This window comes from Caretta caretta, chromosome 1 (genome assembly GCF_965140235.1).
Source record: "Caretta caretta isolate rCarCar2 chromosome 1, rCarCar1.hap1, whole genome shotgun sequence".
NCBI lineage: Eukaryota > Metazoa > Chordata > Testudines > Cheloniidae > Caretta > Caretta caretta.
The window spans coordinates 87,116,216-87,260,394 of NC_134206.1; the positions used below are offsets into that span (position 1 = coordinate 87,116,216).

Genomic DNA, 144,179 nt, shown 5'->3' on the forward strand with positions numbered 1-144,179 from the left:
TATATTAGCAATCTGTTTTAATTACTGGAATGTTTTCAATAGGCTACAAAACCCTGCATACTGATCATGTCTAGACAGGTGTGGTCTGTTCCAAAACCCATTGAAGTCAATGAAAGTCTTTCCATTGACTTCAGTAGTCTTGGATCAAACACATAACTATTTCTCTTCTCCTCACTCCCTACTTCCATGGATCATTTAAAAACAAATAACCAAAATACATCACCACCACATATAACGAACAAAGCTATACCAATTCTTCAGCATGCTCATTTGTGTCTACGTGTATCCCCATTCCCTACCCTTCATCTGTTTGTGTCTTTCAGATTGTAAAAACTCTTTGGAAGGGAATTGTCTTTTTTTCCCTATACTTGTACAGAACTTGGCACATTGGGGTCCCAGTATGCCATTAGGATTTTCCAGTGTTATCATAAGATAAATATTTTCTATAAATAATAATAGGTCAGTTAGATGAACATATGCACATTTCAGGAATATATACAGTAGGGAAAGATTTATATCGACCAGCTGTAGGATTTGTGTCTTTTTCTACTGTCTAATTTTTTGTAGAAATGAAGGAGCAGTACATGTACCATAAGCTTGTTCTACCAAGTACGATTTCAGACTTTAAGATGAATCTTTTTTTTTTTCTTTTTTGGTGTCATAATGTTTTAATCTGCCTAAAATATACTGATAACTTTTAGAAGCTGACTTTATTATGATGGTACTGATTGCTGAATATAAAATTCTGACTTGCCCACTCTCCCTGTTCAAATACAGATAAGTAAACAACCAAAAAACAATGAACTCTAAAAACCATTAAACTTCCTACATTTACACAATGGTTGTATATGCCATCACAAAAACATGGCTCCCAAAACTGATGTTTTAAAGATCTATATACATACTGTAGGTGCAGAGTAATTATATTAATTATAAAAAACACAGTGCAACTATTATTTTATCACTTCTTACCAGTTATTGTCATGTACCTATTGAGCCACAAGTGCTCATTTTCCAGTTTTGAATTATCCTTGTAGCACTACACCTTTTTATGTAATATTCTGGGACTGATTTATCTATCACTTAAGCTTTTGGAGGAGGTAAAAGCGTATCATCATTTGTCTTCTTAAAAGCATTAGATTTATGTTAGGATCTATTTTCTATTTCTCCTGGGTCTTTGTAGGTGGTGTTCCTGGATAAAGGCAATGAATTACCTGACAGAGGATTCACCTGCACTTTCAAACTTCCTCCTGGAGATAAAAGAATCACTTGCTTCCAGTTTTTATGCCACTCATAACAGATGCTGCCAGGCAACCTTTACAGACTGGCACCGGACACCAACTTTATATCAGAATGCACAAAGGAGCTAGTGAACCCTGGAAAAGATTTTTAGTGAACCAGAAAACCTCTAGTTCACTCCATTTATAGCTGACTCAAAGACTTACATATGGGGTTTTTATTCAACTTTTAAATGTGCCTACACGGTTGAGAGATGTTTAGGGAGTCAACACAAGGGAAAGGAGGGGTATGAGGGTAAATGTACAAATGTACAAAGAAAAAAAAGGTACTGGGAAATGATGTTCTGCAGCATTAAGACAGTGAAAGCATAAAAGGGACTCATCTATTGATCTATGGAAAGTAGTGATGGCTTTAGATTCCTAGCAGGTCTTTAGAACACCTTGACTAAAGAACAGATAACATTACAATAAGTAAAAACAATGATGACTCCTCATTGTTTTTGCTGATACAAACTAACATGGCTACCATTCTGATTACTATAAGTGTGGACTTCAAAAGAGGCCTTTCAGTCCATTAGTGCCAGTGGGAAAATCAGGAATTTTTGTGCATTAAACATTTTACAATAATATATGTAGGGGAACAGAGTGTAGCATTACCTAGGATACTGTACATAACTCTGAGTTCCAAAAGCCTGATATATTCAACTTCCTTTCTTCAATATGCATTAGTTGACAACTTTGGGTTATACACACACACACACACACACAAATGCTAAAATAATTATTAATATTGCAGGAACAGCAAAATGCACCTCCTTGGTGCAAAGGCCACCCTCAGATAAATATCCATATCCTTGTTCCAGAGCATAGGGTTGCTAGAGCTTGACATAGCAAAGTTTGCCAATTAAAAAAAATTGTAAAGCAACACTTTTCCCTAGACTCATTATCAGAAACGGCTGAACCATGCTAGCTGAAATTTTCCAAAAACATTCAGCCATTTCAATTCAAATGGTTAAATTTTGCCAAAGTCATAAGCAACTCAAAACGGACTTATAATGAGAAGTGTTGGGAACTCAGTAATTGGCAGGGCTACCAACCCTGCTTATAATATGTCCCAAAACATCTGACAAGCCTTCCTGTGAAAAAGCAATACAGGAGGGTGAAATTGAATAGAATCTAACTCTCTAGGACAGAGGTGGGCAAACTATGGCCCGCGGGCCACATCCAGCCCACAGGACCGTCCTGCCCGGCCCTTGAGCTCCTGGCTGGGGGGGCTAGCCCTCCCCTGCTGTCTCCACTCCCCCACAGCCTCAGCTCGCAGTGCCACCAGCACTCTGGATGGTGGGGCTGTGAGCTCCTGCCAGGCAGCATGGCTGCAAGAGCCGCTGGCCTGCCCCGATGCTCTAGACTGCACAGCAATGGGGCAGGCTTTGGCCGGGCGGCGCGGCTGCCAGTCCTGGTGCTCTGAATGGCATGGTAAGGAGGTGGGGAGTGGGAGGTTGGATAAGGGGGGCAGTCAGGGGACAGGGAGCAGGGGGCAGTTGGATAGGCCTGGGAGTCCCGGGGGGCCTGTTAGCGGGCTGGGGTGTGGATAGGGGTCGGGGCAATCAGGGGACAAGGAGCAGTCAGGGTTGGATAGGAGGTGGGGTTCGGGGCGGGGGGGTTTGGGGCGGGGGGGTCCCAGGAAGGGAGCGGTCAGGGTACAAGGAGCAGGGGAAGTTGGATGGGTTGGGAGTTCTGAGGGGGGCAAGTCAGGGGGTGGGAAGTGGGAGGAGCAGATAGAGGGCGGGGGCCAGGCTGTTTGGGGAGGCACAGCCTTCTCTGCCCGTCCTCCATACAGTTTCGGAACTGTGATGTGGCCCTCAGGCAAAAAAGTTTGTCCATCCCTGCTCTAGAACAACATTCAACTGCCTTAAGACTGCCTTGAGACTAACATTTCTCTTTCTTCCGTCCCCTGCTTCATTCACTACATACCTTCCAGCGTCTGCACTAAAGGAAGCAGAGGTTCGATAGACAATAGAATCCTTTTGTTACACATCCCTGATTCATCCTCAGAGCACAAACCATCCTGTGCACTGACTGAGGGACAGAGCTGCCCTCACCTCCCAATCTCCAAGGTATGAAAAGTACCTAGACAGGTAGACTTCAGAATCTTAACATTTCTTTGTAGCCCTATATGACTCCTCAGTAGAAATAAATTATTTATCTTAGATTAACTTGATTTGCTTTAATTTAAATGTATGTAGGTACATACCTAGTGTTGTGATTACCAGGCTAGCTGCACTTTTGTCACTTTTATGTTGTCTCTGAGTGCACCCTTTCCAGTGTTAGTCCTCAGGCATTTACCTATCCCTGAGTGGAATTTCACTCTTAGATAGGGCCCGGGCTACAACAGGTCTTACCTGAAAAAAGAAAAGGAGTACTTGTGGCACCTTAGAGACTAACCAATTTATTTGAGCATAAGCTTTCGTGAGCTACAGCTCACTTCATCAGATGCATACTGTGGAAACTGCAGAAGACATTATATACACAGAGACCATGAAACAATACCTCCTCCCACCCCACTCTCCTGCTGATAATAGCTTATCCAAAGTGACCATTCTCCCTACAATGTGTATGAAAATCAAGGTGGGCCATTTCCAGCACAAATCCAGGTTTTCTCACCCTCCGCCCCCCCCCCCCCCCCCCCCGCACAAACTCACTCTCCTGCTGGTAATAGCCCATCCAAAGTGACCACTTTCTTTACAATGTGCATGATAATCAAGGTGGGCCATTTCCAGCACAAATCCAGGTTTTCTCACCCCCCCCCCTTTTTCAAAAAACCACACACACAAACTCACTCTCCTGCTGTTAATAGTTCATCCAAAGTGACCACTCTCCCTACAATGTGCATGATAATCAAGGTGGGGCATTTCCAGCACAAATCCAAGTTTAACCAGAATGTCTGGGGGGTGGGGGGTAGGAAAAAACAAGGGGAAATAGGCTACCTTGCATAATGACTTAGCCACTCCCAGTCTCTATTTAAGCCTAAATTAATAGTATCCAATTTGCAAATGAATTCCAATTCAGCAGTTTCTCACTGGAGTCTGGATTTGAAGTTTTTTTGTTTTAAGATAGTGACCTTCATGTCTGTAATTGCGTGACCGAGAGATTGAAGTGTTCTCTGACTGGTTTATGAATGTTATAATTCTTGACATCTGATTTGTGTCCATTTATTCTTTTACGTAGAGACTGTCCAGTTTGACCAATGTACATGGCAGAGGGGCATTGCTGGCGCATGATGGCATATATCACATTGGTGGATGTGCAGGTGAACGAGCCTCTGATAGCGTGGCTGATGTTATTAGGTCCTATGATGGTGTCCCCTGAATAGATATGTGGGCACAGTTGGCAACGGGCTTTTTTGCAAGGATAGGTTCCTGGGTTAGTGGATCCATCATCTACAGCCAAGCTCTGCGATACAACCGCATTTGCTCCAACCCCTCAGACAGAGACAAACACCTACAAGATCTCTATCAAGCATTCTTACAACTACAATACCCACCTGCGGAAATGAAGAAACAGATTGATAGAGCCAGAAGAGTTCCCAGAAGTCACCTACTACAGGACAGGCCTAACAAAGAAAATAACAGAACGCCACTAGCCATCACCTTCAGCCCCCAACTAAAACCCCTCCAATGAATTATCAAGGATCTACAACTTATCCTGAAGGATGACCCAACACTCTCACAAATCTTGGGAGACAGGCCAGTCCTTGCCTACAGACAACCTGAAGCAAATACTCACCAACAACCACATACCACACAACAGAACCACTAACCCAGGAACCTATCCTTGCAACAAAGCCCGTTGCCAACTGTGCCCACATATCTATTCAGGGGACACCATCACAGGGCCTAATAACATCAGCCACACTGATGTGTTGTTAGCTAAAAAATATTAATAATTCCTGTGGAAGTAACCAGTGGCAGCAGATTAAAAAAAATACAAATTGTAACTTTTTTATAAAACCCCTCTTATTTTCCCTATGATAGTTTAAATACTCATAAAATTAAATGGTGGAAATGAGTCTGGGGGTGTATTGCTCGTGAGGATACATATCACATCATACCATGGGAAATCAGTTGCATGTTATATTATATGCCATTTGAGTTTATGTCCCATATAATATCTCATAACATAGTAAAAGATCCTCTTAGGCTGTAAAACAGTTACTTGGAATATCTGTCAGACCTTTTCAGATATTTCTATATCCTATATCATCAAAACAAATTATGTGCCTCCATTGAGCCTATTAAATACACACATGCTTTCCATCCAAATACACTCAGTGAGTTTGTCCTTGACTTTCTCATGCCTCTCTAGCAAGAGTAGAAGTTATTGCTAGCTGCTCTTTTATACGGAATCAGCAATCTATTGTACAGAAGCTCTTTTTTTCTGCTGAAATGTATAAAAAAGGCTTTGCTAACCATTCACCAGCACATGCAAAGCTCACATTTGTGTATCACAATCAGTGTACAAAGTACTGCTTAATCCTGAAAATAATAGCTAACTTTTTAGCAAAATTCAAGCTTTTCTCCTCCAAGTGATACTTCACCAATTTAGCAGGATCAAAACAAACTTCAATGCAAATAAAGCAGCAAAATATTTTTGTTCTCTGTTTAGGAGAAGAAGAGGCATATTGTCTAAGGGTTATTAAATATAATCCTTCCCATAATATTTGAATATTTATGTGACTGGATTTTCTGTAGAAAATTGTGAATTGGCTAATTAAAGATTAATTAAAGATCATTTCAATTGCATTGCTTGACAAGAAAATTAAGACAAATGTATTACCCAGCAGTCTCAAGACAACAAATATTGTAAATGTGGTGTAAAATGATAGAATGTAATAAACTCTGAACTCTTAATTTTAATTAATCTTAACATTATTGAAATTAATATTCTGTAATCTCACTTTTGGGGAAAGTGCTAATTTTTAAACAAGCCATTGTGAAATCATCTGTATAATCAGACACATGATCATTTATTTTCCATGACCTCCATATTGTTACAACATCAACCTTTATGTCAGGAGACATTCACATAATGGATGGTTGGATTTAAAAAAATGGTTGGATTTAAAAAAAAAAAAAATCGTGACCCAAATTAAAGCTCCTAAATCCATAATCATGTGCCTAAATACGTGACCTGATTATCAGAAATTCTCAGCACAAAGTAGCTCATATTGGCCTCAGTGATAGCTGCTCATTGCTCAGCATTTTTGAAGGACAGGCCATTTATTTATGGATTTAAAAGCCTAATTCTAGGTACTCATTTTTAAAAAAATCTTGGGCAACAGACACTAGAATATCATGTTTTGGTATTAACAGTCTCCTTTTTATTTTTATTTTTTTTTTACCAGAAATATCCACTAAAAAAGAAAACTGTTGGAAAGTAATTGATTTTGGATTCTCACGTTACCATGTTTCTTGTTCTTTCTTATTCTAGGTAATGTCATAATGTAACTGAAGGAGTTGAATTACGCTCATAACAATAAACAGTTGCCGAATTATGGACACAGTTCTGCAAGACATGTCAAAGAGAACTAAAGGTAATCAACAGCTTGTAGAAAGTGCTCAGCACTTTGTAGGATCAGGCCTTAGTTATGTTGTATTAGAAAAGCAAAGAACAAATAGGAGCTAGAGCTAATTATAATTGCTCTGAACATTGGCATTTTTTAACCTTGAGGCTCACAAAGTCTAATTAGTCAGAAGTGTCCATACCTAAAATGGCATAATGCTCACATATTACTAAGCAAATTAAGTGATGAGCAAGTTGATTTAGTTGGGGATTGGTCCTGCTTTGAGCAGGGGGTTGGCCTAGATGACCTCCTGAGGTCCCTTCCAACCCTAATATTCTAAGGTTCTATGATTCTACGTGCTGATATTTTTTAAAAAGCGTCAAAACTTTAGCTGGTGTAAATCAATGTAGCTTCACTGACCTCAGTGGAATTACATTAATTTGCAGAAGCTGAGGATCTGTCTCAAAATGTATATTCATCTGACAAATCAGAAAGAAGTGGTCATTTCATTCCCTCTGGAGCTACCCTGACATTCCATGACTGCTATTTCCAACATTTTAGTTCATATATCATCACAAAGGGACATGGAATAAGCCTCTTTGTTGCTCAGAGCAAATTCACCTACCACTGAGTTTAGTGTTTCTAAATTAGGTTTGGGATGAATTATAGAGGTTAGGACACAAGCCTTTAATTTGGGAGACCCAAGTTCAATTACCTTTTCCATTCTAGACTTCTTGTGTGACCTTGGGAAAGTAATTCTGACCCAGATCCACAGAGCAGTCCCATTTTAGGCTCCATTGTGATCCACAATACACCCATTCAGCTGTCACTTAACCCTGTAAACACCTAAACTCGCTTGGCACCTAGTTTCTGTCTGTGGACATGTGCACAGCATCCTCATTCTAGGTGTCCAGATGCCTATGTCCTGCCTAATCCCCATTGAAATCCACAAACTAGGGGAAGATAGGCATCCGCCTGCCTATCTTGCCTGTGGGGCCCAATCCAGTAGGTATTCTTGGAGGCTGCCTACCTCCACATAAAATGGCTGAAGGGGAATAGATGTCCCACCCCATAACCTTTCGCCCAGTGGCTGGGTTACTTACCTGGAATGTGGGAGGCCTCCCCAGTTCAATTCTCCCCTCTGCCTGATGAGAAGAAAGGATTGAACAGGGCTTTGCTACTTCTCATGTGAGTGTTCTCATCACTGGTATGTTCTTATATAGGGCTCACTCAGTCTCTCCTACAGAAATCGTTCCACTTTAATTAAATAATTGAATGATTTAATATTAATTGGGTCAGCAAAAGAGTTAGAAGCATTTTATAGTCCACTGGTTCAGGCACTCCCCTGAGAGGTGGCAGATCCCTGTTCAAATTCCTTCTCAAGTAGAAGGGGAATTGAATCGGATTCTCCCACATTCTGAGTTCAAGATGCTAAAAGGGCACTTTCTCTTTTCCACATCTCTCCTGCCCCTGACAATTTTGTGTAGAGTGAGACAGGTGCATAACTTGTTCTCACAAGAAGTGACTTAGGCACTTTAGTCATCGGATTCTGGGAGAGGGGATCACAGGAAGAGATACGCAGGCTCTGTGAGAGAGGCAGGGCTTAGAATTCACTTCACTCATTGGCATCTGCCACTGGCTAACTTAATTACCGTAGGTCCCTACCTAGTATGCTGGTCTCTGTGGATCATATTCTAAGGTGCCTATCTCTCTATTCATTGTGTAGGGAGCCTAGGCACTTAACTCAGGCTTTGTGGATCACTTTGGTGTTCCAGTAATTTTCTAGGCACCTAAAAGTTAGACATTGGGATGCTTAGTGTCATAATGCCTAAGTCTCTGTGGATCTGTGCCTTAGACTCTGTATTCCTCAGTTTCAACCTGTAAAATGGTGATAAGAATCCATATCTCATAGGGATCTTGTAAGGCTAAATATATTAAAGATTGTGAAACACTTTGAGATCTAATGATGGAAAGCTCCATGTAAGAGGTAGATATTATTTATTATAGAAACCTGCCCAGCCTTGATTTCTAGTAGTTGCAGAAAGCCAATTCTATTGCTGAACAGAGACCTCAGTGAGCAATTAAGTACTTTATTTTTTCTTTTTATATTAGTCTTGGTTTTACTGCCAATGAACTCTTTCTTCACATCACTTCAGGTCAGTACCTTTCTATTTTTTCCCCTAGAATAGTCATGTCTTAGTGTTTAAATGATACTCTGATCTTTTTTTAAAATCTCCTTTACATCATTTTTTCTGTATTGCACTGAATGGGACTTTCCTAGGAAATTTCAGAAACTGTCTTGTCTTTTGAAATTAGAAGCATTTACTAATGTAGAAAATCATTTTGATCTGTAGTTTCACCTTTCAGAAATTGTGCTCAGATTTTTTAGCTAGTGAACAGAAAAATTGCAATCACTGTTGGTACTCACTATTCAATCACTTCCACAGAGTTATTGTATCACAGAACGGTATTCCTTTTTCCTTCACTGTTGGCTAACATCCAATTCAGCACTGCAGCAAACCAAAGCAAAACCTCCTCCAACCTCCCACCCCAGTTCTCCAGACTTAATAAAGTCAATATCTAATATCTTGCTCATCCGAGCTTTATTATGCATTTTACTCTGTTTTCCATTAAGGGATTTCTGTGTATGCAGAAATAGGACATGTCTTTTGATATATCTAGACAACTCTAATTATTTTCTCCTATACTGAAAATGTGCTACATAATATTCAAATATAGACAAAAATATGATGGATGGGAAAGGAGGAGAGACCCAAATCATAACAGAGACGGTCATATTTCTCAGAAAGTTACCCTCCAATGTATCCCTCTGGATACCAACTGTAATGTAAGTTAATGAAGCAATAGCAGTCTGTGGTATGTGTGTGTGAAGGTGGTGGTGGTGGTGGAAGGAAGGCTTCTAACAAAGTCTGTCAAGTATAGAGAAGTGAGTGGAAAAACAAAGAAAAACTATGAAACTAAAGCTGCCCCATGGTTCAGAGTCCTATTGAGAAAACACATGCAGCCACAGGAGAAGAATTTTGAAGTTCAAATCACTTAACACACCTGATCAAGAATTGGCTCTGAGGAACTCTGAAAGGAATCCTTTCCATTCAGTTTGGATGCTCTTACACAGGGATTTAGGAATGGGTTTGAAGTTAGAAAGAAGGATGTGGAAACCACAGGAGTATAAAAAATGTAGTCTTTAAATCCATAATAGTAGTGTAATAATTTAATAGCTGCTGAAACAATACCAGGGAAGGAACATAGTCTGGAGCTAATCTATGGGCTAGATGGACTCAGTGGTAGCCCTTGATGCAGAAACAAGCCACAGTTATGGAGGGCTAATTCAGGACATAAATTTGTCTACGTATAAACCAAATCAAGAACAGTGAAATGAGGATTATCACAGGAGGATTTCCCACATATAATCCAGATGTCCTATTTACATAAAGTTTGTACCAAACCTCTGCCTAGGAGATAGCCACCAGAGTATCATCACAGTAGATAAGCTTCAGAAAATCCATATGACCTACAATCTAACTTTATTTTTAGGAGAGAAGCATGAAAACGTGTGGAGAATAATGGAGAATGACAGGAACATGGATGTGGAGAGGTGATTTTTTGGAGACTGACATCACTTTTTCTTCCTTCATTTAATGCCTCCTTATATCTGTAACATGAGTTATTAATATGATTATTAGTAGAAAACCTGGACACTGTAGCTCATTTTCACTTATAATTTCCATTTTTACCTTAAAGTTGTTGTGTGTCTAACACAAACTGCACTGTAATTTCCGCAAAAGCTAGGGTCAATATTGAAATAACTATGTACTTGACTAATGACACTTCTTTATGCCTGTACTCTGCTAATATGAATTTGCAGCTTGTGGAAGTCATAAGACACAGTGTCAGTTTCTGATACTACTTTCTATGCACTGACTGCATAGGAGCAAGATAAATGATCTACTTTATGAGCACTCGTACCTTCATCTATCTGCCTCACAATCAAGGCCATTATCAGTTTAAGGGAATAGGAACATAGTTTGGTTTTGCTCCACAGGAAAGAACACCATACACAATAATCACATGAGACCACAACTTTTGATTGCCAGCTAGGAGGGACCAGGGAATAGCATTTATATGAAGTTTAGCTAAACACCCTTCTGTGTGCATCATTTTGTTCTTTGGTGACCTTAGTGACCAGAGGGGCAGCAGACTTACCTTCAGTGACCTTCTTTTGAGACTTTAAGAAGCCTGCATATATTTCACAGGCACTTAAAAATGCAAGCATCTTTACAACAAGCTGGAAAGGTTTGTGAATTCCTTAGGCCAAATTCAGAAGCGCATCTAGGTTGGTAGAATTAAATCTTCTTCTGAGTTTCCAAATGTGTGTGTTACAACAGCATAATTAAATCCTGGTTACTTTGAAGTCAATGGATTTCACCTCTAGACCTCCACTCAATGTTTGTACAGCTTACAGCTCCCCCCGCCCCCCATACACACACATCATGTCTGAATTTGGCCCCATATATTTCTTTTCTAAAATGTTTAAGTATTTTTCTCTCTGGCCATAAATATGATCAGATGTGAGGGAAACACCCTCTCACTAGGAAGCCAATTTTTGTTTTTGTTTTTTGTAATTTAGTTCATTTTTCCTTGTGTCTTAATATCATTGTACAAATAAGATTTAAATAATATTTAAAGTTGTAATAACTCTGGAGCTTTAACACCATACCAAGAAAAGCTTTTCCTTCTTATATACCCACACTCCACCATGATGCCTTGTGTCATGCTGCATCAAAAGTGAGTCACCAAAAACGCTGTGTTCAGATCATTTTGTAAATTAACCCATTCTGTGATGTCTGTCACAATCTAGCCCAGTCCTCTTCTCTGGGCGGACACCGGTCTCTTGTGAATGGACTCAACTGCTGGATCCCACATGCTCCTAAACCAATTAGGACTAGGTCAAACTGGGTCACTGCTCTGAGCTAGGAGTCTCTGAGGTACAGTCCCAGGTGCAGATGTCATGTCTGTACCCATTCCTTGAGACATGGGGTTCTGCAGACCAGCCATCTTATCCTGGAACAAATGCCTCAGTCCTCCTGGGCTTCCAGTTGCTCAGTTTACATGCTGTCTCAGATCTCCACTTCCCCATGAGCTCTCTGACCTTCAGGGAATATGTGGCAAGCAAGCACAGCAAAGGAATTTCTTAACCACAAAGTCACTTTTACTTTTGAAAGTGCTAGAGTTACAAATATTTGAAAAAAACAACAAACATTCCTAACATAACTCCCCCTACATCTGATCTGACTCCTTCTGTGTGTCTGGTGTCCCATCAGTGTTTCAGGTAAGGCAGACCACTCCTGCCCTCTCTCTTTCTTCTGGTATCTGGCAGTGGATGCCTTCCCCTCCCCACAACATTTTCACAGAGAACATTCCCCCTTAAATATAGCTTCTAATTCATTTGGTCATGTGCGATATTGAGGAACTCTAGTCCCTTCCACCAGACAGGCTTTGTGTAGACAGTTAATTTTTCTAGTGGATGGGCTGGTAGCTGAAAGACAATCAGAGTTCATGGTCCTTGGTAGCTCTCTCATTGAAAATCTTTTCCATGGTGTCTCACACTTCTTCTGAACAGGACAATGTCTGGAATCGACTGGCCTTGTCAATGCCAGGCTTGTTTTACCACACAAGAACACAATCTGGCAGTTATTAGACAAAATGGAAGACACAAAACAAAAATGGAGTTCACAAACAAAGATGGAGTTCAGAATTTGATACAGACATATTCCCCCTCTGTCACAAAAACATAAAAACCTTGATAAATATCAGAAATAGGCCTACAAAGTGGAAAACATTGTTTAAAAAAAAAGAAATAAAATATAACAAGTCTGGGAGTCTAACAGAAAATTTATATTAAAATACTCTAATTACCTCCATACACATAGTATTGCAGCTCTGAAATATTGTGTATGTTTTAAGGAAATAATTATTTTTATTATACTTTAGCACATGGTTGTAAAACATACTATGGGCTATTAAAAGTCAAATAAATATGTAAATAAAACACTCTTTTGTTTCTCCTTGATGTTTAAAAATAGTTTCTGGACAAGGTAAATGGTGGAGAGAGAATGAGTTTTACTGTTTTTTATCCATCTGTTGTGACATTATTAACAACATTATGATAGCACCTGTATGTCTTGCATAAAATTGAACTAGGCACTATTTAACACTTTGATATGTAATGCACTTTTAGTATATTCTAGGATAGTAACACTGTATTTACTTAGTTATTTATTTTTTGCTTTGTATTTGTAGGTAACGTCTGAGACATTTTGCTGTATCTGCATTTATTACAACACAAATGAGTAGATTTACTTCTTCTCATAATAGGGACTTGGACAGAAGTGGTGGGCAGGGAAGTTGTCATCTTCTTTGGTAAAAGATGAGAGAAAGGAGGGGGCAAACACCAGAGAATGAATCTCTTGCAGACAGAAAGCTGTGGCCAGTTTCCTGGATTCAACAGCTAACTATTTGCATTATTTCTTTTCAGCTTGCCAAAGCCAGATGCCATTGAGATGGATTGGCATAATCCAATACACAGTGTTAGGACTGAGGCTACGATCCCTATGGAGGAATTAATTAAAGCTATGGATCCAATGTGACTGTACCACTTTGCAAGAGATTTATCTACATGTATAAATGGTTGCAAGTGGTGATAACGGTGGGGGTGGGGGGGGAAGGGCAAGGAGGTGGAGAAGCAACTATAATGTTAGTAAAGTCTACCAACTTTGTAGCAGTCTAATTATTTTACATATTTGGTTTTCAGTAACATTTACTGTACCGTGTGTGTTATTTCTGAATTCTTAGAAATGCTGCTTACTGCATTTAAAACATCTTTTTTATTCATGCATTTGGTAAAATACAGCTGCACTCTTCTTCTTTTTCAGAAAAAAAATCATGGATAAGAAACTCCAAAAATACTTATATCAATAACAGTGCCAGCTTCAACAGGGATTTTGAATGCATTTGCAACGAGCTTTTGTATCCCTTTGATGTTTCTGAAAAATGTAAATGATTGGAGAGAGAATGAGTCTTCCACATTTTTTTATCCTTCTCTTGTAATATTATTAATAAAATTATGAAAACATCAAGAGGCCTCAAACAAGATTGGACAAGGAGGCACTTAATTAAGTAATGAACTTTCCATGTTTCATGGCAAAGTGCAATCCTGCAGGACTGTAGAGCAATAGCATACAGATTAATATTGCACCAGAATGTGTTTACAGAAACACTTGACTGTGGTTAAAGCAATTCCAAAGTGGTGTGAACAGTGAAATTGTGAACAACTATATGTGTTCTGCCCTGGCTCCAGATAATGATGAGGTCATTTGAAATAGTCTCTGAGTAGTAATATTATAATTCTGGAGAAATACTTACTAAACATAATACTGTACTTCATGAGTACTCTAGTTATCTGCTTGCAGAAGAATAGATTAAAATTTATTACATTTTATAGTTTTAATCTCATTTTATGATATTCTGTTTTAAACACGTTTCAGAGTAACAGCCGTGTTAGTCTGTATTCGCAAAAAGAAAAGGAGTACTTGTGGCACCTTAGAGACTAACCAATTTATTTGAGCATAAGCTTTCGTGAGCTTTCGTGTAGCTTATGCTCAAATAAATTGGTTAGTCTCTAAGGTGTCACAAGTACTCCTTTTCTTTTTGTTTTAAACATCTATTTAATGCATGCATTCTTAAAAAGAAGAAAGCATATCCAACTTCAGTCTAGGAGTCATTAAGAATATATCCTTATCTTTAAGTGAGGAAGATTATTCTCTCATATTTCTATTTCCAGTGGCATTGATGTGTTCCCTAAGTTAGTGCTTGTTTAGGAATATCATTCCGTCCTGCTTCTGTTGTTGTTACTGAATAAAATGAGGTTAATCCCTTCTGATTACCAGTCCTGAGGTCATGCTGGCCAGGCAGTTGCAAGTGGAGCCCTCCAAACCAGTCATGTGATCAATATAACACATATTAAATGGATTAAAAACTGGTTAACTGATAGATCTCAAAACATAATTGTTAATAGGAAATTGTAATCCAATGGGAATGTCTCTAGTAGAGTCCTGCAAGAAATTGTTTTTGAATGTTAGTCAATATTTTTATCAGTGATCTGGAAGGAATGTACAATATTTTTTGGTAAAGTTTTCAAATGCTGCAAAGATTGGGGGAGTGGTCAGTAATGATGAGGATAGGTTACTTACATATAGAACTGGATTACTGGGTAATATGAGTGCATGCATACAACATTTGGATGGGTTAAAATACAGTTCAAATTATACTTTTCTCTATTAGTTATTATCTTTAATCAGGTTTTTTAAATACTTAATAGGGATAGATTTAAGTATGTGCTTAGATCCTTTTCTGAACTGCAGCCTAAATACATCCCATCAATATTCAATCAGTGAGCCTCTGGACTGCTGAGTCCTGATGGTATGATCCATTGCCATCAGTGGATGTCAGATCAGGCCCTTAAATGGCTTGATATGCATACAATCCCAGTAGACTCTGCTAGAGTTAAACTGTATACTCACACATTTGTATACTCACTTGTATACTCACTTATATACTGTATACTGATGCTGGTTCTTTTTGGTATAATGTAATGATATGATCTTTGGCCCCAAACTTACAAAGACTTAAACATGTGATTAGCTGTAAACTCATGAGTAGCTCTGTTCACTCAATGGGTCCATGTACATGTATGAAGTTTAAACCATGCATAAATGTTGACAGGATCGGGGCTATAGCTTGCAAAATAATAGCCACAGGGACTATGTGTTCCTGTAGACACTACTGGATTACAAATAGTTACTAATAAAGATAGTCTAAGGGTTTTTTCCCCTTTTATCCTAATTGAAAATGAAAATTTTATTAACAAATAATTTTGCTCCTAATTTTAGTATTGTCAAGGTTCCTTCCCCACTCTGAACTCTAGGGTACAGATGTGGGGACCTGCATGAAAGACCCCCTAAGCTTATTCTTACCAGCTTAGGTTAAAAACTTCCTCAAGGTACAAACTTTGCCTTGTCATTGAAACCTATGCTGCCACCACCAAGCATGTTAAACAAAGAACAGGGAAAGAGCCCACTTGGAGACGTCTTCCACCCAAAATATCCCCCCAAGCCCTACACCCCCTTTCTTGGGGAAGGCTTGATAAAAATCCTCACCAATTTGCATAGGTGAACACAGACCCAAACCCTTGGATCTTAAGAACAATGAAAAAGTAATCAGGATCTTACAAGAAGAATTTTAATTAAAGAAAAAGTAAAAGAATCACCTCTGTAAAATCAGGATGGTAAATACCTTACAGGGTAATCAGATTCAAAACGTAGAGAATCCCTCTAGGCAAAACCTTAAGTTACAAAAAGACACAAAAACAGGAATATACATTCCATTCAGCACAACCTATTTTACCAGCCATTTAACAAAAGGAAATCTAACGCATTTCTAGCTAGATTGCTTACTAACTTTTTACAGGAGTTCTGAAGAGCATTCCTGACCTGGTCCCGGCAACAGCATCACACAGACAGACAGACCCTTTGTTTCTCCCTACTCCCCCCCACTCCAGCTTTGAAAGTAACTTGTCTCCTCATTGGTCATTTTGGTCAGGTGTCAGCGACGTTATCCCAGCTTCTTAACCCTTTACAAGTGAAAGGGTTTTGCCTCTGGCCAGGAGGGATTTTATAGTTCTGTATACAGAAAGGTGGTTACCCTCCCCTTTATATCTATGACAAGTATGCCACACTATCAGAATAGCATCTGTTACAGACACCTTTTTCTGAATGGCTCCTTAAGAATAATCCCAAATATCTGGGAAATGATGGGTGGTACTTGCTCTTTGTTTCACTACATTCAAGCAAGATACTTCATAACTCATTAAAAAAAAATAATAAAACACAACACACGCATCTCAGTGCATTGCACTGTAACTCACAAAGGAAATCAGAGAATATCTTTTTGGTGAAGGATGAATGAAGAGTTTACAAGGTGATTTGATCTCTGAGGAACAATAATAAAAGACAGAGGTTAAATATCTAGAATACAGGGACCTGCAATTAAATATTTCAGATTCTGATTGAATAGCATTTGCTCCACATCTCTTGTAAGACAGGAGTTTCAACCAAAATTACTTTTTAGATTATACTCTAGTCCTAGTAAATTAAATAAAATTAACTATATCCTGTCTTCTGAGTGCTGAAAGAACTGTATTGCATAGGCTTCTTCATTACATCTTTATTAGTCTTACCCTTATATTTCAAATATTTGATGACTGGTCAAGACCAGAATTTTTCAAACAACTGGATTCAATCTTCCACTCAAACCAGCTATATTACTTGTGGGTATTTCCCTTAACACTGATTTAATGAACTTCTGCAAAGAGTAATGAAGTCGCTTGTTTCTTGCTGCCAAGTCATCACACAGTCATGGAATCAGGGGAATCCAAAGAATCAAAAGAATGTTCATGTTAATGCTGTATACAAATTGTCACTTGCTACTTACTGTTACAAGAATCTATTTTACAGTTATATACATAAGAAATTTCCTTAATTGCAGCAGGCCCATTTTTTTTAAATAAAATACTCTTTCCATGTAGTATGTAATTGCCAATATTTGCCACTTAGCAGTGATTCATGTTTCACGAAAGGTGACAAAATGAATCACTAAGCAAGGCCCAACATTGCTTCCTTTCACAGACTCTCCTTATGAAATTATTTCTTCTTCTTACTTGATTGTGTGATATTTTGTCTGTGGCTGGACAACTATATCTGTTTTCACATTCTTTATTGCTATGATTGTTCTTGTTTTCCATTATCATTTTATGGGCACTCTTGAATTATTTGTTTTTTGTTGTCCTTTAGGTTAATAAGAAAATGTTAGGTAGTTAATGAATTTGGCTAGGGGCTGCTTCATGACTGCATCATCCTATAGCCTCCTTAGTAAGGAAACTTTCCTACTTCCAATACAAACATTTTTGATTATTTTTAATTGCTTTTTAAAAAAACTAGCAGTACTCTTTTTAAGAGACTTTCACTCTGTCTGCTACAGAGACTCATAACACTGACCCTAGCCCTTCAATGTTTAGTGCATGGATGGACTGTTGCATCCATGTAGTTCCCCTGTTAAGACAACAAATCTTCATGAAGACTCAGTAGACTGTAAATCTCTACTTATTGGAGGATCTGCACTATAATGACGTAAAGGTAATGATTAGGGCCTGTCTCTAAAAAGTGCATTAAATGATATTCTGTGTAAACAAAGGAAAAAACATTTAATATTTTGTTGTATATTATTTCCTGGTGCATTGTGTTAATTGGACTTTCCTATATATTACAGGCTTGATGCAGGATCTGTATTATACAGTTGTATAAAAGGGTATGTGCAAATCCTGCCAGCCCTTCAACAGTCATACTATCTGTCACCTGTACAAGAATGATGAGGTAAAATAAGAACTAAATACAATATATTTTATTTTACAGTAACAGTGTAATAAAACCATGCTCACAGGACTGTAAAGCAGAAAGTAGGAGATATCTAGCACTAAAAAATGGCAAAAGAAAAAAAAACAATAAAATATAGGATTGTTTGTGGTCATTCTGCCTTCCAACATATCTGTGGACCAGCTCAAACATTCCCTTTTACTTCCTGTGTTATATTCTTCCAACCATGTATTTTTTCGTAACATTGTTGAATGATGGTTTTGTTATATTCATAGAGGGCCAGATTGCTCTCTCCCTGTGAGGAAAACTCTGTGACACGCTGTCATAAATATAAAGGGAAGGGTAACCACCTTTCTGTATACAGAACTATAAAATCCCTCCTGGCCAGAGGAAAAACCCTTTCACCTGTAAAGGGTTAAGAATATAGGATAACCTCGCTGGCACCTTACCAAAATGACCAATGAGGAGACAAGTTACTTTCAAAGCTGTGGGGTAGGGGTGGGGGGACAAGGGTCTGTCTGTCTGTGTGATGCTTTTGCCAGGACCAGGTCAGGAACTGGACAGGTCAGCTCTTCAGAACTCCTGTAAAAAGTTAGTAAGCAATCTAGCTAGAAATGCGTTAGATTTCCTTTTGTTAAATGGCTGGTAAAATAGGTTGTGCTGGATGAAATGTATATTCCTGTTTTTGTGTCTTTTGTGTTCACCTATGCAAATTGGTCAAGGTTCCTACCCCACTCTGAACTCTAGGGTACAGATGTGGGGACCTGCATGAAAGATCCCATAAGCTTATTCTTACCAACTTAGGTTAAAAAGTTCCTCAAGGTACAAACTTTGCCTTGTCCTTGAATCCTATGCTGCCACCACCAAGCGTGTTAAACAAAGAACAGGGAAAGACCCCACTTAGAGATGTCTTCCCCCCAAAATAGCCCCCCAAGCCCTACATCCCATTTCCTGGGGAAGGCTTGATAAAAATCGTCACCAATTTGTATAGGTGAACACAGACCCAAACCCTTGGATCTTAAGAACAATGAAAAAGCAATCAGGATCTTAAAAGAAGAATTTTAATTAAAGAAAAAGTAAAAGAATCACCTCTGTAAAATCAGGATGGTAAATACCTTACAGGGTAATCAGATTCAAAACATAGAGAATCCCTCTAGGCAAAACCTTAAGTTACAAAAAGACACAAAAACAGGAATATACATTCCATCCAGCACAACCTATTTTACCAGCCATTTAACAAAAGGAAATCTAACACATTTCTAGCTAGATTGCTTACTAACTTTTTACAGGAGTTCTGAAGAGCATTCCTGACCTGGTCCCGACAAAAGCATCACACAGACAGACAGACCCTTTGCTTCTCCCCCCGCCCCCCCGCCAACCCAGCTTTGAAAGGAACTTGTCTCCTCATTGGTCATTTTTGTCAGGTGCCAGCGAGGTTATCTTAGCTTCTTAACCTTTTACAGGTGAAAGGGTTTTGCCTCTGGCCAGGAGGGATTTTATAGTTCCTGTATAGTTTTATATTTCTGTATACAGAAAGGTGGTTACCCTTCCCTTTATATTTGTGACACACTCCTTTGCAGAGTTTTCCCCAGATCTTCTGGCACAGTCAGCAGCTTTGCACTCCATCCTCTCTGGATCTCTTGAAATCTGCACATATTTTGAGGAATTTGCTTGAGACCCATCTTGGTGGAAGCCATTCAGGTGCCATGCCATATTTTATAAATTTTTGTCAGCATTCTGGGGTTTCCCTCCCTTCTGGCTACAGCCCCAGGATCCCTCCTGAGAGACCTAGACTACACAGGAACCAGCTCTCCTTGGCGTCGGTGGATGCTTGCGCCCTCCCACCCCTGGCCCTGCCCCAACTCCACCTCCTCCCTGCCCCTATTGGACCCCTCCCCAAATGCCCACCCCAGCCCCACCTCTTCCCCAAGCATACCACTTTCCTCCTCTTTCCCCGTCCCTCCCAGTGCTCGCCACGCGAAACAGCTGTTTCATGGCGCAAGAGCTGGGAGGGAGGGGAAAGAAGCAGGATGTGGCGGGGCGCTCAGGGGAGGGAGAGGAGGTGGATGTGGGCTGGGACAGGTCAGGGAACTGCTGGTCGGTGCAGAGCACCCACCAATTTTTCCCCGTGGGTGCTCCAGCCCCAGAGCACTCATGGAGTCGACACCTATGTTAGGCTATATTAAATTATCCTTGACTTCCCAATGTGTTGGTAAGGGGTTCATGTAATAGGACCTGGTAGGGTCTGCTGAATATTCCCCAACATATACACATCCCAAACTCAGCCTGGAACAATCCACATAGTACTGTGAGCTGGAAGATGATGATGTGAAGGTGAGCAACCCCTCTCTTTTCTGTGTTGAAATAAGAAGATCCATGCAATTCACAGAATATCTCTTCTGTGCGTGCATCCTCATAGTGTGACCTAACCCACATAATTCAATATGTTTATTCTTCTTCAGCTCTGCAACAAAAACCCTGGTGGAATCAGGGGAGAGTTTTGAAATTCAAATGCTTCTGTTATTATTGTTGGTTTAATTTTATAGAATTGCTTTTGGTATGGAAAGCTGCAAAAATTAAATCAACTAAGAGATGTAGGGTCATTTTTTATTCAAATTTTAATCATATACCAGAAAAAATATTCTGCTTCTGACGTAACCATGTTACCAAGTAGGATACATGCAACATGCAGGAGTGGTTGCTTTAAATAGTTATTTTATTGATAATATTATGCAAACACTTTTGAATAGGCCCCAATTCAATAAGGTAGTAAAGCACGTGGCTAATGTTAAGCATTTGCGCTTTCAAAGAGGTTACCCATGCACTTAAAGTTAGACATTTGCTTCATTACGTTGAGTTAGAGCCTTATTTTCTATTTTACTATTAGAAATTTTTAGAACAGTTTGGGACTGCACAGCTCATAAGATTGCTGCAGTGGTTGGACATAAAGCTGCTTATTTACTGCTTCATTCAGCATTCTGACGGTTTCTCTTCCAGTTCTTTTCCAGATTAGATAGTAGCCATAGAATGAGTTGAGGAATAAGATGATCACAGTGGACTGGGACTCAGATGAGTGACTGAGTCTGTGAAAGATAGGGGAAAGCTTACAGATTTGTTGCATGTCTGATTTTATAGTAAATAAACTGTTTTCAAATGGTTACAGTCCAAGCTTTAAAAACTTCTATTCTAAAAGTAGGAATAATAAACGTGTATGTGTAAATAAATAAATAAATAAAAATACGCACACCAGAGAAAACAGAATTCTGTAAATTCTGTAAAGCTGTCAACATAAGCCCAAAAGAGAAAAACCTTCAGGTACATAAAGATGCTAATACAGCCTTCAGAGATTTCTCTCATTTTGGATTCTGCTTAGTAAGAGCCTGTGGTCCACATGGCAAATACCCACACACTTAATAGGATATTCTGTTCCTCTACAAAAAGAACAGGAGTACTTGTGGCACCTTAGAGACTAACCAATTTATTTGAGCATGAGCTTTCGTGAGCTACAGCTCACTTCATCGGATGTATACCATGGAAACTGCACATCCACCAATGTGATATATGCCATCATGTGCCAGCAATGCCCCTCTGCCATGTACATTGGTCAAACTGGACAGTCTCTACGTAAAAGAATAAATGGACACAAATCAGATGTCAAGAATTATAACATTCATGGCTGCAGTTTCCACGGTATACATCTGATGAAGTGAGCTGTAGCTCACGAAAGCTCATGCTGAAATAAATTGGTTAGTCTCTAAGGTGCCACAAGTACTCCTTTTCTTTTTGCGAATACAGACTAACACGGCTGTTCCTCTGAAACCTGTTCCTCTACATGCACTAGAGATATGATCAGTCAGGAGAAAAAAGAGCCATATCTGCTCTCAAGATAAAGGTATAAAATTATGCATTGCCTATTGTAAACTCTGACAATGAAGTGTTGCTTAATTTTTACTGGTCACTATGTGGGTCTTTAAAAGGTAGGAAAAGACCAGTTTTGTAAACAGAGCACTGTATCCATGGCAAAGTTCAATTACACTTTTAACTTATCTACTGTGATGGTACAAAAAACTCATACTGGGCAACATAGAGTTAATGATTGACTGTGTGTTCAGGTGGTTCTCATCTGCTGCACCTGTGGGAAATATCAGACTAGGAGAGAGAAAATAGAGGAACCCAGCTCAGTTGGTGTCAGACCAGCAACAAGAACAGATCTCCTGTCCTTAGCTCCTGGAGCAAGGCCTGGCTAAAGACACGGGCTCAGCTGACTGCTCCCTGATGACCTGTTGTGGATCCACTTATGATGGGACTATTCTTTTGACACTAGCCAGTTAGCCCAGTTGGGGCCTCCAGTTTTACAGAAGCCCTTTAAGTATGATGCCCAATCCATGGGAAATTACATTTCTAACTACTTCATTTGTGTATATTGACAAACAAGGGTGGACTATCCGGGGTCCAGATGGAAGGCTGAAACCTGTTAAAATTGGACTGAAGCATCCAGACACCACAAAGCAGATGTGTGGGTGAGTCCTGGGGCCTGGCATGGGAACTCTGGTGCCAATATGGTGATGAATGCAGGCAACCTTCCCACCCTGGAGAAGGAGAAGACTGACTAACCCAGATGATCAAACACTCTTGATCGAAGGCTGTGGCACTCTGGACCTAAGGGACAGTGACAATATATATCTAGAGCATCTAATGAAGTACATGACTGAGAACCAGCAGCATGAACAGGGAGCCCCGCAGTGTTTGCAACTCCTGCAGCAAATGGCTGCCCAATAGCAAGACCTGGTTCAGGATTTAGGGGTGCGGTAGCAGAAACAGCAGCAAATGTTGGTCCGAAAGGTAATGGCCTTATTGCAGCCTCAAGGATCCCTCAGTGTTTCCCTCCTGGAGTTGTAGGCCCTGTCTGAGACATGTGACTATGCCAGTGAAACTCACAAAAATGACCCCCAAGGATGACCAGAGGCTTTCCTGGTAATGTTCAAGTGAGTGATGATGACAGCCCAATGGCCACCTAAGCAATGGAACATCCTATTACCACCTTACCTGACTGGATCAGCACAGGCTGTGTCCCCCTCATTGAAAGTTGTGGCTTCCCAAATCTTCCACAGACAAAAGTGACTACACTCAACTAGCTTGACATCATTGAGGTGACTTTCTGACAGAAGTTCCATGAAGAAAAATATCCCTGTCCACGAAGTGGCCCAGAAATTGACAGACCTGTGTTGGAAGTGGTTTAACCTTGACATTGGGACTGGAGTTGGGGCAAATTAGCTCATGTGGAGGAGCAGTTTGCCCTCATACCCCAGCTGGGGGTAGGAACTAGTTTCTCAAACACTGACCTGAGGCCAATGAGGCCACTCTATTCAAAGGAGAACCTAGCCAGGAGAATCGGCGGTCTGAGAGCCTGGTGTTGGACATGCCAGTCTCCAAGGAGTCAGCATATCACAATACCTAGGACTGGCCTTCTTTGGTAAACCCCGGCACTCTAGACTGAAGCCCAGACAAGGGCCATTGGGACTGCAACAATCTCCTCTGCAGGGAATCCAGGGGTCAGAGAAGATGACCCCCTGCCCATCCACTGGTTCTCTCTGTTCTAACTCTTGCTGCATGAGAGCTCGTTTGTTGCTCCTTAATCCCCTCAGCCAGAGCTGGGGCCCCAAACATCCTCTTCCTCTGACCATGATTCAATAAAGTCCAATATAGATGCGGGAGAATGTTGGCCTGGAACAGATTGCCCAACTAAGACACCTTCTGAACACCTTCCTGATGGTGCTCTGGCCCAGACAAACACACCTTATTCAACATCATGTCCAAGGAGAGCAAAGAAAACACATCTGAAAGAATCCTCTGCCACATCCCCAAAAATGTGGGTTGCTGTTATAAAAAGGACTTCTGCACCATGCTGGAGCAAGGAGTCATTGAAAAGTACAACAATGACTGGTGAATGTTATTGTATTTGTCCCTAAACCAGGTGGCACTACGTGGTTCTGTATACACTTTGGAAAAGTTAATTCTGTCTCCCAAATTTGATGGCTACCCCATGCCCTGGGTGGACAAATTGCTAACCCAGCTGGATGAGGCCCACTCTATCACAATATTAGATCTAACCAAGCGATTTTGGCAGATTCAGCTTATGCCAGAATCATATGAGAAAACTGCTTCTGCCACCTTGTTGTGTCTTTGTGATATTAAGATTACCTCCTTTGGCCTCCATGGTGACCCAGTGATGCTCCAACAGCTCACGTACCAAGTCCTCCAACCAATGGTCCATATGCTGCAGCTTATTTAGACCAATGTGGTTATGTGTAACCAAGACTGGGAAACCCACTTTGAACAGATCACCTCCATCCTCCTGTCCCGATGGGAGGCTGGCCTAACTGCAAATCCAGTGAAATGTAAAGTCAGAAAAAGTTGAGACCTGGGCTATACTGAAGGAAAAGGCCAGGTCGGGCCTGACGTAGACAAAGTCTAAGCCTTGAAAGACCACCCAACCCCAACCCCCAAAACAGCAACAACATCCCAGATCGAGAGGTTTTTAGGGCTCAACAGTTATTACAGCCAAACTCTGCCAATGTTATCTATGGTAGCTGCACCGCTCACAGACCTGATTAAGGACAGCAGTCCCGGGAAAGTTTGATGGTCTGAGGTCTGTGAAAGAGCTTTTCAGGCACTCTGAAAGACCTCCTGTGTAAAGACTCTGTCCTATTCAACCCAAACTTTTTGAAATAATTCATTTTGCAAACTGACATCTTGGAAGTGGGACTAGGGGCTGTGTTATCCCAGAAAATATATTGAAAATAGTGGAAGTTAGGAGCCTAAAAATCTTTGAGAATCTAGGTCTAAATGGCGGGAAATGACCTCTCCCCATCAGTCATTACTTCATCATAAATTAATAATTTTATTATTCAAACATTTCCCTTAGATCTCTGCAGTATGTGCTTAGCTACTGGGTCTAAATAATCTTAAAAACAATATCATCAGCACGCATGCATTACTTCCTGTTGCTGCTCCCACTGTAATCCTTTGTACTATACATCAATCAATCAATCCGATTAGCTGTGCCAAATTTTTCTAAGCAAGAAGAAATAAACGCGAAAATAAGGACAGAGCTGTCTGGTGCAGCTTTGCAGATCAAATGATTTTGAGATCATTCCATTCGTGATGAGTGCAGCCTTAGGCAATTTTTTTTAAAAAAGGTGTCCTTGAAGCTAAATTTTGCTCACGCTTTGAAGAAATATATTCCATTTGGCTTAATGTCCTTTTTTTCTGAAGCAAGTGAAATAGTTACTGATGAGCTACAGATCTTCAATTTGTTAGCAATGCTTATTCAATTAAAAGTTTAGATCTGGAATAATAATTTTACATGAAAATGCCTGCAGCCCAACAGCCAAAACTTCTGCTATGATCTTGCAATCATAGTTGATTAGCCATAATTGGCCTATAACTTTAGCAACAAAAGAGATCGTTCTCTGAATCATAGAGATACTAAACAATTTGCATAAAGATGGAAAAATGTTCATGAACCTAATGAATAATTTTAATAAAGCCAACTTAGTTTTTCCTAATATTGTAAATTTGTTGTGTTTTTATTTTCCATATTTTCCCCTCTGAATACAAAGTTTTTTTTTCCTTGTGTGAGTAATAAGAAGTCAATTATATCACAGAGCAGTAAAATGGGAAGTCTGAACCAAAGGCATGTAAATGGTGAATGTGTGTTTTAAACAATGTGATTTATCCATGTGCATGGCAGCATGAAGGTGAGCCAAATATAGCTAAGGTCTTCTGAGCAAAATGAGGCTTTTAAGGGTATGTCTACACTGCAATAAAAGCCTGTGGGGCATCAAGTCACAGAGCCCAGGTCAACTGACTTGGGCTCATGGGGCTTGGACTGTGGGCTAAAAATTGATTTGTAGACATTCAGGCTTGGGCTAGAGCCCTTGCTCTGATACCCACTCTCCTCACCCAAACATCTGCACTTCAATGTTTAGCCCTGCAGCACAAGCCCCATAAACCTGAGTCAGCTGAGTCCGGGCCATTACACGGGTCTTTTATTGCAATGTATCCATAAGACCGGTACTGGGTCTAGAGCAAGATAATAAGTTCAGAAGAATGACTGACTTGTAGTGTAAACTCAAAAACCAAAATAAAATGTTCTCATCAAAACTGAACTGCAGAAAAACTTGGAAGGATGAGAATGACTGTAAATGAGTGCTCTGTCCCGAGCTTCACTGCTCCCTATTCTATAGTTCAATCTATGTCACCATTCTTAAAAGCTTAGCCACAGAAGTTATTTCAGTTCTGTGTGGACCTGTATGTTGGAAACAGATATTGCCTGACCTATAAGACATATTTCTTTGCTTTTCCATTGAGTACATTTTGTACATTTGTGTTGGTTCCTGTTCCTGAAAGATTGACAGGGCTGGAGAATGAAATCCTCTGTTGTCCCCATACATGCATAACACACTCCCTCAGCAATGTGCTGAAAGTCCAATGTGAAGAACTATAACTATCTGTAGCAGGCTAGCTTTGTCTGAATGCCTATTCATTACTCTGCTTCTTTGCTGAGCCTGTCAAGAAGAGCGTCATTTGTGTTGGTGGAATTATTTTGTGGATACTTTTTTACACGGAATTGGACTTAGACAAGCAATATGTAAGCCATCAAATGCTAATGTCTTTCAGCTGTAACTGACCTGAAATGGGTTTGAACCAGAGCCCTAAAGCTGAAACATACTATACTAATCCTGATTAATCATTTTCCCTTTCCTTTTCAACCTTAAAAATTGTGAGTACTTTTCGTCTGAACACCAAATAGCTTCTTTCTATGTAGAATCTTGAAATCTCAGAGTTGAATTCCTGAACTGGGAATTTAGACTGTAATATTTGGGCCATGTGAACACTGATTAATAAGGGGCTTAAATTTAAACTCTGTGTGTGTGTGTGTGTGTGTGTGTGTGTGTGTATAATCCCCAAAAAACTGTGTATATAGCAGATGCACATTTTGGCTCAGATTCTTGGCCCCTGCTAAGGAGAGCACTATACAGCTTAGGAGGTAAAGTGTAAAGGTGGCCTTTGTGTTCTGATCTGTACCAGGCCAGTCACCACCCAGCATAACTTAGAGCAGCATGAAGGTTGCAATACTGCAAGTAGGAATTGCAAGGATAGACAGAACTTGCTCATGCTCTCTTTCCCCGAACCACGCATCAGGGATGGGGTGGAGGGATGTTGTCACACTAGCTCTATATACTACCGAGCTTACTATGCCCTCATACTTAGATAAAGCTCTTGTGACTGGCTCGACTTGCTTTCGGGCCAGAATCCACCAGTCGTCCAAACCTAAGTGGCCACATTACCCTCAACAATCTTGGCGGGAAGCGGTGTGGGCTGAGGAATGTTCTGGCAGCCCTTCCTGCAGCCCCCATTGGCCTGGAGCAGTGAACTGCAGTCAGTGGGAGCCACGATAGGCCGAACCTATGGACGTGGCAGGTAAACAAACTGGCCTGGCCCACCAGGGGTTTTCCCTGAACCAGTGGAGGACCTAGTTTGAGAAGCACCACTGTACAGTAACTCAATGAAAAACTTATTTTATATATATGTAAAACCACTGTAGGACTACTTTCTCCCCCTGATTGTTATTCTTCTGCTATTAGAATAAATGTTATTGTTGTGGAAACAAAGCATTTATTTCAGCAGTAGGCATTGACTGTACTATTGATCAAGAAAGCTATTACTAGACAAGTTCTTCTCAGTAGGGATTGCATTCCCATGCAATAGCAAAGCAAGAGTAAGTTGGCTGGTGATATTAAAACGGTGCTATCCTCAAGCTGAAAATGACTTCTGAGGTGTACTCACAGCTGATTAACATCACTTCTGCCTCCCAGTTGTGGGTTGAAAATCTTTGGGAGTTTTCAGAAGAAGGGAGGAGAGGAGGTTTGGGATTCACTATGGAAGAGTCCCATCTCACTTTGACTTAACCCATAATGTCTCTCACATTCATTGACTTCCCATATTAGCAATCTTTAGCCTTCCACTGAAACATCAGCAAACAACCTAATTATAAATTGTTTTTTGTGAAGCATGTGGAAGATGCCTGTAATAATTTATAAATACAATATGTACGGTTATGTGAGTACCAAGGGTTAAATTTCAACAAGAACTGTCTTGCAGGCAGGGAGACAATAAAGTACTATTCACCATACTTAATGGGACAATATAGGTGTGAGTCCCTTTGAAGTTGAACTCAGCAGAGGTAAATACCCTGGGCTTGGTCTAGGGGAGAAAAATGGACAAAAATGATATGCAACTATCTACAAATACTAAAGAAGCGATGGAAGGGAAGGAATTATTGACCTGGACATGCAGGGGAATGAAAGAGACACAGGGATGGATTTAACAGCAAAAGACAGCAACTTTATTAACTTTAACAGGGGGTGGCCAGCACTCCTTCACTAAATACCAGGCATTAATTTGGGTCCTATGCAGTGTTAAATGGCCTCCATGCCAAATAACCAGCATTCAGAGTTGGTTCTTCTCACCTATATCCTAAGATTCATCGAGCGGGGAATGAGAGAAGACTTTAAGCATCCCTCAGTCTTCAAAGATTTACCCCTAGGTTAATAAGGACCCTGAGTAATCTCCTGAGATTCAGGTTTACCTTTGAGAGCTGGTCCCTTTGAGCCTGTCAGGCATACTAAATATTGACTAAAAGTTATGACAATATTACAAACTCACTTATCAATGTACAGCTTTTAATTTCCATCCTTTCCCCTTACTTACCTTAAGCCAGGGCCCCCGCTTGCTGCAAGGAAGGCAAAGAGCCCACCGAACCCTTCTGAATCATGCCCCTTGGGAACAATTCCTTTCTGATTAGGGTGACCATACTTTCTGTTTTGGCCAGGACAGTCATCTTTTTAAGCCCTGTCCTGGATATCCCAACTTTTTTTTGGCATTTGTTCCATTTGCTCTTGTTTGATCATCGGTTGGCAAGAGCAACCAGGAGAAATGTCCAGTTTTGCAAAAGAAAATGAAGTGTGCCCCCTAACAGGGCACAGAGGAACATTTGGGGGGCAGCAGTGATGCCAGCCCTGCCCGCTTACATTCTGGGACATGTGTCAACCCTATTTCTAATTTAAAAAACTGATGATTGATCATCTCCACAGCATACAGTGTATATCTGCATTGTCAGGTGGGGGAGCAACTGCAGCAGAATGGCAGCTTCATGTCCTGAGGTCTTCATATAAAAGAAGAGGAGCAGCATAAGAGACAATCAAGTCTCCCTTCTCCTCACAGCACAGCCAACGGCAAAGGGAGAAGTGGAGAAATCTCTTTCCATCTCTTCCCTGAGGAACAGTCTTCGAGTGAGTTCTGAAGAAAAGGAAGCTAACTTGAGCCTGCCCATTCCTTTCTCTCCCTCCTCTCAGGACCCACAGGGTTGTCTTTGCCTCTGCTGGTTTGATCAAAAATCCCTCACACTGAGTTGACAGGGTGGGGGTAGACAATTACGGTGTGAGAATACAGAATAATAGAGAGAAAGTGCTTTACATTAGAGATGGGGGGAAATAAGATATAAAAAATTATAGGGCAGAGGGAGCCTGGGGATGAGTCAAGTTGACTTTCATTAGGCAAAAGTTCTAATTCCTTCTCATTGACTCATTCCTGGCAGTATTGCCTGGATGTGGGCTTCAAAATAATGAAATAATATATATAGGATGGCCACTAAGATGCCATCATTGAAGTACTGAAGAATAATTTACACAAAATACTTGAGGATCTCAGCAAATAAATAAGCCCCAAGCCTGCTTCAGACAGGTAGTTGGACTGGAAACCAGGTTATTTCCAAGCCTATGATCTGTGGCCAAGGTTTTTTTAAAAAATGGGTGCATAAAGCTAGGCTACCAGATTCATATTTAAGCACCTGAATAATAAATGACCTGATTTTCAAAATTACTGAGTGTCGCACTGGCAGACCAGATGCCAGTTCTTGCTAAGGCTTTAGACTTCAGCCTAGCCCTTACAAATTCATTGCTGGAAACCAATCTGTTTCACCTGTGGGTCAGTAAGATTAAGATGGGTACTGGACTTATGCCAATGTGTTTAGTGTTTAAACTTTATGAAATGTTTGCAGTGCCGAGTTTACAATGGCTCCAGTGGCTCCATGGAGCCGGGCCCATGCTCAGAGGGGGTCCCAAGCCTGCTCCGCTTGCACTGCGCCCCAAGACCCCACTGGCTCCCCCTGCCCACCACTTGCTCCTCTCGGCCTGCCCGCCGGCTACCCAAGGGCATCTCTCCTCCCCCTGATCCCACCCCCTCCTCCTCTCAGTCTCCTGGCCAGACCCCAGTGCACCTCCAGCTCTGGGCAGTCTCTGCTTTCCACCACCTGTGGGGCCCCACCCGTCTCCCTGGAGTTGAGCCGCTTGGGACTGATGCAGAAGCCTGGCCAATCTCAGCCAGGTGTGTGTGTGGGCTCAGGGGTGGGAGGGGGGGAACAGTTTGAAGGGCTTGGCTGGGACCCTGCAGGCAAGTGCGTCTTGAGGGACCCCGGCTGGGGCAGGTCCCGGTCTGGCTGATCGCGCCACTCCCGAGGGGCCGGAGCTATTCCCAGCCCTGGGACCAGCCCTGGCTGCACTGCTGGCTCAGCCCAGCAGACACAGTCGCCTCCCAGCAGGGCCAGTGAGTGCGGCTGGGAGGCAGGGCTTGGGAGAGTGGGTCTGTGGGGAGTATGCGGGGGGGTGCTGGGCTGTGAAGGGGTGGGGAGGATCTATGTGTGTTGGGACACTAGGGAGTGGGGGTTCTTTGGGGGGTGCTGGGCAATTGTGGTGGGGCTGTGGGCAGGGGTGGTGTTTTGCACGGTGCTGCGCATTTGTGGGTGGGGTGGGGGAGCGCTGGGCATAGTGGGTCCAAGGGGCCTCTGGCCATAAGGAGTCAGGGGGTGTTGGGCGGGGGGACTGTGTGGTGTGGCATGGGCCTTCCCCTGAGGGGAAGGGGCATGCTGGCAGCACAAGGCCGGGCAGGCCACACTGCATCTGGCAACTGCTGGTTTGTAAATAGTGCCCTCGCACTGGGCGGAGCAGGGCTGCCCCTGTCATGCCATGCCCCATTGCCTCTGGCTGGCCCCACGCATGCTCCATTGCCTCCATGGTGGCCCACAAATATGTTTGGCGCCGGGCCCACAAAGGTTTAATCCAGTCCTGTATGTTTGTATATTGCTGCATGCATTAATCTCACTTATCTTTATGACATGCTATAAGGTAATATTTAAGTTTTTGCTTTGTAATTGTACAAAATGTTTGCTCTGAAACTGTGAACTTGTCAGGAGGGATCATCTCCTGCCCATCAAGAAGGGCTATCTAAACTAAATGGGCCATTGTGAAACATCAGAATACAAAGTTTTCGTTAATTGCCTCTTCATACCCATGCAGAGGATACTTGCAAATGGACTCTTCCCATCAGCTTGAATTCTGGAAGAAGAAAATAAAAATAACTGACTGGAGCATTTTTCATCTGTATTGCTGTTTGGACTCTCACTGGGCCGGAGCTACAAAACAGAAGCGGAGATTCCAGGGTCAACCTGAGTTAGCCCTAAAAGCCATTCAGAGCTTATTACAACTCTGTCATCTTTTGAAACCATACAGAATAATTCATTTGTGTGTGTATATATATATATATATATATATATATATATATATATATATGCCTGCTTTAAACTTGTAATAACTCTCTCATTTCTTTTATTAGTTAATAAATCTTTAGATAGTTTTCTATAGGATTGTCTATAAGCGTTGTCTTTGGTGTGAGATCTAAGGTATATATTTAACTGTGGTAAGTGACTGGTCCATTGGGACTGGGAGTATCCTGAATCTTTTTTGATCTTTGGTGTATAAGAACCATCTGTCACTAATTCCAGCTTGACTTGGTGGCAAGTTAGACTGGAATGCTCAAGGGGACTGTCTCTGACTCCTTGGTAAGACTGTTATAGTGCTTTAGGAGTTCACAACTGTTACCTGATTGGTGAAATCTAATTATAGAACATACAACCAGTTTGGGGTCTCTGCCCTGCTTCTTGACAGTCTGCTCTGAGGTAGGCACTCACTATCATGAACCACTGTAGACAGACTGACACTGAGAACCCACAGCTCTCATGGATTTCAAAGTGGATGGTTGAGTATTCAACTATTGAAAATAGGACCATTTATTTAGATGCCTAATATGGTCTGAGGCGCCTACATTTAGGCTTCTATTTTTAGCATTTTGTCATATTATTAATGCATTTAAAAAAATTGTTTTCTGTATGTGTGCATATATGTGTGTCTAATATGTATATATTAGACAGTTTATGTATGTTCTTCTTTTCTTTTTTAAGTATTTTGACACAATTCTTAAAATGTGCTATTAGGAAAACATCTCTTTTTCTCCCAAGTTAGCTCTAAAATAATCTGCCTAATGAGTAGGTATGTACAGAGAGATTGATATACAAATATGGATGGCATTTAGATTTGGGAGTTCTAATATACAGGAAATATTCAGATACCTGAATATGAAAGTTGAATAACAGTTTGATCTATCCATTCTGGAGTATTGCAAACTCCTTCCACCACAGGCCCTTACATCCTTTAAAGTATTTTGGGGAGATGTGATTGGCTTCTATTTTCTCCTCCTGTTCCAATCCATGTCTCCTTGGTCAGGATGGATTTCTTCTTGTGATGGTTAGGAGTTTCTGTTTGGCTGCAAGACCATCACCTCTTGTTGGGTATGTAACTGGCTGCTTCACTCCAGCTTTCAAAGAAGTTTTTCTGGGGGATGGAAACCTATCTTCCTGCCCATCCTGCACCAGGAGCACGGGACAATTTTGATTCACTACTGTCACTGCTATACTTGTTTTGTGGCCTGAGATGCCTCCAGGAAACTTTTAACCACTACCTAATATATAAGGAAAGTTCCAAGTACACAAAAGGGAGATGGGGAAAGTTATAGTTTCCTCCAAAAGACTTCAAAGGTAAAAAAGTCTTTGGGACTACATAAAGGGGGGAATGTTCTGGTATGCCCCTGTGGAGAAAGGGTTGGGTTAAAGTTGGGCAACCTAAATATCTAGGTCAAATTCTCCCTCAGTAGCATCAATATCTGGAAAGCCTGTGGGCCTGATTTTGATTTTGATATGCCGATATAAATCAAATCAAGAGTAATTCAGCTGGAATAAATGGGGTTACACCAGTGTAAAATGGGGCTAAATTAGGTTGGAATCGGGTTCTTTTCCAATTCCACATCTCAACCAATCAGTTTCTTCAGATATATTTTAAGTGTCTGCTTTCTGGAAAGCTTTTACTTTGCCTGATCATGGTCCTAATGTCTGTGGGGTATTTTTCTCCTACAGTAAATAAAGTTGTGCTTAACTTCGTGCTTTGATTTCAAAGGAGTTTGTCTGCACAGCTTCAGCTGCAACTCACAAGTTTTTTTTTTTTTTTCCATTTGGTGTTGCTGGACCTTCACAAAGCAACTAAAACATCTCTACAGATCTTTATGATAATATACCGTGCTATGTAGTATTGTTAAGATCCATATTGTACGAGTAAAATTTATGTTGTACACAATGTTGATGTCTTTATTTACTTTTCCAACCTTCTGGAGAGAATGATTTTCCTTTTGTCAGCTTCTTATGTTAATTTTCTTAATGATTATTTATTCTTTCTGTTAGCTTTATTTCTCCTTTTTAAAGTACATGTTCATTGCTTGTGAAAGGTGCCCGATTCATTGGAAACCAAGAGCAAGATTGTCAGATGTAGGTGCACACCAATTACAAGAGCTTAAACTATGCCCCTATTCAGTCAAACACTTAGGGAGAGATTTTGAAAGGTACAAATGGCAGTTTAGGCTCTTCATTCCTTTTGACTTTCATTGAGGGTGAGGCACCTAAACTGACTTTTCTGCCTTTGAAACTCTTCCCTTAATTCGTGTTTGCACATGCAGTTTTGTGCCCATAACAGAAGTCTATACAACTGCACGTTGCTGATTTTGAATATCTAGTACTGAAAATCCAGAATTCTCTCACCCATTGTGCAGGGGCTGGGGACTTAGCCTCCTTTCACCCACTTCTCCTCCCTAATGCCACCCTCACAGGGAAAGAGAGGCTCAGTGTAAATCTTCAGAAATGGGAAAGTCATGACTCATTTTTCTGTACACATTTGAAAAATATTTACAGTTCTTTATCCCCTTGGTGAATACAACCTATGAAATCTGGACAGTTCATATCTGAATCTCTCAGGCTTTGAGGATTTAGGGCTTTATCCTTCCCTGGGGCGGGGAACATGGAAGAAGAACACGGGGCCCAGGAAACTCTACATGTCTTTGGAATAAGGAAAAGTTCTAGAACAGTATAATATGAGTAGCAAGCCACAGTATATGGCCCTCACTTTTCCTTAAAGTTGTGTTTCTTTTCTCTTCTGGAGCAGCCACCATTAAAGCTAAGAACATGGTTCATTTTCTATGCCTGTTCAGTTCTTAATTTCACTGGAGAGATTGTTAAGAGGTCAATGTACACATTAAGTGAAAATAAATAAAAGCAAGTATTAAACTTTTAAGTTAGTGAAACCTGGCCTAGGTGTCCACTCAAGAAATTGACATAAATCAACTGCTTTTAATAAAGGAGGGACAGCCATGCTATCTACACATTTGTGGATATGTTGTAGTGGTTTCTTCAGACATGTGACTCCTAGGAAGCACGCTAAGGTCAATTCAGAACTTGTGGAAGGAAGGGCAACATCATGGCACATGAGACAAACAAGTATCGCAGCCTCTTTGCTAGCCAAGCTGCTGGAAGAACAGTCCCTCAGGGGTTAAGGAGACACCATGCCTGCAGGTTGTGGGGAGGATTCCATTCCACAGCTCCCATACATTTTGCTGCAGAAAAGTTGTTCACTTGGGGGACAGAGGTGAATTTCATCCTCAGGGAAAACTACTGGCAACATAAGTCCAGCAAGACCTGTTACATGCTCCGGTATGCTGCATACCATGCCTTTATCATTGCTGTCAGTAACATATTAAAATGACAACCCTTTTAGAGCAATATGTCGATTATTTTCTCCAAGTGCACAAATAATAATAATTTTAAAATTGCATAGAGTAATCATTCAGCACAATATCAATAACACTAAAATAATTCCCTGGACTGCAAAAATTACAAGATGTCCCTTATTTAAGTCACCCTCTTAGGAAAAGCATGAGTGAATAGACAGGCCTTGCAGTGTATTGTGAAAGGCAACAGCCTCAGGCTTTATTAGATCAAGGGGGGAAGCAAATCCCAGAATCAAGGACACTCCACTAATAAACAGCCCTGTCTCTTTGGGCCCAGACCTTCAAGTCTAGGGACAGTTATTTTAAATGTCCCAGCTGATTTCAGCTGCCAGGTTGGAATATGAAGAGAGAGGTGATCTCTAAGATGAACAGGCCTCAAACCAGAAAGCCTTTTACAGCTCAAAACAATTATTTGTTGAATAAAGTATATGAGAACATTTGATACTATTAATCAAATAAATTGTTCAAGCTGGCCCCATAATGTAAAAATGAATATTTGCATCAATAATAGCAAAATTAACAAAATAACATGGTCAAATATATTATCTGACCAGCTTTAATCCAATCATCATTATGCATACACCTTTTTTCATATGTGTAAATCTGAGATATTAAAACACCCATCTGTGTTAATTTATTCTAACTAATTTTCTGTTTTTCCTTTTTTACACTGTGGATAAGGGACTCATTTGCGTCCAACAAAAATAATGATAAATGTGGTAAAACTCGCGATATATTTATGAAAAATTGAATGAACACATATTTATTTATTTAGTATGTGTATTGTGGTAGCACCCTAGTGAATACAATGCTTGAGCTGAATTTTGATGCTATATCATAATTAATCAAAAAACAGTTCAGGTTGCACAAAGGGGCTGAGTTTGGAGCTATCTGCCCAGATGACAGACCTCTCTCCTGGTTTAATACGGGTATGGCTGAATCCTATAGTATCTGTTTCCCCCACCAATGGAGGTAGCTTTTCTGGCATTAGAAGGTCTCTTATCAGAGATAGCAAAGGAAGGGTCAGAATGCAGCTGTATTCTGTCAATCTTCAACTGGGCATGTCGTCTCTTAGAAAAGCATAGACAGCTAATGAAAGAGAGTACTGCTCCTAGGCAGCACTAACTTACATCTGGGCTGAAGCTAGATTAGATCTAGCTTGTAGAGGGAGTTCTAACCAGTTGCCAATGCCCTTTTTCCCATCCCTTTATGCAAAGCAAATGTTGGCGCAGGAGAGATTCTGGGTCCAAATTTGTAATTTCTCCTTTAGTGAATAAATGGGTTATGCAACAACTTCCAGTTACCAGCCCAACAGTCTTTTTTCCATATAGGTTGAATTGTCTTTCTTCCTCTGAGAACATATACCATTTGAATGTATATTTCAAGAGCTTTGCATGCACCATGTGAGATTTATATAGATGTGGAGCAACTTGAGATATAAAGCTCTGTTTGTCCTTTTTCTCATCTTCCTTGAAAATGAAAGGTAAACAATTTAGATTACAGCTAAAAAAAATTAGAACCAATCTTAAAACAAAACAACTGAACAATATTACTGTCTTCTTTACCATTCTAATATACAAGTAACACTGCAACAAAAAGTTCTATTTATGAACTTTTCTCCATTTTCATATCTGTCCTTATATTTCTAATAAATCTCTGATCTCATGATATTTCGTTCAAGAGTCACCAATGTCTCTCATTTGTCAATCAACCACAATTTTAATTATTTTTAGTGAGAAATATAAATACAAGGAGCTAGAAAGTGCCATATGGAAAGAAGCTACGTAATTCCTGAAAGACTTAAGATAATATTATACTGAAAAGATAATATAAACCTTTGATAGTAAAGAGCCCTTTCAGCACAATACTTCAGTATATTGTATTTCAATACTTTTGTATGCATTATTACTTATTATGAATGTATTTGTATATCATTAGCTCCCACAATGTGCTAAGCATTCTCCAAAAATACAGGAAGACACAATCCTTTCCCAAAGAGGTTAAAATCTAAGTCCATGGGCCTGATTCTTGGTTTCCCTTCATCTTGTCTAGTTATGTTTACACCTGCATAAAGTAAGTACAATGTGAATGTAAAAATGCTATCATTTTGATTTGCACAAAATTACATACTGGACCAAATCCATGCTCAAGCATCATTTGTTATAGGCAGTGCTGCAGGTGACATCTATAGTTAAGGTCACCTAATATTTTCTGTTATTAGACCCTGTTTTCACTGGTTATCATTTTGCCAAACAGAAGTCATTTGGGTGGAGATTTTTCTACGCTAGATATCTGTCTCAGGCTAATTTAAAAAAAATCAGCAAAAATGACTCAGCAGTTGCATAGAACAAGTTTAGGACAAAATAAATTGTTTTGTCCAGGGTAAGAAATTCTTACAAGAATTTTGCTGAGAAGCTCTAATGTTGCCTTTCTATGAGGCACAGACATGAAAGTTGGCACTGGGATAACCCTGTGTAAGGGATGTTTCTTTTGCTATCTCCATGAAAATCACCCAAATTTGGCCAAGTTATAAATCTCTTTAAAAGTTACAGTTCACACATGCTTAGGAGAAGATGTTTAGTGTTTGGCAGCAGTATCCTCTGAAGATTCTATCAGCACTGAGTATGCTGCATCACTTCACAGTTCCAACACACTGACCAACCTGCATGTGGACCATCGCCACTGAGGGACTGAGCATGTTCCATCCTGGAGTTTCAACTTTCAACTTTCCTTGCAATCACTCCTTCCACCAGGAGCCAGTCTGGCCCCAGGCAACAGAAATGAGACCAGATAAAGACACTTCTGTGCTTTCAGTAACCCCTACAAATGGCCAGGCAACATGGAGAAGAAGGCTTGACTTGAATGCAGAAGGGTGAGGAAAAGGATAGGAATAGGATGGGAGTGGCAGGAGAAAGGGGATGGGGCTAGGAGCCAAGAAGGGAGGAACAACAGCCAAAGTGAGCAAGTGAATTGCAAATGAAGGTACTGTGCTTTCAATATGTTAAGGGCTATAAAATGTTAAATACTGTGCAAACCCCAGACAGAGGAACCTCAAGTTGGGCACCCAAATTAGAGGGCACTTGAAAATTTAGCCTTAATCTCGGTATCTCAGATCCCCATCCATTAAATTGAGATAATAACTCCATTATACTTCATAGGGATGTTATGAAGATAAATTCATTGCTGTTTGTGAACCACTCAGATACTCTGGTGATGAGCCCCATAGAAAAGCTTATAAGTAAATTAATTATTCTGTATTTAGTGCAGGCTTTGAATCGTATATGGTAAATAAGGCCTGAGGCAACACACTGAATGTTAAAGATAAAAAGAAACACTGAACTCATTCAGTGAGCACAATCCCTCTTGTGCACTGTATGGGACAGAGGTTCTGTGGGAAAAAAAATATATAATTGTGTAATTTAAGATTGTGTCATAATCCGAGGGGAAGCGGAGATGTCAGGTTGCATGGGCAGCCTAGTTCTGTAATTTTCTAACTTTTGCTTGACTTGACTTTGCAGCCTTAATATATTTTCATTCTCCCCCTTCCCCCTGCTCCCCCGGCCCCATGTAATATTGCAGATCTTTTAGCAGTTCCACAAATGGTTGGGCTGTAGATCTGACAAAACTTTAAAAGGGACATACCATTACTGACGGCAGCTGTGTAACAGTTACACAGCCACACGGCACCCTTCCCTGAGGAGGGGAGGTCATGTCTGTTGCCCAGCTGAACACCTTGGTACTCAGGAATTTAGAGGTGATGATAGGGAAAATTCCTGCATCTGTCACAGCTCCAACAGGAAGGAATGCCTGGGACTTATAAGGCCGCATAGCCATCTGGATTGCAGATTCAGCAGAGAGAAAGAGAGGGATTGATCTGTGTATGTGTTGTTAAGGTAAGAAAATTACTTACTCTGGGCCCAATTCTAGCGAGTAGCATTTATGCTAGATAGTATCCATATTATCAGTGGGACTACTTGAGTAAGTCCTTAGTGTAAGCAAAGGTTGAAAAATATCAGGGACTCAGTGGCAACAATGTTCGCAATCTGATCACTGGGGTAATATCGTCCAGTTAAACAGAAATAAAAATGGATATATTCATTCAATTGTAAGCTCTTCAGAGCAAGAGGTGTGTCTTTTATGTGTTTATACTGCATTGAGCACAGTGGAGCCTCAGTTGTTCTTTGGGGCTTTTGAGAATGACTGCTACTGATTATATTGCTGGCATTTGATTATCTTCTGGGGCTTTGTTGAACTTACTGCTCAAAATGTAAAGCTGACCAGAACTCAGCTTAAAGAACAAAAGAAAAGTGTCTTTCACCTTTCATCTTTATGCTTGGATGAGCCTTTTAAACTGTCTTTAGCTAGTTCACATGGTTGTAATTATTTTGAGTTTTTTGAGAATTGCACCACATTTATACTGTGCTTACCAGTCAGGGAAACAATGATGCACTAATTAGCCCTTTGTCTCAGCCCTTTGTCGAACGCATTCCAAATGCAAGGTGAAGGGTGGCAGCATTACTGTGCTGACAAATAGCAGATTTTAACTCAAAAAGTTGATATGAGCTTCTCAAGATGCATTGTGGGGCAGCCCAAAGTTGAAGCAGTCATTGAAAATGATGTGTTCAGGAATTTTAAAGGAAAAAAAAGGAAGGACGGGGGGAATAACAGACTGCTCCTCCGTGAAAGAAGTGTTTTGTCCAGCCTGCTAAAATGAGCTAATTGTTGGTGTGTGGAGCTGGCATAAGTCCAGAGTTTTCAGACCTCACATTTTCTTAGCTTTTTTTTGTTTGATACACTTTACAGTATTTCTAACTGGTATAAAGATTTCTAACATCCTTCTTGTGTCGAAAAGGACAATAATGTTATTATTTTCATTATGAAGTGAGAATAGTATTTTGTGACTCATTTTCAAAGAACAAAGGAAGGTTCCACATACTTCAGCACATGTGGTGATATAGTAGATGCTGGATTAGAATCAACAGACTTTTGGCCTGAATTTAAGAGATCTTTGGTCTCCTTGTGTTTTAAAATTAAAATTTACACTCAGTGTTCCTCCCTTTTTTCCTGCTGAGATTTCTCTCTCTCACTTTCTCTCTCCTTCATAGTGAGTCACAATCATGCATACCCTGTTAGGATTATTGTAGATTCTTTCTTGCTTTCTTGTAATTATTTTTATTTTCATTTCAGTAGCATCCAGAACCCCAGTCAGGTAGAGGACCTAATTGACTAGCCACTTGTAAAACACTACTGAAAAAAAGGATTTATAAACATTTATTTTGACAAAAGCCCAAAATAAATTTCAGTGGTATTCATGACCCTTTTTATTAATTTTCCAGGGACATTCCTTGGAATAACTTTGTACATGAGGATTTGTGCAAAGCAAAAGTCTTCGGATTCTTCAAGCAAATATGATTTCATATGATGGTTCATGTCATAAGTGTTCACAAAACCATCTTGGAATCCCTTTTAATTTTCCTCCTCCTGTTTATAAAAGTTTCTGTCATCCAGTTAGGCAGAAGAGACAACTGAAACTTTGTGATACACCAGGAAGAATAATGTATATGAAATATTGAAGATGTAATCAAAGTAAATAGTTCAAGGGCAACCCTGAGGCTGAAATATGTTCCCACAGAATATTTATTGAAATACTGTGAATAGCCATAACATTTGAAATAATCCAAAGCCTGTTCTGACTAATTCAGAAACAGAAAACCGCAAAACACACAGAGGTTAAGATTTGCAAAAGAGCTCAGCATTTGCCTAACTCCACTTTCATTTGAAGGCAATGGGTGTTTCAGTAGGAAACTTGAAAATCTCAAACTGAACAAGTTATTTGCTAAATACAATTCACTCAGCTGTATTTTTAACATTCAGGGATTTGATGAGTAATCAGTTACTGTCCAAATCAGTTACTGTCCAGTTGCTGTCCAAATCCCACTGGATAAAAAAAATCTTGTTCACTGAAACATGTGAATTGACAGAGTGTATTACAGTTATAATGTGTATCTTCAAGTTTAAATGCCACTGCATTATGACAGGGGATGTTTTAATAGTTCATTAATACATTCCTTGAGTGTGCATAAGTGTCTTCAAACACTGAAGCATGTATTCATAAACCTTATAATTTGTATAATCTTGAAAGAATTCTGTTACATCTTCAACTGTAAATTTAATTTGTTTTCTCAACAAATTTTTACAAATCTTAAGAAAGGGTGCTTTGTATACTATCCTGCTGGTGTGGAAAATCATTCCTACTATAAAGATAAGATAAAATAGTGAGGAAAAGTTATACAGTCAATCCTGTTCTCTACTAGTTTGAATGAAGTACATAACCCCCAGGACTCCTTTTACTTCTCATACCTCTGTTACTGTACATGCTACTTGACAGTCAATAGGTATTTTTCTCTTTCACTTTTTATTAGAAAACAGTTCATGTTTGTAGGTTTTGCAGTGGGGAAAAAAAGTTGAAAGTGGCTGGTGAACAAATAGGGGCTGGTGATAGACCAACTAGGTACTGTATAAGTAAGATGGGACAGGAGCTGTGTCCCAAGAAGCCAAGAAGAAAGTGAGCTATTTTAACTTAAAAAAAAAAAAAACAGTAGAACAAGCTAGAATTAATTAATTATTATTATTATATGTTGGGCCATATTTTTTTGGTCCACTGACACATGCATTGGTATGTTGCAAGTCTACACATCTTCAATCATTAAGGCATGGCTCTGAATCCCTGTAGTTCTCTTATCATATCTTATTCTCATTAGGAAGGAGATACCACATTTTGGCAAACTGAAATCTCACTTGAAGATTGAGCATTCTAGTTTACAACTGAACTTGAAACTGTTGAGTTTCATGTCCTGCTTTTGACAAGATTGTTGTATTTTTAAAATGTTTATTTTATTTCCCCAGTGGTCTTTAAACCTGTTTTCAAAGCCATTTAGTCAGGATATGTTTTTAAACATATTGTCTCTTGCAACAACAGTTTCAAAGGGGGGAAATGTTTCTTGAAACTCAAAAGATTTTTATTAAACCCCAAACCAAATAACTCCCAAAATGTTCTCAACGTTTCACAACTCCCCCCTTAACAGCACTTAATTCTGCTGTCCCATATTATATGCACTTCCTTTCATTTCAGAATATATATTGCATGCTATAGCTTCCAGGCCCGACTGAGGACTTACCAACTGAAGCCTGCTCTTTTGCCATTCACCTGCGCTAATGGAGGAAGAAACCATAGGGAACATCATCTCATCCCTTCCCACACCATAGTTGTACTGGATTATAATTCAAAACCAAGAGAGCTCCAGGTTGGGGGACCAGCTACTACCCAGGCACAATGGTGCCAAGGGACTTATTAGAAGCATGATCACAGCTTAGGGTATGCTCAGAACTTTGATACTCTGATGATGCATGCAGTAGAACAACCTAACACTGATCAAACACATACTTCTCCCAGTCATCATTGTACAGCCAGCACCAGGCAAAGCACTATGTTTCTCCTTTCAAAGAAGCATTTCCATTCAACTGTCCTGAAAACTGTGCCAGCAAATACTTTTTTGCTGTATAACTGCATCTACATTCAAACTTTTGCAGGTACAAAAATGTCATAAAAAATAACCCCTGGCAAAATTCTAGTGTAGACCTGGCATTATTATTTATTTTAAAAGCTAAGATAGGAGAACACTTGAGAAGCCTTTCTGCGTCCCTTTACCTGGCAATACCCTACCCTTCATCGTATCTACCTCTCCCCCCAGCTTAGTGTCATCTGTGAACTTGCTGACGGTGCAATTAATCCCATTATCCAGATCATTAATAAAGATGTTGAACAAAACCGGCTCCAAGATCGACTCCTGGAGCACTCCACTTGATACCTGCTGCCAACTAGACATCGAACCATTGATCACTACCCATTGAGCCTGACAATCTAGCCAGCTTTCTATCCACCTTATAGTCCATTCATCCAATCCATACTTTTTTAACTTGCTGGCAAGAATACTGTAGGAGACCGTAGCAAAAGCTTTGCTAAAGTCAAGATATATTACATCCAGCACTTTCCTCATAACCACAGAGCCAGTTATCTCATCATAGAAGACAATCAGTTTGGTCAGGCATGACTTGCCCTTGGTGAATCCATGTTGACTGTTCCTGATCGCCTTCCTCTCCTCCAAGTGCTTTAAAATGGATTCTGTTAATAGGTTAGAGCCCCTCGTCCTTCTATTGGGTGATGCCCAAGCCACCTGGTATCACTGTTCCCCCCCCCCCATGTTATTCAAGGCTCCCTTGAAAAATCTGTTCTAGCTAAAAAGGGAGTGTGAATGTAAAAGCGTGTGATGATAGGTTGCAGTCTGGAGGAGGAACAGTGATGTAAGAATTGGCAACACAACAATATCACGTATTACATAGCAATATAGTTCAATATTTTCAAACTTGAGCACTGAAACTTGAACTATCAACATCTATATATAGGCACTACAATATAAACAGCCTCAATTTAGAAGTGCTGAGCCCTCACAGTCCCATTGAAGCCAATGGTAATATAGGATACTGTGAAAGTGTGTATCACCCCTTGAAGGGTCAACTTGGAGTTCACAAACGGAACAGAGTTAAGGAGACTTCATGCTCTACCCCAGTGACCTATGTCAACAGGAAAAGGATATTTCCTTTCCTCCAGGGGGCTGGTGGGCAGGCAGCAGTTGGGCTGACTTGACCAGACATAAATAGTTTGCTTGAACTTTTAGTTTGGAAATGTGACCCTGAGTCCTGAGGTAAGAGCCTTTGATCTATTGTCCCATGTCCTGCTTCCCTAGAGCATCATTAAAGGATATATACTTCTTTGGATTAGTTTGTTTTGTCTTCTCATTGTCCTGATCTGTACAAGTGGGTTGGCTGACTGATAGCTGGGGGATGGTAAAGTAGGATTCACTGGCAGTACCATACTGGGCCAAAAAGGGGTCTCGTGGGGTGGCCCATCCCTTTACAAATATTAACAACTTATGACCCCAATGTCTTCACTAGGTTTCTTAGTAGCCATAAGACATATATTATGCAGATGCTGACATTTACTCTGGGTAAGTAAGGTTAAGGTGATTTCTCCACAGTAGCCATATTGGGCTCTGGGGAAGAGAAAAGAAACATTTTTTTCAGTGCAGCGACTAAACATATTACTCCTGACAATTGCACATTCCGATGAAGGCAGGTGAGGGGAAAGGAGGAGTGCACATGATGATACACTGGAGAAAAGAGATATGTACACATAACAGAATCAAGCTGTGAGCATTGGATTAGATTAAATCTCTCTTTTTCTTTTCCCCTTCTCCCCTACCTCCAGTTAGGGGGAAAGGCTCATCTACTGCTGTGCTCCTCTCTCTGCATCTTTTTTCATGGCTCTTTGTTAGCTTCTCTTAAGGAAGCAGCATGGAACTGATATGAGGCTGAGAAGCCTCAGAGCAGCAACAATACCTTCTGGAAATTAAATAACAACAACAAAGCTCAGAAAACTTTGTTTAATAGAATTCAATAAAGATACTGAAAAGTGCCTGCTGCAGGGATTTTTTTTCCTCTTGGCCTCTTTTAGTTGATGGTGCTGCCAAAAATGGAATACCCTAAATATGATGTACAACCTCATTTATCTTTTTACGCTGCAACTTTTTACTTTTTTCCCAATCTGACACAGCACTATTTCAGAATATATAGAGATATATATGTACATCAGTTGCAAACTTGAGCACACTGATTCAGCAGTGCTACAGTACTAGACCTGTTATATAAGCCAACAGTACTTGAGGTCTCATCTAGATGGATGCAGAATGGAAGAGGTGGGTTCCATTGAGGTGCTCAATAGGGCTGTCAAGTCTGTTTGAAATGCTGCTGAAGGATGGAAAGGAACATGAGGTAGGCATGGAGTCTCCCAAGATTGGTGTCTTGGTGTCCCTAGCCTCTGTCAGAGGGTGGATGGCAGGAGAGAGATCACTTGATCATTACCTGTAAGGTTCACTCCATCTGGGGCACCTGGCATTGGCCACTGTCGGTAGACAGGATACTGGGCTGGATGGACCTTTGGTCTGACCCAGTATGGCCATTCTTATGTTCTTAAGATTCCCTGCACACAAATACTTTCCTTCAAATTGTTTTGAAACCTGACTTACCAGACCACAGTCTGCCTGGCAAAAGGAACCCTTGAGCCCCTTTTAGTGGCAAAAGATGGGCTGTAGTTGTTTGTCCCTACCTCACAGCTGATGTGGTCTCCTATTACAGGGTCCTGGCAGGAGTTTAAAAGTGAGTCATCCTACCACAGTTCTAGCCTGACATTTTTTTCCTATGAATGAGGCAAATCCCTCCATTCATTCTGTCCCCAGTGAAAATCCTGTTCATCTTGTTGATTTAATTCAAGTTTTTCTCCAAGGATAAAACGGACCAGACATGATTTGGTACAGAATGCCAGTCTTCACTTGTCTATACCATAACTAAAAATATTTATATGAAGGTTGCTACTGTGGAGGTACCACAAGTTAATTCAAGGGGGAAATGCCAGTTTTTGGAAGGAGAGGAAGATGGGAAACCACTGCTATGTAAGTGTAAACCCCTTTAATGTTCTGATGACGTTCCACTCTATTCTGCTGACTCCTGGATTTAATGAAGTCAATTAAAATTGATGCTCTACTACATGTACCTTGCTGTCAAAGCCAATGAGTTAAGGACCCACAGCCCAGGACAGAATTTCAAAAGACCACAGCTTCTATTAAAGCATCTAAAGCAGGGATGGCCAACCTGTGGCTCCGGAACCACATGCGGATCTTCAGAAGTTAATATGAGGCTCCTTGTATAGGCACCAACTCCAGGGCTGGAGCTACAGGCACCAACTTTCCAATGTGCCCGGGGGTGCTCACTGATCAACCCCTGGCTCTGCCACAGGTCCTGCCCCCACTCCACCCCTTCCCGACCCCTCCCCTGAGCCTGCCGTGCCCTTGTTCCTCCCCCCCCCCCCCCCCCCGAGTCTCCTGCATTCCATGAAACAGCTGACGGGGAGGTGCGGGGAAGAAGTGGAAGGGGCTGATTGGTGGGGCTGCTGGTGGTTGGGAGACGCTGGGAGCGGGTGATGGGAGCTGCTGGGCGGCTGCTGACATATTACTGTGGCTCTTTGGCAATGTACATTGGTAAATTCTGACTCCTTCTCAGGCTCAGGTTGGCCACCCCAATCTAAACAGAATACCCAAAACTGAGTTGCCAATATGAACTTTATTTTATTTCACGTTTGTCGATTTTCTGCTTGGACACAGCAGATAAAGTAGTTTCTGAGAAAACATTGATAGCCTGGCTTTATATTCAACATTCACTTTTTGTGATGTGAACAAAGAAATGTGATATCAGACTAAAGAAACCTCCAAAATTATTCAAATTGTAATCCATAATCTGCAGCTAATACCCTACCTAACTACCCCCGTTATGAAGACTGCAAAGGGTGAATTTATTTAATAATTTATACTGATATTGGTACATTTTCTAATCAAATTAAATAGCCAGAAGTAGGACTAATAAATCTTCCCCTATAAGTGTGTTCACTAGGGTCCATGACCAGAACACACACACACACACACACACACACACACACACATTAAAAAACAAAAATCTTCTCTATCTAGCCGCTTCATTCTTGGCTGTACTGATCTGTTTTAAGCAATAAGAAAATAAAATCTCAAATACATAATGCAATTTCAGAAGTTGTTTATTCTGGGCAAACAATCAGAAATATTGTGTCTGACATTTTTGAAAGTCCCCATTGAAATATTAAGGCTAGAAAGAGACAAGGTGGGTGAGGCAATATCTTCTATTGTACCAACTTTTGTTGGTAAAAGGGACAAGCTTTTGAGCTTCACTGAGCTTTTCTTCAGGTTTCTACAAACAATAATGCAAACACGGATAGAAAGGGCGGTTCTATTAATATGCACCATACACCACATAGAAAGCAAATATCCTTGATTACTGGAAACAGATACTATGTGATGTCTAGGTGGTCTATACAGTTGAATAATTGATAAAGAAAAAATCAATTTGCCTCATTAAAAATCAATTAAAAAACATATTTTAACTTTGTCAGTGCTGAGTAGTTTATTTACAACAATTGCAAATTTAATTTTTTTCTACTTGTGATTTTTTTTTCTTTTCATGAAAAATTCCTCTCTTTGATACCTGCTTGTGAGCTCACGAAGTCCACATTTGGATCGTGATTTTTTTGTTTTGGCTTAATTTAAAATGCTTCACAACGTATTTTGTGTCACGGCAGTTCTATAACCATCTGTCAATGCAGGGTATTTTGAGAGTATCTTAAGGTAGTAAAGGAGGTATGTGAAGGCGTAATAATCAAGAAAACACAGCAACATATATATATATATATATATATATATATATATATATATATATATATAATATTCTCACTTAATAGATTTGCAAATATTCATTACTCCACTTTTCTTATGTGTTCACTGCCTGTTCCTAGGCCCACTGAAGTCAGTGGAAGTATTCCCATTGACTTCAGTGGACTTGGTAGCAGCCTCTGAGATACATAATGTTGACTGTGTCCTACTGAAATAAAAGTGTATGTACTTGCACTACAGTCTATCTCAACACTGGCTAAACTGATATCGTAGCATGGAATGCAAAGATGGACAGTCATATTCATCTGTTTCATCTGTAAAGGGTAACTCCACAGAGCCTAATGAAAATCAAAGACCTATGTCAGTATTCAGCAATAAGGAGGCAAATACCTTCATTTCACTACTTGGCTTCATATAATAAAGTACAAGAGCTGCCTCAGGACAAGCTGTACTTAATGTTCCTAATACTGCCTTTCTCAGTACTTAGAAAAAAAGGGCCCTTATTTCTTCTTTTGTTAGCGCTGATGTTTTGGAATCCTTGGAAAGGGAACAATCATCTTCATATGGTTTGGTAAGGACAGTGAAATTCAAAGCCTAAGAGAAGGAATTACTTGCACAGAAGTTAGTTAAATAGTGTGAGTTGCTAATTGCACTGAGCTCTTGTTGTGGAATGGCTGAACAATTGAAAGTTTAGAAAAGTATCCCTTATTCCATGAACGCTATGACATATTGGAACTCCAGTCAACACAAAATGAAGCTACTCAGATCATTTTCCTTCCTTTTGATCAGTTAACTCATCCCCTATTTGAATCCCTTCACTGGTTCCTTCTTTTCCCACTGCATCAAGTTCTAGGTCTTTTTCCTTTTTTTTAAGACCTCTTCCTGACTCTGAGTGTAGAGGCCTTTTTTCTGACTGACACAGACTTAGGCCCCACACCTACAAAGGGACTACTTGCGTGATTCAAGTCATTTTCATGTGTAAACATTTGCAGTATCAGACTCTTAATGAGTGACCTAGCTCATGTCACTCATTGTCTCTGACTCTCAGTTTCCTCATCTGTAAATTGAGCATAAAACAACACTTAATTGTCCAGTCTTCCTGTTATTTTAACTAATGATGAGCCACAGTGGAGTCATCCTTCTCATTGCCACTGGTAATGTTATAACTTAAATAGATGCTCTGATAAATAAAGGAACACATCACCTAAAGGTCAGGAAGAAATTCAATTTTATTGTATTTGTTGTTGTTGTTGTTCCTGCAGAGCAATAATAAATATAAGATGGCTCTTGCCACCCCATATTTTTGATGATATTTTATTAAGGTTTTCTATTTATTCTGTGTAAATCCATATGCAAAGTCAAAAATACATAGCACGTCAAAAGATGTCTTGCCTTCAAGTTTATCTAAATCTCACCTCCAAGCTTTGGCACTATGTCCTTTAATATCTTTGGTTGCCTTAAAACATCTCTGGCTGTTTCTTCTACTCATTTATATTATTTGCTTCACTGACCTGACTTGGCACTTTAGTCCATATTTACCTCTACTTCAGTAGATTAGTCTCTGTCTGAATTTCCTTCTTTTTTTGATTGTCCCATATATTTCTAGCAGTGCTTCAGTCTGAACAGTTTCTTATCTTACTTTATCAAAACTTCATAACTGTGAATGCCTCTATTTAAGTCATCCAAAGAGAATAAACTCAACATCATTACCATTCCCTCATAATATTGCTGAAATATATTACTATTGGTTTATTTTGTATGCCATCCAATGTCCTTATAAAAAGGTGACTAGAAGGAACTAAGTGTATTATTCTAAATAAGTGCTAAACATAACACGTATCTATAATAGTAGCAATAACCCTCTGCTTACCCATCCTTGTGGTCCTGTTTACCTTTTTAACTATAGCAGGGATCAGCAACCTTTGGCCCATGGCCTGCCAGGGGAAGCCCCCTGGCGGGCCGGGCCAGTTTGTTTACCAGCTGCGTCCACAGATTCGGCTGATCACAGCTCCCACTGGCTGCGGTTTGCTGTTCCAGGCCAATGGGGGCTGTGGGAAATGGCAGCCAACACATCCCTCGGCCCATGCCCGGGCCATGTTCCAAAGGTTGTCGATCCCTGAACTATAGTATAAAGTGGATTAATGATTTCTATAATTTTTCTACAATAACTCGTACATGCATTTTCTGGCATAATATGCTGCGTACCTGTTCCATTTAATGGACACACACACACACACACACACACACACACACTTACCCTTCTCCCCAGACTTAATTTGTCTGTATTAGACTGTATGCAGCACATATGGCACAATCACCCCAAAGTCCCAAATCCTGACTATGTCTGTCTCATTCCTCATCTTGATAGATCTTCAGGTTCAGTTTGATTAATATATTCTATCATCTTTGTCTCTCCCCTTTCAAATTGGAAATTCCATCTGGTCAAGTGATTACACCAGAAGCTGGAAGGCTCTTTGGTTGAAAACAAGGGACTGACCCTCTGTCTCACTATACTACCTTGGGCAAAAATTACTTGATGTTGCTACACCCAGTCACAAAAACTGGGTACTGGAAAAAAGCATGAATTCACAAAAAATAACTAATATCCTGGACCTTCCTTAGTTAAATGCTTACATTATACAGACAGCACTCTGAGTACATACATAATAAAGCACAAAACCAATTCTTAAATTATGCTACTTAGTAATCTTTCTAGCAAATTGATATCCTTTTGTAGAATGACACACTCTTTCCCATTACCTGTTTTCCACAGATTCCATTGTCTTTCCCCTCTGCATCTTGATGTCACCTAACCAATAATTCTAAAGGTTCCAAATGATTTTTGTCTTTGAAAAAAAATATAAGTGATACATCATCCATTTAATTTATTTCTCTTGCTTACATATACACTAATAACTTAGATCTTCAAAAATTCAGAACTTGTACACCCATGCTGGATGCCTGTAAAAAAAAAAGTTTTTCTTCAAGATGTTCCTTCTCCAAGGAACCAGTTGTCCCCTCTGTGTCTGCATGTGAATGGAAGATAGACTAGGAGTTGGGTCATCATCCCTCTTTTCCCTCAGCACATTTCCCAAGATACCCTCAGCACACACCTAAAGGTATCATACACAGAAATGTTTGATTTTATATAATATATTACTACCAATTATTCTTTAAACTATTAATAAAACTCAAAGTTATTTTGTCTTCTTTGTTTTTGTTCTTGCTCAAACAATCTCATTCTTCATTTGACTTTTCTGTCTTTTCCTAAATTTTCTTTATGTCAGTTCCCTTTCACAAAGCTTTGAAAATCTACTCTTTCTCTCTCTCTCAATCTTTTTCTCATTGTCCTCTAGTCCTATCAATCCATTCTCAGCTTCCATTGTCCCAATAGGCCATCCAGAATATGCCTGACCTCCCAATTCCCTCAACCCAACTCTAAATCTCCAAAATCAATAATTGGCCAACATTCCTTTCTCTTTACCCTGGCCTCCCACACAGAATCTCAGGTACTTGAATACATGTTCTACCTTCTCGGGTTTCTATTCATTTCCTCCCAGTCCCTCCTGAGCCCTCCTATTCAGCCCCCAGTGAAACTCCTCAGGCACTTGGTATACCCCAATCCTTCTTCTGGCCACCAATCAGCCTACCCTCCAGGCACTTCCTGCAGCAAATAATCTCTCCCTCTCCCATCTCCACCAAGAAAATCAATCTTTCAATAATGCCATAATTCTCAATATTACCTGTCTCTCTGTGTGTGGGGCACATGCTATGTCACATTGTTATATAAAATGCAATTATTTTAATCACTAGAGCCAATTTGCTCATGAGTGTCAATCAGATTTAATTTATGCAGCTTATCTCACTTCCTGTGGTTAGAGCCTAAAAGGTTAGACCACGGCATTAATCCTGAAGTCTGTAGAAGGTAATGGGAGGATTGTGTGCACACAGAATTCCTGGTCAGGACTATAGATTGTTCCATAGGGCATAGTAGAATACTTATTCTCTAGTAGCCCAACTTTGCATTTACTTTTCTTTGGGAAATCAACATGTGTAAAAAAAGAGAATTTAGCACTAAAACCAGCAGTCTATATTTACTAATTTTATAAATCTGTCTTTTTTGTTTTCTGCATGGTTATGCCAACAATTAACCACACAGATACACACAAATGTCCTTGCCTTCTTGCAAGCCTCTCAAAGCTGTAAAAAATATTTCCAAATTTACTGTCTCTAACAGCATGAAGCTCTCTTGAAACATCCAGGAATTGCCTGAACTCCTTTTATTATCTGTAGCTTCACTCTAAAATGCCTTTGCTTTGTCAGCCAAAATATTTTTATCATTTTTCTTTGCCAACTCAATATTATCCCAAAACAATCTTGCCACTCCTTTTCCTGATGTGTTTTGCCTCACTTCTGTAAAAACTCCATCCTTTATTTTAAATCCCTAAGCATTTTCCTGATACATCCATATTTCTGCAATTCCAATAATATCAAATAGTGCTTATACAACAGCTGACCAGAATAAAATTTCAGTTCAGCAATCTTATTATAGAAACTATTCTATGAACATTGATACCAAATTTATTTAATTGTTTCCTGCTTCACTTTTTCTTCCTGTCATTTCCTACAATGGTAACCAGAAGATATGGTACATGATCTGGGATCTAGACAAAGAGAGAAAAAAGAGAAAATTGGTTCAATATTGCAATGGCAAGGTTGCACTGGTGGCTTTTGTGATGCAATGTAATGAAATCCTTGCTCAGAGAATATAGTATCAAACACTTTTATTGAAAGAGCAAGAAAAGACCACATTTGCTAGACTTCTTGTATGTTGCTATTCTCTCTCTCTCTCTCTCGCTCACTCTCTCTCTTTCTCTCTCTCTCTCACACACACACACAAATTGGTTGAGAGCAAACAGAAATATATAAATCTGAATTTTGGGAATCATTGTGTAGCACCGACAGACCCCCATTACCGGCATCGAATCTGGGACCTCTAGAGCTTAGTGCATGAGCCTCTACTGCATGCGCTAAAAGCTACGTGGCCCTTAGCGAAGGTTGTAGCAGACTCATTAATCTCTAAGTGGTCTTGGTGACACTGTAGGGGACAGAGCACCACACCCAGGAGGTGTGTAGTTTACAATTGCAGCCTGTGATACAATACAGTGAGATTGCTGCCCAGAAAACAAAAGCAGTGTTAAGACAGGAGACCCGTTAAAACATGGGGAGGGATGCACAGAAAGGGAAGCTTATCATTATATATCCCAAGCAATGAAAATCTTGATAAACTTCTTTTTAGACATGTACAGAACACATGTGTGCATACATACAGACATAGGTTGTTCTTCAAATCAACATTTGATAACAGTTGCCATACTGTGAAATCTGAGAGATCAGTTTTCTTTTATAACAGTTGTAGGAAGTAACAGACTTATTTCAGATTCTACTGTATGTTAACTGTTGACTTTTTAATGGCTGCCAGTGTATTTTCTGAGAGAGAGAGAGAGTCAAAGGAAAACTTATCATTACATATCCTTAGAGAAAATCTCCATCCAAAGATTCCTCTATGCTGTTGTTATCCCTAGCTAGGGATTTCCGGTCAGTCTCCACTCCCATTGCATCACCCAAGCAGTACAAAGGGAGGGGACTGAGCAGACCATCAGCCCCTGTATGTTCTAACAAGCCAAAATATTCAAAATGCGTGGTTTAGCGTTAGCAGTAACAGCTTGCATCAAGCAAAGTACTGTCCACTGAATGCAACTCTAGCAAATGAAGATCCCTATAATGGAATACTCTGCCCATACTCAATATTCTGAAAGGAACAACATATTAAGTCAGATTCTTTTTTTCCATCCACTTGCTAAACAACTTAACATTCTGAATAAGACATTCTTATTAAGGCCTTTCAACATGCTATTTCCCCTTTAGAACTGGAACATTAGTACTTCTGCCATACCATAAAATTCTAGCACTAGATTGGAAAAAGATTATTTGACTGGCAAAAAAATTAAATGTATATTGATATTCCAAGATAATCAGTATTCTTTGGTGTTGCTATTGTCTTCATAAGAATACATTTTTGGACACTGTGTATTAATCTGCACCCTGAAGGCTTAAAAAAAGTAAATTAATCACCTTTCCCATGTATTTATGAAAGTAACATCAAGCAACACTGAATTCCAGGGCTCATTTTCAGATTACCTTTTCCATTAATATCACCCCCAACATGTTTCATTTCAGACTTGCTCAAATGAAATGAACAGATTTAAAGCTAAATTGAAGCATTCCCATAGGCCCTAAAGCATAAAATGCTGCTTCCTTATGCTTGCTTGCTTACTGCATTTATGAGGTACAAATTAAAAGTACTGACTGCCAAAGAATGCTCAGTACAGCATACCTTTGCATTTTTTGCATGCTGCCTCTTTGCATCAGATATTAAGAGTCAGACACAAAGTGCCTCTATTTTCTGAATTTAATTGCCTTGAAGTTTGTCCCTTCAGTATGCAGGATCTTTCGGGAATGATGGATCTTCTACAGGGTAGGCACTGTCAAATCTGTGGCCATGCCTGAATACACTTTGGTAATTTATTTCCTGCTTTCTTTGTGCTAATGTAATGAGCTACATCATAGCTGAGGTTCAGGAAGCTGTAGAAGCTGTCGTTTTTATCAGCACAGCATGTGCCAGTATTGAATGAGTAAACAATTTCTAAAGGTAAAAATTAAGAAAAAAAAATCAAAGCCGTAACCGTATTGTTTGTTATACTCTATAACATGCAAATGAATAGGAAATCAGAAATATGTATACCAAGACCAGTATCTCCACTATCTGTTTTACAGATGGTTTGCAATCTTTGTTGAATTTAATTAGTTAACAGAAACAAGGACTATAATAAAAAGTACATTTTATTAAAAAAACCTCTTAAAATAGGTTATGTTAGCCTTTTTCTTTTCTAGTTCATGGAGATAAACAGGTGTTGCTTTACTGACACATTCTATTCTGAAGCCTCATACTGTATAGTACCACATCAGATTTTAAATACAACATATAACTGATCCCAGGAGCATATCACTGAGTTATTATTACCAGTCTCTTTTTCTTCATCTTCTTTCCCAAAAATAAACTTAAATGAAATTCACACAATCCACTCATTAGTTTGAAACTCAAACATACTGTACACATATTTATGTTTAGTCTGATTAGTTTCTTCCCTTTAATTTTTAAAAAAAATACTATTATTATCTGCAAGCAATAATAGCCTAAGTCTAGGGACTTATTTATCTCAAGTAAAACATGTGTTAGTTATTTAGAAAATAAGTACTTCTTGTAGGCAAGGCTTGTGTGCCAGGCAGGGGAGGCAGGAGTCTGCACAGAGGCATTTTTAAGAGCTCATTTCTGGAGCGGAACAGGAGAGCGAACCACTTGGAGATTTTTAGTACCTCTGGCTCCCTTAGGTGATCAATTCTTCCAGGCAAATTAGGAAAATGAAGTTTTCTACCTGTCCAACAGGTTTTATCAGTTAATGTTCATATCGTGTTTTGGAACTACTCTTCCACCATCAGGAACTCCAGCAATGTTTCACAATTAAAAGAAGTTAGAACGAGTGGGATGGCTTACGCTGCAGTTTCAGAGTTTGTCAGCTGGCACCTGAATGTTCAGTTGTACATTTTTTTCTTCATGATGCTAGTTAATTATGGAATGGAAGGTAGGAAAATATGTGGGGAGGACATTATACACCTAAAATGCATTTTGTGACATTATTATGTTTATAATTTGCATGCAATACTGAGTCCTTGTGGTACTCAGAAACTCAGAAGGAAATCTGTGGCCAAGAGTGTAAACAGTGGGTGGCTGACGTTGGACTCCTAAGTCCTTATTTAGGCTTCAAAATATGTGCCCTGATTTTCAAAAGTATTCAGCCAACAAAAGTTCCCACAGAAGTCCCATTCTCCCACACCAGTCAAATTCTCATTACCCATTTAAGGCAGGTTTAAGGTCAATATGTGCCACTCTGGCAATTCAAAGTGCCTTTGGTGGAGCTGAGGACTTAGCCCTGAATACTCACTGGATATATGATACCTAGAAACAATACATATATTAAAATTATTAATTAACATGCAAAATTTTGGCAGTAGACATCGTGGAGGAGGAAGAAAGAATTAGCTTGCTCTTTACAAGGTGCAATATATTTTATTTCTTCACATAGTGGGTGTGGAGCTGAAGGCACACAAGAGTTCTGGGATAGATAAACATGACTCAACTGATGGAATGGCAAACTATGGTTTGCATCAGACAGCTGATTTAAGATGGTTTCATTTTAAATTCTGTTCCAGGTTCACAGGGACTACACATGTATTTGTCATTGTGACAAAGCCCTTGTTGTGCAATGTGAATTTAAACTCTTCTGAGTGCACATAAAATCTTACTTTGAATTACCTCACTACAATCTGCTCAGGCTTATTATAACTTCCAGGAGTCAACAAATGTTTGTGTTCATATTCTCTGTGATTAGCACCATTATAAATTCCCAGGAGATACAGATCTTTTGCATAGTAGCATGTCACAATATGCAGAATTAACTCACCAGTCCCTCCGCAACACTGCCCCCCCCCACAGAAAAACAACAACAACATTAAGAACTACTGTCAGAAAAATCAGTAAAGGTTACAAGTGTCTCTATAGCACTGTGGACTTACAACAGACTTCTTCAGAAAAGAACAGGAATATGGAACTGTACTGTGTTATGGCCCTGAGCTCCCTTAGCGATATAAAGGGGAACTCAAACATTAGAAGAGAGTTGGATTTTCTTTGGAAAGAAAATAGCTCTATTTATTGAACAGAGCAGAATCCTTGATTGTGAAAGCAAACCTGCTCATACCTAAAATACAGTGACATTTATGTGAAGGGGGGGAGGGGGAGGGAGAGAGAGAGAGAGAGAGAGATCTCCATTGAAATAAGTGAGATTGGTATAAGATACATGAGGATATGCTGAGTAATTTCTGTACTGAACATTAAAACTGCTTGAGAATCCCTGCTTAATTCTTCTAATATTTAACACAGAAATTAGTACAGAAGACATATTTTCTGAAAATTTCTCAAACTTCCCCTTGGATATGCATACCCACTCATTCTCAAACATACTAGGTTTAATAAAATAAGGATCAAATTCTGGGCCTTCTAAACCCTCCCTTGTTTTGGTCCTTAATAAATTTCAGATTCTTATTCGATTTGATTCTTCTCCCACTGAAGTAATTGAGAATGAATTTTTGCCATTAACTTTAATAGGAGTAGAATTAAGCTCCTAATATAATTTGAATAAGGAAGTTGTGTACAACCATATTTACTTTATTCATAGTATGGCAGAACCCTTTAAGATTGAAGGGGGGGGGGTTTCCCACTGCCCCATGGAACAACTTCATTATGAACTAAGCCCTCATCCTATTGAACTCCTACCACCATCAATGGGGCTGGGATTTCAGTCACTTTGTAGCTGTCGCTCCCGATGAAGCCATGGGGAATTTGGGATGGATATAAACAGAAATATCAGGCTCCAGAATGCTACATTAATAATAATGATCAATAATAATTAGGGCAGCTGCAGACTTTGCTCTAGAACATACTTCAAAATCTTGACATTAAAAAAAATAAAATATTTTTTCTAGAAGTTATAGCTGCTATAATAACTTTCCAAGTGTGAAGTGGGTGTAACCAGCTCAGTTCAGACTTCTGCCTAAGTCTGAATTCAACCTGAAGCAGTTGTTAACTATGTCTTTATAAAATCTTCACAGCAGACTTTTGAAGAACGTAAGTAATTATTCTTTTTTTCTGCTTTACAGTTTGGAAAACTAAGGCCTAGAGAGGTTAAGTGAATTGTCCAAGACTGGAGAAAATGTCAGTGTCAGGGCCAAGGACAGAAATCAGAGGCAAGAACTACTTACTTCTGCTCTCAGGCCACTGGAACAACCTGTTTTTCATTTCTCTTTCAAAAGTATACAACAGTTTTGAATGTCGTCTTTTAGGCTCTATTTAGGAAAGATCACTTATATGGGGTCTGAAAAGGTGCACGGTAAGAACCTATTCGTTAAAAAAACTGACCTCAGTGGGAATTTTGTAGAATAAGGAAGGAAAGATCAAGCCCAACCATTCTAACACATATGAAATGTCACGTAAATAGCTTAGCCTATATTGTATAGTACAATAAGAAAGGAATTGCAGCAGATAAGCACATTATCAAAGGTATAATTTACAAGTTTCATGTTGACTGGCAAATGTATTTACAGTGAGATTTTCAAAGGCACAACATGCAGTTAGATAACCAATTCCCATTGAAAGTCAATCACAATGGGGAACCTAGCTCTCCTTTGTGACTGTTTCAGAGTAGCAGCCGTGTTGGTCTGTATTCACAAAAAGAACAGGAGTACTTGTGGCACCTTAGAGACTAACCAATTTATTTGAGCATAAGCTTTTGATGAAGTGAGCTGTAGCTCACGAAAGCTTATGCTCAAATAAATTGGTTAGTCTCTAAGGTGCCACAAGTACTCCTGTTCTTTTTGTGACTGTGAACATCTCCCCCTCACACAATTTATTACAGACTTTAAAAAAAAACACCACTATTTTAGCTGATCAAGTCTCAGTGACATCAGTGGAATGAATGAATGAATGAAAACCTCATGCATTAGTTTACAAAATGCACCTCTACAGTATATGTATTGAGCAGATTCAGAGAGTAAAAGTAATCTTTTTTAAAAAGATGAAATAATGTAGTTTACCATACTCTATCACAATAAAGGGGAGGCAAACTAATGTAAAATACAAATATAGGATTACATGATATAAGGAAGGAGCATTACATAGCAATAAGAACTAATAATCCATCAGTAGATCATGAGACTTTGTAAAGCGTGTCATCAGCAGCTTCCCCTTCGCATCAGGTGGTGCTGCACATAGAGTGAGTCTTTCCTGCAGCACCTAAGGATTCTGTGTAGCAAGATGTGGTGATGGGTGAAAGGGAAGCCAAATCGGGGGGGGGGGGGGGGAGGGAGAAGGGAATAGGCAGCTCTTTGGGTTTAAGTGATGAAATTTTCCAGCTACTGCTATTCTACATAAGAATGGCCATAGACTCAATGTACAGGGGCAAAGAGAGGAAAAACTATGGAGACAGAAGAGAGTAAAGAAGCTCTAACCCTTTTCTCAGCTATCTACCATTCCTCATTTTACTCATCAAAGAATGGGAGAAGATTATTCAGTAGCAGAGAGAGACTCCCCTATCTGCACCCCTGGAATGAGTTGGGGAAGGGTACCAAGACTGAAGTGGTGGAGAATGTTAGATTGGGGTTAACCAAACCAAACATAATTACAAATAACTTAGCTCTACCTTTGGGAAAAAAAATACCCAGAAAGTTACCATTTGGATGAAAAAAATGAGAACGTGCCTTTTTGTTCACCATAGTTAGAGACAAGTATGCACATCTCCTATGCCACATCAATGTCACCAAATGCACAACCCCTGTCCCCTGAAACGTGAGAAGGAATCTCCTAAAAATAACAATCTTCAGATGAATAATATACATTTTCTTTGATAACTGAGTAAATCATATTTATACAATTAAAAAGTACACCAATGAAACATCTTTTCAGTTTGTGAATGTGCTTGCATGACAAAGGAAGACTTTTGTGAACAGTGTGATTGTGAAAGAAGAAGTTATGGAAGCAACTCATTGAAAAAGTTCCAAAAGAAAGAAATTATGTGTCAAACTTATATCATGCAACTGATGAAAACATGATGTGTAGAGGAGTAAAAACACTGTCAGAAGATATTTGTTCACAGTTTTAAAAGAATTGAATCAGCATGAATTTTTGACAAATCAATGTCACTGACATGGCTCAAATGGTGATATTTGTGAATCTGGTATTTGAAATCAGCATTGTAAATGAAGACATTTTGATAACACTATCGTTAAAGAAGGAAACAAGAGGAAGATAATTAAGTATGTTATTAAACGGAAATTAACGATGGCAAAACTGGTTTCTATAACAACAGATGGAGCACCAGCTATGTTTGGATCCAAGGCTTCATTGCTCATCATCAATAAGCACTCAGAATAAAAGTGACAGACTTGACAAATGTTAAGGGATTAGCAGTAAAAAATGTTAACTCCACTCAAGTCAGAGGCCTTCTGCATCAAAATCCATTTGATGAACTTGAGGCAGCCTGTGAAGATGTGATTCTGCACAATGAGATGAGGTAGCTGAGCTACAGTAGAGTTTCGAAAAGATGTTTTGATCTTTTATCACAGATCAGAATATTCTTGGGGTCAAGAAATGAAAAATATGATGAGCTTTCTAACAGGCGTGGTTGCTTGACTTTGCATTCCGATCAACCTTACTGAAAAAAAGATGAATGAAGTGAGTCAAGAATTGAAGGGGAAAGAAAAGGATATTACACACATGGTAAGTGTGATGAATCATTGAAAGTGAAGTTGGGTTTGTGGATAACGCAGATGAAAAAGAAAATATCACAGTATCTCAGCTCTTTGGCAGTACAGTACTTTACAGCGTGAAAACAACACAGAGAAGTACAAAAAAAAAATAAAAATAAACTGACAAATATACAGAAGTGCTCCATGCAGATGTATACTCTGATCACTTCAAAAAAAAATGAAAGACTGAGAGAAGTTGAGCCGCAGTGAAGTTTGTTTCACCCCTTGCAGGACAATTAGCATCAAGAGCTGGCTGTCAAGGTGAATGAACTGTTATATTTGAATAGTGATGCATTAGAAAGGGAAATTGTGCAAACTGATGTCATCTTGAAAGCCGGAAGCTGGAAGGTTGAATTGTGGATATTAGTGGACAAAAAGTCTCTAGCATTGATACCCTGGAAGGGAAACCCTATACTGACCTGGTCAGAGGGCTTAGTTATGAAGGAGCACCCCGACTCTCAGAGAAAGAGAGAGACCCCAGGCAGAAGAATCAAGAGAAGGGGGCTTTGGACCTGTGAAGAGCTAATCCCTAAGCAACCAGAAGGAGGTGCCTTAGTGGTAGGTGGGACCTGTGACAATATGACTGATTAAGAGCTGAAGAAATGCATTAGGGTGGATGTTTCTGATTACACATTAAATGTTGAGAAACTGTCAAAACACCTACAGTGTCAAATATCACATTATATGGTAAGTAGCCAATGTAACACATAATTACTTACACCTAAGGGTTAAAATCCATAAAGGGGACTTAGGTTCAATGTTGCAATGGCAAACTGCCACCCACTGGAATCCAGAGCCCTGAGTTAGGCACTTGGGCTCCCTATTCAATGCAAGGGAACAGTTAGACATGTATGTATGGGACTGAAAGAAGCCAACAAGTTAATGAGGGAGCCACCTAAGCTAACTAGTAGGAAATGCTGAGGAGAAGGGCTGGGTTTAGGCCCACCCCACAAAGGGATTTAGGTGTGTAACTTCAGACTGGAGGGAGGTGCCTATTTCTGCTTGGGATTCATAGCTGTTATCCCTCTCCCGGACTTAGCTAGCAAGCCAAGTCAGCACTTTCTCTCTCTCTCTCTAAAATAAAAAAATAAGGAGGTGGCAGAGACCTTAAACCCAATAGCCCATTGTTTAGAACACTTAGCTGGGTTGTGAAAGACCCAGGTTCAAACCCACACTTAAATATTAATTGGAGAAGGGACATGAACCTTTCTCAAGGCTTTCTCAGAAGTCTGTGTTAACCAGTGGGCTATAGAGTCATTCTAATTTACTTTTGGGCCCATTAATTTTTATGTAGCTCACGCAAAATAGAACAGCTTCAACTTGAGAGAGACCCCATCTCATAATCTCCTATAGCTCAGTGGTTAGGGCAAACAGCCCCTCTCCAGGTAGGTGGGATACTTATGTTCTAGTTAAAATCAGGTTTGCTGGGTATTTTACACTGTATCTCCCACATTGCCCTGAGTGCTTTAACCACTCAGGCTATTTTGTATACAGGGGGACACCGCTACCACCTCCTTGGCCGTATTTTGTTTTGATTAAGTGTGCTCTGAGAATGCATACTAGATTGGGCCCTGCAGAGGAACACAGAGTCTGATGAGGGTATGTCTACACTATGAAATTACTCTGATTTTACAGAAGTGGATTTTTGGGAACAGATTGTATAAAGTCTAGTGCATGTGTCCACACTAAGCACATTAATTCGGCGGTGTGCGTCCACAGTACCATGGCAAGCATTGAAATTGCGAGCGGTGGATAGATATCCCACAGTTCCCGCAGTCCCCGCTGCCCATCGGAATTCTCGGATGAGCTCCCAATGCCTGAGGGGGCCAAATATTTGTCACGGGTGGTTATGGGTAAATGTTGTCAGTCAACCCTCCCTCCATGAAAGCAACGGCAGACAATCATTTCACACCCTTTTCCCGGGTTGCCTGAGCAGACGCCATAGCATGGCAAGCATGGAGCCCGTTCAGCTCACCGCAGCATTTATGACCATTGTAAAAACCTCGCACATTATGGTACAGTTTATGCAGAACCAGAACCTGAAAAATCAGGCGACGAGGTGATGGCAGCGCGGTGACGAGAGCGATGAGGACATGGACACAGATTTCTCTAAAACCGCAGTCCCTGGCAATTTGGAGATCATGGTGTTAATGGGGCAGGTTCACGCCAAGGAATGCTGATTCTGGGCCTGGGAAACAAGCACAGACTGGTGGAACCGCATAGTGTTGCAGGTTTGCGATGATTCCCAGTGGCTCCAAAACTTTTGCATGCGTATGGGCACTTTCATGGAACTTTGTGACTTGCTTTCCCCTGTCCTGAAGTGCAAGAATACCAAGATGAAAGCAGCCCTCACAGTTCACAAGCGAGTGGCAATAGCCCTGCAATGACAGACAGCTACCAGTCAGTCGGGAATCAATTTGGAGTGGGCAAATCTACTGTGGGGGTTGCTGTGATGCAAGTAGCCAACACAATCATTGAGCTGCTGCTATCAAAGGTAGTAACTCTGGGAAATGTGCAGGTCATAGTAGCTGGCTTTGCTGCAATGGCATTCCCTAACTGTGGGGGGGCTATAGACGGGATTCATATCTCTATCTTGGGACCAGACCACCAGGGCAGTCAGTACATAAACTGCAAGGGGTACTTTGCAATGGTGCTGCAAGCACTGGTGGATCACAAGGGACGTTTCACCAACATCAATGTGGGACGGCCGTGAAAGGTTCATGATGCTCGCGTCTTCAGGAACTCTGGTCTGTTTAAATGGCTGCAGGAAGGGATTTACTTCCCAGACCAGAAACTAACTGTTGGGGATGTTGAAATGCCTATAGTTATCCTTGGGGACCCAGCCTACCCCTTAATTCCATGGCTCATGAAGCTGTACATAGGCACCCTGGACATTAGTAAGAAGCTGTTCAACTATAGGCTGAGCAAGTGAAGAATGGTGGTAGTGTGTGCATTTGGAAGTTTAAAGGGTTGCTGGTGCAGTTTACTGACTCTCTCAGACCTCAGTGAAACCAATATTCCCATTGTTATTGCTGCTTGCTGTGCGCTCCACAATCTCTGTGAGAGTAAGGGGGAGATGTTTATGGTGGAATGGGAGGTTGAGGCAAATCACCTGGCAGCTGAATATGCGCAGCCAGACACCAGGGCGATTAGAAGAGCACAGCAGGAAGTGCTGCGCATCAGAGAAGCTTTGAAAACCAGTTTCATGACTGGCCAGGGTACCGTGTGACACTTCTGTTGTTTCTCCTTGATGAAAACCCGTCCCCTTGGTTGACTCTAATTCCCTGTAAGCCACCTGCCCTTCCCCCTTCAATTACAGCTTGCTTGCAAAGGAAATAAAGTCACTATTGTTTAAAAACCATGTATTCTTTATTAATTGATTATAAAAATAGGGAGATAACTCACAAGGTAGCCCAGCTGGGGTGTGAGAGGAGAGTAGGAGGGAAGGAAAAGGCCACTTCAAAAGTTGTTGAATGACAGCCTTCTGTTGCTTGGGCTGTCCACTGGGGTGGAGTGATTGGGTGCCCGGAGCATCCCCCAGCGTCCGCGTTCTTGGGCATCTGGGTAAGGAGGCTACGGAACTTGGGGAGGAGGGAGGTCAGTTAAACAGGGGCTACAGCAGCAGTCTGTGATCCTGCTGTTGTTTCTGAACCTCCACCAGATGCCAGAGCATGTCCGTTTGATCCCGCAGTAGCCCCAGTGTTGCATCCTGCCTTCTCTGATCTCCCTGCCACCACCTCTCATCTCGATCGTCCCTCCTGTCCTCATGTTCATTGGATGCTTTCCTGTACTGTGCTACTGTGTCTCTCCACACATTCTGCTGAGCTCTGTCAGTGCCGGACGACTGCATGAGCTCAGAGAACATTTCATCGTGTGTGCGTTTTTTCCTCCGCCTTATATGAGATAGCCTTTGGGATGGAGGAGGGAGGCTTGAAACATTTGCAGCTGTGGGAGGAAAAAAAGGGAGTGAAGTATTTAAAATGATGCATTTTACAGAACAATGGATATACTCTTTCACGGTGAACAACACTATTCACATTACATAGCACATGTGATTTTGGTACAAGGTTGCATTTTGCATCTTATATTGAGTGCCTGCGGCTTTGGTGTTAGAGATCCCACAGGCAGTGCCAGGCAACAGAATTCGGCTTGCAGGCAACCATGGTAAGCCATAGTCTTTCAGCTTCTGCAACCTTCATAACAGCAGCGCCTTCCTTTCCCATACCAAGCAAAACCCGTTGAGTTGGCCATTTAGTGCTGCCGTTTTCGTGTTAACATGCAGCAGCAGAAACCAAACTAACCTCCTCCACCTTCTCTGGGGTGATCACTTTACCCCTCCCCACACTGCGTGGCTGGTATCAGGGAAGATCTCTGCTAGCCAAACGTGAACAGTTCAGCGTCAATGCCCCCCCCCCCACGTGGCTAACTGCAGGGAGGATTTCTTTCTAGCCACAGGCAAACATCCCAATAGGAACGGGCACCTCTGAATGTCCCCTTAATTAAATTCCTGTATTTCAACCAGGTTACCATGAATGATATCACTCTCCTGAGGATAACACAGAGAGATAAAGAATGGATGTTGCTTGAATGCCAGGAAACACCGGGACCATACACTGCCAGGCTTTGTCATGCAATGATACCAGATTACTTGCTATAGCATGGCATGGTCAAGTGTCCTATAAAGGAGGATGGAATAAGACTGCTATCCCCAGAAACCTTCTGCAAAGGCTTTTAGAGTACCTCCAGGAGAACATCATGGAGATGTCCCTGGAGGATTTCTGCTCCATCCCCAGACACGTTAGCAGACTTTTCCAGTAGCTGTACTGGCCACGAATGCATCCCAAGTCCTCAAGGAAAATTAATCATGAAAAATGCTTGCTTTTAAAACATGTATTATATTTTAAAAGGTTCACTGACCAGAGGTTCCTTCTCCAGCTTGGTTGGGTTGGGAGGGTATTTCAGTCAGGGTGACAAAAAGATCCAGGCTGTCGGGGAGAACAGTGTGCTGTGTGCTCTCCTCAAGCTTGTCCTCCTCATCATCATCTTCCCCATCTGCAAAATCCTCAGGCATGGCAGAGAGTACCCCATCATCGGAGTCCATGGACAGGGGTGGGGTAGTGGTGGCGGCCCCCCCTAGAATTGCATGCAGCTCCGGGTAGAAGTAGCATGTCTGGGGCTCTGTCCCAGAGTGTTCGTTTGATTCTTTGGTTTTCTGGTACGCTTGTCTGAGCTCCTTAAGTTTCACGCGGTACTGTGTTGTGTCCCTGCTGTCGCCTCTGTCCCTCATGGCCTCGGAGATTTTTTGAAATGTGGCATTTCATTTTTTGGAACGTAGTTCTGATAGCACAGATTCGTCTCCCCATACAGCGATCGGTCTATGCTGGAGCTCTTTTTCGATTCTGGGACTGCATGGTCACCTGTGCTGATGAGCTCGCCTGGCCAAACAGGAAATGAGATTCAAAAGTTCCTGGGGGCTTTTCATGTACACCTGGCTAGTGCATCCGAGTTCAGAGTGCTGTCCAGAGTGGTCCCAATGGTGCACTGTGGGATAGCTCCCGGAGGCCAATACCGCTGAATTGCGTCTACACTAACCCTAATTCGAAACTGCAATGTCGATTTCAGCGCTAATCCCCTCGTCGGGAAGTACAGAAATTGGTATTAAGGGCCCTTTATGTCGAAAAAAATGGCTTCGTTGTGTGGACGGGTGCAGGGTTAATTCAATTTAACGCTGCTAAATTCGACATGAACTCGTAGTGTAGACCAGGCCTGAGAATCCCCTCAGGGCTTAGCTACTGAGCAGCTCAGCAGCAACAGGACTTAGGTGGCTTTGTGCATGCCCACCAGCAGAAATAAAAGGGCCTAGGGGACTTTAGATGCTTACAAGGTTAAGTGGCAGGGGTTTTGTGGAGCTACATTTCAGACTTAAAGTGGTAGTTAGCTTCTTAAATCACTTTGTGGCTCTAACCCAAAGCCCTCATCCAACTTATTATGTTGCATAGTAGTATTTATCCTTTATGGTGGGTCAAAGTCAATTGTCAGTGAAATTCTAGTGGCTAAAGCAGAGAACTGGGAGTCAAAACAGCTTCTTTTATTCCCAGCTCCGTAGCTCTTTTTATGATCTTGGGTGAATTATTTAGGCCATTTTTATAAATCTGGATGCCTAAAATTTGACACCCAACTCCATATTTAAAGACCTAAACGTAGGGGTCTGAATTTTCAGAAATACTGAATATTGGAGTCAATGGAATTTGTGGTTGCTCCCCTATGTAAATCAGGCTCTAATTTATATGTCAATCTTTAAGCATCTAAGATTTAAAGTGTTTTGTCTATATAGAATCTTATCCTTCTTTTCTTATGCATCCAACATTTCCCATGAATTCAGTGGGAATTTTGATTGCACAAGGAATGCAGGATGAGTCCCATACATTTTATTAAACAGAAATTTTTAAAAAAAACACACCTTAAAATTAGGTCAGAACTCACTTGTAAATATTTATTTAAACTAAATTCCCATTCCTCCCACTTTTCTTGCTGCTCTCAGAGGTTGCTTTAGTGTCATTCACCAATATTAAATCTAACTACAAGCTGCACAAAAATAGTGCTAAAATGCCCTGAAACTAGGTATTTATGCCAAAACTTCTATATCTGCATGAATAGTAAAAAAAAAAAAAAAAGATTCATAATTAGTGAGTCATGTTATCACACTACACTGAAGATGAAGGAAAGTAATGATTATTTACCATTTATTATAATTATCATTATTATTTATATAGCATCATCAATGAGTTCTATGTGGAACAAGTAAAGATACTCCAAAGAGCTTAAAATCTGATTGAGATGAGAACAACCAGAGGGAGACAAGAATTCATGGAGGGGCAAAAAGGAAGAGGACAGGAGAAGTGCCACTAGGACACTCTCTGTGAGGCTCCTTTGTAAGTTTCTCTGGAGCAAAGTTGATTCAAAGAAGCCCCAAAGTGTTGACTTTCCTAGCATACTGCATCTAAGCCTTAGATGATCTATTAGCTAGGGCTATGAGTACAGCTGTGATGATGGGACAGTCTATATGTTGCTGCTTTAAATTATAGGCATTAGGCTTATGTACATTAGGCTCATTTACTTTACAGTGTTAGTGTTGTTGTACTGCTGTGTGGCTATTCCTCACAAACTGAATTGAGGATGAGATTTTTCAAAGGTGCCTATGGGAGTTAGGTTCCCAGCTCCCACAAAAATTCAATAGGCAACCTGTTCTCCAAGAGGCCTTGAAAACCACATACCCTTAGCTGTGAGGAAGAGGCAGGTGGTAGACTGGCAGATTTTTGCATTTAAATCTAAATGAATGAATAACTATTATGGTTGTCAATTAATCAGAGTTAACTGAAGTGATTAATGCAAAATAAATTTCCTAGATTAACTTTTGCACTTACGAATTGTTACTATACCAAAGGATTTCTGTATGATTTTTAATTTTATATAGTTTAAAGGTCCCAAAGTAATGTTAATTAGAAGGCCAAACTGCTCAGCACATTCTGGGACAGAGAGTCTGTTCTCAGAAGAGATAAGATTTTGCAAAAACAACTGTTCCTCGGAACAGCACACAGAGACTCCCACCCTTCTCGAGCTCTTTATCTTGCTAGTTATGTATGTTCCGTGGTAAGGGGGTTAAGCAGTTTCATTACACCCTAAGAGTTGTTGAAGTCAGAAGAGATATATGTTGAAATAAAGGTTGAGAATGCATGTGAATGGATGGTGTGTGTAAATAGAAGATGAATGGCTAGGAGTGCCAGCCTAAGAGTTACCACTTCAGTATCGATTGACCGAAGAATGCACTAAGTGGAGATAACCGGATGATCCCCGGAGGGCAGACTGGAATCCACCCAACAGCCTCAAGGATGGGAGAACTGAAGAACAAGATAACATCTGGCAGCACGGAGCCGTCAGGGATGTGCCATCTGCTGATTGATTCAGCAACAGCATGATAAAGTCACCTCCATAGACTGGCATAGGAATAAAACTCCTATAAAAACAGACCCAAAAGACTAAGAATTTTGAGTCTGGTTCTGCGACCACCCTCCAGGAGCATCGGATGCGCATCTGACAAAGACTCAGCTCCACCCTCATGCCCAGGTTACCTGGCCAGTAACTTGGCATGAGCAACCTCTAGGCTCATAACTATAACAACTTTGCAGAACTTGTATGTGTATATGTATGTGTGTGGGAATGAATGGGAGGTAGTAAATATGACTGTTTACTTGCATTGCCTCTTTTGGTATTTTGTGTGAGTGCATGGGATAGAATGTTTATGATTACTTGTTTACTGTGTCTCTTTTGTATTCACAATAAATGCGGCATTTTGTCTTATCCCCCTTTAAAAGATCCTGTTGGGTTTTATTTTATTGGTATAACAAAATCCACTCAGTCCTACTTCTTGCGTAGCCAATCACTAAGGTAAACAACCTTCTTTACAATTAAGGGAGATAATGCTGCCTGCCTTTCATTTACAATGTCACCTGAAAACAAGAACAGGCATTCACATAGCAGTGTTGTAGCCGAGGTTGCAAGATATTCTTATGCAAGATATGCTTACCATTCATATGCCCCGTCATGGTATGACTTGCAGGCATTAAAATTTTGCATTATTTTGTTTTTGAGTGCAGTTATGTAAAAAATAGTAATTCTACATTTGTAAATTGCACTTTCACGATAAAGAGATTGCACTACAGTACTTGTATGACAGGAATTGAAAAATACTATTTCTTTTATCTTTTTTACAGTGCAAATATTTGTAATCAAAAATAAAAATATAACATGAGCACTGCACACTTTGTATTCTGTGTTATAATTGAAATCAATATTTTTGAAAATGTAGAAAAACATCTAAAATATTTATAATAAATTTAAATTGGTATTCTATTATTTTCTAGCAGGGTGATTAAAACTGTGATTAATATTTTTTAAAATCTTGTGATTAATTGCAATTATTTTTAATCATTTGACAGCCCGAATCAATATAATAATAATGATGTTCATGTGGCCACTTGAGTATTACTACAGTGATGCCTAGATCACATTCCCCTTTGCCCTAGGCTCTTTGAAAACATGAGAAGAGACAATCTATACCCTCCCCACTAAATCTAACAGAATTATCCCCAAAACACAGATATCCAGTGACCAGCCTGAGGTCACAGGAAGCTGGGCAAAATAAGGTACTTATACAGCATACATTATATCTTAACCATAAAACCAGCCTTCCTGCTTTGGAAGTTAATAAGCATGCTAAGGATAACAAATGAGCTTACAAATAGTAATAAAGCATCTCCAACGTATTGGAACCAGTTATATATTTGTAACATAAATGGTGGTTTATGTAGAGAGAAAGCCAAGCTTAATTAACCTGTGTTTGCAAACATCTCATTAATTTATTGTTAAGTTTCCTCCCATTCACATACTTACTCTTATTTTTAATAACTAATTTCATGCATTCTGACAGAGTAGCTGCTTTTAACATGTTTTCAAAATGACTTTCAGTAACAGCTCAAAACACTCCGCTATTGATTATTGTGCTAGTTCAAAGAAGGGATAAACACACACACACACACACACACAGAATCCAAACTTCAAATTAAGAAAACAACAACACACATTTAAAATCCAGTCAGAGTTTTGGGATATGCCCAAAATTTGACAAGTATTGACCTGAAAATGAATGTTTCATGGGATTCTATCTTTTTGTTCCATGTATAAGTCTTCCAAATTAGTTGTGTGCAGGAAACCTTGCACTGAAAGATTTGCTAATTTAAAAATCAGGAGGGTCAGAATGCACTTCATTATTAACACTTTTTTTTAAAAAAATGAAAATTCCCTCCCCCCTTTTTTTGTAAAGCCAAATCAGTGTTACTAATATTTTTTAAAAAAACTTTTTTCTTTTTCACACTTATTTTTTTCCTCTAGAGTTCTAGTACATAACATTCATTGCAAGGCTGCTGATGGAGACCCACTATCCCCCCCAAACACATATAATAATGCAGCAGTTTGGGGACATATCCCACAGAAGCCAAATTTGTCCCTTGTACAGCGTTCCAAGAGCACAACTCCAGCCAGCAAAGCCACTCCTGTGAAATCTTGGCAGGATAGAAGCTGTTTGCCTTCTCTAGAGTTCCAGTTCTGTTACCCACACTCACAATGATCCACACTTCCCCACACGAGTAGTCTCATTGATTTCAATAGAGTAAAAAGCACATAGTGTGAATAAGAGGTACAAAAACGGATGCCTAAAGATTAGAGGCACTGGAGTGGAAATTGCCAAAATGACTGAGACAGAAAAGAATACAATGCACCACTTTCAGAATCCCTAATCTTTTTGTCAGTTTTTGCTTTAAAATGTAAACATTTAAAATCCAGGATGGATTTAAATATATATATATTATAATCAGGTCTATGGTAGCAACTGGCTTCCTGTTGTCTGAACCAGACGTTTTTTCCTACAAAGATGTCAATACTTTATTGCATGTTTGATTTAAGCAAAACAAAGTCCAGCTGAAGTTCAAATGTTCTGTGATCTCTCTTAAAAACAAACAAAAAAACTACCTGAGGGCCAAATCCTCCCCACTCTCTGCAACAAGTATCTGAGTTTGAGACAAGGGGGTTCTGCAGGAACAATTGAGAATGGGGAAGAAAGGAATCCCTGCACACATGCCCACGCTTCAGGGTGGAGACTGGGCAGCTGCCACTACAAGCCTGAGGCTGTCAAAGCAGCCCCTCTTCCTGCTACAACCGCTCCCCATGGGCCAATGACCAGTGGATCAGTTTAGTAGGAGATCCCTTAGTTTCATCCCTGCTTCTCTCACAACTCATCCCTCCTTGGCTCCAAAACCCCTGCCCAAACCCACCCTGAGGTGAAACTGTAGCAACCAGTATGGTTTTATGCAGGGCTTTACTGGCAACCATGACTAGCAAAGCCATTTGATCCAATGGGATTACCTTTCATGCCTCTAACAGGGGATGTATATACCACGTGAGAATGTTTTTTTGTATTTCTTTGCATTATATATTATAATATCTGTTATTAAATGGGGTCCAAAACACAGTAAGCTAATTTCATCCTGGTATAAATCAGCTGAGTTCAGTGCCTTTACACTGGTGCTGAATGTATAAATTGCAGTTGTCTGGTGATTAAATCCGAAAGCAGACTATATGTCTGAAAATACAGCACATCTTACAAATATAAAACCAGATTCCTTTAAAAAAATCAGCATAACAAGAGATTGAAGCCATAACATAGTGATAGTGATAGTTGATCCTGTGCTCTACATAAAAATATCGTATATCACATGCTTTTAGCCCACACAGAACCAAACTCTTCCTCGTTCATCATTTTGATATCTTCAAAGGCTGCCTGAAGGATGTATTGATAAGCCTTATTGATAATTGGTAAGGGTCACTCCTTGTCCATAAAGTTTTCTCTATAAAGGTGACATTGGGAGGATCCACCCTGGCAGCAGGGAATGTCACAGTCTGCAGCCCTGATGACAACTACAACCAGGAGCTTAGCAACTCTTCAGAAGTGAAGACTCTATAATTCAGCAGGGAGAGTAACAATAAGTGAATGTCATAATGACAGGTTTCAGAGTAGCAACCGTATTAGTCTGTATCTGCAAAAAGAAAAGGAGTATTTGTGGCACCTTAGAGACTAGCAAATTTATTTGAGCATAAGCTTTTGCATCCGATGAAGTGAACTGTAGCTCATGAAAGCTTATGCTCAAATAAATTTGTTAGTCTCTAAGGTGCCACAAGTACTCCTGTTCTTTTTAATAAGTGAATGGGTAGCAGCACCAGCAGGGAGCAGCTGCGGTCAGCCAAGTCCCCAATGGATCCAAAAGACCTCATCCAAGAACATTGGATTTTAGTGGGTACCACCCACAACTTCCCCTAATCCGCACACAATCTGGCAGCACAGACCTTTGGAGGTAGAGCAGTGGGGTCAGCACTCCTTCAGATCTTTTGGATGTTTTTTTCTTCAGGACTATAGTGCCCTCAAACTTTTGCTGTACTCGGATGATCCCAGTTTGTTTCTCAACAACCTTTAGACCTGATTTACAATGTTGATACTATGCCAAGGTCACTGTGATTAGGATCATTTATTGTCTAGCTTGTGTGATTTTGATTTTCCATGATAGCAACACTGTTTTCTTTCTATAATCAAAATAAATATGACCTATCTAGCTATTGATGTCTACTATATTAAATACTGTAGCAATACTGTAACTATCCAAAACATCCATTTAAGTTTCAGAATGATAATGAAAGTAGACAGCTGCTTCTATAATCACTGAGATTTAAAAGAAAAAGTCCTTCATAGGCTGCCTGAAGGATGTGTTGATAAGCTCATCTCCTGAGCGTTCAGGCCACATCCCCTCCTGGACCAGCTTCATTTTTTTTCTGTTGTATGCTATTTAGGTTCCCAGATCATGCACATCACCAAGGAATCTGACTAACTTGTGGAGATGAAAATAAGCACAGGCTGCTCTGACTGGCTTCAGGACCCCTGATGATAAAGAATTGTGGACAACTTACCTCACCTCAGCCCTTCCTGGTGGACTCTATCTGTGTGCTCTATCCATGCTGTTGGTGCCATGGTGTGCAGCAAAGTGACAATTGGAGTGTCTTAAGGGGTTCCAGTTCTGTCCAGATCATGACAGCCATTTTTTTTTAGAATTGAGGAGCAATTGTGTGCACAAAACCATGCCTATTTCTATGCAGTTATTGTAACTGTGCATGCAAATTGGCTATTTACAAGCACACTTGACCATTTCTATTCTAAGTTTCTCACACAAGACTTATGTTTTCCTATATGATTGTACAGTACTTAGCACAATTTATCAATATATAATATTAATTCTACTGTACATACCTAAGTGGCCATTTCCACTTGCAAATATCTAATCTGAGAGTGCTGGTTCAGCAAATACATGTGTAAACACAAGCATGGCATGGAATTATGCCTTCATATATGCATTTTCAAGCAGAGGTGTTTGTGGTTTTTAGTTTTGTTTTGTTTTTTAAGTGCCTCTGCATGTTTTATTTTTAGAAAAGGATGTTTATGTATGATCTTGCTACCTGACCATCAAGAAATGTTTGCCCCTTATCTAGCAAAGAATCAAATTTCTTCTTTGGAGAAAGTCAGTGTTAAAAGTTCATATAACGTAAAATAAATGGTGTCATGTAATGAAGTTGATGCCCTTTGATAACCTTACTTTTATTGATGTAGAGATTCAGATTTAATTTGTGAGGTTTTATTTTGAACAACTTTTGTGAACCTGATAAAAGGGGTAAAAAAGATAAGCAGATAGTGTTTAGTAACTGGAGCCTTATCTCCAGATTGCAAATTTAATCTCAGCATTATAAAGTGAAATTTCTCTTCTTTACTTTTTATAGATGGTGAAACACATCTACATGACTGATTCATTTGACTATGAACAAGAGATGCACCATTCTGTCTATGCTTCCCTTTTTCTAATCCTTAATTAGAGGTAAGATCTTTCTTTTTTGCTGTGAGGAGGCGAGGAAGGAGAGGAAAAGAGATCTTGTTTCCATTGTCAACTAGATCTTTCATTTTTATGAGAACTGATATCAGGCTTCCCACGCTTATGTTTCACCTACCTAGGATTTTGTTTATTTCTAACTGGGACCCAGTATGAACATGCCATGGATATTGAATCCTCCCTGCTGTTTATTTCAGAAACCCTCCACAATGACAAGTGCTTCAATTGACCATCCTCTGCTGCAGCAACTGCATGAATAGGTTTTTTTTTTCTTCCCAAAAACCTTGCAGCAGAAAGTAAAAACAAAACAAAAAATTAAATTTGAAGGAGCCAAATATATGGCTGACAGGGATGAATACTTTAAATCCTCTGCTGAGATCATGGTCATGCTCGTTTTGTGTAAAGCATTTGGGGAGGAAAGGAATCTTGCTGCTGTTTTTGATTTATTTCCTAGGCTCTCACATTTACGGTTGTGCATGGCACCTCTGAATCTTCTGTGCCATCATCATAAGGAATAAAGCAAATAAAAAAAAATAATTAAAAATGTAAATCTATGGTGCTGCTGAAAGAGGCATCTTTCTCTTTCCACATGCAATTGTCTCTCCCAAGATGGTAGTTTTTATATTGTTATCTATCACATGCAGATCCTTTTATGAACATATTTACATACACTGTTTACTTTCTGGTTATGTTACTCCTGAATGGATACTGTTCTAATAAACTATAGATGAGGTGACTATGTCACCATTTCAGGCCATTCTGAAGAAGTCCCTGCGCCCACCTTCTTTCTGGAAACATCATGGATCTGGAGTGGAGCGGCAAACAGACCAATCTTACACTACACTGATACCTCCTTGAGGCACAAACGCCCTGAGCTCAAACGGAGCAGATCCATGCTACCCCCTTATTCAGGCCAGTAGCTCAATGCCACATTTGATCCTAAGGTCTGGGATTCGGCTGGTTGGGGAATGTGGAGAGGCGGCTCAGGAGGGAATCTTCTCTCGTTGCATGCACAGAGTACTGGTGCATGCTTGCCCTCACTTTGCTACCACCCATGGTGAATTTAGGGACAAGAGAGGGCTGAAGATTGACCAGCGGATCTGCAATAAGCACATTTACTGGTCCCAAGCCACTGTGACACAGATACTTTACAGCTCCAGTGTAGCTTTGCTAGTACTTGATGAAGTAAGAAGGATTCTGGCCCTTCCCTGTCCCAGCAGGAAATCTTTGCAACAATTCAATTTATGAAAGCTTTGCATAGAGGGGAGGAGGGAGTATTTAGCCCTTAATGAATATCCCTTTTCCCCCCTCTACAGAAAATATGATATCTTCAGACAACATCACCTGCTAGAGGCAGCTGTGCAATCCTGAGTATTGTTCAGAAATGCAATTTCACAGACTAGCAATTTGAATATTTGCATATGCCAGGCTTGTAAATCCTCTTAATTTAAAATGTATCTGATGCCTCATATACCACCTACCCAGTGCAGACTGGCCAGACAACTCTTTCTGGTTCTTTGTCAAGGGACTAACATATTGATAGTCTCTCCCCACTTAATACTACTTCAGTTGTGATGAGCAGAAGCACTCAAGCTGGAACTCCATTGACTTAAAGGCTTCAGGAGGGCATTTGCTGGCAGGACCCTCCACTTTAAAACTTGCTCCCATTCTGGGTCAGAAATAGACCCAGTCTGTTGACCTTCAGGGCTTGCTGCAACACGGATTAGTTGGCTTGAGTTTCAGGGGAAAAGACAGATAGATAGGAGTGTTATTTTTGGAAGACTAATCTTTTGGTTGATTAATAAGGCTGTGCAAAGTCATTCAGTGAGCTCTGCTTTGAAGGATTTGTCAAAAGCGGCTAGAAAATCTGATTGCTGATTTTTTTTCTTTGTCTTTCTCTATATAACTTGAAATAAATAAGTTATACTGAATGGCTACTGGAACTGAAGAAAGCAGATCAGGTTCCAGGAGGGACATGTATTGTGTGAGACTTGTAGCTCTTAGTGCCAGCTTAGCCTTATTTTACTTATCAGTAACGCAAGGAATCTACAGGCCTGCATCCTGTAGTACATTGGCTTAAGTTAGTTGGCATAAGTGAGATAGGCCTATGACCTTTAGCATAGATAAAGTAACCCAACTAGATTTTGGGGAACTGGGAATAGCTTGCTTAAGAGAAAAGTTGGCATAAAATCAGACTAGGCAACCACAAGAATACTGAACTGATACTAAACTTGGATATTTTAGGATGGGATCATTGGCACATGTCTAACCACAAACTGGCTTCAGCAGTATGGTAATAAGTAAATAGGCTAGCCTATCAGGTAAAGGCACCCCGATATTATGAGGGTGAGGAAGTTGGATATAGACAAAGGAGGCTAGGTGTTTGAATATATATGGTGATTCCCAGGCTTTATATAAGCAGGAACCCACATGAAGAAGCTAGCTAGCCCTCCACCCTTCAATATTTTAGTGATATAATTAATCATCTATCTTCAGGTACTGGGGATCTGGACCATCAGACACATTTGGCATGCCAGAGACGGGGCTGGTCCTTTGTCTTTTTACCAGATTTCTAATAACGGGGTGTGAATATAAGTCTACGAGCATATGCTATATAATTTTAAGATTTCTCTAATACTTTATTATTGATATTTGCTTATGTGGTTTGGAGCTTTCTTGTCTCTGTTAATTATATTAATAAAAGTAGTTGAGGTTGTAGTTTGCACTCCGTGTGAGTGCTCTTGCTATACACCCCAAGGTTCCGTACAAGATATTGAATTTGTCATTTTTGACTCTGTTGTGTCTGATTCTGGGGCAAAAACCTTAATACACTCCTCTAATTAGTTGAATGCCATTTAGCATTCATTATAGGATCAGGCCACAGAATAGAGGTTAAGGAATCATAGAATTGTAGGACTGGAAGGGTCCTCGAGAGGGCTTCTACTCCAGTTCCCTATAATCAAGGCAGGACTAAGTATTATCTAAACCATCCCTCACAGGTGTTTGTCTAACCAGCTCTTAAAAATCTCCCATGACAGAGATTCCACAACCTCCCTAAGAAATTTATTCCATTGCTTAACCACCCTGACAATTAAGAAGTTTAATCCTAATCACCCTTGCAGCAATTTAAGCACATTGCGTCTTGTCCTATTCTCAGAGGTTAAAGAGAACAATTTTTGTCCTCTTCCTTCTAACAACCGTTAGGTACTTGAAAACAGATATCATGCTCCCTCCCCACTCAGTCTTCTATTCTCCAGACTAAACAAATCCAATTTTTTCAATCTTCCCTCTGTTTTCTAGACCTTTAATCATTTTTGATGCTCTCCTCTGGACTCTCTTCAATTCCTCCACATAGTGAAATCCGCCAGAAAATGAGGGATCCACAGAGATAAGGATAGAGCTTTGTCACAATACGTACAGACATGAGTCAGTCTTGAGATTCAGATTCATAGCAGAGATGGTGAGCTTTGTAGATGCAAAGAGTTTTTTTCAGAAATAGTTCATAGGTTATACTCCAATGTTTATAATCAGTGTGGTCCAGTCAGAACTGGGATCTCAGTCCTTATGGCTTAGGCTTCCCCTGCATAAAACCTCAAGCAGATCTGAGATGACAAGATCAGGGCCCAAGGGTCTTTTATACAGTTTTCTAGCAGCCACTTGACCATACAGTCCTGGGTGAACAATAGGCTTTTGATGTAACCTTCTATGATCTATGATCTTTCCTGAAATGTGGCACCCAGAACTGGATGCAATATTCCTAATCAGTGCAGAGTAGAGTGGAAGGATTACTTCTCATGTCTTGCTTACAACACTCCTGCTAATACATCCCAGAATGATGTTTGCTTTTTTTGCAACAGTGTTACACTGTTGATTCATATTTAGCTTGTGATTCACTATGACCCCAAGATCCTTTTCTGCTATACTGCTTCGCAGTCATCTCTCACTTTGCACAGGTGCAACTGATTGTTCCTTCCTAAATGGAGTACTTTGCATTTCTCTTCATTGAATTTCATTCTGTTTACTTCAGACCATTTCTCTGGTTTGTCCACATCATTTTGAATTTTCATCTTATCCTCCAAAGCTCTTGCAAGCCCTCCCAGTGGTTATATAACAGTGGTTCTCAACCAGGGATCTGAGGCCCTTGGGGGCCACCAGCAGATTTCAGGGGGGCCACCAAACAGGGCCAGCATTAGAAACTCTGGGACCAAGGGCACAAAGTCGAAGCCCTGCTGCATGGGTTTGAAGCCTGGACCCAGAACTGAAGCCAAAGCCTGAGCAATGTAGCTTTGTGGGGAGACCCTGAGGCATGAGGCCCCAGGCAATTGCACTACTTGCAATCCCCTAATGCTGACCCTGGCTTTTACATGCTGAAAACCAGTTATTGTGGCACAGCTGGGCCATGGAGTTTTTATAGCATACTGGGGTGGCCTCCGAAAGAAAAAGTTTGAGAACCCCTGTTATATGACACGGATCAAATTCTTATTTGGATGGAAATCGCAGGGAAAAAGGAAATCTATAGGAGATACCATGAATAACAAGTTAACATTAGTAGGCTTTCAGTTAACAAACTTCCTGCCAGAGGGGGATAGCTCCTAGATGGTATTTTGACCCCGATCCTGCTACAGCCACTCACTGTCTACATGAAGCCACATCCATTTCTATGCTACAATGCCATTCTGATTTGTACTTACTGAGCACCTTTTAAAGGTAAGGGCAAGTTTTTCAAACGTCTTTCTCTGAAGTTAGGTACCTAAGAAAACAGTGGCCTGAGTTTCTGAGCACCTGCAGCTCCCATTTAAGTTTCTGGGCACTGTGGACACTCATCACCTCTGCAAATTTCAGGACACTTTTATGTCTGTGTCTGACTATAAATTTAGGGGGGAAATCAAGGGACTTTAGACTCCTAGATCATCTAGGTACTTTTGAAAATTTTATCCCTTTAAGTATCCAGGTTTGACATTTTTAGTACAAGTGACTGGAACAGTCAGTCAATGACAGAGCTGAGAATAGAGCCCGGGAATCCTGATTTCCAGTCCCAGAATCTAGTTTCCAGAAAGCACAGCATCCCCAATACTGAAGACATAAATTTCAGGTGTTACGATGCTGTTCCAGAAGACACTTCTGGTGGCACTTAAAGGAACTGTTTTTTTTACTATTGAACCCCTTTGAGTGCATGAATATTATGGAGCAGAAACAGTTTAGACATGACTAAATGGATTAGTAATCCTAAAGACAATGATCAGTAGATGCTTTTTTCTATCACTAAACAACATAAAGTGGTGCAAGTATCAACTTTAATAATCCTAAATATTTAAGAGGAGAGATAATCTTCCAAAGATTTTAAACCAAAAGGGATTAAAATGATGCTAACTGTGTTGGCACAAGTTACTTTCTTCTTAAGTCTGTTTTATTTGTTAATGGAATTGTATTACAGTGAACTAATCAATCTAAATTTCTACTTTCTATAGATGGTCTCATAGCAGTGCTAGTTGCTTGAACGCTAATTGTGTGCAAGGGTTGAACCAGTGCCAGTTCGGGTCGCAGTCTCATTAGCATATTAATAAGTCACAGCCTCGTGCAGGTGCCAGAATGCTGCAAAATATTTTGTGACTGTTCGTTACAGCAACAGAGGAAAAGACTCACTGATTCTAGGGGAAAAAAGAAGAAGCTAGTCTATGCTATAAAACAAACTACTTGATGCTATAAAATAGATTCAAAGGCTTTTGGACAATTATTTCACAAAGAAGTGATTCACTATTTTTCTCTCTGCAGTGTGGATACTGAAAATTCATATCAGGCCAGAATTAAATGGAATATTTTTTGCATCAGACAGAAAATCTCATTAGAAAACAGACTCTAGTTTTGGTAACCGAGACCAAGCAAAATTGTCTGATTACCAGATTAGACAAATACAGACCATGCTCCATGAAGGATATAGCAAATGAATAAGAATAGCATTAAGCTTCTCCTAACTGAGTCTGAACAAGCCAGACCCTTACTAACTCAAATAAACAAAAAAATTAAAAGCACAGTCCAGGTATTCTGCTGCCCATACTAGTGACACAATGAAGGGACTGTCTGGATCAATGTCTTCTTTACTGTACATCAGCTTTGGCCTTTTCACCAGCAAAATTTCATCTTATTGTAATGCAAAGACAATTGATTCCATTCAAATTATATTTTCAAAACTGTGCTAAAGTAAAATATGTTAAAAGGCTCTCCTGGACTGTCACACTTATATATTCACGGCCCAGCTAATGGCGAAAGCAGCTGGGTTTTTGCAAATAAAATATCATTGATAAGAATAAGGAATTTTTAATTTAGTTAATTTAATCATTTCAGAAGTGATCTCAGAGGCAGTGTTGACTCATTTCATGCTATGTTACATATTAGATTAGACTGCATATTTTATTCCATCTTAATAGGTCTTGTTAAATCATCCATCCACCAGTGATAAATTAGTAGGCCCAAAGTGACACACAGATTTCAAACTAAGTGGCTGAGCCACAATCAAAGCATCCACTTCCCACTTTATAGAGGTGAAGGAGCTATTCTAATTAAGCTGCTGCTTTGTAGAATCTATGCCATCAGGATTTTTGTATGTGCACAAATTATTTTTTTCTGTGATAGAGTGACAGTTTTAACACCGGAAAGTGGAATGAGGAGTCCATCTCTTATTACAGTACACTACACATCTTCAAACAGAAGTACATTTCAAGTTTTAATGAAATGACTGTTCTCCTAATGCTGTGCTTAATTTGTAATGAAAGAGGTGTCGGGGCTCAAGCAATTTTTTTTTACTTTCATAACTGATGTGGCAAGCCCAGACATGCTGGGGCTATGAACTGCCGAGCCTACAGGTGCTGAGGCTCAGCCCTAGCAAGCCCTGACACAAACTAAGCACTGTCTTCTGGGGAAATCCTAGTCCCTGCAAAAAACACTGAGGAAATGACATTTTGCATGGGGAAACCATGTGAAGGTTGGGAGTAGGGGAGCCATGTGGCAGATTAACCCACCAAATGGTGGTATATGAAACCAGCTTCTTGGGTGGCTTCAGTTCCTCTCAGCATAGCCAAATGATGACAAATTAAGGATTGCATTGTATAGAGAGCCATGCTTGCCAAGGAGAGCTCCTCCTGAAGCCGTGATGCCTCCTGATTATACTGGGGAGCACAGCCACTGTGTTGTCCCTTAGCAAGCTATATTATTCCTTTCTAGAGCTAACCAGCTCAAGCGGTTTCTGCAGACGATGAAGGGAAGGGGGAAAAGCATTGTTCTTCCCCTTTCCTACATATCCCTACCCCATTTGGAGTCCCTTGTGTGCTGGGGGTACTGGTAGTAATCTCTGTGTTCAGGGAATATCAAGACTGTAGTTGTGGTATTTGGACAGTGTTAGAAAGGAGGAAAATCAAATCACACCTTCTTTCCCTTTGCACATCAATGAAAAGGCCAGCTACAGCTTGCTGCTATATGTCAGTATCAAAGTAATGGCTCATTAATGTGCCCCCGACCTTCATGATAAGGTGATAAGCTGTTTGAACTGAGGTGCTATCCATCTTCCATCTGATGGATCCAGCAAGGCTGCTAGTGTGGCACTGGAAGCTACTCTTCCCTGGATGCCTCATTTTCAGTGTGATAGCATGCTAATTGACTGAGCAATGTTAATTGGTTTTCTAGAATTTCATCAGGATAAATCTGAGACTGTTTTCTTTTCACAACATCAAGGTACTCATCAGAAAAAAAGTTTCAAGCAAAGGAACCAGATTTGCTCTTGTAAATCTCATACATGCATCAAGCTGCTCATAGGTTTTGTAACATACAATTAAAGGGGTTCTTGTATTGTTCTCACCATAATAATGTAAGATTTTCAGCTATTCTCTCTGTCACGGGGCAAGGACATCCCGTCACCCTGGGGGGGTGGGTCAAGGGCATGGTAGCCCCGCGGTTAAATCAATATGGCTGCGCTCAGCCTGAGGGCTGTATGGCCCAATGACCAGCACTGATAGGGCTCCCCTCGTTTGCAAGGAAGTGCTGCCTAATGGCCAAAGTCAGCGGGACTCCCCTTGGTGGCAGGGAAGTGTGGCCTAATGGCCAAAGTCAGCAGGACTCCCCTTGGCGGACGGGAAGTGCGGCCTAATGGCCAGAGTCAATGGAGGGGGTTTGGTGGGCTGCCACCCAAAGCGGGAGAGCAGCTGGACAGAGGGATATGGGCCCCCTCTGCTCCACCACGTCCCAGCCCAGGGCTCTGGTAGTGGCAAAGGGGTTTGCCACGAAGTTGGCGGGGAATCCGCCCACAACACACGACTGCAGCAGGGACACTGGCTAGTCCCTCCCTGGGCTACTTCATACCTTGATTCCTGCAGTTGAAGTCAGGGTTTCCTCAGAGCCTCCAGGCCCCTTCAGTGCGTTCAATCTCCCTGGGGTGTCTGCAGGTACCTGGTGCCTGTCTGGGTCTCAGCATCCCTCGCTCTCGCAGCCTAGGCTGCTGGCTGCTCCGCAGCTAGAACCTGAGAGGTGTGTCCTTCCTCCTCATCAGTCAGCCTAGACTGAGCTGAGGTGCTCCCTTCTGTGTTGCAGAAGTTGGAGTATGCCCAATAGGGATGTGTGGGGGGTGGTGGCTTCTGCTGCCAAGAGTACTGGTTTAACCCCTTCATCTCTTGTGTGGGTCAAGTACACCCCGTCACAGTCTCATGTTGACATCTCAAAGATGAAGAAGGTCTAGATAAAACACATTTTAGAGAGCATGTTTTTCACCCTTTGGGATATAGAAGATTCAGAGGCCTTCCAGAATCCCGTTCCCTAAATTCACCCCGATATATAGTATGATATTTGATCTAGTGGTGAGATGTGTATGTCTTAGAGGAGAAGTTAAGGGTGTCTACTGTACAATAGGTTGCCCTTTCATTTCTTTGCTTTGAAAGTTTTGCATTGGGTTTTTGTGTGAGGCAACCTTAAATGATACACAGAAACATTATGTAGGGTATTTAGAAAGACAGAGCACTGAAAGCACCCAGTGAGCTCAGGATGTCATATAGATGCTTAAGCTTTTGATGTCATATAGATGTTCTAGCTTTTCAGGTTTCATGTAAAACAAAATTATGTTTTACACTTCACTGTTGCAAAGAAAATCTTTAAAATTTGAAGTGTTTTTTTTTTATTATTATACACTGACACTGGATCCAATGTCCACACCTCTTCCATTTTCCTTTAGCTAATTGGTGACTTTCATGAAGATCCTGGTCTCCATGAAAGTAGTCATTTGCTTTCTCAAAAATGCTCTTCTTCAGGGGTTCTCAACCAGCAGTACGTGTACCCCCGGGGGTATACAGAGGTCTCCAGCTCATCTAAATACTTGCCTAGTTTTACAACACGCTACATAAAAAGCACTAGCAAAGTTAGTATAAATTAGAATTTCATACCATGAGTTGTTTATACTGCTCTATATACTATACACTGAAATATAAGTACAATATTTATATTCCAATTGATTTATTTTATAATTATATGGGGAAAATGAGAAAGTAAGCCATTTTTCAGTAATAGTGGGCTGTGACACTTTTGTATTTTTATGTCTGATTTTGTAAGCAAATAGTCTTTAAGTGAGGTGAAACTTGGGGGTACGCAAGACAAATCAGACTCCTGAAAGGGGTACAGTAGTTTGGAAAGGTTGAGAGCCACTGTCCAACATCAACATGTCAGCAGTGACTTCTCCAACGGAGAAATGAATGTGGTGGAGGGTGGAGGAGGTGAGGGGAAAAGCAGGGTATTAATGAAAAACAGACTGAGCATTGCCAAAACAAACAGTGGCTCCCCCAGCCACACTTCCGTATGTCAAAGTAGATGTTTCTTTGTCAAAGATCATCTGGACATAAAACATGTGCATTGGCTACCCATTATGCGAAAGTTTTCAAACCACTTCACCAATCAATAGTCTCCAACCCTAATCTCTCCCTCCTGTCCAGACCCCTCATCAGAAGAACCCTTCCATCACCGTGAGCTATTTGTAGAATCCCATGAATACAAACAACCAGCACACTACAACAGAGACATTTTTATCTGCTAGCCTGTCCTGATGGGCACATTTTCGGGTATGACAACAGCAAAAATTGCCTTTACTTCTAAATATATATTTTTTAAAACTACCTATAATGTCAGTGTCAAGGTTCCTTCTCCACTCTGAACGCTAGGGTACAGATGTGGGGACCTGCATGAAAAACCTCCGAAGCTTATCTTTACCAGCTTAGGTCAAAACTTCCCCAAGGTACAAAATATTCCACCCTTTGTCCTTCGATTGGCCGCTACCACCACCAAACAAATACTGGTTACTGGGGAAGAGCTGTTTGGACACGTCTTTCCCCCCAAAATACTTCCCAAAACCTTGCACCCCACTTCCTTGACAAGGTTTGGTAAAAAGCCTCACCAATTTGCCTAGGTGACTACAGACCCAGACCCTTGGATCTTAAAAACAATGAACAATCTTCCCAACACTTGCACCCCCCACCCCCTTTCCTGGGAAATGTTGGATAAAAAGCCTCACCAATTTGCATAGGTGACCACAGACCCAAACCCTTGGATCTGAGAACAATGAAAAAGCATTCAGTTTTCTTACAAGAAGACTTTTAATAGAAATAGAAGTAAATAGAAATAAAGAAATCCCCCCTGTAAAATCAGGATGGTAGATACCTTACAGGGTAATTAGATTCAAAACATAGAGAACCCCTCTAGGCAAAACCTTAAGTTCCAAAAAAGATACACAGACAGAAATAGTTATTCTATTCAGCACAATTCTTTTCTCAGCCATTTAAAGAAATCATAATCTAACACATACCTAGCTAGATTACTTACTAAAAGTTCTAAGACTCCATTCCTGGTCTATCCCCGGCAAAGCAGCATATAGACAGACTGAGACCCTTTGTTTCTCTCCCTCCTCCCAGCTTTTGAAAATATTTTGTCTCCTCATTGGTCATTTTGGTCAGGTGCCAGCGAGGTTACCTTTAGCTTCTTAACCCTTTACAGGTGAGAGGATTTTTTTCTCTGGCCAGGAGGGGATTTTAAAGGGGTTTACCCTTTCCTTTATATTTATGACAGTCAGATCTACTCAAGAGTCGTCTTTCTGCCAGTGTATATGTAGATACACAATACTGTAAAAATTGTGAGTTTGACACAGAAAAAAAAATGTAAGCAAGAGACCAGTCTCAAATAATTCCTTTTAAAAATTGTGAAAACAAAGATTACACAGAAAATTCAAAAGGCATACAGACAAACTTGATGTGAAATTTAGTACAAAAACACCACTTCCACATAAAGGATACCAGAAATTGTTGCCCTGTTTAAAGCACATTTTGAAATGCAAATTGAATTATGGAATACTGACCAATGCTCCATAATATACTAATAATTATGTCCAATAAATGACATTTTATCTATTCTACTCATATAAGGCTATGTTATTGTTGGCTCTGCATGGGTGCCTTTCACTCCTTCCTTGTGCTGCTGTGAAGGGGTCAACCATCCATATAGTATGGTCCTGCTTTGAGCAGGGGGTTGGACTAGATGACCTCCTGAGGTCCCTTCCAACCCTGATATTCTATGATTCTATGAGTACAGCCCACAACACTAGTGGCCAAAAAGAGGATAGGAAGAAACTGGGCGAGAGCAAAGCTATGGCCCCAACTCTCTTCGTTAGCCAGATAGATATTACTAGTGCTATATTCAAAAGCCTTGATTTTAGTGCAGCTATTACAATTTACACTAGCTGAATGTCTGCCCTTCCGTGTTGGACTAATTTCACCTCATTAAGGTTCAATGATAAACTTTCACTGACTTCAATGGGAGCAGGGCTAGGCCGATGCTAAGTGCTTCTGAAAATGCCACCCTACACTGAGAAGTATTAAACATCTTTTTTTTAGCTGTTTACTTCCTAAAGTGCATTTGCATATTAATTAAATCCAAAAATAAAAGAGTGCAACTCTCTCCTCCTTTTACCCACCTCAACTTCTCCTCATACAAAGGTATATTTGATCACAGCAAGTTCACAGTACACTAGTGAAAGAGGGAAAGACCCAAACAAGCACATTACAGCAAGTCATGCAAATTATGAAAAATGCATACAATATTGCAGAACTTGGCTACATAAGGTAAAACTCGGAAATGCTTGCTAAATGTGACTGGAACACAGGCAACAAGGTACAAGGTCTCGTTGACCTTAGCAGCACTACAGAAGTAACAGGATGAACATCTTTTTGAAAAATGTCATCAATGCATTATGTATAAAACAGATATGTATTCCACTTCAATGGCAGTCATGCGTGTCTTTCTGTTCCTCTGCTGTTTTTCTCAACAAAGGCAGGGAAAGTCAGTATCCATTTATTCTTGAGTTTTTCTATACAGCAATATATTTTACACAATATCCCATTGTAATTTTGATGAAGTACAGAATTGTGTCACATTGTTTTGAAGGGTCTTATTAGAGATGTCCTCAAACAAAAAATACTTGTACTAATTAATGTGTCCCTCTTTGTTAAATAAAAATACTTTAGCTACATTGCAGAACTGCATGATTCAAGGGATTCACAAAGGGATACATTATGACTCCGTTCATAATTATATCATTGTAGATTTAAATAATAATGTGGGACTAGAAGAAGGTTATGATACTTCCCTCTCTGGAATAGTTTGTTGTTTTAACTCTGACATATCCTGTAGAGGTTCTAGCTTTGTTATTGAATGATATGTAATTCTCTTTCTCATTCTCTCTCTATATATGCATACTTTAAAAAACCCTACTTAAAGCTTTTATTGTTGCTGCTGTTATGCCAAATGAAGGGGGAAATACCTCTACGGAAAAAAAATAGACAATCTGTGGGAAAGCACACACAATGAAACATTCAGTCCTTACCCTCAGAAGGGGTAGCTGGCCACACCTAAGCATAAATTGGATTAATATCCCTTTAACACTGAAGATGCAATAGAATCATCTAATTTCTTTCTACATATACTAAAATTATTTGACTTTGCCACCACAGCTGGAAGTTCATTTTCTTATTCATCCTTATGTAAAATAAATTCTCATTATTTTAACATATGTTCCCTCCACTTAAAACCCTAGTGCTGGTCTGTCCAACTATCTTAAGCTTAATTTGGTAATAACCATAGCTAGTTTAAATATTTCAATTATGTCATCTCTTACTTCTTCTCTCAAGACTAAATAATCCTAATTTAGTCTATTTTCCTCACATTATAAACTTCTTTAGTCAATGTATTTACATAGATACCCTTTGCTGTACTCTCTTCAACTCAGCAATATATTTCTGCAAATAAGGTGACTAAACACTACTCTAAATGTGGCTTAACCAGTGGTTTATAGAATGACAGCACAATGTCTTTGAATTAATAGAATAAAATTATCTTGATAAAAGGTGACACTAATGCCCTACAGTGGACATAGAATATAAATATTGGCTTTCTCAATACACACAGATAATGTTTCTTTTCTCCACTGGTTTTAAACTACCCAAGGTTGGCAGCTACCAAACGGTACTAATTGATGATTTTTGTGATATGAATTCATAGTCTCAGTCCACAACTTAGTGAACCTATATTCAAGATGTGAAAGCTACTATCATAACTGGCATAAATTTGTTACTGTAGTAAGGGAGCCATAAAGAGAATGGACATAGAGCATGAACTACCCTTTTACTCCTGATAGGTGGTTTCTTTATGTTAGGGTTGAAGAATGGTGCTGGTATATTGTGGGGGAAACTGCATGTTTTGGAGGGTTCAGGCTTTTTTTGTTCTAGCACATTTTATGAGCTCCAACTGGCAAATAAAAAATGATTAAAAAAACAAATATTGAACTGTCTTGGTGATCTTGTGAAATTATACTGTGTTCTCCGTACATGGTTAATACTGGTGGGAAAGGGAGTACTTCTAATAATCTGTAGCAACCCTCTCTGTCTCATGCTCACAATAACTTTCATGGATTCCCTAGGGGAGCCATATCCAGCTTTCCTTTACAATAGGGTGTCACTACAACAGGCCCTTAAAAGTAATGGGGGACAAGAAAGAAAGAAAGAAATGAACACATTCAGAAGGGTCTCCAACACTTTGTCCACTTGTGGTGTTTTGGAAGACATTATGACTGCTAGCACTGGTCAAATTTTTTCACATTTCACAAGAATGATGAAATTTCAAATTTCACATTTTGAAAAGCATGGAGAAAAACTGAAAAACAAATTACTCCCATTTTTCCTTTTTTCAGTTAGCTTTACAGACTATATTGTATGTTCATAACAAGAGAAAACATAACATAGCTGATAGTATACCATGCTATAAAGTTCTTACATGCCATGAATGCCTGATGCCCAGTTAGCATTTATCTGGGAAGATTAATGTGACATAACTTAATGGTACTCTACTCTATTAGGAGCACAGTGTATAAATTAATGTTTGAAAATCTATGTCTATACGCAGGAAATCATTAGCTGTTCACAATGGTCCCTTCTAGCCTTAAAAACTATGAATTATGCCTACCCTGGTCATACTGTAAATAGATAAGATGGCTAAGAGATCTTTAGATTATGGCACATTTGTCATTGTTGTTGTTATTATTATTATCTAGTCAATCTAATAATTATGGGATAGTTTGAATTACCACTACCGAAGATGTGCCTGTTCTGTGGATATGCCGAGAGTTTCGAGCAGTCCATCTGTCACATTTGATGAGCACAAAGTTCACTTTAAAAAAAACCTCTTTGAAACGTGGTCTTGGTTGCAGAACAATCTCTGTTTGCTGTGAGTGATCTTCATATCTCCAGGCAGAGATGATTATGAAATAAAACCAAGGCATATAGATTTCCTTTTTGTGTATTTTTGGATTGTTCAGCAAATCACTTTAAAAGAAAAAGCACAGGTTTTTTGATAAAAGGTGACACTGATGCCCTACAGTGGACATAGAATATAAATATTGGCTTTACCACGTTGCATTAAACCAGTGAGCTATGCGAGTGTTAACTGTCATAGACCAAGGTGTTTATAAAATGTTTGTTTTAGTTCACTCTAGGTAGACAAAATTCCACACAGTTTGTGTCAATCACATTTTTACTTCATTGATAATTTTAATGTTATTGGCAACCATTGTCCCCAAATAAGGAGACAACAGCATCCTGTTAAATCACCTATTCATTCCTCCAGATGAGGTACAGTTTCAATTCAGGGGCTGTTTAATATCCACAGTCTTCTGGATTTTAAGCACATTCAGTCCACTGCAGTGCTGAATTAGTATGTCTTCAAGCAGCACATTTGTGATTAGCTGGCACTGCTTTTGGCATTGCTGATCTGGCACTGCAGAAGACAAGTGACTGGATGGAGGTTGTAGAAGAGGCCTGAATAAGAACTTGTGAAAACTAACATAGTGAAAGGATGAAAGGAATGTATAGGATATGAGAAGAAATTAAGGAAGAAGACCTACCTGCACCTTTTAACAAACATATTCCCGTTCCAACATTTCCTCTTTTACCTCCAGACCTAATGGTATAAAAATCCTGGGTTGATTATGTCTACATTACGAGCGCTGCAACAGCATAGCCACAGAGCTTAAGCTATACTGCTGTACCTCTGTGGTGTAAATGCTTCCTACATCAACGGAAGAGTTTTTTCAGTCACTGCTGGGAATCCACCTCTCTAAGTAGCGGTAAATAGGTCAACGGAAGAATTCTCCCATTGACCTAGATGTGTCTACACTTGGGGTTAGATTAGTTCAACTATAGCTCACAGGGGAGTGAATTTTTCACACCCGTGATCAACGTATGTAGGTCAATTTAAATTTTAATCATAGATCAGACCTTATAAGACCCATGAAAATAAATGTATAGCAGAAATAAACATGCACCATAGAGATAAACATGAGGCCGAATTGTTTCATACTTGGTTGTCCAAAGTTAGGCACCTAAATAAGTAGTCTGATTTTCAGAGGTAGTAATGTCAATGTAAACTGTAGCTGCTCAGCACCTCTGATAATCTGGTCATTTATTTAGGTGCCTAACTTTGGACAACCAAGTATGAAACAATCCAAAATATGGATTCATTCTGCCCAATTTTAGGCAGCTAAATTTGAAAAATGTGGACTATATAGAGATTAAGCCATGGATTAATACAATATAGGTTTCCTTGGGGTTGGGGTGATTCATTTACAAAATGTAAATTGGACCTGCCTGTTCTATCTTTTATGAATATCACAATCCATACTAAATTAATCCAAAAAGATAGGTACCAAGATACTGTATGTTAATATACATACAGTAAAACAAAACAGAAAACTCAAATGTGCATAAACTGACTATCCCCAATATAAATCCTATCTGGAAATCATTCGCTATTAAGTTCAGTTCACACAAATATTGCTAATTTGTCAGATCTTGCCAAGAATGTCAGCAATCGAGTTTGGGGTTATGATGATAATAATAATGATGATGAATTAATTATTATTAGTAATAGTAGTAGCAGCAGTAATAGTATATCTATAGATACAAATCAGAAGTAAGGAATCCCTATATAAAGAAAATGGACTGTAAAATACATCAAGAATACAAAAAAAGAATGTCTCCTTGCAAAATATCAGAATATAAGGAGGAAGAAGATAATAAAGAAATAAAAAAGGAGCTGAAATTGAAAAATGGGAAAAAAGATGAATGAATAACTAGGAAGGTATGAGATACTGCTGTTGCAATATCAACAAAACTAAAAAAATCAGTTATGGTAATGAGGGTTACAATTAATTTCCAATCCCAACCACCAGGCATAGGAGGTGAATGTACTTCACATTAGGAATCAGCTTCTAAAGAAAATAATACTATACTTCAAATGTGAAAACAAACACACACACACAACAACAAGAGGAAATGTAGCACATGGTCTGAATTCTGCAACACCGTAAAGAGACAAGTGAAAGACATGGTAGCTACTAGGGGAACTTTCTCCTTTTGCTGTGTATGTAGAACTCCAACTAACACCAATGGGAAAAGAGGTTTGGACATCAATGGGAATTCCATGTGTGAATCAAGGGAAGGCTATGCCCTTTAAGAAATTGAGCTGCAAAACCAGCAATAATCAAATCAACATGGACTAATAGCTGAAAGCCCTTTAGTCCAGAATGGAACGTCCATCACAATGAAATGAGCTGAGAATAAATAGGAAAGTCCTACAAATAGAGGGAAAAAATCCCCATACACCTAAAAACCAACCTGCACAGCACTCTGTTTTCAGACTTTGTCAAATGATTTGGTAAATATGTAAAGGATGCTGCTTATTGAATGTTCTTGAACAATCTTATTGACAATATGACAAAGAAACCAAAACAGATATAGCATGATATTTTTAAAGCCAAATTATTCCCGCCCCCCATGCTCCCATATCTTTTTCCCCCATCTAACATAGAATATATTTGAATGGAGGATACTTATATACCATAATTTACTGGACAAATAGTTCTTTCTTCTAGATGTGACCCCAGATGTGCCAGAGTATTGCACTTAAGAATTAAACTGATGGAAAAATTATCTGAAGCAAGAGTAAATCCACATAAGTGAATTCATTTAATTTTTACAGAATATAGAATAATCTTTTCTCATATCACACGTATTATCATGTTATGTCACATGGGAGAACACAACCACAGATACAAAGTCTGAGAGTTTCAAAGCTGCCTAAAGCAGCCCAAATTCTCAAATAAATGGGTGAAATCCTGGCCCCATTGAAATCTATGTGATCCATTTCTGTTCATGTCCAGTATGCATCGAGAGGGAAATATTACCCAGGTAAAGTATGCCTGAGTGTCACATATGTTCAGAGAGTCTGATAATATGATAGTAAACGTGATAGGCAAGATTGTTTGGAATACATGGATAGCCTTTGAACAACTGCCCTGTGTTTTGTATTTTGAAGATATTACCAAATTTTAAGAAAAAAAGGTCTTTCTATTCATCTCGTTTTAAACTTTTTTTTTTTAGAGAAATGCAGGAAAATAGGATGAATACTTGTTTGTTTTTTTAAACATAATTTGGTCTCAAGACAGCTAATATTTGAGTGGAACTGTGATGTCAGATATACCTCAGCCAATCATCACAGAACTGATTCACGGATACACAGCATGTATTATTACTGCATTGTTGTCATATTATATGCCTTACAGACAGCAATTGCTTTACACATCTTTTGTTTTCTATCCATTTGTAGACTTTGGTGTATTACAATATTTTTGTTCCCTTCACTTTTTCTTTCATTTGAAGAATGATATGTGGCTTGCAATTATCTAAGGTAAACTGAGTTTGTTGGTTCCTCAGACAATACAAAAAAAGTTTATTATAATGTGTCTCTCTCTATATATGCTTACAATATGGAAGTGGATATTATAGTACAAAATTAATAGACTACAATTATGAAACAGTCTAATTTATTTTTCTTGTTTAAAATTCAATAATAGCTTTAAAAGTCTGTATCTAGTCATTTTATGCAAATATTTCTTCCCAGTAAATATCACTAAAATATTTATTTGTACTTTGCCTTATTCACATTTGTTTTGGGGTTGTTTTTTTTATAAAGATCATGTTCCAAAAACTGCGCTGATTTACAGCAATAACTTTTGCTTTCTAGAGCGTATTTTGCTGGCTATTCAAATGACTAAAAAGTGTACCTGTTTAAAACTGTCACAATAAAAAAAATAAACAGTCAACAAAATGATGCAGGAGTTAGTATAGATTATACAAGTAAATTTCTATGCTATTTCTAATTATGTGTAAATATAAAAATATCTTTAAAATTCACAGACCTGTGGAAGACAATATGCATGCATTTAACATCATTTTGATGAGACTGGGATAAATTTTAGATAAAACATACTGAAAATAATAAGATAAAAGATCACACTATGTATTATCTGAGTGATTCAAAATATAATTTATTAACCAACAGTATTAATTAGGATAAATATATTCTTCTGTAGTACACATTATCCCTAACACGTATAGATTGCTTTTATATAATCTCATTATTCACTGTTTTTTCACTCAGCTTCAGGCTAAACTGAACTCTCTCTGATGCAAGGGCCTGATCCCTTGCTTACGGAACTCAGTGGGAGACTTTGCAATGATTTCAATACACATTGTATAATACTATAAATGAATAAACTGATTTGATTATAGAGTCAATTAAATATGGTACATAATTTACTGTACATATGTATAAAAGTCCTGATCTAATGATCTAATTAATGAAAAGACTCCCATTAACCAATATACTGTGGATCAAGTCCCATCATAACCATGTTACATCAGAAAGCTATCTAAAGTAAAATGCTCCTAATCTCAGGCTCCACATAACAGAAAAATCCATCCAGAGTGACGCTTTCACAATAAACTACTATTCATGAATTTTATTCAGAGCAGGTTGTCAGTGAATCTTGATGTTTGCTGCGTTGAAAAGAGATACTCTCTTCATTGTTAGAAAAAGCCTGGTCTCCTCACAACATGGCATGTCTCATCACACAAGGATGAGATGCAAATATAACATGGTATTGAACATGAAAAGACATACATTCATAAAATCATGACAATTTGTTTTGGTTTACCTTGTGGTATTATTTTTCAAAAGCATGAGAAGGAGGAGCGGGCCAAGTGGGGAGAAAAGACACAGCATATCACACAAGAAGAGAAAATATAAGCCCATATTTCATCCACAATTCTTGCTATCCTTCCATTTGGGAATTCAAGGCAGAATTTTTAACCCTAATATTTTCAGAGTAGTGCACCAATTTTTAGTTTCTTGACATTAAAGGCAATTAGTTAGCCAACACTCCATACATTTCTTTGAAAACATAACTGTTAATTATACTGAAATATGACGTGTATTTTTAATGAAATTTCCTTTATGCTTCACAGTGAAGATTGAAAAAAAACTGTTAAGAGACATAAAAAGGAACTGTCTTTGAAGTCTCCAATATCCCATTTTCATAGAAATTAGACATAGGGGAGTGTATTTAAACATATACCCTCCACTCATGCCAATACAAGATATCAGATAACACCTTACACATGAGTCAATCACTAGATTTTATCTGCAGCATTTGAGCCTTATAAAGATGCTCTGGAGACCTGGCTCTGCAGCAGTCTGACAAATTTGCAGAGAAGCCAGTTTGCTACGGAAGCATGTTAAAAACAAAATATTTATGCAATGGTAAGCTGCAGTGAGATGGCTTACACGTGGGCTCCCCTTCTCCCACGGACTACAAAGCCAAATTCCTTTGGGAAACTTTTTTTCTATTCTCCCATTCATGGTCATTTTAAATACTCCAGTTATGATTTGGCAAGGGTACAGACAGGCAGATGTGCTCAATTGACTGTTTTTTTTGTCCTCATTGGGCTTCCTAATGTGAGAGCTTCAGTCCTTGAGAGTCACTCTCTCCTTTATGCTGTCATTTTCACTAGATAAATAAGTAGATACAGGTACTTACATACCATATATGTGGTGGTGGCATCCATGCAATACATTTAATTTATCATATACCTGCAATATCACTTAACTCAGCCTACTAATCCATTAGCATAAGCAGCTTCAAACTGCACACACTTTTTTTGTGGCATGCCAATATATATTTGTGTGCAGTCTTGTTGTAGCCTTTTTTAGTCCCAGAATATTAGAGACACAAGGTGTGTGCGGTAATAACTTTTATTGGACCAACTTCCCTCTCTCCAACAAAAATTGGTTCAATAAAACATATTATATCACCCATCTTGTCTCATTGATATATATATATGTAGCATGCCTCAAAAAATATGTCTTTCTTTCCACCCCAAATATGGAATTTTCCCATATAGCACTGAAATTTTCACTTGTCTGAGCCCTAGCATTGATATTTACCTCCTGTGAGTAATGCAGTCATCCCAAATTCAGTACTTTCCAGTGCCTTCAAATCACAGCACCCTATTCTCTATTCCTGCCCATTCCCCACCCTCACCCCCACAATGACACAGAATTGCATACAACTAGAGCTTGTCAGGGAATACACAAAGATTCCGCTGTGAACAAAATAGGTGAATCACATTCTCAAGTAATACGGTAAGCTGAAGAAAAACTGATTATATGTCCAAAGCTTTCAAGCTTCAACAGATACATTTACTATAAGAGTATCAGCTTTGCAAGGCAATTGGTTGAGTGAAGTTATACATCCGTTCATGCTAATGTATTGGCAAATTAAATATATATTGGTAAACTATTTGAAAGAACTTCCAAGTCAAACCACTGCAGGAAAAAAAACAAACCTGTAAGTCACTCGATAACTTTATAAATTGTAACAAATTATCATGGCATAACTGCAAGTAATGCAATTATTGGAGCAATAGCAATGACAGGCAAGTACATCCAGGTAATTTGCAGAGTACAAACTGTACAATTAATTGCCATATGGACTGCTCTTTTTTCTGTAAGGAAGCAGTAGGTGCTAAGTATATGTGAGCCAAAAGGCCTGGTATCCTGAATACAGAAGATAAAGTTATAATTTTTGTAACACTCACTGCTAGATAGTTTGAAGTCCTGTGCACAGCAATGGGAACAAAGCATATTACACTTAAGCTACACACACACAATAACTGTAGTTATCAGTGGCAAGAGAGTTGCAAAGACTGTGTTTCTGCTACATGAAAAATCAAAAATCTTTTTCACAAGAGTCTTGCAGTTTATCGTATTATCTGAAGGCAAGATGCACTTGTAAGTCTATCTGGGACATTTTCTCTTGTGTTTGAACAGGAAAAGAAACAGTATGATCCTTTAATAAAATAAAATAATATTAATAATAATAAATAATAGTAATAAAAGCTTGTCTTCCAGAAAAATGGGATCAGAATGATAACCTGAGCGTTCTCCTCCCTGACAAGTTTTCCAAACAAAATGAAGATATGTACTCATCATCAACTAAAGAAGTCATATTTGAATATTTAACGCAAACATTTAAATTTTACAGAGTGTGTTACAAATTACAGGAAAGACTTATTTGATTGGTCTGATACAGCCTGTGCATATGTTGATCTTCCCACAGAGCTCAGAGTCAATTTAATTAATTTGATGACAGCCTCAAAAAACAGGCTAACACACATATTTGGCATGAGAAGCTATCTCTAGCTAATAAAATCATGATCCATTTACAACCACATATCTTGGTCAACTGGGCGGGGTTTTTTTTGTTTGTTTGTTTGTTTTTGGTTTGTTTTTTGGTTTGTTTGGGTTTTTTTTGGCAATAACAACCATTAAACCAAAGACTTGAATCGGTATGCTGGGGTGGCCAAACTGGCTTGTGAGCCACATCTGGCTCTTTTACCATTAAAGTGTGGCTTGCAGAGCCTCCTACGCCCCACCCCATTCATTCTCCACCTTCCAGACTGGGGGGGAGAGAGCTTGTGACCTCTGACCTGCTGCGGGGTGGTGGTCTTGGGGCTTCTGCCCAGCAGAAAGAGGAGCCTCCAGGCTTCAGCCCTGTGGGACAGAACTTCTGGGACTCAGGACTTCAGCAGGAGCAGGGCTGAAACCCCAAGCCTGGGCAGGCGCCTCCTGCAGGACTGAAGCCCGAGCTCTCAAACTTCTGAAGATTGTCCTATGCAGCTTGGAGGGTCAGTAAGATTGGCAACCCCTGGGCTATGACCCAGAAAAAGCTCACATGTGACCTCCAGTTCAGTTACCCCTGCTTGGATATGATCTTCAACATAAACAAGCACAGATTACTTATAAATCCAAGAACAACCTATGTTAGGCTTTTAAATAGGTATTTTAAATGTTTAAGGGCCAGACTGTGCCACAAATGACCATCTCTGGGTAGGGCACAGTACAGAGTTACCCTACCAGAAGGGAGAACAAAGTGACCAGGAGCTACTGCAGAGTTATGTACCTTGAGCTGCAGCATGTGCTCCCATCCATACTCATCTAACTCCACAGTGATTGCTCTGTGTAAGCAGGGGAGTAGTCCAGCTCTTGTGGGAAACTTTCCTGGCTTCTGCACTACCCCGGTGAAGTGGGCTAGAGAAAGGATCTGAGTCCTCACTCCCACTTCCTTCACCCAGTGGCCTCCCTGCCCTGGAGGACTCCCCTTCCACTCTCCTGTCTGGCAGAGTCCTCATAACCCCAACAATGCTGGGCCCAGGATTCCTGGGGGGCTCGACCCCCAACCCTGCTGTGGTCACCTAGGACAGGGGCTAGGGTGTCCCCACTCCGGGGTACTCTCTCTCACTGGGCACTTCTCTGACCCACTGACCATTACATGCAAGTAAAAGCAAATGCAAGTTATTTAATCAACAATTAATTGTAAAAAGAATAAGGGAAAATGGGAAAGGTTAAAGGAAACACATCAACCCGCTCTGTGGCAGGGAACATCACAAGCGGTGTCTCTGGAACGTCCGGGCAGTTCACCGTCTGTTCCTTTTAAGTCCCAGGCCTTCTTCTCAGGCCCTGGCTGGGCTGCAGGGATGCTGTGGGTTGGACACTTGCTCTGGTGGTGGCCACATGCTCTCAGGCTCTAAGTGGTAGGACCCTTCTTCCCAGTGGTGCCCCCGCCCTGTCAGGGTTACGATCCAAGACTGGCCTGTAGAGCCTCTTGGCTAAGGCGTCTCCCTGTGCTGGGCCCGCTGCCCAGGGTCCCCCTCGGTTTCCCCAGCTGCTCACCGCACCCAGCTCCAGACTGCTCCAGCCCCAGCTCCACCACTCTGTCTCTGCTGCTCTGCCTCCAGCTCCCTGGGCTGCTTCTTTGGCCCCTCTGCCTCTGGTTGCTACAGGTCTGCTCTGCAGACTGCTTCTGCGACTCTGCTCCCAGCACTGACCTGCTTCCTGGGCTGCTTTTCTGGCCCCTCTGGCTCTGGTTGCTGCAGCTCTGCTCCCAGGGCAAGTCTGCTCTCTCTGGGCTGCTCCTCTGGCTTTGGGGCTGCAGCTCTGCTCCCAGGACAGGGTCTGCTCTCTCTGGGCTCTGGCACGGCACAGCTCAGCTTGGGCCCCTGCTTTCTCCTTAGCTCAGCCCCACTCTGTCTGTCTGACCCAGGCAAATCCAGCTCACACGGAGGACGGGACCTCCCTGGCCTCCTGACTCCCTGATTAGCCTGCTCGCCCTGTCATTCAGGCTGACCTGGAGTATTGGCCTCTCCTCATTTTTCCTGGGGACTGTCAGTCTCAGAGTCCTGATTCCCCATAGACCCTTCCCCTTTTAGTACTGGGAGCTAGCCAACCAAAACACCCCACTGAATGTTAGTAACGGGGCAACAGTCCCCTTACATCTGGACAAGCACTCTGGGCTGCTGCAACTGTGGCTGGCCACTATGTGGGAAGTGCACAATTGAGAAATGTCCCTGGTGCCCTCCCACTTCCTGTGCACGATCCCACAGGTATGATTTGTCTTATTAATAGGTCACTGCACTATAAAGGTTGAAACATTGGGAGCCACTATCTCTGGGATCTCCTAATCGCTGGGACATCCTGATTTTGTTTGATCAATATCTGATTACAGGGTTGGGACAGGTCAGTGTCAGTAAATGTCAATTTCAAAGTACATACACAAACCAAAAAAAAAACCCAAAAACCCAAAATGTATTTTCAATGATAATAATCAACATTTGCAGATAGACAAAGTAAGAAAAATGCCACTTACAAACTTATTGGAGTCAAAATCCATTGATTTTGACTTTTGAATTAGCGAATGGGCTAGCAAATAAATAATAAAAATAGGTATCATGTATCTATATAAGGATCCTTACTTCATACATTTTGACTGTGTTCTAACATTTTACAAAGCTTTAATTTTGAATCTCCATGTCTACTGTCATTAAGTAATTATATGATCCCTCCCCAATTACACTGAACACTTAAATTGATAAAAATAAAAATTTTAAAAATGCCTAAAACTCAAAACTTCATACATCTGTGAAAATTTAAAATCAATAAAAAATCTAAAAAAAAAACCCCACTTAAAAAGTCCCATAATATTATCTGTTGAAATTATAAAAAATAATAAAAAAATAGGGTTCCGACAAGCCTATATATGTAATAGATAGTAGTCCCTGACCTTGCAATGAGTTCCTGGGGGCCAGACTGTACATAAGTAGTGAAAAATGATTTTATCTGACTGTTCAGGTGTGGCCTCAATGTACAGTGGGTCCCTGTGCTGAACATCCTTAAAGCACTTTTTAATCAATGAAGTTAAACATATGTTAAAATTCAATAACATCCACTATGTTCATTTTTTATTAATATAATAAAAAGGACTAGGTCACATTACAGTTTAATTGACAGCACAATTTATAATTTATGTTATAAAATGAAGCTATTTAATTAGCTGAATGCAGAAATCCAACTGAAAATATAATTTCCACTTTTGTTTAAACATCTGTAAATCAAAAGTAGACTTTTAAAAGTTGTTAAAAATTGTGCATTTGAGTTAAATCAACTAAAAATAGTGTGGACGATGCACCTAGTTCTGGAGCTGTCTTTCAAGCCTAAGAGATTGGGGGGCTTGAAAGCCCGAGCTCCAGCCTGAGCCGCAACATCCACACTACTGTTTTAAGCTTGCTAGCTTAAGCCCCATGTGCACGATCTTCAACCCCATTAGCACAAGTCTGTCTACCCAGGCTTGGGGGCTCAATCCCAGCTGCAATGCAGACATACCCATGACATAATAGGTCTGCCCGGGTGGGAGGGTGTATGTGTGGATCACAACACATTCTAGTAATTCTGGGCTGATGGAACAATCCCTAGAAGGCTGTTTCAGAATTTGGCCCTAAAAGTTCAAGCATGCTTTGGCTCAGAGTTTGAACTGAGAAGCAGGCCGACTCTTACTCTGACTGAACTAGTTTTTCCATTTCCTGAGAGAAGGATTTACTATTCTGGTCTAAACCAGTTTTCCCATTTCCCAATAGTGTCTATCTCATATGTGTGCCTGTTTAACCCCAACAAACACACATAGTTAAACTGGGCAGTGAAGGTGTTAAGATCTACCACACAGATAGACAATACACATGCAAACACACAAAACAATCATAAAATGTATTCAACTGAAATGCAGCAAACTCAGCTAATGAGTTAATAACATCTGGAAGTGAAAGCTACAAAAGTACTTTGATTGACCAGACCAAAACAATAGCACATATTTTTTTTGTACAGAATTGACCTTTTGTTAAGATAGACCTCAATTCTTCCCATAACATATTATAACTTGAGAAACTAATAATTTAACTAATGATCCACTGTGGATATTAGAAAGCAGGTGATCAAAGTGGAAATTTATTCCTGCCTTCTGGGAAAAATATATCCTACTGCACATCTCATTCATGCAACACTGAAAGCTATAGGCCAACATTTCCACATGTGTGTGCTTAAAGTTAAGCTCCTAAATTCAGGGCTTAGGCATCTATATAAATGGCCTGATTTTCAGGAGCATTAGGCACTTACAAATCAAGTCCCCTTGAATTCAATGGAAGTTGCAGGTGATAAGCACCTTTGAAAAAGTAGCTCACGAAAGCTCATGCTCAAATAAATTGGTTAGTCTCTAAGGTGCCACAAATACTCCTTTTCTTTTTAGGATATTTATAAGTATTACCTATATCTCATATGCATGTATATGTATTACCAGATTTTTGAGCCTAACTTTAGTCATCTAGAATCTGAAAATGTTGGCCATAGTGTACAATGTGTATGTTTCTCAATTATTCCAGTCCTGTTGCACTGAACACTTTGAGAATCAAATTAATCCTGTATATACCAGAACCTCTGTTTATTTATACTCCAATTTCTGTTCCAACATGTCAATTTCACTGTTTGTTCTGAATATGTTAGTATCATGATAAAATTTCTAAACAGTTGAGCTCTAACCACCTTATCCTTGGTGTAGACCCCCAAACATTTAGTTTTCATTAATATAGTATTTCCATATTTGCAAAAATATATGCTTTGGTGGATTAACAAAGATTGACAGTGTTATATATTGCAAAACTTTGAGACTAAGGCCCCTGCTATGTGATCAGCTAAGAGAAGCATAATTGAAAGAAGATCCTTAAAACTGGTTCATAATTGAAATTACATTATTTTGAGATTTTCCAGCAGGATAGTTTCCATGAATGGTTTACCTGCAAAGAAGAGTGTAATTCATGGGGAAAGAAATGTAAGAATAGAAGCACTGGAATCTTCCCAAGGGACAAGATCCAATCTAGGGTGAAATCCTGGCCCCAGCAGAGTAAATGGCGAAACTACTACTGACTTCATCAGGGCCAGAATTAGACCTCTGCTCTCTCCAGTGATTTGTCCATATTAGAAGAAACTGACCTTGGATTTCTGATTCACATAGCCATTCTGTCAGCTCACTGACCAATAGCATATTCAACCTAAACTCAAAACAAATGTGCTAAATACTTAAAATATTTTAGAATAGAATCTACAAAAGTGACCTCTGCAATCATAGGAAAACGAAGATTAAAACTTTAAAAATTATATATGTATACTGCAAATTATTCCATCATGATGGGTAATTATTATTTTTGTTATTATGTGTCAATAAACAAATTCACAAGTTGTGGGGTGGTAAACAAAATGAATTAAATTAAGTTACACCAGTGTAATTCCAAAATGGAAGTGCAACTGAGAGCAGAATATTGAGAACCCGATCCTGCATTCCTTGCATATCTAAAAGTCCCATTGAAAATAGTGGACGTTTTGAATATGAAAAGAATGCAGGATCTGGCTCTAAATTTATAGCATGGCATGTGACAGATGAAGCAAACAGCATATGAGTCCTGACTCTGGTTTCACAAAGGTTTTACATTGGTATAACTTAGTAATTGTTGTGCCAGATCCTCAGATGATGACGCCAATTTACACCATCTGAAAATCTCACTCAAATTAATTTTAACAGAGTCACTGCTGATTGACATAATTGTAAATGAAAGCAGAATTGGGCTAAGATTTTTTTGGTGAGCATAGTCATAAGTACATCCACCCTTTTGCAAACACTTAGGTAGGTGGGTGCAAAACTAAAAACCTCATAATAAGACTCAAGTTAAAGTGTGGCTTGGCTGCAAACAGGATTTAGAAGGGATAGTTTAATCCATACTTTAAGCAATTTACTAGGAATTAGATTTTTTTTCTTAGAAATAAAGTTATTTACAATACCATTGCTTCACCTTTTCTCTGTTCTCTTGGTAGCATTTCTGAACAGCAATCTGAAAGTCTATATGTATTTACTGTTCATTTGTGGTTCTTTATCAGAAAGAATTAAAATAGTGAGATAGAGAATTGAGACTGCTTTTACTTTTGGTTTGGACTGTGTATTTTCCCTTAAAGTTCAGACTTAAAGTGCAAATCAAAAATTCCCATTTTGCAAGTCATCGGTGAGGTTTTATATTACAACTAATGTTCATTTTCATAATTTCTACAGCAGTGGCATGACAAAAAATCTTCCTTCACATTTCATGAAGGCTTATAGACGTATTACAATTGATTTTCCATGTATCTATTTCACAGTAGTGGGAAATTGCTAAAAATATACCACTGCAGTTTAGAAAGTTCTACCAGGATCTATGCAATCATTTACAAATGGCTTGTTACACAAATTATATGATACAATTCAAGCTTGCAACTTCACTTTGATAGATGGAGAAGTCAGAGAAAAGTTAATGAATTGAAACTATTTTACCATTTTGTAGTGCAGTGCAATAAGAATTTTAATAAATCTACTGATTCTATGAAGCAAGATATTGCAATAATGAAAATAATATCCAGGAACAGTATTTGGTTTAAAGTATTATATTAACATGAAAAATAATTAAAATTTACTTACAGAATTAACTTAATATGTTTAACTTGTAAAGAATAAAATTCTATTAGTGATGAAATCTCCAGTTGTTTTTTGTTTGTTACACACAGACTGCCTAATGTACTGAAAAATCCAGTATGCAATTCCGTATTGTGCTTCATCAGTCTTAGACTTAAAAAATAAATAAATAAATATTCGGCTCTGTATTCCATAGCAGTTCAATGTAGCGTTTTTACAACTGATGGGTCGTACAGACTGATGTTCAAGAGAGACAAAAGCCAGACCACCACATTTATTTTATTTAAAACCACACTTGATGTTTCTGAAATTAAACAACATGAGCCAAATTCATCAATGGTAGAATTCTAATAGGCCAAATGTATTAGCCCATGCTAAAGATAAAAAACCAGATCCTCCGCTGATGTAAATCAGCACAACTACTGATTTACTCCAGCAGATTTACTCCAGCAAAAGGTCTGACTGATACAGTACAACTTTATAATGAGTTTTGACTCCTGTTTAACAATTCATGATTTAGTCAGTCAAGGGTTCCACTACCTCTTTTCACAACTTCAAAAGTATGTTCAAGAGAAAAGTGTAGGCATCTCATTTTCTTATGACTAGATTTTGTGTAATAGGAGTTTTCTGCAGTAATATTGGGAAGCATAATACTTTCATTATCAGCCATCATCACAATTTTCTTGGAGTTGACAACATTTCTGTGAATCTGAACTCTTATTGAACCCAGTGAAATTATTTTGATATTTTTCACATTTTTATGTGAATTATTAGTGACCCTAAAAGGTTAAAGTCCAGAATTAAAAGTTCTGAATACTGACATCTGTTCTTGGTCAACAGAACAGGTACAGCACTGATTGCAAAACTCCCTCACAGTAAACCTCAACCCTAATCTGGGGCCCAGTACAATTCTTCTTGGGCTAGATCCTCAGCTGGTGTTCAGCAGTGTAAATTAACAGAGCTATACCAGTGAAAATATTCCAAGTGCCAGATTTTCAGAAAGCTCATCATCAACGTCTGCAACTGTTATATATATATGATTCAGTACAAAGCACTTTTGATAATTTGGACATTAATGGCTTGAAGGAGAATTGGATCAAGCCCTTGTAAAGGACCAGGTCACTCAAGAGTGAAAACATGATTCATTCTCCAAATCCCTCACCTTTCTGTGGGTAATGCCAGTAGGTTTGCTGATTCACTTCGATTGTAGTGATATTAATTAGTGTGTGCTACAGAGACTTTCGTTGACTAGGGATGGGACTCAGAGCATCAACTCATTTCACAGCCAGTCATCAGATAGTAACATCTTCCAACTATCTCTGATATGAGATGGATTTGACGTAATGTTCTAGAGATGAGACACTTTGGGCCAAGTCCTGTTTATCTTGCTCAGGTTGTCCCATTTATTTTGATGGGACTCGTGTGAGAAAGGTGGGTAGGATTTGACCCTATGCATTGATATTTATATTGATCCATCGATAGATAGATATGTATAAATTATTATCCATACCTAATATAAATAATCATGTGAGGCTACATTTATTAATGGTTATACAGTGCTTTGCATTTTTTTCCGATGGAAGGCACTATATATTGAAGCCTTAATCTGATCTCATTTACACTGGTCTAAATCAAAGACAACTCCCCTGGTGCCAACGGAGGTACATCTCTGAAATACCTGTGTAAGTAATAAGAGAAGAAGGCTCTATTTGGAATGCAAAGTATTATTATTATTTTATTTGAATATTAGCCTATTACCAATCTCATGAAACAACAAAATGTTAAGTTCCAAAATAATAGACCTAGTAAAAAAGTGCTTTCTTTCCACACTAAGTACTTGCCCCTTCCCCCACAAAAAAAGAACAAAACAAAACAACTTAATAGACATCATCAAATTAGAACAAATATTACCATTGTGCATCTATTAAATATAGTCGACTGAAATCAGGTAGGACTTTTTATTATCTATGGCTTGGCAGAAATAGCACAAAAATCTCACTTTGGCTGCCATCTAAAAATTTTCGTTTTCTTTTTATCAAATGTTGCATCTTGAGGATACCGTGTATTGTGTTTGACCTGGGATTTCTGTCATTGACTTCAGAGGGAGCTGGACTGGACTGTAAAATTGCTAAGACAATACACGGTCAGTCACATTATACCTATTAGCCAATACTGGCAGTAATATAATCAATTAAAACATACAACATTCCATTTGTATTTTAACTAAAGATGAATTAAACCAAAATACTGGATCAAAACCAAGCCTGCTCCTTGGAGAAGTTCAGATCCAGAGCTGAACTTTATAGCTTGTTCCCCTACCTATAAAGAGACAAACTAAAATCTTGGATCCAACCAATCCCAAAATATGTGCAAATTGATTATAGATATGAACTTTGTGATTCAAGTCCATCTCTACATCAAACATCTCCTTCGTGCCAATACCATAAAATTACTATTGTAAGTACAAAATTGAAGTTGAAAGTAATGGGACTTGCTCCCCTAAAACCATTACACTTTCAGGCCAAGATTCTGCCCACAGCTACATAGGCACAATTCCCACTGAAGCTAAAATATTAAATTCAGTTATAATTTAAGAAGTAATAAATTCTACTTAGGTTAAAGCTGTCTTTGGTCCAACAGGTGTTGTCAGCATTTACCTTTAATGTATCAGATAAGTGGAAGTTTCTGATTGGCCTACAGTGCTGTTATAACATTTCAGTAATGCCCCCAAAATGCACAGTTCTGAGAGATTTCTTTCTTTTGATTTGTAAAATTATTTTGTACAGCTATGAGGTCCATTAATACATTTCTTATGAATTATTGCACTTTTCCACTCTTGCAGCCACTTGCTTTTCAACATTATTTACTAAAGCTCATCATTAATTTCTCAAACACCAGAAATGCATTCCTTGTTGTTCTGAAGTGCCAGTTATATGAGAAAAAATCCGTGCCAGTGAGTCTCATTATTGCTCGGATGACCATTATTCAGATAATAATGTAAAATTGTCAGAAACCAGACAAGTCATAAATGTACAGTGCAGTTTTAAAACTGTACTTCCTGGATGATGTGCCCTCTAATAAGCTAATTTCTTCCCTCAGTTACATCCATGGAGTGGCACAAGGAAGAATTTTGGTCAATGTCATGATACTATAGAATATGCAGCATGAAGCAGGTTAATATTAGTAATGTTAAAAATGCTTACTTCTGATCTCACTTGCATTGGTTTAAAAAGACTAAAACTCAGCTGACATCTTTGGAGATACTCCTGATTTACACCACTGTATGTAACATCAGCATCAGTCACAAAGTCAAAGGAAATAAAGCCATTGCAAATTTACATTGTCACAGGAGCAGTGTGCCCAATAAGGATCCCAGCGTTGCCTTAGTATTTATGTAGAGACAGAAGACTGTTTTCTCGTGTTCTGTTCCATTGCAGTTATCTCTTACTAATACTAGTATTCAATTACTGTCTAAACCAAAAACCCAATCAGTTGTTGGCTACCGCTGGGTCATGTCATATGACTCCTGTCTCAAAGAACCTGTCATCATCCACCTCATCACCTTATTGCATAAGAGGTGAGACTTCATCTAAATAAACATAGATTGAAAAAGGCAAATGACACAGAAAAAGCCAAATGCAATAGAAAAAAAAATGTGGTAAATATTTGTTTTCTACAGGACCTGTGTATTTGACCAGGCTGATAAACTATAGAAATTGGAATAGGTTACCATGGAATACCCATGGCTGCACTGTTCAACTGTGGCTGACCATCTTCACGATCTAAATCTGTATTGAAATAAATAAAGAGTATTAACCCCCTCATTATTTGTTTTTTTTTAAAAGTCAGAGTTTAAGAGCTGTCATGTTCTAGTGTGCACTCTATACCTGTGAGGGCTTTGCATGGAGGTAGACATTTATTAAAAATCAAAGGTCCCACCACTGCATACAAACTGATTCAAGAAGAGTGAATCAACAGTGAGCCAAATACTACAGTCCTTATCCAGGCACAGCTCCCACTAGGCCAAAGCCTGCGAGGTGCTGCTGAACAAAAGTAACATCAATGGAAATCAATTTGAGTTGCAAGTGCTCAATAACAACTCACAGGATTTGTTCTCTGACTTTAATGGGACTGAGAAAGAATTGCACAATCAGGCCCATTAACAATTTATAAGGGGGGGGGGGAATAGAGCCTAGTGCTCAAGTTATAGGCCAAAGACTGGAAGGTGCTGAGATCTATCAGTCCCACCGAATCCAATGGGAGTTGGCTGCACTCTGCCCCTTTCAAGAGGCTCAGCATATCATAGAATTGTGCTTTATATTTCTGCTCTTTTCTCCACCAGCAATTACCAATTTGATCCAGCAAGTGCTCCATACATGGAACTCCCATTTGCTCTTCTGGGAATTCTGCACTGTGAACACTTGAAGGATCAGCTCCTATATTTTATATCAGAAGAATATATTCAAATCAATATGTGCAAACTTTCAATATCTTTGTCAGGTAGTTGAAGCCACTCAGTCCCATGCAATGTCTTTAATGCAATGGCAAGGTAATTAACCACAGAACAGCAATGCCAATGTATCCTACTCATAGTGGTGCTACTGAACTCACCACACAATTTTTCCCTGCAATAATGAAGTAATGTGATGGCAGTTCCTCAAGCTGTTGAACAATTGAGCTAAATACTAGCTTCTATTTTGAGTTAACAGTAAATTACCAATGAAAGCACTGTATCACTAGCTGAATGATCAGATAATGATCCCTAATTTGCTAGACTTAGTCATTTAAAGATTATATTACATTATGTGTATTATATTACAACACCTCCACATTGGCTCACATTCTCTATTGGGTCAAGATCAACTTGGTACAGGAAAAAGTGGGGCTCATCAGAGAGGTGGCTTTGGACTGCACTGGCCCTGGAGCTAGCCCCAGCCCAGTTTAGAGTAGTTTAAAAGGATTATAGTGATGTTCAAGGGACCATATGCCAACTGGAGATTGCTGGAGTGTGACACACCCCTAAAATGAGAGCTGCAGAGAAGCTGGTATAGGAGCCAGTGAGCCATTGCTACATCCCCTGGAGGCTTCCTTACACCAGGAGAATCAACAGCTGTGGAGATACTGGTGGCTTTCCACACCAATTGTGCAGCAGGAATGATGCAAAGGGAATGGAGCTGGGGCAGAAAGTCTGGTCCATTATATTTACACAACTCTGTTTCAGCATGAATACAAGCAGTCTGCTGATCTCAATAATTTAAAACTATAGGGATGTGGATCATACTCGAATAAAAACAGACCCCAAACGAACGAAATACTAACTGAGGTAAATATTATAATTAAACCTCTACACCTTGCATTGTCATGGACCAAACCATAAAGAGATGTCTGCTTATCTAAGAGCTTTCAGAAGACATGATACAGAAAAAACTGTTGTACATATGAAGTCTATCAAATCTTCTCTAGATACCTGGAATCTCACTAGACACTTGGAGTGGGGTTTTCAAAAGCACTCAACACTGGACTAACTTTGCTCCCATTGTAGATAATGAATGTTTTATCATTTACTTCAGTGGGGGCACAATTAGTACTATGTTAAGCACTTTTAAAAATCCCACACTTTAAGGTCAGTGGGAGTTTTACCCTACGATGGACTAGCAGCCTAGGCCTTTTCTCCTTTCTCACATAGGATCTGATTCAGCTCCTACGGAAGTTGAGCCGCTATTCCCCAAGCTTACAAGCTGCATATGAAACATTCCATTATCAAATTAATGGAACTAAAGTGACAAAATACCTTGTCACTACAGGTAAAAATTAACAAAGGAATATAAATACACGCATCTGTGAAGGGAAGTTCCAATAGCACAGACATACTAAAAAAATACATACCATCCATTCACTACATTACCATCTTGCTACTAGATAACTTCATTCATCTTTCTGCTAAATAAGCAAGAAAAAGTTTACCATATATACAAATACACATTTCTATGGCAACAGATTAAGTTCTAGACTATTCTTAGCTTCATAGTAGACAGAAAATACTCTGTTTTAAGCTACAGGACTAAACACGAGATCTACGTCTTTCCTCTTTTTCCATCTGGTCCTGCTGAAATCTCTTTTCTTTTGATGAACTGAAGAGTGATTCAACTGGAAGCAACATACATCACATACCACATATGACTTCTAGAGTTATACACTCTTCTAAAAGTTAGAAAGCAAGAGTCTATGAAATAAATATAAACTAATAACATTGTGGTTCCATTTGTATTATGTATGTGTCTTATATAATAACTATTATCAAGGAAGTTATACTTTATAAAAATGAATAAACATTTGATGATTTTAATCATATATGTGAGCAATGTATAGTCATTTAATATACCTGTGCATCAGTTATTTTATATTATTATTTCTGTACACTTTTACTTTTTTAAAAAGCACCCTGGAGGTCCTCATTATATGTTGATTAATAGCTAGTTCATTAAAAAATTCTACAATTCTTAAATTAGCACCAATACATTAATCTCAGGTTGGGGTTAAAAATGCATTACCCTTTCAAAATGTAAGGGCTTGAATGTCAATTGAACAATTTCTTTGCCTTTTAGATTTTCTGACTGAATCTCAAGTGAAATTATTTGGAAGGTAACAAGATACCACTGATTCTAGGGCAACCCCACATTATACAGAAAGGCCTGCTGTATCTTCTGTTAACTGAAGCTGATGGTGTTCTAAGGAGGCCTTACAAACTCACATTTAAACACCTTTTAACCTTTTTTTAATCATCCAAATGACTCTAGTGACTTTACTGCATCATTTTGTTTAACACCGCATGTTCTGGCAGAAGAATCACTATAGGAAAGGAGAAGTGATCAGAAATAGTGAAGGTCCCTGAAGTAATGGTTTGTATTAAGAAAAAAAATATTTTATTACCAAAACTTTTTACAAACCAACTTCAATGAAACATCCCGACATTTTGTAGGAGGCTACTCATCTTTCCATAACCAGGTTCCTGGGTCAAGAAGAACACTCTACCACTCTTTAGAGGTGCTAGAACAGCGGTTAGCCTTCTACCCCGTTGTAAAATGGGTATCAGGCTATCCATTGCACTGTGTGTGGATGTATACGTGTGTCTGTTTTCCCACCGCATATCCCAAAGATGGACATTTTCTATAAAGCATACCGAATCAGTATTTGAAGTTTAGCTAGTACCGTATGGTGTTTTACTCTTTAAAAGGATTCTCTGCCTGGAGAAAGCCAGAAGCAACGTGACTGATTTATTTCATATCTCCACTGGGACTCCAGCTTTGAGATGCAATTGGTTTGCCGCGGCTTTCTACCTTTCCTTGTGTCATCTAGTTAAGGGGCCCTGCCTGATATGAGGCCGGAATCAAAGGAGATCGGTTTGAAGTTGGACAGCATCACCTACATGTATTTAGTTCAAGTATTAATATATTAAAGGGTGCAGCCACTGGGGCTAAGGATGGGAAATTCCCTTCGCTAATTAGTTTCCCCCTTCCCGGCAGATATTCCAGCCAAACCGCCAGCAGCAGACACGACTGCCAGTCATTGGGGCTGAGTATGGGTTTGAAATGCTGACCAGTGAAATCTGGACTTGGCTGAATGAAATCGATGTAGGGAGAGTCAATTAAATTTAATTTCCACTAACACTCCTAATATGTCTGCAGTGTGTGCAGCAGCAGCGAGCGATGCTCGGTACTAGTAATAAAGGAATTCACTGACGCATTACAAAACAAAACAGAAAAGAAGTGCTGCGTGATCTTTTTATATCGAGGATAGTGAGGTGATGGGAAGAGAGAAAGCGAGGGCGAGCGAGAGATACTCAGCAGATTATTCCCCCCCTAAACCAAATAACCCACTTGCAAAAACTGGTGCTGGAAAAATGGTAAGGACCCGGAGTTGAAAACATTTTCACTTTAATACTGAAAAAATATGCCATTATAAAATCCTCGAATAGAATTAGTAAGTTTCACTTGCTTCCTCAGTTCTGATTTCCTCAAGGTATAGTAAGATTTACAACAGCACAGAATTGTCTACCATTAAACTCTGCAGCCTGAGCACTAGAGTGACATTAATTGGTCATGCTTAACTGCCTCGGATTTTGTTTTGTTTTTGTTTGAATGTTTACACAGTTACCATAATAGAAACCAAGGGTACTAACTTTTACATTCAGATGGAAAGGCATTGTTCGATATGTAGATTTAGAAAGAAAAAGCGGTAACCCAACCAAAGAAAACTTCACCCAGCAAAGTAAATCCCCTCCCCCAACTCAGAAAATGAACCAATGAGCATATCCATGCAAATATGTCTTAAATAAAATCTTTACATTTGTTTGTTTCCACAGTAAAAGTACGATCTCTATCTACTGCCTATCGATCACACAAAATATGGCGAAATGGCACTTTTTATTATTATACTGTATTTTGTATATAGAAAGTTTGATACGATGGGACTTATCAGGTAAGAGGGATGGTGGTGTGAACTAGACGCTGTTTCCAGTTGTGTGCTGGAGGAGCGTCCTTGGGGTGCGTTGTATCCATGCGAGCCATGCAGCACTTTTTGTTTGTTTGTTTTAATCAGTCGTTTATTTACAAATACATTCATGCCTTCGTGCAACGTTTCACTCCTGCTTCGTTATCAAGGGGAGGAGGCCACCGACCAAATCCCTCCCGTCTCCTCCTCCCCCCATCCACACGGGGCTAATCCACAAAACAATGGTACCCCTGCAAGACTTTAACCAAGTTGATCCTTGCTTTCCATTGCAAACTAAGGCAATGCACAGTCAGATGCACGAAGCACCGCCTCAGTGTGGCTACCCTTAAAGCGTGCGTTGAAAAAAAAAACCGGCCTTCGCTCACTGAAATACGCCACAGTTTTTGCTTTGTGTGTGTGTGTGTGTGTTATTTTCACAGAAGGTAGTTTAGGTTAAGAACCGTCCCTTATCGTTATTTAGCAGTGACGTTAGCAGACGAGACAGCAATGCTCAAATCAGGGATTCTTTAACCACTGGGTTGCTCGCTGCGAAATTGAATTGGCTTCCTACTTTTTTTTTTTCCCCCTGTCCGACCCCAGCTCTTAGTCTGATAGAGAATGAGAGCCACAGTCATAAACTCTATGGGCTCCATCTGCATTGTAGGGTCCGTTGTGCCAGTAAGAAGAATCGCAGACTGTCTGTAAGGAATTGATTTCAGATGCAGATGAGTTGGCGTCCCTCCGCTTGGAGCGCTTTCTGTTCCTCAGGATGAACACGAGCATGCCAACTACTGTGAAGGCGGAGGTGACAAACACCAGCAGGAGTCCTGGGACCAGCACCGAAATGGAGACCCGGCTGGTCTCTAGGTAGGAGTTGGCGTGAGTCCCTGTCTCTGCCAACCCAGTGCTGTTTTTGTGATTGGAAGTGAAGGTGGGCGAGATTTTGAGCTGCGGGCAAATCGCATCGTTGGAGAGGGACTCGAAATCCTCCTTAAAGAAATCCTCTGGGGATTCACACCTCAGATCGCTCATGACCACCTTGGGGCGCAGCATCTCTGCCCATTGTTTGAAAGGCACAATCGGGCACGAACAGTCCCACGGGTTGCCATGCAGATCTATCTGGGTGATGGACGTGAGCTGGTCCAATACCCCCGCCACCGGGAGGTACATGAAATAGTTATTGTGTATACTCAGCTTGGAAAGCGAGACCCCAGCGAACACATCGACAGGGAGGGACCTCAGCAGGTTGTTGTTGAGGATTAGGACTCGGAGCTTGGGCATTGCATTGAAGGTGCCGGGCTGAATCAACTGGATCTCATTAAACTCCACATTCAGATACTCTAGGTTTTGCAGCCCGCTGAATTTCTCGCGGGACAGGGTGTCCAAGTAGTTGCTATCCATGTAGAGCCACCTGAGCTCGAAGAGATTCTTGAAGGTGTTGTTCTCCACAGTAGCGATGTTGTTGTTCCCCAGATCCAATAGGTTAAGTTTCCGGTAATCCAGAAAGTGGGATTTCCTGATTGTATGTATTTTGTTGTCTCTCAGAAACAGCTCCTGCACATTGGACAGCTTGGGTTTCAAAGCTACCAAACTGCTCACATTTCTTTCGTTGCAATTAACCTTTAAACCCGAGCCAGGGATCTGATCGCAGCTACAAATCTCCGGACAGGGCATGCTAGTCGGTAGCTTGTTTTTCACGCTAATTGTCGAGCTTGCAGCAGTGGGTCGGGTCTTGATTTGCCAGTTGACTGGGATCTTTGTACCTCCGTTTGGAACAGACCCGGGAGTGGCAGGATCTTCTTTGCCATGTATTTTAAAGGGGGTTGGAATGGGACCAGGATCACAGGTTTCCTCTTCGGCAGGGGGAGCAGCTAGACTAGAATCCACTCTGTTTTTCCTGCACAGCTCTTGCTCTGTGGTCTCATTCAAATCTTTGCCCTGCAACCTAGTAGGAGCTTCACAAATGACTCTGCCGATCAAAGCGTTTTTGGGTATGTTTTCCAGCCACTCCTTCAGGGATAGCAGATCACAAGTGCAGTCCCAGGGGTTATCTTCCAGCAGAATTTCAGCAATGCCTGGGATCTGCTCCAGGACCTCCTCATAAGGCAAGGTTTTAAGTCGGTTTCCCCGAAGGTCGAGGTGGGTGATCGGCACATACTGAAACACGTTGGCAGGTAAGGTGCTGATGAGGTTGTCATTTAAAATCAGCACCTCCAGCTTGTTTAAATCCCTAAATGCTCCCGGGTCAATATCCCTTAATAAATTAAAATCTGCCTGGAGATATTCCAGATCGTCCAGCCCCAGGAAAGTCTGCTTCCTGAACGATTTTATCTTATTGTTGTTTATATGCAAACGTTTTACCAGCTGCAGCCCAAGAAAAGCCCCAGGAACAATTTCATGCAAACCGTTGTTTTCCATGTGCAAACTGACTGCATTGTAAAAGTTAGCAAACTCATTAGGGAAAAGTCGAGTCAGGGAATTTCCATGCAGGAATAAATGGTAAAACTGGGACGTTGGGGCGCTGAAATGCTGCAGGCTGGTAAACCCCTTTTTCTCACAGTCTACGTGCAAATCCCCTTCTATCTCGTTGCAGGAACAGATCTTCTCTTTGCAAACGTCCCCTGTAACGTTTCCAGCAGCAAAACAAAGAGACGTCTCCAGCAACAGAATCCAAAGCAGCATTTTTAAACCGAACAATTCATCCCCGATCTCATCACAAAGTAAAGGCAACCATCATCCTCACACCGAAACCAATTCCAGTTCATTCAAGAGAGGAGATGTCCGAACCACCACCAAAGGGAAAAAAACGTTGGGGGGGTAGGTAGACTGGGGTGGGGGACGATTTCTTTTCTTCTGTATCCCTTTCTCTTCCCCCCACATACACTGCAACAGCCCAGTCACCAGTCAATAATTATATCCAGAAACTATCCAGGCACGTACTGCAAGGCACGCCACACACACACACACACACACACACACAAAAGTAGAAAAAATCCCCGTCCTCAACCCCTCCTGAAACCTCCCGAAAAAGCTAAGTAGATCTCTGTTGGCCGGCTTCGCTAATTAGAACAGGAATAATGCTAGTAATTATAAGCAGCCACTGCATGTTAGAGAGAAGCAGGCAGGGAGTGCAGCGGTGGTAGAGAAGAGCTGCCTGTGTGCATGGCTTTGCTTCGGACTGACCTTGCTTTTCTGTTGCAAAGCCGGGCTCCTTGCTGCTGCTGCTGTCGTCGCCGCTGCTCGGTGCCCAGGAGTCCCCTTCTGGGTGCTGTCCAGTCCCCCTTGGTGCTGAAATCACGCCCCAGCCTAAGGACCGGATGCCGAACCAATGGCGCTGCAAAAATTCTGCAATCGCTGCGTTTTTTGGCTGTCCATTTCTCCTCTCCTCCGAACCCTTCTTCTTGTCCTCGCCTCTCTCTCTGTCAGTCTCTCTCTCTCCCTCCTCTCTTTTCCCTCCTCGGTCTCTCTTCTTTCCTTTTTCTTCTTCTTCTGTTTCTGAGTTACACACACACACACACACACACGGAGGGAGAGTTGCTAAGAGGCTCTGCTCGTTCCAACCTGGTGCACTCTCAAAGATCTGACACCCTCTGCTGAGCTGCAGTGGCAAAAATCCATCTGCTGAGGGAATGCTGGAGAAAAAAAAATCAATCCACGTACAGGGGCAAGCCTGAAAGATGTTGGCATTAAAACTGTCGATCTATTTAGACACTTTCCCCTAAACTGATTATTTAATTTCTTTCTTTCTTCCTCCTGAGATGGAAAGTTTAACACCCCCCTTAGCCTCCCGATACACACACACACACACACCCCTGCTCTAGCAACCGGGAAGAGTGCTTTCGTCCTATTTTGTGTCCCAATGGCTTGAATAAAATTAGTGTCAGGGTGTCAAGCGAATAGCAATTTGAGGTAATTATACTCCACGCCATTTTTAACCTTGATTTTAAATGCATCTCTTCCTCCCCTGCAGTCAAAAGCGTTTCATGCTGGATTTGATGGTTTTATGGAGTTCCCTTTGGAATGTTGAACCCTGGATGATGGTGTTATATATTTGGTATTATTTAGATGTTCACAGAGAAGGGGCTGAGGGTGGGAGGGGGGAGTGATTTGCCGCACAGTAGATAATTCATCTACCTGTTTCTGGAGGGTATAGAATTTCCTTTAAGAAGGGGTTTGAAATCGACAGCACTGGATCTTATTTTTCTTCTTCCACGTCTTTTCGGGTTGCTATTTAAGTTCTCTGGGCAAATGTGATGCCTGCTTACCTTTTTGATTTCTGACAAAATAGATTACACAGCGGAAAATTTGTTCTCTGGCGACAAAAAAAAAAAAGAAAAAAAAAAGTTTCAGCATCATTTGGACGGGGTTCAGATGCCTACAAGCAAATAACCAGTTGCATCTCGGATGGTGCAAACATAAACCCTTGTTCCCAAACGCCTCGCATCAGCGTGCGGAGGAGGTTGTATGGGAGTACTACAGAGCCTGATTCGCTGGGTCCCTTCTGCGTCTGCAGGCAGTCCTGAGCTTGCACCTCTTCAGTCGGACAGATGCGCTGGCTCCATTCGTGAACTTTGCAATGTACCGGTAGGACACAGAATGTAACATCTACTGAGGGTGGAAGGGGGGTTGGTGGGTTTAAGGTCTATTTATAGGAAAAGTCAGGAAGCCATCTGCACCCAGTCATCCTTACTGCATGCTAATTTGGTCCCAGGGTTTCCAGGTCTGCAATTTCCGACTAAATTAGACAACCTACCACCGATGATCTTATCAAACTAAATTAATTAGATAATAAACAAGTTGCAACAACTGCTGTGGCCATTTCGGATGTTATATATATATATATGAAAGCCTAAATATCCATATATATGGGTGGTTGAGCTAGAAGGGGAGGGAAGAAGGGAGAGAGGAAGGAAAAGAAACTGACCAAAAATGAAGTCTGAACAATAAATAACAAGCGGAGCGGGGGAATAAAATGCTACTGAGACAACAAGCGTCAGAAGCAATATATTAGTAGCTTCATGGGGGGGGGGGGGAGAGAGGGAAAGGAGACTTGGCGCCACATTAAGGCTCATTAATTCATTTCTCATGGCAGTTGCTCTGACTTTGTCTCTCTGTGCATGTCAAGGGGAGGGGGGTAGTCAGATTGGAACTGGAACCCTTCTCCTGAGGGGGGAAAAAAAAAACCCTGCAGCTTTGGAGAGGTGCAGAATGAGAGGGAGGGAGGAGGGAGGAAAGCCTGTAGCAAACCCCTGGAACAGAGCAGAGAGAAAGGAGGTTTGGGGAGGGAAGCAGGGAAGGCTCCCAGTGTCATACCAGAAGGGCGACCCCATTACCATGAGTAATGACATGGGCAAGGGGTCGCTGACATTGAGGCGCATGGTGAATTCAGACTGGGACGTGGGCCAGGAGACTAAAGAGCATCTTCTTCACTTCTTTAAAAAAAAAGCCTCTTTTGCAACTTCTCCTTGGTGTTGTTAAAATTGCTCAGGCACCGAAGAAACGCTCAAAATGCAACTAGAGGAGCTGAACATTAATAAGATAGTAAATAAATAAATATGGATCAAATGGGAAGGAGGTGATAATGACCTGCTCTCAAGGCATGAAGGACAAAGTGCCAGTCTCTTCTCCCGGAGCTGCTCAGAAGTCAGCGTTAATGGCAGCTGTCAGGATCCTTTAACTGAAGGCGGAGGGCATTTGTGAACAGATATAAGATTATGGCAGCACTGAGACAGAGGTTCCATTGTGTTGCGAGCAGTATACACACACACTAATCCTGGGCCTTGCCACCTGAAGAGGCAAGACAGACAAAAGGTGGGACAAAGCAAACAGACGTATCCATTTTACAGATGGCACAGACAATGTGATTTGCCAGTTGTCACACAGGAAGTTGGTGGCAGAGGCAGGAAATGAAGCCATATTTCTTGAGTGCCTTAATGCCAAAGCTGTCCTTCTTCTCCCATATCTATTTTATTATTATTACAATTCTGCATTTACATATCTGGGCTGTTGTGTCATCATCTTTAATTATGTTAATTTAGCCTCAGTGGAAACATGCATACTGTAAAGAGGGCACAGCCCTATGTAAATTCCCACCAAAAGCTAGAATATTCTTGGATACACCTGGTGCTGTGAGTGTGCAGCATGTGCTTACATTTTTATTCAAATTATTTTAATATATTAACATTTTAATAAGCAATGGACTTACAGTAAAGATGGATTTTCAAAATCTTCAATCCTAGGTAACTGTGGCCCATTTCTGCATGTCATACTCACATTAAGTAACACTGGTTTATACACATAGTAATAGGGCTATGCAGTATGACAAAAATGCAGAATCATGGCTTCAGTTTTAAATCAGCCCTACTCAGGTGTTGTATACACCAGGGTCGTAGTGGTAGGAGGAATGGGTTGCATTGCCATAGCTACACACACATAGGTGTGCCAGTGCAACCTCCTAGTGTAGATGCACTTCACTTGTGTATAGAATGCACTGTACACTTTTTACACCAATAGTGTGGTTTTACTCTGAAGCAGCTATGTTGGTGTAGCTACAAGGCTGTCAAATAAAACCTTACAGCTTGTAGTGTGATAATATACCACAAAGGGGATACAGGAGGCAAAGCCATGGCCCTGATGTCTATGTAGTAGCCATCATATCCGACCTGAGGGCTTCTCCTGTCGACATACCTACTGCCTCTCAGGGAATTGGATTTCCTAGGCTGATGAGAGAAACTCTCCCATTGGCATAGGTATAGAATCATAAAATCGTAGAACATTAGGGTTGGAAGAGACCAACCCTCTGCCCAAATCAGGACCAATCCCAACTAAATCAACCCAGCCAGGGCTTTGTCAAGCTGGACTTTAAAAAACACCTAAGTATGGAGATTCCACCACCTCACTAGGTAACCCATTCCAGTGGTTCACCACCCTCCTAGTGAAATAGTGTTTCCTAATATCCAACCAAGACCTCACTGCAACTTGAAACCATTTCTCCTTGTTCTGTCATCTGCCACCACTGAGAACAGCCTAGGTTCATCCTCTTTGGAAATCCCCTTCAGGTAGTTGAAGGCTGCTGTCAAATCCCCCCTCACTCCTCTCTTCTGCAGACTAAATCAGCCCAGTTCCCTCAGCCTCTCCTTATAAGTCATGTGCCCCAGTCCCCTAATCATTTTTGTTGTCCTCTGCTGGAGTCTCTCCAATTTGTCCACATCCTTTCTGTAGAGGAGGGCACGAAATTGGACACACTACTCCAGATGTGGCCTCTGAGTGTCAATAGAGGGGAATAATCACTTCCCTCAATCTGCTGGCAATGCTCCTATTAATGCAGCCCAGTATGCCATTAGCCTTCTTGACAACAAGGGCACTCATATCCGGATTCTCATCTACTGTAATCTCCAAATCCTTTTCTGTAGAACTGCTGCTTCGCCAGTCGGTCCCCAGCCTGTAGCAGTGCATGAGATTCTGCCATCCTAAGAACAGGACTTTGCACTTTTCCTTGTTGAACCTCATCAGATTTCTTTTAGCTCAATCCTCCAACTTGTCTAGGTCACTCTGGACCCTATCCCTACCCTCCAGCATATCTACCTCTCCCTCAGCTTAGTGTCATCTGCACACTTGCGGAGGGTGCAATCCATCCCAACATCCAGATCATTAATGAAGATGTTGATCAAAACCAGCCCCAGGACAGACCCCTGGGGCACACCAGCTGCCCTCTAGACACTGAGCTGTTAATCACTATCCATTGAGCCCTACAATCTAGCCAGCCTTCTACCCACCTTATAGGTCATTCATCTAATCCATACTTTTTAAACTTCCTGGCAAGAATATTGTGGGAGACAGTATCAAAATCTTTGCTAAAGTCAAGATATATCATGTCTACTGCTTTCCCCATATCCACAGAGCCAGTTATCTCATCATAGAAGGCAATAAGGCTGCTCAGGCATGACTTGCCCTTGGTGAATCCATGTTGACTGTTCCTGATCACCTTCCTCTCCTCCAAGTGCTTCAAAATGGATTCCTTGAGGACCTGCTCCATGATTTTTCAGGGGATTGAGGTGAGGCTGGCTGGTTTGTAATTTTCTGGATTCTCTTTCTTTCCTTTTTTAAAGATGGGCACTATATTTGCCTTTTCCCAATCATTCAGAAACTCTCTCGATCGGCCATGACTTTTCAAAGATAATAGCCAATGGCTCTGCAATCACACCAGCCAACTCCCTCAGTACCCTCGGATGCATTTGATCTGGCCCAATGGACTTGTGCATGTCCAGCTTTTCTAAATAGTCCTTAACCTGATCTTTCACCACTCTGGGCTGCTCACCTCCACCCCATACTGTGTTGCCCAGTGCAGCAATCTGGGAGCTGACCTTGTCTGTGAAGACCACATTCTCTTTTTCCACATTCTCTGTCACTGTGTTGCCTCCCCCATTCAGTAAGGGTCCCACACTTTCCCTGACCTTCTTCTTGTTGCTAACATACCTGTAAAAACCCTTCTTGTTACCCTTCACATCCCTAGCTAGCCACCCTTGCTAGCTGCAACTCCAGTTGTGCTTTGGCCTTCCTAATGACACCCCTGCGTGCTCAAGCAATATTTTTATACTCCTCCCTAGTCATCTGTCCAAGTTTCCACTTCTTGTAAGCTTCTTTTTTGTGTTTAAGCTCACCAAAGATTTCTCTGTTAAGCCAAGCTGGTCACCTGCCATGTTTGCTATTCTTTCTGCACATCAGGACAGTTTGTTCCTGCGCCCTCAATAAGGCTTCTTTAAAATACAGCCTACTCTCCAGGACTCCTTTCCCCATCGTATTAGCCTCCCAGGGGATCCTGCCCATCAGTTCCCTAAGGGAGTCAAAGTCTGCTTTTCTGAACTCCCAGGAAGCATTTTCACTGAACTTTCACTGTAGCCTTTTAAGTGGAGACAGATCCTGAGGTGCATAACTCCAGGAGAAACAACGAGGAGTACTTTTGGCACCTTAGAGACTAACAAAGGTGCCACAAGTACTACTCATTGTTTTTGCTGATAAAGACTAACACGACTACCACTCTGAAACTCCAGGAGAATGAATTCTGAGCAAAGGGAGGTGTCTTTCTCCCAGGGAAGTGGAGGGTCAAAGCCAAACTCTTCTCCTTGGGATTTCTTAGGCTAATTTAGGAGGTTCTCACTTAGCTTGCTGACTTCTGAGGATCTCTTTTTCATATGTCTAATTCGCTCCCTGAATTGTGTAGAGCAGTGGTTCCCAAACTTGTTCTGTCACTTGTGCAGGGAAAGCCCCTGGTGGGCCGGACCAGTTTGTTTACCTGCCGCGTCCGCAGGTTTAGCCAATTGCAGCTCCCAGTGGCTGCGGTTCACTGCTCCAGGCCAATAGGAGCTGCTGGAAGCGGCGGCCAGTACGTCCCTCGGCCTGCGCCACTTCAAGCAACTCCCATTGGCATGGAGCAGCGAACCGCAGCCACTGGGAGCTGTGATCGGCCGAACCTGTGGATGCGGCAGGTAAACAAACCAGCCCAGCCCACCAGGGGCTTTCCCTGAACAAGTGGCGGAACAAGTTTGGGAACCACTGTTGTAGAGACTGGGTCCTGACACCTATATCAGGGCTGTGAATTCCACTGGACAGGAGGGTGCTGAAGAGACAGGCATTGCAATGCCTACATCCCTTTGTGGATCTAGTCTCTGCTGCTTTGTGAATGCAAATATTTTTAACATGAGAAAACATTTGACATATTTTAGTCAAACAAAATTGTGAGTATTATTTGTTTTGCTAGCATCTCTTGGTCAGGTATCACAGGAGGAAGCTCTAGGTAACATTACCAAGTTTATAAGTGGTAACATTTGCACTGTGTTTCAACCTCCACACAATATGTTGCCAGAATAAATTCTAATTGCATCATTTTTTGTCCTTGTGATGACAATGTTCTCTATCCCGCAAGGCTCAAAACCCGTGCAGCGTGATCAATATACAACACAGAAATGCACTGCTACTAATCTGACCTCTTCATAGTTTGATTGCCTTAACTATTCCACTCTTCCCTGACACATCTGAGGCTGCAGACAAAGAAAGTGGTGAAGCAGCCAGCAGGTCATAGCACAGAATACTTAGCTGGCCAAAGTAGTTCAGCAAAATACATTCACAGAACAGTTAGAATTCTGTTGCCATCTTCTTGTGATAAATCACATAATAATGAAAGAAAGAGACCGGGATTAAGTTTACATGACAAAAACTAGTAGGAACTCGAGAGATAATAAATATCCAATAGAATCTTAATAAAGAAGCTAGGGCCAAGTTGTCAATACCTTTCTTACTCAGAATGATGAGCAGCTACTCACATAAGGAGTCCCACTGATTCTCATCCGTCAGAGTAAGGGGTCCAAAATGTGGTCTTTAATCATTAATTATTTTGTTGTCCTCTTTGAATCGTAAAGATTTGGTGTTTCAAACCACTGTATAGGCAATCTCTAAAAGACAAAAGCATGGGGAAGTTTGTGCTTTCATCCTGTTTAAGTCCTTGCATTTCAGTTGTATCAGAGCTGGCTTTTTATTTCCCATAGGATAAAAAGAAAATCCAACAGGTGCCCTCCCAGAAATTGTAGGAGGGTGGTTGTTTGCTTATTATCAGAGGGAGGAAGGCCCTGTACTAACACTGTTCACATTTCCATGCTAATGGAATCATTATTTTGGAGATGCAAAACTACAGAGTTATAAGAGAAATATATCTGCTCTGAGAGGAAAGCTCAAGACCTTGCACCACTCTTCCTCCTGAGACATGGTATTTAGTAATCAAGGATTCTATACACCAGTCATTTTCTTTCCAGAGGCCTAATGTAGTTATGTGGTGTGACATTAATGAATAGACTTGATTTCTCATTAATTCACATATTAATTCACTATAATTTAATTATTTTAACTGGGTTAAAATATATATTCTCTTTTCCCATGACTCACCTTCCAGACTTGAAAAAGCATACTGATTTCAGAGCCAGAGTATAAATCATTTGAAACACAACAGTATCTTTCACTTGTAAAACCTTTCAAAATACAATTCATCTGAGAAACTTCTATATAATTAGTCAAGCTGGGTGGAAATGGATTGTCAGTTTTGCATGAAATTCCACCATTTTGAATTATTTTCTGTTCTAAAACAGAAAGAAAAAACATGAACAAAAACCAACAACATTTTGCACAAAACAAAATCTTATTTTTTGTTTTGTTCTGAAGTCAACCTTCTTACATTGTTCCATTCCATTGTTTTAAAATGAAATTTAGTGAAAAATCAACATGCTTTCACAAGATATCCTGCTTTTGCCAAATTGGCATTTTTTCCAATCCCCCAGCCCCCAACAAAAAAAGCTCCATTGGAAAATGTTCAACTATCTCTAATAAACACCACTTCTCTTTACATCTGAAACATAGTAGTGTTTGTGTTACTGGCCAGAGGAATGGACAGATGAGAAGATAGGATGTTGATCCAATCTTTCAGTTCACCATCTTATACTTCATGGAAATAAAAGATAAAGAGCCACTTGCCATGAATAACCCTCGTGCTACTCCAGCTCTACACATTGATTTCATATGAGTTATTTTTTGTGTAAAATTGGATGAATTTCGTGGTGACTCAGGTCTTTGTTCTCCAAAGATTCCAGAATAATATAGCCAATACAGAAAATATAGTTTATTAACTAACAGGAGCTATAGAGTGAGCCCGATTCAAATATCAGTTACAATTAGGGCTGTCGATTAATCACAGTTAACTCACACGATTAACTCAAAAAATTAATTGTGATTAATCACAGTTTTAATCACACTGTTAAACAATAGAATCCAAATGGATATTTATTAAATATTTTTGGATGTTTTTCTACATTTTCAAATATATTTACTTCAATTACAACACATAATACAATGTGTACAGTGCTCACTTTATATTGTTTTTGATAACAAATATTTGCACTGTAAAAATGATAAACAAAAGAAATAGTGTTTTTCAATTCACATCATACAAGTACTGTAGTTCAATCTCTTTACCGTGAAAGTGAAACTTACAAATGTAGACTTTTTGTTACATAGCTGCACTCAAAAAACAAAACAGTATAAAACTTTAGAGCCTACAAGTCCACTCAGTCCTACTTCTTATTCAGCCAACTGCTCAGTCAAACAAGTTTGTTTACATTTACGGAAGATAATGCTGCCCGCTTCTTATTTACAATGTCACCTGAAAGTGAGAACAGGTTTTCGTATGGTACTTTTGTAGTTGGCATTGCAAGCTATTTACATGCCAGATATGCTAAACATTTGGATGCCCCTTCATGCTTCAGACACCATTCCAGAGGACATGTTTCCATGCTGATAATGCTTGTTAAAAAAATAATGTGTTAATTAAATTTGTGACTGAACTCCTTGGGGGGAGAATTGTATGCTTCCTGCTATGTTTTGCCCACATTCAGCCATATATTTCATGTTATAGCAGTCTCAGATGATGAACTAGCACATGTTCATTTTAAGAACACTTTCACTGAAGATTTGATAAAATGCAAAGAAGGTACCAATGTGAGATTTCTAAGGATAGATAGAGCACTCAAACCAAGGTTTAAGAATCTGAAGTACTTTCCAAAATCTGAGGGACGAGGTGTGGAGCATGCTTTCAGATGTTTTAAAAGAGGTGTGCTCTGATGCAGAAACTACAGAACCACCAAAAAAGAAAACCAGTCTTCTGCTGGTAACAGCTGACTCAGATGATGAAAATGAACATGCATTGGTCCTCACTGTTTTGAATATTATCGAGCAGAACCCATCATCAATATGGATGCATGTTCTCTGGAATGGTGGTCGAATCATGAAGGGACATATGAATCTTTAGCACATCTGTCACGTAAATATCTTGTGACACTAGCTACGACAGTGCCATGTGAACTACTGTTCTCACTTTCAGGTGACATTGTAAACAAGAAGCGGGCAGCATTATCTTCTGCAGATGTGAACAAACTTGTTTGTCTGAGCAATTGGCTGAACAAGAAGTAGGACTGAACGGACTTATAGGCTCTAAAGTTTTACATTGTTTTATTTTTGAATGCAAGTTTTTTGTATATAATTCTACATTTGTACGTTCAACTTTCATGATAAAGAGATTGCACTGCAGTACTTGTAATGGAGGAATTGACAAATACTATTTTTTTTGTTTTTTACAGTGCAAATATTTCTAATAAAAATAAAATATAAAGTGAGCACTGTATATTTTGTATTCAATGTTGTAATTGAAATCAATATATTTGAAAATGTAGAAAACATCCAAAAATATTTAAATCAATGGTATTCTGTTATTGTTTAACAGCACAATTAATCACACAATTAATCATGATTATTTTTTTTTAATTTCACGATTAATCACAATTAATTATTTTACTCTCTTGACAGCCCGAGTTACAATAATGTAAATCTTGAGTAACTCCAGAGTAATTCTTTTGAAGCCAATTGAGTTACTCCAGATGTCCATTGAGTAAACTGAGCTCGGGAGCTGTCCCAATGGCTATGATGCCGGCATATGCTGTTCCCCTCCCCTCCATAGGCTGCAAGTAGCTTAATTAGCTATTCACACAAAACTCTTCTTCAGGTCTGGCCTGGTGTTCGATATGGTATTTGTGGAGGATCAAAATAGTACGGTTTCAAGTTCATTAAAGGACTGGAAACTAGTCCATTCACGCTATTCCTCCTTTTTACAGTCTTAGCCATTGATATGTATTCATAGTATGTAATTTCAATATCTGACATAGGAAAGGTTTTCTTTATATAGTTTTGTGATAGGGTCTTCCACGGCCAGGCAGCCTAGTGCATCTGCAAGGCCAGAGGGAATGGCAGGCAGATCTTGGCCCTCCCTCTTCCACAGGGTCCCAGCTCAGACCCTGTGAAGTTCAGCCCCTAAACAGGAGAAATGGGTCTCTGACCCGATGGAGGGTCAAGACTGGGTTCCCTGGGCTACTTCCTACAAGTCTTTTTAGTTTGGCATGTGGCCCTAGGCCAGTAGCCCCACAGGTGGGGCTTATTTGCAGGCTTCCCTTGGCAGGGGAAGCCTTACTTGCCTCAAGTGGCTATTCTGCCTGGCGAGTCACTGATCTGTCCCTTCGGGCTGGCAGACAGAGAGTTCCTACCTCCTGGCCAGTCAGCCCCCAACTGAGCCAGGTTACCTTCTTTTCTCCCCTTCTCCAGACCTGGCATTGGCTGCAGGCATATCAGGGCAGGGTTAGCTGAACCCAAAGGTTTTATTTAACCCCCGCTGTGCTAGATGGCAGTTTTTCTGCTCCCTCACAAGCCTATAGGTCAAATGCTTCCTTCCAAATGCATTGGGGAACCTGTGTTCATGGATTCTAAATGGGATGCTCATAAGGGTGGACTCCCTGAGCTCTGTGTTCACCACAATGCAAAGGGTTCCAGCTCTATAGGTTGGGAGAGGGTGTGGCATGGATACCTGATCCAGCACTGCAGAACTAGCTTGTTTTTACCAGTTTTCTTAATTTTCCTCCCATAAAACCTGGGGTACAAAGCCTCACATGTTACTGATGGCAAAGTCAGAAACTTGTGCAGGTTCCAGGGAATGCCTGGCAATATGGCTTCTAGAGGAGTAATGCTGTCCAGGAAGCTAAGGAAGACTGGGCTCCAGGCAGCATTTTCGGAACAGAAATCCCTTGCTTCCAGTGGATTTCCCAAGATCCCAAGTGATTCGGAGTCAGAATTTCAGGTCTTTTCTGTGAGGGAGAAAATCTTTTACCACACTGAATAACAACAAGGAAAGTCAGCAAACTGAAACTTATTCTGTCTCCTGTGCAGGAACAACCAAGTAAGAGGGAACAGGCCTACATGAAATATATAAGTATGCTGTATTACTATCTCTTATTTTACAGTATTGCAGATGGTTTTCACTTATATTCTATTTTAGATCCTCAGCAGTATATCAGAAAGTGGGGCTGAAGAACACAGCGTACTGTGATGACAACACTCACAGAATGGTTTTTATTAATGATTAATATGTATATTAATCATTTATAGTCTGAACCTCTGATACAGGAAGCATACACTGTTCCCTGTGCTTCAAAGAGCATTAGTTTTCCATGCTTGAGAAACAATTTGCCTACTAACCACAAATGCTGGTTCAAATTGTGATGGAGGAATGTCACTTTATCTTTTTTTGTGAATGGCTTACTCTAAAATGTAGAATGATGGTTTATGGTTATAATTTACCATTACCCTATTGAAGTTATAGAAATTAACGTCTTTTGCAAGAAATCAAGCTTCTGTAAAGGATTAAAATGAGAAACTCTATCAAGAATGAATGCTACTTAAATTACCATACATAGAAAAGACTTGAATGACAAAAGTCATCTTCAGAGGAGGTTCTGTTTGCTGGGAGACTGCAACCACTAAATTTCAGGATAATAGTTTTTAGTATTAATTTATGAACATATTTAATAAATAATTAACAAAGGCATCTAAGTTAAATTAAAGACTGGATGAAACAATGGCTATGTTGGGAAGTCAGTATGAAGTAAAGTTCAAGGTCAACCCAAGCAAAGAACTTAATGATCAATTTGTTAACTGCTTGCTTAGAAATACATGGACACAAAGAAAAAGTACACAAAAGTGATTCCAGTCTCAAATGAATGATTATCCAGTCACTAAAGGTGGCAAGGTTCTTGTGGGAAAAATAAGATGTAATTATAGACTGTATCATAATGGGTACCAAGGGGTGGGGGGCAAATCAAGTTTGCACAGGCAACCTTAATGCTGGCTTTTTCCAACTTGCAACTGGTAGGAGCAAATGCAGGGAACATCTTACTCAGCCCCTGCATCCCAGGGACAAGGCATTCTCAGCATAGATGTCATCTTAAAGCTGCTAAACTCTAACCGGTCTGAGCACGTGTAAACTTGTATTCTCTGGAGACTCATAACTTGGTATCATTTTCATGAGGCTGCTTAACGGCACATCCTTGACACCAGGGAAATGCCCCTGCAAAATTTTAAGCCTTTGCTCTAAAGCATGGAGGTGCGAGAGGTTTTCAACAAAAGTGTTTTTAAGACTTCTTTAATGCGTACACCACACATATTATTCCTTAATCTTATTCTGATAAATGGCTGAATCGTTTTCAGTGAAACTTCTTCCAAAAAAAAAAAAAATTCAGCCTCAGGCAGACAAGTGACATAGAAAAATTCTACCTGGACAGTTTATGTTTGTCTAAGTTGTAAGCAACCAAAAACAGAGTATTATAATCAAGAGTGTTGGACGGTCTTAATTACAGAGCTGCTATCCCCACCTGTATATATATATATATGTCAAAGAATGTGTAAAGTCTTCACATATAGACCAGTAAACTTCAAAATGGACTTTTCTGCAAAGAAATCTAGTTGCTGACTGACACTTCAACAGTCAAAGGAGCACAGAGCTCTGCCAAGTCATCCAGAGGGGTTATATCACCCCAGAACAGGCTGCTGCAAACATGCATATGTTGTTTGCTTAAACTGTTGACATTCAAAAGTAGAAATGAGTAATACAGAATATATTGTAATGCTGATAGTGTTCCTGCACTGGGGAAGTACTAACCACCATCTTAAAATACATACCTCTCTATAAGAAGAGGAATAGATCATTTCCCATTGTATATTCCATCCACTTCCTTTTACTAAAATGGATATTTTGAGGTACAGGTTTTCTCCAATTGACATGGAGCCTTGTTTAGGACATGATGAAGAAAAAAATTACTAGCGTCACTGAACTTGCTGTGGCACTGATTCACCAGATGATCTGATCCTGTAAGTGTTGGACACCCTTAGCTCCTAGGGGAGTCAATGAGAGTTGAGAAAAGTTAAAATGTCAGAGAAGCCGTTCCTGAAAATCTTGAAGTCTCAGTTTCCTCATTCATACAATGTGGAGAATACGTCATAAGAGTGACATGAAGCTCAATTTATTGGTGTTTGTAAAGTGCTTTGAGATCTTCAGATGAATGGTGCACATTGTTAGATTATTATTAGATATGTAAGAAAAATAAGGCAATACACATTACTCTTTATATATTGTTTTCCGACAGGATAAAACAAAAAACATGCCCGACCATCCATTTTGGGGCAATATTCCCTTTGACAAATGAGAGTACTACAAATGGACCAAAGGCAGGTTTGCCTCAAAATGTTTATAGGTGCCTTTTCTACTTTCTGCTTGTGACGGGATGTGCATACCCCACACTGGAAAAGAAGGGATTAACCCCACACTATGGGTGGAGGAAGTCCCACCCCTCTGGCCATGCTAGGCATGCTCCAACTGTTGCTTCAGTATAAAAGGGAGCTGTCCAGCTCAGTCTACTTGCCTATGGCTGTCTGACTGAAGAGTCCCAGGAAGCTACCTGTACCGAGGAGCCCAGAGACTCCTACAAGATATGGACTGAGGTTTCAGGAGACTAGGCAGGAAGTGGCCCAGGGAAGGGGCTAGCCATAACCCCCCAGGAAAGGTCAGCACTTTGCGACAGGATCCCCGCTGACTCGGTGGCAAAAACACTCACCACTGGCAGGGCCCTGGGCCGGGGCCCAGTGGAGTAGGGAGGGCCTGGGTCCCCCTTCCCCAGCTGCCACACCCCCGAGTGGCATCTTCTGATGCTGGCCATTAGGTGGTACAGCCTTGTATGCAAGGGCAACCATATTGACTCTGACCATTAGGCCGCATAGTCCTGAACCCAAGGGTAGCCATATTAACTCTGGCCATTAGGCTACACCACCCGGAAACCAAGGGCAGTCATATTGACCCTGGCCATTAGGCAATACTGTACTGTCTTAAGTCCAAGGACAATCTGGTGGACTTTAACTGCAGGGCTGACACACCCTTGATCCTTTCCATAGGGGGACAGGGTGGGCATACCCTGTGACACTGCTTTACAGTATTTATTGATCTGGGGTTGGATCCCAGGGGGCTGTGAGTTTCTACCACTCTCACTGAATCTAGTAGAAGTTGTAGACTCAGCACTTTGCAGCATAAGTCCATAAAGAGTAACTTGTCTCTTTCTAAGGTGAGGAAACTGTCTATATAAATGTTTTGAATACAGAATTCCATTAGTTTGACAATGTCAGATTTAGTTTAAAAATTAAATTTGAAAATAAAAGCCTGTGTGATTGTTAAAACAGTAGATTTCCATCTAAAATGCATTATAGATATTGGCCTTTATGAGTTTGTTTCATAAACTGTCAATTTGATATTTCTTTTTGAGTAGCCGGTCCTATATTTGAAGGGTTGCTATTGGCCTGGACTCCATTTTCCTTCCAGATGTCAGATGTAAAGATAATACATTCCAGCATTGCTTAGACATCCTGCCTACTCCTTTAATCTGATGATAAACAAATTGAATCAAAGATGCAAAATATTCTAGCATAGCTCCTTGTTCTCTTCCAGTTTATGCCTTTAACATAATTGTATGCTAAAACAGCAATAATCTTTTTTTGTTTTTCTTTTTTCTTCTCCCTGTTAGATTATTCAGTCTAAATAATCATCGCTTCCACTCTGAAATTTGCTGCAAAACGTTGCTGCATTGTTCCATCACATTGCCTAGTAGATACTTCATTGTACTGGAGCATAACCAATGTAATCTCTTTCTCTGACTCCTTTTTTTGCCTGTTATATATGAGATTTTAAAAAAAAATCGTAAAGAACATATGGATTATTTGAGAAAAATATTGATTTCACCATTTAGAGAGACAGTCATGTTTGCATACCAGTCCTGCTATGTCATACTGTATTACTGGTCTATAAACGTGCTAATCAATGGCAAGGACAATATCTGAGTTACTAATCTATTCTAAATTGCAAGATCAAGGATCTCTGTTTTGTATCTTTCAATAGCATATGCCATTTCTGACAAGTGGATCACTACACTGCTCATTAACTTCTGAGGAATGAGATTCACATAGAGCTCGGCAGTTGTATCTTTAGGTCAGGAATTATGCTTATTTGTTGAACAGAAGGGGAAGGTTGTATATCTCCAGTCCATACTAACTCTAACCTTCACACAGCTAGAAGTCAACTGCCTTCAGTGCCTGGGATAAATTAATCATATTTTTTAAAACACTAAAGCTTGTGCAGAAGAAAGGTATTTTCAGCTGGTTCCTGAATACTTATGAACAGAGTGTTCTGTTGATTCATTTTGCAAACAATCATAAGAATATAATACACAATTTTCCAAGTGCATTGTGCTTTCTCTCCAAGTAAAAGATTTATGAAAAATGTGAATTTCTAATGACTATAATGAAAGCTATTTTTATGAAGCATCTGAGGTAAAATCTGTGGGAAATGGCAGTATAAAATGCTTAGCTGTTAAAGCAGAGGAAGACTTTATATATATATGAGGCCATATTCTAGCTTGCACAGAGCTTGCCGGGAGGAAAGCACTTCTCCCCTTATACAGTTGTGCCGTAGGATGCGAGAATGGGGTTGCCTGTGCTACCTCAGTACAATGTGCTGTAGAATAGTAAACCACCCCAAAAGGGGCATGGCCGTGTTACCGTATCTGCCCCCCATCTCCCTGAAGACTGAGTCTGGAGTTGGTGGGATTCTGTTCCCCAATCTACAGTGGCATACACTTCCCCAGCACTGCAAGAAGCCATCTGCCAGCCTGCCTCCCTTTGGGAACTGCTAATGATGTAGAATAACTTAGATTGCTGTGGCTTTAAAAGCCATAATCTTTCCCATTGTCTCTAGTCAATTCTAATCAAAACATATAGTTATGAATCAGTAAACAAATGTCACAAAGGTTTATATAACACAAGAAATATACCAAATACTGTTATCCCCAAATCTATTTTTTTTTAAATGAAGTTTAAAATTACATCTCAAATACAAAGTGTGCAGACTAGATAATGTTCTGCAGTGCGGTGGAGTCATTGTAATTCTGGAGCTTACATGGTAGACAGCCACAGGACAGGAGAATTCCAAACCCACTGCATACAGTGAAGCTCACTTCTCAGTACGTCTCAGCACAAGGGGTTGCTTTCCTAGTGACTCCCAACATTTCTGTCAAAGTCAAAATTTTCAGAAGTGTCCACTAATTTTGATGCCTCCATTTTTGGGTGCCTTATTGGAGACACTCAAGAGGCATCTGAAGTTGGATACCTAAGAGCTGAGACAGGGAACAAAAAGAAATTAAAAAAAAATAGAGGACAATCTAATCTAATGTTAGTCCTTATCATTGCAGGGATAGCATGGTGAACATGCTGTTGTGCTGAGTCTGCAGGCAGAGAGAGTGAAACAAGAGAGTCTAGGATCAATGATAAGATCAGACCATAATAAAGCAACTACAGTTTTGCCACCCAGGGAGGCAGGACTGCGAATGAAGTCATTTGGTGACAGGACAGTGGGAATGCAACAGGGTAGATCCTCTCTAATTTATGGATCTACACACCTTAGATACCAACATATTAAGTATTGTACAAATAAAAATAGGCAACTAGATACACAAATGAATAATTTGTATCAATTGGAGCTAAATCTTCATTGCCAATGAGGAACAAGGAAAGAAGAGGTGGGACTCCTACGCACTGAGGATGGGGTGGAGATTAAAGATAATCTAGACATGGCCCAGTGCCGAAACAAATACTTTTCCTCAGTTTTTAATTAAGCTAATGAAGGGCTTAGGAGTAGTAGTGGGGTGGGTAATAGGAACAAGGATATGGAAATAGAAATTTCCACATCTGAAGTGAAAGTCAAACTCAAACACCTTAATGGGAAAAAATTGGGAGGCCCGGATAATCTCCAGCTACGAACATTAAAGGAACTGGCACATAAAATTGCAAGTCCAATAGCAAGCATTTTTAATCAACCTGTAAACTCGGGGGTCATACCTATGGCTGGAGAATTGCTAATTTAGTTATATTTTTAAGAAACGGGGTGGGGAGGGAGTGATCTGGGAGCTACAGGCCTGTTAGTTTGACCTCAATTATATGCAAGGTCTTGGAACAAATTTTGAAAGAGAAAGTAGTTAAGGACATAGAGGTAAATGGTAATTGGGATAAAATACTACATGTTTTTACAATAGATAATGTCAGACTGATCTCCTTCTTTGAGAAGATTTTTTTTAGACAAAGGAAATGCAGTAGATCTTTTTCACCTGGATTTCAGTAAGGAATATTATACATTTCTACATGGGAAATTATTAGGAGAAAATGGGGACTAGTATGAGAATTGAAAGGTGAATAAGGAACTGGTTAAAGGAGCGACTACAGAGGGTCATACTGAAACGTGAACTGTCAGGTTGGAGGGAGATTACTAGTGAAATGCCTCCGGTAGGGTCTTGGGACCAATCTTATTTAACATTTTTATTAATGACCTTGGCACAAAAAATGGGAGGGTAAGTAAGAAGCAGGACTGAAGAAAAAATGGAAGGGTTTCCAGGGCTTTTATATTCTCTGCCAGGTGGAAGGACCCCTTTGTTCTTATTGTGGAAAACCACAGTGGCAAGATGGAGTCTGGAGTCACATGGGCAAGTCACATGTCCATGCTTGACTCAGTTCTTTTACAGGCCGATGCCATTGTTTACATGTTAGTTTGAATGGTCCCAGGAAAGCTCAGAATTGGATTGGCGTCTCCCAAAATCCATTGTCAGTTAAGTGTTTCTTGATTGGGCACTTAATGTGCAAATTCCTTTCTCAAGAACCTGATCAAATGCTTCACTAATGCAATTTAGAATCAAACACATTGAGATACAAGTACATAGCCAATATTCATAACTTCACCTACAAAAATGATACTCACAGATAACATAATCATAACCATCAAATCATAACCTTTTTATAGACACCTCACATGACAACCTTTGTACAATATTTGCTGCAAATATATAACAGTGGTTGCAACAATGATCTATGTGGTCACAGTTCATGTCAATAACATCACAACCATTAAACAAGGGACTGTTGAGACCTTGTCTGGAATACTGTGTGCAATTCTGGTCTCCCATGTTTAAGAAAGACAAATTCAAACTGGAATAGGTGCAGAGAAGGGAAACTAGGATAATCTGAGAAATGGAAACCCTACTTTATGAGCAGAGACTCAAAGAGCTTGGCTTGTTTAGCCTAAGTAAACAAAGGCTGATGGAATATCTGATTACTATCTATAAATACATGAGAGGGATAAATACCAGGGAGAGAGAGGAGTTATTTAAGTTAAGCACCAATGTGGACACAAGAATAAATGGCTATAAACTGGCCATCAACAAGGTTAGGCTTGAAATTAGATAAAGGTTTCTAACCATCAGGGGAGTGAAATTGAGGAACAGCCTTCTAAGAAGCAGTGGGGGCAAAAAACAGTAAATGGCTTAAAGACTGAGCTTGATAAGTTTATGGAGGGTATGGTATGATGAGACTGCCTTTAATGGCATGTAGCTGGCCTGTGACTACTAATATTAAATATCTCTAATAGCCAGTGATGGGGCACTAGATAGGGAGGGCTCTGAGAGAAATTTGTATCTGGGTGGTTGGGGGAAGGAAGAAGAGAAATGAAAATAACCTTAAGAAAACTGAAACCAGTGAGGAGTCCTTGTGGCAACTTAGAGACTAACAAATTTATTTGGGCATAAGCTTCTGTGGGCTAAAACCCACTTTGTCAGATGCATGGAGTGGAAAATATAGAGGCAGGTATAAATACACAGCACATGAAAAGTTGGGAGTTGCCTTACTAAGTGGTGGGGGGGGGGTCAGTGCTAATGAGCCAATTCAATTAAGGTGGAAGTGGGCTATTCTCAATAATTGACAAGAAAGGGTGAATACCAAGGGAGGAAAAATCACTTTTATAGTGCTAATGAGGCCAATGTAATCAAGCTGGCCCATTTCAAACCGTTGACAAGAAGGTGTGAGTATCAGCAGAGGAAAATTACTTTCTGTAGTGACCCATCCACTCCCAGTCTATATTCAGGCCTAATTTGATGGTGTCCAGTTTACATATTAATTCCAGTTCTGGAGTTTCTCGTTGGAGTTTGCTTTTGTTTATTTGTTAAGGAATTGCCACTTTTAGGTCTGTTATTGAGTGTCCAGGGAGATTGAAGTGTTCTCCTACTGGTTTTTGAATGTTATAATTCTTGATGTCTGATTTGTGTCCATTTATTCTTTTGCATAAAGACTGTCCCGTTTGGCCAATGTACATGGCAGAGGAGCACTGCTGGCACATGATGGCATGTATCACATTGGTAGATGTGCAGGTGAATGAGCCTCTGATGGTGTGACTGATGTGGTTAGGTCCTATGATGCTGTCCCTTGAATAGATGTGCAGACAGACTTGGCAACGGGGTCTGTTGCAGGGATTGTTTCCTGGGTTAGTGTTAAGAAAACTAGTAATTAATAAATTAACAAATTAATTAGATTATTCTAATTTCCAGGTTGTTTTAGCAATAGTTCCAATCGCAGTCATCCTCTGCAAGTTGTGACTAACATTCTAGCCACTTACCTCCTCCCCAGCTCCTCAGTTCCTCACTCACAGTTTGATGACTAGGGTTGATGGAGCTGAAGAATTCTGGCACATGACTATTCAGCCCCTATGTGAAGAGCTATGTGCACTGCTTTGAGTGCTCTAACACTTAACCCAACTTTAATGATTTCAGCATTGATTGTTGGACAAGAGGGTCCCCATTGGAGTCTCTCACATAGGCTGTGACTCTTTGCAATTTCAACCCTAGCCACCTCAGCACTCCCTTGAAACTACCTTCAGATTAGCACTGTCAGTTACCTCAAAACTATATGCTGTCTAAAAGCTGCTTCTACACTGAGTTTTCTGAGAAGAATCAGTGGTATACAGAACCCTCTGTCCTTGCCATCAGAGAAACAATCATGACAGAAACCTCAACTCCCCTTTAACACTGTGCAAACTGCCATACCCTACTATGACTGGCCATGGTGTTCATTAGCGTGACCCCTGGCCCCAACCATTTTTGCTGCAATTACCTTGCTCTTTCAGTTCCGAAAAGGGACAGTAACATTTTATTACCCTCACATTCAAACTGTAACTGTATTTTAACCAAAATGCCCCAAATTGTCACTTAATTGAAAATGTAAATGGCCTGTAATTGTAAATTGTAAAATTTCCCATTGTTCACCAACAGATGCCAGCAGAGAGCTCCCTCTCCTATGGAACTCTTGTCTATCCATATCTCTCAAGCAGCTCTTCTCCCTGTTGAGCAGTAGATGTCAATAGTGAGCTCCCTTCTTTCTAGGGCTTCAGGCCAGAGGACATCCACCAAAAAGAGGTGAGTTTCTTATTTCATTGTAAAACCCTAGTGGAGACAAGGCTCTGTAGTTCTTAACATGATGCAGCTAGGTGAGTTCAACCCCTTGGGACAGGGGAGGGATGATCTTGCCAAGTTAGGTCACAGTGAAAATTACTGTCACTTCATCTCCACTAGGAATTTACAGCAAGAAAGGTTTCAGAGTAACAGCCGTGTTAGTCTGTATTCGCAAGAAGAAAAGGAGTACTTGTGGCACCTTAGAGACTAACCAATTTATTTGAGCATAAGCTTTCGTGAGCTACAGCTCACTTCATCGGATGCATACTGTGGAAAATACAGAAGTATTTTGTATCTAAGGTGTCTAAGGTGCCACAAGTACAGCAAGAAAGCTAATTCACCTAGAAATATCTAACGCCTTTTCTGGCAGTGAAGACATAACCTTAGATTCAAAGGTTCCTTTCATGATTGCCATCCTCAGGGCAAGTAAAGAAAATTAATTAATTGATTACCACAAATAATCAAATGGGCAGGACATATAACTAAGGAGCTATACTGTGATTTTCATTTAAACAAGAGCACATAATTGATTTAAACCAATGGTGGGCAACCTGCAGCCCGCGGGCTGCACGCAGCTCGTCAGGATAATCTGCTGGCAGGCTGCGAGACAGTGTTTACATTGATTGTCCGCAGGCATGGCCACTTGCAGCTCCCAGTGGCTGTGGTTTGCCATTCCCGGCCAATGGGAGTTCCGGGAATCGGCAGCAAGTAAGTCCCTGTGGCCTGCACCGCTTTCCCGCAGCTCCCACTGGCTGGGAACGGCGAACTGCAGCCACTGGAAGCTGCAGGTGGTCATGCCTGAGGATGGTCAATGTAAACAGTGTTTGCTGGCCTGCCAGCGGATTACCCTGATGAGCTGTGTGCGGCCCATGGGCCGCAGGTTGCCTACTACTGATATGAACCCTAGCATACAAAATTCACCCCTTTGCATGAGTTCTTTTGTTTTGGTCTACAGCACACATGCTCTGTGTGGGAAAGATCCATATTAAAAAGATCATAGAATCATAGAATATCAGGGTTGGAAGGGACCTCAGGAGGTCATGTAGTCCAGCCCCCTGCTCAAATCAGGACCAATCCCCAACTAAATCATCCCAGCCAGGGCTTTGTCAAGCCTGACCTTAAAATCCTCTAAGCAAGGAGATTCCACTACCTCCCTAGGTAACCCATTCCAGTGCTTCACCACTCTCCTAGTGAATTTTTTTTTCCTAATATCCAACCTAAACTTCCCCCACTGCAACTTGAGACCATTACTCCTTGTTCTGTCATCTGCTTCCACTGAGAACAGTCTAGATCCAGCCTCTATGTGAACCAAGCAGTAACATAAACACAAATGGACTTTAGGCATGGTGACTTTCAGTGTTGCAACACCTAACAATGGGATCCACAAAGCCTGAGACTGGCACCTAGGATCCCTGCATAATGCATGAGAATGTGATCCACAAAAGTCAGCATACAGTGTAGAGAGCCACTTGGGCTAGCCTATGGGAGATGTTGAGTGGGGAATTCCTCTCCTGGAGTTCAGCACCCAAGTCCATGCTGCAGAGAGGTGGCTATCTCTGCTTGCAATCCACAAGTGGGAACCTGTCTCCTGGAGTCAAGTGGTTTAGCTGCATAAAGTGCTGTTTGCATGATAGATTGAAGTGCCCACCTAACAGCACAAAACAGCCAGGGCTGGGGGGGCAGAGGAAAAGGAGGCTCTCTCTTACAAGCCTTGGCCTACTGGTTAAGGTACTCAGAAAGGATATTAGAGAGCTGCAGTTCAACTCCCCTATTCAAATCCCTTCCCTTCAGGCAGAGAGGGGACTTAAACCATGGATCTCTCACATTCTAGGTGAATTCCTTAACCATTGGGCTAAAGGTTATAAGGAAGGGCCACCTCCTCCCTCCCACCCAGAAATTTATTTGGAGTTAGGTGTCTCTGAGCATATCCCCAGAGGCAAAATAGATAGTGAACACCCATCTTCTCCCAATTTGTAGATTTAAGTGGAGCTTAGGTGGGAGACAGGCACCTGGCTGCATAGAGTGAGGCAGCAGTGTGCATGCCCAGAACCGAAACTTGCCTAGGCAAAAAAATTACAAGCTGGGTGAATTTAAGTGCCTACAAGGTTAGTCTGCAGAGGATCAAGGTTTTGTGTATTACAGTGGGATGCCTAAAAATAGAATTAGATGCGTAAATAACTTTGTGGATCCAGGACAGAGAGTCAGATTAGAGTAGGGTATTGCCTACTAGTTTTCTCTGTGGTTAAATCAGTCTGTCTATGCACTGCTCATCTCCCCGTAAACCTGTGAGGACTGAGACTGAGTGAAACCTGATGAGCTGGAGGGAAGGATTCCTTTTTCTCCAATCCCCATTTTATCCTGAGTGCAAAACCCATTATTATGGGCTTTGTGCAGGTCTTTAGTCAAAAGAGAGGGGTGAACTGCTCCATTCATCTCAATGGGTTATTAATTTTGAAGCAAAATTATGACAATTTAAACCCAATGGACTGATTCATCAATACTCCAGCTTCGTGTTGATGTAACTCTACTGAAATCAATGTAGATGGAGTAATGCAGTGGTAAATCAGGATTAAAATTGTTAGCAGTGGTTGAAGGGATAGAATAACAGATACAAAAGGGGAGTCTCATGCCATGGCCAGTTGTTGGGGGTTGGATTTCTCCACTCCCAAGCCCCCTATAGTTCCCTGTGTAAACCCTATCTATTAATTTTTTGCAGAGGGTGGCAAAGTTTTCTCTGTTGGTATGACCAGATTTAAAATGTAAATTTAATTTGCCAGTTTATCTTATTTGAAATCTATCAGATCTATCATTTAATTGAAGAAACCTTGTAAAGGAGAGTTTATTTAGTATCTGGAGGAGGCTATACTACATCATGTTCATCTGGAATAGGTAAGGAGAATGACAAAAAGACAAACTAACTACTCTCAAATGTCACAATAATCACAAATGGAGAAAACTGTACTATATAATATAATTCCATTGATTTCAGTGAGGGTGCAACAAGTGTATTTGAGGGCAGAATTTGGTTCTGAAAGCCATACGAAGAAACCCCATGTTTTATACTGTAGATTTGTGAATCCTGAAATTTATCCTCTATGTTAAATAAAAATTAAACTTGTATTTAATTAAAATAAAAAAGATTACAATTATGTGGTCTCTTTGCAAAATGAAAAATTACCTCAATAAGTGTCCACAGTTTTCTTTCTTAAAGAGCTGAGTATTTATAAAAGAGATTTTCTGGAAAAGTTGGAAAATAGCATAAAAATTATGAATTTAGGCTCATTACATTGCTTCCGATAATTGTCACTGTTTCCTTTTATTGCTGCCTTCTCTAATTAAGTCTGTGGATTCTGAGGCGAATTTATGTTTTTCCCTTTATTGCCTGGATTACAGGGATTTTGACTGCGTTGGCTGAACTGCTCCTTTTAGTTCATGTGGGTTACTCATTAGTGGCTTTTCACAGAAGACATTTTTGCAGTTGTAATCTAGAATACTTGAAAAGGAGGAAAACAAATTCATGAAAATGCTGTGTTATCAATTAAAAAGTGGTTGAAGGAGCTGAGGTAAGATGGAAAAATGTGTAATACTAGAAAATAATGCACCATTATATTTTACATATGGTATTGTTTCTTTTTTAATTAATACAAAGAAACACAAGGGGACTTTATCCTGCAGGCTGCTAAACACTACTAGTACTTGGGTTCTTTTTTTCAGCACTCAGGTTTTCTTTACACTGACAATTGGTGCAAATTACTGTTATTGGTACAACTGCACCAGTGTAGACAGACAAAAGTCCTATTTGCACTGGTGGAGCTCACCTTATTCCCAAGCATGGTCAAACTGAAGTGAATTGTGGCTTTTGCACTAGAGCAGATACCCTAATGTCTGTACCCAGGGTAAAGCCCCAGTGTGGACAAGGCTTCTGTGTTCAGTTAGCACCAGTTCAGAGTGGCTTGATCACAGAAGGTACTAAGCACTCACAAGTCCCATTGATTTCAATACAGATTGAAGGTGCTCAGTACCTTGAAGTACCTCAGGCCCCTCATGTGCAGTGCTCAGTAATGTGAGATACTCGTTTTGGCTGCCTTGACATGATAGCTGGTTGAGGAGCAGGTAAAGAGTTTATAGCAGGGGCTGAGAAAAGGAGTGGATAAGGCATAGATACCTAAAGGGAATGCAGTGAATGTAAGTGCTGTGTGCATGGACCATTTGCAGTATTTTCAGTCACTCTTCCTGCCATCCAAGAGTAACAGTTTACCCCGGTGTGTTTAAGATTTGCACTCAGAAGAACGTGGGCATGGGGGCAGCCACTGGCAGAAATGTTTCTAAATGTCACACTATGTCACAGCCAGATGCTCAGGGCCCCATGATGTGTTGGTGCAGTGCTGTTGCTGGCCCACAAGCACATAGTACCCATTTTCCTTGCCTTCTGCACCTTACTGGATTTTAGGTAACAACACACCAGGCTCAGTAGCACTGCTAATGTCTAAGTGGTGTTCTCCCACAGCCCCCGTTCATGTTCTCGGAAGATCCAACCCTAACAGCTGGATTCTGCCATCCTTACTCATGTTTCAGTAGGGATTTACTTCACTTGATCTGACCCCTATTTTTTATTAATTGGATCTTGTCCTAAGATATGCAAGGCTACTTTTCTATCTCCAGGAGAAGGACAATTGTGTAGCACTTCTGGTGAGCAAGTGGGAGCAGACTACTGCTAAATCCTGCACTGATGAACTTGGGGTTTTTCTAGAGCTAAGCGAGACCACCAATTCAGCATATGATACAACACAGTGCCTGAGTAGCAGCGACCTTGGGCCAGTGGATTACTCTGCTTAACAGCAGGAGTAAGGTCCTAATCCAACATCCACTGATGGAACCACTCCAGTGGGTGCTGGATCAGGGCCTACAAATACTTTCTCAGTAACTGGAACTGCTAGTTGCCACCAAAGTCTAAAGTTAAAACCAGGAGTCTAACTAGTTTGTAAAGCAAAAGGGAGTTCTCAGGGTCAATGTCAGCCATCTCTGGGACGCCTGCAAAGCCATCATCAGTATCTTGACCCCTCACTCCCTTTCATCTTTAAAAACAAACTCACCCAGAGTTCCACTCGTCCTGATGTGGAACTCTACACATCAGATTGGGAATTTTCTGCAGCTGCACGCTTGGCAACCTAATCCAATTCAACCCAGCGGAAGAGGCTTATTTGAAAGGGTTTAGGATTGTAGTTGTTGTGCAGTGTCCCTGCTTATCATTTGGTGACCTCTTTCCAGATGTAATAACTATAGGCAAAGACTAATATCTTCAAGAAGGCAAACACATCTGTATGTGTGCCATCCTGTCACTGCCACCCAGGGGTGCTGGAGCAATTTTTATAGTGGGGGTGCTGAAAGCCATTGAATCAAACTGTAAACCCGATAGATAATGGAAACCAGTTCAAGCCTAGGGGTGCAGGAGTACACACAACCCCCCACCACACCCCTATTTCCAGCACCTCTGTTGCCGCCAGCTGCAGGTCTGGATATGCACATAGCAAGAGTAAATATCTTAATGGTTATAATTCTTGTCTCACTGTAGGTTAATCTTTGTTTAATACTCTCAACATACCGAATCATGTCTAAATTTAGCCTTTAATTCTGCAAATATTTGCACATGAGTAACTTTACTGATGAGAGTACTCAGATGTGCTTAAACTAGACACATGCCTAATTTTTGTAGGATAGGGGCCTTAGGTTATAAATTCCTCAGGGCTCAGATCTGGCTCTTTTTGTTCTGTAAAATACCTACCATATTGTGAGTACTATAAAATAATAATTATAAATAATGACTGGTGCAAGTTTATAAATAATGACTGGTACAAGTTGTCAGAGTCCAGGTCAACCTGTATTTCTCCAGAGTAATCCAGTAAGAGTATCCACTCTCAAGCACCCAGCTATTGCCTTTCTTGTGTAGAGACCTGTCTCACTTGCTTCTGACCAGGATATTTCCAGGCTGAATAGTTTCTTGACTTCACTTTGTTAATTCCAACAAAAGACAGGTTGTCTTAGAAGGCTTCTCTTGCCTTCTCTTCAGAGACCAGCAGAGTAATTGCTAACAGTTGTAAGGTCCCACACAGCATTTCCTATGCAAGTCTATTTTATTCTTAAAATAACAGCAGTTTAGAGAAAACATTAAAACAATAAAAAAAACCTACCTGCATTCTAATAAAGCTTACCAGAGATCACCCCAACCTTAACACAGGCTCTGTCAGGAGCAGTCCTTCAAAACCCCACCCAAAGGGTTTTCCTTATAGTTTCAAGTTCATCAGATCTTCAGCTTGGAAAAAGCATGCAGTCTTAGGCGGCATCAGTAGGCCCAGTCCTTCTAACCCTTCCTAAGGATTGTGGCTTTTTTTCGGACCGGGAGTCCTGCCCATTTGCTGGGTCAGAAAGAAGGCCCTGAGCCAGTTTAAAACCAAGCTATTTATCCAAAAATCCTTTCTTTGGCTGTTGATTCCTGGAGAATCCAGTTTGAACTAGTATATAACAACCTTTCCAGGAGGTGTCTTCAAAGGGCTTAATTCAATTAATATCCTCCCTTACTAGAGGAAGTACATTGAATGCCACAATAACACATACACACAATTGCATTAGTAATACAATGGACCCCACAAGTATTAATCCTAATTCAGTAAAATTTGTCTTAATTCCATCAATCTCATCCAGAATATTGCAGGATATTGTGAGTTTGTCACACAAACCACATGCAGGAAAATTAGCTGAGAAGCCTTTCCACAGCCTTCCAAATCCCTCCCAGAACTGAATTTACAAATGTACATTTGTCTTTTGTTTTAGGACCTGCTGCAGCATAGGTTAAGGATTTACAACATACAGCATTTTTCCTGTGCATTATAGTAAGCCTTGAGAAATTTGAGAAGTACAGACTGGGCCCTGTGTTGCTAGGAAACATAAGAGCATACATGCTTATATCTATTTCTTGTGGATGGAAACCTAGTCCTATTCTCTTTTGATTTTGTAAAAATCAAAATGTCAGTTTACCACATTGGGGAAGATTTATGCATGATCCAGAACCAGAGTTTTCAAATTATTTAGTCTAAACATATTCTTTGCTGAAATTAGTAATTAATTATCTATCCTTCCATGTATATTGTACTTTTTTTCATATGAGCACCTTCTATCTCACATGTACAAATACTCCTAAGTGTACACTAATGTAAATAGAAAAATGTTAAGGAAACAGTACATATTTAAGTAGAAGTAATGTAAACCCATAGAATTCAGATTTAAGAATGAAAGTATCTTTCAGCACAGTTGTGTAATATTTGCAGGTAATGTTGTAATACATGCATTCATTTGCTGAAACAAAGGGGAAGGGCAGAGAGAGAAAGAGACTTTCCTTATTATTAGCTAGGTACTGAAGTGTAAACTATGCAGTCCCATCAAAATTAAGCTGGGGATTTTTGATTAAAAAATAATTAGAAAGAGTGTATGTAGAAAACAAGCAGAGCTTAATCAAACGAGGCAGAGAAGTCTTCAAATTACAGCAGATACTAATGAGCACCTAAATATAGATACCTTACAACCTGATGAAGCTGGAAAAAAGATGTGGAATTTATTTTAATAATAGTTCTCATCTACTTAGTCCATAACTGTGTTGTCATTTTCTTATGGTGACATAGAGTTTCATAGCTTTTAAGGCCAGAAGGGACAATTGTGGTCACCTTGTCTGTACAATACAGGCCGCATAACCTCACCCATTCATTTCTGCAACGAGCCCAAAGTTCTCCTGGAACTAGCTTAGTTTATTTAGGAGTTCACTTGTGGAAAAATTTGAAATGGGAAACCACTATTCTTCCTCATGTTCAGTGTTATGGTTTGTGAATATTATCATTTCACATAGCGGTCACAAATCCCAGAACCAAGAAGAGAGAACAATTGAAGTGCTCCAGTCCAAACTTTTCTGCAAGGAAATTCTAGCAAAGTGCAGACAAGAAAATAAATATCAACACACATGATTCTTAGGATACTAAGAAAGTCTCTTTCTTCTGTGTATCAGTGTCTTTTGTATCTTATTTCGTACCATTCCTTACTAGAGCCCCAGTGGGTCATATCCAGTATTGACATATCAGTGCAGCACTAAGGATGTGGCACATAAAAGTTCCAGCTTTCATATAAGAGCAAGCCAAGCAAGCTTGTGTGAGCTATCCCTGAACATTTAGTGTGTTGCATTTTCCCACAAATTCACCATACCCATATTATCTAACAAAAAGGAAGAAATAGGCTATGAGAAACCTTTTACCTGTTCTATCCTATTATACTCTGTCAGGGGGAGGGAGGAGGAATCTAAGGTAATCCAACACTAAGGTTGCAAGTTAAAAATCATAAAAGGTCAGAAAAAGTGAGACTTAAAATCCCAACAGCGAGGTTAATTCCAGATGTTTATTCAATACATGGTATGATTCAGGAGGCAATATTTTTTCCTTGAAGCAAAATGACAAAATTTCATAAAGCCACATTATATTTTATGAATAAATGTAATGGTTGCCTTTACCCAAACAATGTCTTACAAAGGTCTAGTAACATTTCAGTGGCTGCCTGAATGATTTAGGCTGCTGTAGTCTTATTTTAACAATACTTCCCTGCCGCCATCCCCCATGGGGTTGGATGAAAAGAATTAATACTATTTCTTCTAAGTACCTGGGTATTTTTTATTTTTCTCCCACATTTATTAATGGTTTAATCTCCCTCAGAGAGCAGAAAAAAGAAGTCTGTTTTGCAGACTTGCCCACTGACAACAACAGGGGGAGAAAAGAAAAGAAAAC

At 40.1% G+C, this 144,179-nt stretch overlaps 2 protein-coding genes and 1 long non-coding RNA gene across 3 annotated transcripts; all 3 read right to left on the bottom strand.

Moving 5' to 3' along the window:
- Positions 1 to 20,908: 20,908 nt before the first annotated feature.
- LOC125637956 (uncharacterized) lies at positions 20,909 to 115,780 on the bottom strand. Its single transcript, XR_012668830.1, has 2 exons — positions 114,269 to 115,780; positions 20,909 to 21,391 (listed from the first exon to the last, which is right to left on the bottom strand). It is a non-coding gene; the product is annotated as an uncharacterized LOC125637956 (long non-coding RNA).
- On the bottom strand, positions 63,585 to 66,682 carry LOC125637949 (uncharacterized). Its single transcript, XM_048853048.2, has 2 exons — positions 65,135 to 66,682; positions 63,585 to 64,162 (listed from the first exon to the last, which is right to left on the bottom strand). The coding sequence occupies exons 1-2, from the start codon at positions 65,502 to 65,504 to the stop codon at positions 63,831 to 63,833; spliced, it is 702 nt and encodes a 233-aa protein (XP_048709005.2). The 5' UTR covers positions 65,505 to 66,682; the 3' UTR covers positions 63,585 to 63,830.
- Positions 110,513 to 114,269, bottom strand: SLITRK1 (SLIT and NTRK like family member 1). Its single transcript, XM_048853041.2, has one exon. The coding sequence runs from the start codon at positions 113,765 to 113,767 to the stop codon at positions 111,689 to 111,691; it is 2,079 nt and encodes a 692-aa protein (XP_048708998.1). The 5' UTR covers positions 113,768 to 114,269; the 3' UTR covers positions 110,513 to 111,688.
- Positions 115,781 to 144,179: the final 28,399 nt, after the last annotated feature.

Excerpts from the sequence above, each read along its gene's own strand:
- LOC125637949 (XM_048853048.2), bottom strand. The coding sequence starts at position 65,504 with ATGAGGGACAGAGGCGACAGCAGGGACACAACACAGTACCGCGTGAAA. Across the intron at positions 64,163-65,134 it reads AGCTGGAGAAGGAACCTCTG|CTGCAAATGTTTCAAGCCTC; the intron begins GTCAGTGAACCT and ends TTCCTCCCACAG.
- SLITRK1 (XM_048853041.2), bottom strand. The coding sequence starts at position 113,767 with ATGCTGCTTTGGATTCTGTTGCTGGAGACGTCTCTTTGTTTTGCTGCT.